Here is a 122,249-nt window from a genome sequence, read left to right on the forward strand (position 1 = left end):
AGACCGGGCAGTCACCACCTTAACCAAATTGTCACGTGTATCGTATCGGTAACGGATCACCCGACACCGTGCACCTGTGGTGAGCAGTGGACATCATTTGTGTGGAGCTGTCATCAAAAAATGTTGAAGATCCATTCCTCCGCAATCCGGTCATGTGACAATGACGACAAACCCGGACTGTGGGGCACTATCCAGGACAATCGGCCCAGCTAGACTTTTCAATAAGATCAACGTCATGCAAAACAGCAACAAAAAACCCAGGAGGTCTGTTGTAAAACTAGACTTAAGAGAAACAACCAAAGGTAATATGTGGACCTTCATTCGATCCTGGATCAAACGTTAAAAGGCTATCAGATTTTAGAAGTTGGGCAAGACGGAGAAGTAACAACCATACGCAAGATTAGGGAATTGTTCACTTTCTTAGGTGTGAAGATGTTGCAGTTGTACAGAAGAATCTTTATTAGCAGATGCATACACGATCTAGGAGTAAAGGGTCACAATGTCTGTGCCTAACTTCCAAGTGTTCAGTAAAATCAGCATCTATTCAGAAAGATACATGCAGCAAAACATTCACAGTTGGTGAATCTAAGCAGAGGATCTATGGGTTGTCATCAAACTTTTCTTTCCACTTTTCTATGGCGTGGAAATTATTTTTTAACGTTTTTTTTTTTCTTTTAATTAAGCTAAACCATGGGACTCAAACTCATGACCCCAAGACCAAGAGTCACACGCTCTACCGACGGAGCCAGCCAGGTGCCCCTGAAATTGTTTTTAATAGAATAATAATGAGCCATTAGCCATAATTTTAACCGAGTTAGCATCCTCAGGGGTGGGGCTCAGGAATCTTATGTTTCAAAAGTTTATCCAGGTGATTCAGACACATAGCTAGAGAAGAGAACCACTAGTCCAAGTCTTCGTATCTGCTACCATGTCTGCAGCTAGAGAAAAGTGAGAAGAAATGCTCTAATTCTCTCAGAATGAGCCCAGGGGGTGGCTGAGCCTCTTCCCTGACAATTCCGTCAGCCAATTACCTCACACTGCCTCAATGGCCTCTGAGGGTCTTAGGATTTATTTCCTACGGAGGTAGGAAGGCCTTAGTCCCTCCTTGGACAGCCTTGGCTGCTGGAAGAAACCAATACACTTGACCTTTCCAGGAACACACACGTCAGGGCACTGCAAGAGCTAGAAGAACAGGAGCAGGAGGCAAAGCCAAGGAACTTGTTCAGGGGAGACCTACCAGGTGAAGGGTCCAGCGTTTTACCAGGAGTCTTTAACACTGAACACAGAGGGTTCACCGGGGGCGTAGAGAAGGAGCAATGTATTGAGTGGCTGTTACATACCCGGGTCAGATGCCATTACTAATCGCCTTGGCTTGGCCACACATGGGCACATGCCCTCCTCCAAAGTGACGTGCTCAATGTCTAAGAAATCTAAGAAAGAGGAGAGCTAGGTTGATTATGGGACAACTTACACATATGCAGGAGATTTTTACTAAAGAGCAGAGAAGGTCAGGTCTATACACAGCCACTGTGAGTTATTTTTATTGAAGAGGAAAAAAAAGGTTTCCACTAGAAAAGCTATTAATATATCCTTTATGTGATTATGCCACTTCAGAGGAAGGGATGGAGGTAGAGAGGCCTCAAATTGTGAAAGATAATGACTGCGAGCTTGAAGACAGAATCTTCCCGGGACAGGGGAGGGGCCTACACTCGGGCTTCCCAGGTGCCACGTGGGCAGGAAAGATCAGGAAGAGATCCACCTGGGACACGGAGAGGCAGAGCATTGCCCATCACCCTACCATGGTGTTGCCCCTGTCCCCGGGCCCCACTCACTTTTGGCAGTGGAAGCCCTCCCTCCTGGCTGAGCCACAATCACTCAGCCAGACAATCCTTTGAAGAGCTAGCGTGGCTTCCTAAACAGCCAGTCCAGGGTCCTGGGCAGCCAGTCCTTCAGGGCTTTTAAGGACTCAGGGCCAGCACTTCTACAGACCACCCTCAGCCCAAAGCCCAGAGCAATGGCCATCAATACACCACCAGCCACTCCACCAACAATTCCTATTCCCAAGGCTACAGCCACCTTCTTCTTCCACTGTGGGCGGTGAGGCTCGGACTGGTTGTCTAGATTCACTTCCAGGCCCTTATCAACTAACTTCTGATTCTCGGTAAGGGATTGATGGAAATTCAGGTTCACCAAGTCAGGGGGAAGGACCCGAAGCCCAAAATAGAGTCTCTTGACAGGTCTCAAGTTTTTTAACAGCTGCACATCACACCGGTATGTCCCAGAGTCGTACTCCTGAACAGAGGGAAACCTCACAAAGTAGGTACTGGCTCGGAAGGGTTTGAAGATCTCATCATCAGTAGAGATGATACCCCGGGCAAGTCTCCAGGTGAACCGGAATGCTTCCTGCCCAATCTCCAGGATGTCTGAACTCAGACAGCTGAGCTCAAATCCCTTCCCTTTGGGAATGGTGAAATGGAGCATTCCACAGAGCCAGTTGGTCAGACATTCCAAGCGCTGAGATTTACACTCTCTTCTCACACCATCAGGGCCCACCTTGCAGACTGTCTCTTCCTTGTAGCCAAGGCCACAGGTGACAGTACAGGTTGTGGCATTGACAACGACCTTCCCCACGGCTTCTTGCAGCTCCTTAGGGATGGCCAGTGTTTTTGGCAAAGCCACCACCAAGGGCAGAGAGAAGGCGAACACCAGGCTCCCAAGGACGAGACCAGCAGCTGAAATCTTCGTCTCGGTGGGCATCTCATCACCATCAGCCAGCACCCCGCAGAGTTCCAAATGAATCCTCTATGATATCACAGCTTACTTCCTTTGACACGAGATAGCGTTCAACATCACAAGACAGGGCGCAGCACCCACTGTCGGCGAAACACTGCAACTCGATAAACACAAGTCCAGTCCTTGCGAAGGGGCGAGGCCACGAGGCAGGAAAAAAAGTCCCAACTTCGCTGCTTTACTTGCTCTTGTTAGTGACTATTTCACGAGTCTCCATTCTTCTCAGGCCCTTGTAATGAATTTCAATCCACCCTCTCGGGAAGAGACTTCAGGAGCTGAAGCGAATTTCCAAATGACGTCAAATGCGTAGTGAAGCCACATTCTTCCTTACCCCTGCTCCTCTTCTCCAAGGTGTGGGATCCAAATTAACGAGCTTCAAAACCTCAGTTAAATCTGACCAAGTAAGAGATCAAATACCAAGTCAAAAAAAAAAAAATTATGTTGCATTAAGTTATTATTGATTTTAAAGTCTCCTAAACCTTCTGTAAAAAAAAGGATTAAGAACTCTGGACTGGGATGCAGCTGACTGATCCTTCCTCAATTTCGATTTCTATTTGCTCCTTTGTAAATTAAGACCTCCTTGCGGACTTCAGGAAGGTCACCTTGGGCATCAAATGATAAACCGTACACGAAAACACTTTGTAAAGTGCGAAACACTGTTCACGTGTAAGAAATTTTAAATAGAAATGAGAATTCATGGGGACGCCCGGGGGGCTCAGTCATTTAAGCTTCCAATTTTAGCTCAGGTCATGATCTCACAGTTCATGAGTTCAAGCCTCGTGTCGGGCTCTGTGCTGACAGCTCAGAGCCTGGAGCCTGCTTCAGATTCTGTGTCTCCCTTTCTCTCTGCCCCTCCCCTGCTTGTGCTCGGTCTCTCTCTCAAAAAAAAAAAAAACCAACATTAAAAAAAATAAAAAAGAAAAGAAAGAAATGAGAATTCATGAAGACAAGGACCGAGCCACCCTTTGAGAATCCAAATGTTTATCAGCAAGGGCAGGGGGAGGGGAGGGGAGGGCGGAATATGCCCAGTTTGGCTCCTCTCCCCCATTCTACCATGCTTCCTTCCCAAGGGCACTGAAGGTGTCTTCTAGGGAAGAAGACACCTAATCCTGCCTGCTTCTTGGCCTACTCCCTTTACAGACTAGAGGAGCTCATCATTCACTCAGGTCAAGGTTGCTATGAAACAGCTATGATGTCAAAGACGGGTTCTTAGTCACAGGACAGAAAAAATTAGCGGTAGACACTGCTAAAATTTGACAATTTGACAATGATTTGACAATGATTCAAATCAAAGACTTAAACTGACTTTATGGGTTTGAAAGCTATTTCAATGAGTTTTATTTAGTCTAGATTTTTTAAGTCTAATAAAGAGGAATTCAATGGTATTTATGCTTTAAGAAAGATGCCTGGAAGGAGGGAATGCCCTCGCATGCATTTCTGTAACATCCAGAGTATCTCCCGGCACTGCGGCCTCTATCAAGCACTCACACACACTTACAGAGTTAAAAAATTTGGAGAGATCATTCCTAGACAATCTTTGCGATTTAATACCAACTCTCTTCTTCAACTGTTTGTTTATAATCTCGTCTAGAGGCCGAACTCCAGACTCCGCGACCACCGCCGTACCCCTCCCGGGTCTGCATCTCCACACAGAAAGATCGAACATCAGCAACAGTAAACTGCATTTTCGGTCATACAAATCAAAGTGGCTGGTGAGTTTCGGAAGCGATCAGTGTCTACAAACAAACATCTACACCTGTTCTTTAATAAACATCCGCTTTTATTTACAAAGCATTAAAGCTTCAGCAAGAAGTACCCAAGGCTAAGTCTCATCTTGTACAAAACTATGGAACATTAAAAAACGAAATGGGGGGAGGGGGAGGAATGACAAAAGAGAAGAGAATATGCATATGTTGTACACACTGAGAAAATCAAACTGGATAGAAAGTTCCAGGAGCTGAAAGAAATTCCAAAGCATAAATAATTATTAGGAACGGCTGCCAGAGACAACCTGACAGGGCTGAAGCTGATTTTCTCAGCAGCCGGCTTAGGAGGTGGACACGGCATAAACGTCCCAGTGCACGAGCAGAGGGCACCACGTTACTTCGTCCAGGAAGTGGGGCAGAGCCTTCCGTTGTCACACAGCTTGTGACGGTGCACAGCACACAGAGAAATGGAATGGAAACAAGGTCAACAAAACAAAACACGTGTCTAAAGAGCCACTCGCCAATCTCAACCACCGGTCTGATGTGAAATACAAAATGAAATTCACAAACATCTGAGGGGAAAAAAGTGGTGGCATCTAAAACTACAGACATTTTGCAATTGACTCAGGGGGAGCTCTTACTCCAACTACTGAATGTTCTGGTTCTAAAAGATGGAGTGGGAGAAAGAGGCTCTTCCTGATGTATGTCTACTTTGATTGCTCTCTTAAAATCCAAAAGATAATCAACTTGTCTGGCCGGCTACAGAAGCACCCAGCGGCTGGTGGAGCTCACAAGCAGCACAGTGCTGACACTCTCCTTTGAGAAAACCACAGAGCTGGCCACCCAGGGTAAGCGCCTCCTGCCGGGCCAGCCAGCCCTCTCCACACCTGGTCTCTGGACTCTGGGTTTACAGAGAATTTCAAACACCTCATGGATGCGTCCATCCAATTTGCTACTTTTTATACAAAGAACAGCAAAAGCAAAAAGCAGAAAGTAAAAAATTTTCTTAAAAAGCTAAGCAACCTTTCACAGAAAGGAAGAGACTGACAACAGGTGGCAGGGAGAAGGAGCGGGAATACAAGAAGGGAGAAACGTAATGACCGATGGGAAGGACGGCTATCCATAGGCAATGATAAAAAAAAATTTTTTTTCTCCTTGATCTTTGATTTGAACTATGTTGTCACTGCTGCTTTGATTTCGGACGGTCTGACTTTAGTCGTTTGCATAGATCCCCCACCCCAATAAAAACGCAGCTTGCTGAGAGACCCCTTGGTCTGTTCCCCTCTCCGTAAGCCAGTGCAGGCGAAGCAGTGTGAACTACGGATGATTCTTTGCTGCAGATGGATGAGACTAGCTATTTTCAAAAACCATGATTAATGAGAATGAACCACCACTGGAGGAAACCATGCAATGCCAGGAAAACAAAGAAAAGCCTTGACCCTCTTCCAGCCCAGCTTCTTGAGCAAAATGGGGTATGTTAAGAAGAGGGGGCCTTTCTTATCTTTCTTCCCTTTCTGAAAACGAACTCTTTCAAGCACTTTCTTTTCTGCCCCTCCTCTGTACGCAAAATGGAAATAGAGGAGGTATCTGGCGAGAGAGGGAGTTTAAAAATGGAAGACAGAATATGCAACAGAAGTTTTTCTAGGACACCGGCTGCAAAACTTCAGATAAGAATAAGTCACTCGAGGACATGCATGGAGGATGAAAGGCTAACAGGAGACAGGAAATGTCAGGTCAAAATGATCCTGGGTACAACAGTTAGAGGAGCAACACTGGTCTCTTTTGTCCAGCAACAGAACTAAGCATTGAAGCTTGAATGAGTCAAAACTCCTGCTTGATATCTTCACGAATCCTCATTCCTGAGAGCCTATTTGGACTTCTGCTTGGAAGGGAAGGGCCGTATACTCTTCTTCCATAATTCACTTCTTCATTCAAACATACGATTCGCTCCTTCCACCTCCTGGGTCGGAGGTAGAGGCCTTTGTGTTAAATTAAAGTCAATCTCAAATGACTGACCACAGTGTCCAGAGGCCACATGATGGCAAAGTGGGGGAAGAACGAAGAACTTCAAGGGTCTTCATAACAGTTCTGAGATTGCTCCCCCTGCTAAAGAGATTAGACACAAAAAGATTTCTTTTAGCATCAACTTCGCCCGGTAGCCTACAAGCACATAAGTACTGACGGATGCTGGATGATGGCTGACACGCACACGTGCGCTAAGAATTCCCCCTTTAAGTGAAAACCGACTCCGAATCGCATTTACCCTTTACTGAAGCAACAAAAAATCCAAATCCCAAACCCCCACCTCAATACTTTCCTCAGCACTGCCCCAAAGGGGAATAAAAGCAAAATGATCAGAGTTCTACACATTTGCTAAGCTGCTAACCGTTCTCTAACCTGGTTAAGCAAATGCTTTACAATCCAAAAAGCGCAGTAAGTAGAGGAAAGGAAATTCTAGGGTGCTATACCTTTTAATCTTTCCTATATTAGACTAATCAGTCACCAAGTGGTTAACAATGAGCAACAGACCGTTGTTCAAGCACCCCTGTTCCTTGACTGACATTCTCATCACCTTAGAACCCAATACGGTGAAATGTGAATGAAACCTACTGTCGGCATTTCTATGCACCAACAACTGATCGATAAATAAAATCCTGAATAGTAAAATCAAACGAACACTTCCCTGATTATTCCATAGAAGCTGTTCAACCTCTGAGGGACATCCTTAAATGGGCTGCTGTGAAAGATTAACTAGGAAGTGTAAGAAGAGAACAAGGTGAAGAAAATCCTCCCAGATGTCATCTGGAATGGGGGGCGGGGGGAGGACATGCCACTTGAAGGTATAAAATGGTTAAAAAATAATGTCCAAGTTATGAAAGAAAAGTACCCATTTATAAACTTTGCTTTTAACCTGATTTTTAAAGTAAAACTTCAAGCACGGATGAAAACCGGCAATAAAAATATAGCCCCAACTGCCTCAGAACAGACGAGCAATTATGCGATATAAACTCTCCTGGATGCTACATTGTTAAAAATCAAATTTAAACTTTATACAGTTCAGTAAGATAAAAAGTTTATCTGGCACTTTTCAGATCTCTCAACATAAAACGTAAAAACTTCTTGAATTGATTTGTAAAAAAAAAAAATGCTCGCAGCAGAAGAATGTACTGCGCAGGACTCAATACCATGCCTTTATCACATTAAGGCCAGCTTCACTGATTGTTCCCATAGGTACCCTGACCAATCTACTTTTAGCCATTTAAAAACGAACACAGCATTAACATTTTAAGCCTTAATCACGACAGGAAAAACTGGTTTGATCATAAATCAATAGTATTAATAATGGGCACTCCAGATGACTAATGAGGTACATTACACTGATTATCTGAGGTCAGTTAATGTTTCTGGATCGTCTTCATTTATGTGGATAGACCATAAAAAAAAAAAAAAAAAAAACAGGGCGCCTGGGTGGCTCAGTCGGTTGAATGTCTGACTTCGGCTCAGGTCATGATCTCGCAGTCTGTGAGTTCGAGCCCCGTGTCGGGCTCTGTGCTGACAGCTCGGGGCCTGAAGCCTGCTTCGGATTCTGTGTGTGTGTGTGTGTGTGTGTGTCTCTCTCTCTCTCTCTCTCTCTCTCTCTCTCTCTCTCTGCCCCTCCCCTGCTCATGCGCGTGCATGCTCTCTATGTCAAAAATAAATAAAAACATTAAAAAAAATTAAAAAAAAAAAAACAACCCACACACAAAGGCTTGTTGAGGTATCAGGTAACAACCCAAAACCACAGCAAGCAATAATACTATGAGCAAAATAAAATAGAGAAACAGTACAAGAGAAGAGCTCCAGGCTATTTAAAAACCTGCCCCAAGGATCTGTATTATTTTGCTGCAACATAAAGGAATCGCCAAGAACAGAAAATTCACAGAAACTGAGCTCATGATGAACAGCTGTCACCGGTACCTCCCAGTGTGAGCCAAAGCCAAGGCAGTCTAAGAAAAACTGGATATTAACTTTCAAACGTTACCTTAGTCCGCTAATAAGATCACAAAGAATAAGAAAGAATATCCAAGTAGCTGTCTGATTTTAGCAGGAGTTCATATATCAGCCTTTGAAAGACTGATCATTTAAAAAAAGAGAGAAGAGGTGGGATAGGGAGTCTGGGTGGCTCAGCTGGTTAAGCGTCTGACTCTTAACTTTGGCTCATGTCATGATCTCACGGTTCCGGAGATAGAGCCTCGTATCAGGCTCTGCACTGACAGTGACGAGCCTGCTTGGGATTCTCCCTCTCTCTCAAAAATAAGTAAATAAACCTTAAAAGAGAGAGAGAGAGAGACGAAGTGGGGAAAAAAACCTCACCCCCTACCAAGCATTCAAAACAATCGGATTCAGGAGGTGGCTCAGAGGTCTGGGACAGCGGTGTGGCCACACGCAGGGAAATCGACATGGTGCCCGTGTGCCCCCAGAAGCAGCGCCTATGCTCGCTTTGGCCTTCGCCACCCCCACGAGACCCAGGTACATACCAACTTCTTCATGCCCACCATTACAAGAGGCCTTTAGACCATGTGTGCGACGTGCCACAACTCTGTCACACTTGGCTACTGATTCTGTTTACTGCCGAGAAGCCCTAGTTCTTGGGCAGTCTTTGAGCAGTCACATAGCAACAAGGACCCTGGTGGTTCTGCTCAATCTCAAGTTTCTGTTCTGAGGGCTGTACTCTGGAGAGAATCTAATAAGGTAATTTAGGGGAATCACAGAGATGGCGTCGACGATGTGGATGTGGCCTTTCCAAAAAGTCCAAAGCTCACTCAGGGCTACCATCGCTAAGTAAGCTTCACTGACGGGTCCTCATTCATCACGGAAGGCATGTCTTCACGGATGTGGGTCCACTGAAGCTATTTAACACCAATGAGCTGTTTGACAGGGAAGAATTTTCTGTAGGCCCAAGTTCGAGATGGCCAGATCATTCCTATACAGGTCTATGTGTCTTCTAATCTTCCCTCAAAATGCATAATCTCCTGTTGCAACACGCAACAGGCTATCAGCTTTATCAGGACCAGTTAGGGCTTATCGAATAGCTTCATCAGTAACTGGTCAACTGCACATTTTAACAAACAGTGGCCATTTATCTACCTTGAGCAGCAACACAGCCTGCACCTGTAATCCTTTCAAACAATTTGGCTCTGATGCAAAAGTAGGGCACTGGGGGGAGAGGGGAGATCCGCAAAGCTTGGCTCTGCAAATACAATCCTCCCACTGAATTGATTTTTGAAGACGCTTCAACCTCAGGCATCTGGATCAGGTTTCGTATCTTAGTATCTCCTGAAAATCTACAATGACCGCACATCGCTTTTTATGGAACATCTCTGAGGCGCGGAAGAACACAAAACTCGAATGCCAAAGAGGTTTTACCTCAGAATCCCACACAAAAGATCCAACAGGCTGTCCTGAAACTCAAGAGGCCTTAATGGAGTTGTCCCCATTCTCCCCCAGATGCGCAGCCTCCATAAAGACCCAAACCACACCGCAGCCAGTCCGTGAATTTGGGTGCAGCCTTCTGAGGAAGTCTTGGGAGCAAACCACAATGGCCGCCTTTGAGGTTTTCTAAATCCTGCTCCTCAGCATTCTCTGGTTTCATCTGGCCATTGCGGTTTGGGAGATTTCCATTCAGGAAAAAGTCAAGGAACGGGGCCAGAGAAGAAAGGCGAAAACGGGAGGAAGGAAGTGTAGTTTACGCGGGGAAGTGTGAGCTGCACAGTCATGAGAGGCTGGTGCAGTGTTTGCATCATCTGAGCAATTGTTCTGTCTGCGTGATGTCAAAAGACCTATCATCCCCCTGGCGTGGAAGTCCCCTCTAGTCCTTCTACAGGATAAAGCTGTAATGGGGCACCTGGGTGGCTCAGACAGTTGAGCGTCCGACTCAGGCTCAGGTCATGATCTCGAGGTTCACGAGTTCGAGCCCCACATCGGGCTCGGTGCTGACAGCTCGGAGCCTGGAGCCCGCTTCGGATTCTGTGTCTCCCTCTCTCTCTGCCCCTCCCCCGTTCACGTTCTTGTCTCTCTCTCAGAAATAAATAAACATAAAAAAAAATTTTAAGGATGAAGCTGTTAGAACAGCTGCCTCTATTTAAGGCTGATCAACTCGAGCACCTACTAAAAATAATGTAGAAAATAAAAGTCCGGTTTACAGCCCCCCCCCCCCCCCCCCCCCCGCTATTCCGAGATACAAGTTCTAGCCTTTAATGAGGTCACTACCTTATTTAACCTTCTCAGCACAGTGAGTAGGAATTAACTTCTAATAGGCTCTAGATAATGGTATCCATTCTTGCCAGGAGCTTCGAAACACTAACTTCTACTACTGAAGCATGTATTACACACATACTTGAAAATGTCATTGCAAACCGTATTCAGTATTTTGAGAAGTTTTGAGAATTTTAGGAAATAAAAATGGCTGAGCAAACTTTTCGACATTTGATTTTGACTCTCGTTTAGACATTTTTCAAGTACATCTGAGAAACAACACTGCTGTTGTACTCTATGCCGTAAAACCGAACAGTGGTTCACGGGGTCTGTGACAGAAACCCAACCGAAGAAAGGCCAGGGATATTTACCTAACTGCTAGTGATCAGATCAACTATAATTAAAAGTGGAAATCACCGAGTTATAGAAAGGGAAATGTGAATTTTCAAAAACTTTTAAGTGGTTTATTTGCCATACACCGACTATTAAAAAGCAAATGATTAATTACTGGCAGGTTTTGAAGAAGCTAGGAGACTATGTCCTAGAGTATTTCAATTAACTCCGTATGTCTGGCCACATTTTACATCAGCCTCAAGCATTTCAGCTCGTTAGGCCAGAGAAATCTATTTAAAGGTAAACCGTGTTTTTCTGTAGTGGCCACAGCTTGCTTGTACAAGAACTAGGCTATAAAAGGATCGTTTGTATTTACATGAATCAATTACTGGCCTGCAATCTTTGTTGGCAATGGCCATGAAACTCGTCCCGGCTATCTTAAAACACATACAGAGAGAGCCTTCAGTGGACTGAATGTAGAGGTGGTAACTGATCCCCAGTGAACAACATAAATAGCGCTGTTGGGGAAACAATGCTGTCAGTGCCACACGTTGGCTGTGAAAACGGAACATCTAAATCTAGCGCGTGAGGCGGAATACTCAAAGTGAGTAATCGAGTCTGCTTCAGCTTCTCTACGGAAGAGAACTCATGTTCATCACGATCAACTGACTGAAGGTGTACCTCAAACAAGGAACTCCGTTCCACGTTGTAGTAGCGTGTCACGCCAGCACAGCTGGGGTCACACGCTGGAGTTAAAATTTTAAAGCCAGAGGATGGGGCGGGTGCCTGACGCACCAGACAGTTAAGCGGCTGACTTCGGCTCAGGTCATGATCTCGCGGTTTGTGAGTTCGAGCCCCGCGTCTGGCTCTGTGCTGACAGCTCGGAGCCTGGAGCCCGCTTCGGATTCTGTGTCTCCCTCTCCCTCTGCCTCTCCCCCACTCACCCTCTGTCTCGGTCTCTCAAAAAAATGAATAAACGTTAAAAAACAATTTTTAAAAAAAAATTTTTAAGCCTGAGGAATAAAATCTGATCAGCCCTGCCTCTGAGTCTCCTGACCTAGCCACAGGGAATCTAGAGCATTGCCCGCACTAAGGCGATGATCATACATACGTTTTCCAAAACCCAGTCATGTCTGAATAGAAATGGACTCTAATTTGATTACTATTTTCCAAACAAGAGACCACCTGGCCTGCATTCGCAAGTATCTGACAGGAAATTAAGATTGTTCTCCATCCCCCCAAAAATTTCCTCCCTCAAGCAAAGTGAGAAAACTCAGTAAGTTTCAAAGGCTTAGGAGTTAAGAAGCTACACAGATATGGTTGCGGTCTTTTGTGGTAATCTCATCCTATTTGGAAAACCATCTCACCTTCTTCCTCAACATGACGGGACTACTGACAGCTTTGTCACTGCTTCTGGACTACGGAGAGAGAGAGAACCCCCACCTCTGGGATGTGAACAGTTTAAAGAAAGACAAAACGCTACAAACAGCTAGGGCTGCATAAAGCAAGCTTTATACACTTCTGGTTATCTGTCTGGCTCTTTCATTTCAGGCAAAACAAAACAAAAACCTGGAAGCAAACACAGGCAAAGAAATGAATTAAACCAGGGGTTCTTACCCTTTCGGGGCTCACGGATTCCTACAGGAATCTGATGAAAGCTATGGGCATCTTTCCCACAAAAATATTCACACGATGTTTTGCATATAATATCAGGGGAATATAGATCCCCTGAAACCTATGTACAGACCCAAGGTTAAGAGCCACTGAATTAAGCCAAATCTGGTTTTGCCTGCCCTTGGCAGCAGCCTGAAACTCAGAGAATGTCTGCCACTGGGAAAAGGAGAGAAGGAGGGAAAGAACGCTGCAGTTAAACGGAGTCAGGGGCTGTACAAAGCAAGGCCACGAAGCAAGCCAGACAGCGCTCCCAGTGTGTCCTTACCTGTCAACGGCTGGCTGAGCTCCGCCTGCACTTTACCCTTCGCTGATCCTTCCAGAGGTAAACCTCTGTCCCCTTTGTAGAGTTTCGGTTTAAATGGAGAATCTTTCTCTTTACCTTTTGATCCTTTAGGCCGGCCTGCTTGCTTCTTCTTGGATTTGCCATCCCCCTTCACACCCAGTAGTGGATGGACTTCTGTAAAAGGACAGAGAGGCACGGAAAGGGATCCACACGCCGCCCATCCCAGCACCCCAACCAGACACGCGCCGCACGCTGTGACTACCCGGGAGCAAAGAGTGTTGCTCTCGGGTCCCAGATCCATTAATACAAGGAGGAAAGTTTGCTCTCACTGATTCTAAAACTACAGAAGAGTGTGGCCGCTAAATGGGAAATAGTTGCTTGACCAAAGAGCACAGATGGCCTGTATGGTTCATCCCATGGCAGCTCTACACCAGCGAGGTAGCTGAAAAACACACTGATGACATATCGCATGCACCAGGCCAGGGATGCACACGGGCACACCGGCACGTGAGAGCAGAAGGGGAATTGGACTTTGGAACCAGACAGACCAGGGCAACGATACTGACTACGCCACTGCCCGAGACCTTGGGCAAGCCCCTTGACCTCTCAAAGCCTAAAGTTTCTCCTTTGTAAAGCAGAAACAGTGAAACAACTTGCAGAGTTGATGCACAACTCAGCAGTGATCAACAAACACCACACTGCCTGGAGCAAGCAGGCATACTCCACCCTAGGGAGACGCACGGCTGCACAAGTCACTCGTGTGTGCTCAGCTAGAAGAGAACGGATGGCATTCGGGAGTAAACACACGCACGCACCGTCCAACCTATCCCCCGTCCTATCCCAAGAGGCGATGATAAAGGCTTCCGGAGTCCCGACTGCAAAGGTAGGCAGGAAGAATGCAAAGATTATCCAGGCCTGACTAGTACTTTACCACCTAGTGACCCCACTCCACAGGGAAAAAGAAGAATGGTGTAATGAAGCACTCTGAGCCAGATGTCAGGAGATGGAAAGCTGTCACTTAGGCCAAGTACTAGAAGGCATAATTTCTCTGATTTAAAACAGAAGCAAAAGAAGATGAGATCATTACCAAGCTGGAAGGCGCGATTAAAAAGAAAAAGAAAGGAAAGAAAAGAGAAAGACTCATGGGAAATTTCCTTCAAGGTAAAATCCCTCAAATAGGAAATGACCAGACTGCGCTGGAGAGGAAACAGTGATGTCTGTTCGGCAACAGGGGCAAGACGCAGCTCTTACCATCATTGGGTACTCCTTGAAGTTCTATATTGGTTGTTTTGGGTTTCTTCTTAGGTGGCTGGGACCCATCTGCTGAAGACTGCCTCTTCTTCTCTGAACTAGCCCCTTCATCCATCAGGGAGGTTTGGACCGCATCCGGTGGGGGGCCATAAGGATTTTCTTCCGGATCTTCTACCTCAGGGGCAATGGGTAAATATAATAGAGCCTTTGAATCTTCCAGCTCTTCATCACTATTTGGAACAGGATCAGCCAAGGGATTGGAAAAAAGAGGAGACAGTTGCTTAAACCATGAACCCTTCCTCTAGGGCAGAATCACCTATATTAACCATAAGCAACAGGTATGGATCTAGAACTTTAAGAAAGCCAAGATGAGTTAAGGGACATCTGACTATACCGATAATAAAATCAGTCGTAAAAATAAAACAGCATAAATGAATTATTTCAGTTTTTCTTAAGATTCTCTATCAGGGGAACAGGGACGGGATTTCTTGTACACCAAAGACATTATCATTTTGAACTAACGAACGAAGGCTGACAGAACAGCCAGGAGGAGGGGGAGCAGGAGCAGCAGCACCCTAGGTCTCACGTGCAGAGGTGGCTCACCTGCTACAGAAGGCGGCAATAGGGTCCACACTGGTGACATCCACTTCCTCATCCTCTGCAGCATCAGCCCCTGCAGGAGAAAAACACAGTGGAGGTATGAGAAGAAGTATAAAACTGCTTTTTCCTTGCAGCCTAATGATAGCCATACACTAAAATTCCAGAGAAACAAAGAAGGAAAACCAAATAGTTCAGTATACTTAACCATTCAACAAACATATGCTGAATTTCCACCCCTATGCCGAGCACTGCTAGGTGCCGCATGTAAATCCTCATTTAACCATGTGCAATTAATCAGGAAGCACACACAGAAATGGTAGGAGTGCTGTGGAACCCTAGGAAAAATGAAAAATGCCCATGGAAGCCCTCCGTCAGTGCCTACCACCGAAAGACTCTTGAAACACTGTCAAAACTGTGTGAGCTTGGGGCGCTTGGGTGGCTCAGTCGGTTGGGCATCCGACTTCAGCTCAGGTCATGATCTCACAGCCCGTGAGTTCAAGCCCTGCGTCGGGCTCTGTGTTGATAGCTCAGAGCCTGGAGCCTGCTTTGGATTCTGTGTCTCCCTCTCTCTCTGCCCCTACCCTGCTCATGCTCTCTCTCTGTCTCAAAAATAAATAAAAACATTTAAAAAAATTAAAAAAACAAAAAACAAAAAACTGCGTGAGCTTAAAGAAAAAGAGACTGCAGTTAAGAAATCTTACCCGTCTGCTCAGGCTCACTCTTATCTTCATCTTCAATATCAAACTCTGATTCCCTTTCCTCATATTCTACATTTTCATCCAACTCCTTGAAGTCTGGGGCAAATGCACTCCAATTTTCCTACGCCACAGACAAAATACACTACTTAACCACATGAGACAGCAGCAGTCTACGAGCTACACGTTACTGATATAAGTGAAAGATCGGAGGATGTAAGAGACGCAGAACTCGGAGATCAAACCTGGCAGATAATAAAAATCAGGTATCTGTAAGGTTTTATTATCTTAAGGTATTTCGATCTTAAACATTCTCTTATTAACCAGAGTTCTTCCATAAGAACCGTCATCTTTAATCTTCTTAGGATGAAATGATCAGGTAAAACGTTAACATTTTCTTAGGGGTATGCGAATTACAAAGTAAAGGTATTCAAAATAAAACCGGGAAGTAAACCAGAAACTAACTGAGCTGAAAGTAAGAAGAGCAAAAGAGAACTCTCTCTCAGGTGAGTAACAGAAAAATACAACAGGCTTTCTCTCTGAAAACAGAGCTAGTAAATCAGCTTTGGGCTAAATCTCTCCCACCAAAATAAAGCAAAACTGCATCTATATTTAATTAAGTTACAAGAAGCACATGCAAAAGAAATTAAACAGGTCATTTTTAGCTTACTAACTGTAAGGTTCTTGGATATAAAGAAAGGGTGTCTAGCTTCAAAGCAATTAAACCAGAAAAAGACTTACTACTTGATTTTGTGCCCAGATAGATACCACTCCACTTGAAATGGATGCTATGATGGGTCGAACAGGATGCCACTAAATTTAAGGAAGGAAAGAAAAATCGGCTCTAAGAATGGATCCGAGATGATGTGTTGCACGTCAGTGACGACAGCAACCTCTCCTTTTACTCACAGCTACGTCCAAGAGGAGCTCTCCTCTCGTGCCATGGAGAATCTTCACCAGGTTGCCAATGCTCTTCTCCCAGATGTACAAGGCGTGCTGCCGGGCTGAACCGGCCACTATGTATTCTCCATCCCCAGAGAAACAACATTTCTTCCACGGGGTTCTGAAGGACAAAGAAAGTACCCAAGGAGAACCAGAAGCTGAGCCCAGGTCATGAACTATCCCGTGGTCTCCCAGGTTGTGAGACGTACCTATTTACCAAGTCCTGTAATTTCTGCATAGGTTCGGGCTCTCCATCTCTTCCGCAAGTTAAGATTTCTCGGCCATCATAAACCCGGATTATCCGATCTGCTGTGTTAATTAAAAAGCAACTAGAGAAAGGATAAAAATATCAACACCGGAGGTCAGAAATCTGCTTCTGTTAACATTTTCCGTTACTACCCATTACTTAGAACAGTACCATAAGACAACTAATAAACTGAGAAGAGACTCAGTAATAGGCTAGAGTACTTATGTATTTACCTATCACCTTCCAAACCAAAATATAATTTGAAGTGAAAATATGTTGTATACTCTGCGTGTATCCCTGAACCCTATATGCACCAACTAATCTTCAGTGTTTGACTGAAATCCAAGACCTCTAAACTGAAACCAGCTTGCTGAATTCACCAACTGATAGATGTATGTGAATACTTCATTTTCCTGGCCTGTTTTGTACATAACGTATTCTTCCTAATGAGTTAATAAACTAAATCTGTCATCTTAAAATGTTCAAATTTTTACTATAGTGACGCTGGAAATCTAACATAGAAGTTATCTCACTACCTTCTTACAGATTTCACCAACCTTTTCTTAATTCAAGAGAATACTGAACATCAATGTCTTCAAAGTACACACGAATGGTCCTACACAAAACAGGAGGACTGTCACCTCTCTTCCTGACACTGACAACCTGATTCTTGTCGTTTCTGTGACCTACCTACTTCTAGCTGGGTAACCAAACTTACCAGAAAAACACCTGACATTAAAAAGGTAAACAGACTTTATGTAAATAGAACGTATGTTCAATTACTATGTGAATTCTGTGACATCAATTCTGATTATAGGAAGAGCTGACTTTGCCCAGTGCTTACCATGTGCCAGACACTGTAGGTCTAAGCACGTACCACCCAGATATCTTTTCTGTAAAAGGACTGCCCGACAACCTCCAGAGAAGGAAGAAGTGACTGCTGGTTCAATGCGGAACATTTTATGGACTTAAGAACCAGATACTGACAGTCTGATTACTTGTTAAGTAAACTTTCTTAAAAATGTACGCGTAATATACACAAAAACTGTGAATCTCAATGTATGTTTGCATTCTACTCACTTTTAAAACTGTCCCTAAAAAGACAAGGTCTCACCTCCCCTTCCGGGCAAACTCTATTGACTTAATAGCTGTGGTATTGCTTGTTCCAGTTGTTACTCTGAAGGAAGCAACAAGATCCTGAGAATCTGTTTTTAGGACCAAAATCTAAAGTTGAAAGGGAAAAAAGAAAGTTAAGTATTCTGGAAACTTCGAGTAATTAGATCTGGCTTCCATTTCTAAAGCTGGGTAGAAATATAAACATTTCTGTTCTCGTGTATTGAACCTGATTAACGGGTACCGCCTTTTAATTCTTCGAATAAAGGACCGTGTCCTAACCTTTTCTTAAAATAGAATGTTTAGTGTTATTCACAATAGTCAAAAGGTGGAAGCAACCAAAGTATCCATCAACACACGAGTGGGGACACAAGAGGTGGTGCATATATACGATGGAACCGTATTCAGCCACGAGAAGGAGGGGAATTCTGGCCTGCGCTGTGCATGAAGGAATCGTCAGGCCATCAGGCTAAGTGATATAAGTTCAGGCCATCAGGTTAAGTGATATAAGCCAGACACAAAAAGACAAATACCGTATGAGTCCACTTACAGGAGGTACCTAGCGTGGCCAAATCTAGAGGGACAGAAAGTAGGGTGATGGCTGCCTGGGGCTGGAGAAGGAGCAAGGAACAGAAGTCCTTGGTAAACAAGTGGCGTTTCAGTTCTGCAAGATGAAAAAGGCTCTGGAGCTACATGGTGATGATCGGTACACAGTAGCGTGAATGTCCTTAATATCACTCAACTGTACACTTAAGAATGGTTAAGATGGTAAGTTTTACGTTGTAATTTATGTTGTGTGTAGTTTACCACAGTTTCCAAAAATGGCCACGTTCTAAGACAGTCATGAAATTACACTAGCCTATATGTCCCAATATTGATCTCCCTCTCGCGCGCGCGCGCGCGCTCTCCCTCTCTCTCTCTCTCTCTCTCTCTCTCTCTCTCACACACACACACACACACACACACACACACACACACACACACACACACACACTGCCTAGGGGCACTTGGGTGGCTCAGTCAGTTAAGCGTCCAGCTCTTGACTTCAGCTCAGGTCATGATCTCATGGTTCATGAGTCTGAGCCCCGCAACGGGCTCTGTGCTGACAGTGTGGAGCCTGCTTGAGATTCTCTCTCTCTTCCTCTCTCTGCCCCTCCTGTGCTCGCTCTCTCTCTCAAAAATAAACACACATTAAAAAAAAAAAAAAAAATCAAGTTTCCTAATGGAACTACAAACTCTAAGCTTTTAAAAGGGACCTGAAAGCCCAGCTAAACCTGACTTCTACTCCACAAAACCATACGTTAAGCTGGCCTGAATTATACAAGATTTACAGAACCAGGCATTAAAACATTTTCAACAGATGTATTCTACTTTATGCTATGACTCTTAACTTTTATAATTGAGTAACAGCCCCTCATTACTAGCATCCAGCAAAAGGCCCTTCCACCCCTTCCTAAGGCTGAATTAATCCCTCACCACGCTAAATCAAAAGAACAGAAATTATTATGAAGGCATGAGAGGAAAACAGGCTACATTTGCCATCGGCAGGAGACATGCGTAGTCCAGGGATAAAAGAAACGTCAAAGGAAGCAAAACAAGTAAATATGAACGACTGATGCTTATTTCGCTAACTTCCAGGCTTACCTTTCCTTTTGCATTTCCTGTATAGATATACTCCCCTCGCCTATCAAAAGATGCAACCACGTTCAAATCGGAGTCATCGTCTACCGGCAGAACAACATGCTTGGAATCTGAAAGGGTCAACATGACAGGAGCAGATTTCATGGGACACACGAGAACCTTGTTCCTGTTTAAAAATATGAATAGTACATTGGCTGTTGCTTTGGTATCAGAAGGCTAATTCTCTTGCCCTTTTCCCTGATGCCTGTCACTACCTTCATCAACTCTCCCAGCCCAAGCAAATTTCAAACGCGGAAAGGCCTAAAATCTAAGTGTCTAATAACAGGGAAACAAAAACAACTGAGTACAGCAACAGGATGTAATCATTAAAATTAAATATGAAGTGGCAGCAAACTAGTAGAAATATGTATGCAACAAAGTAACTAACAAACTAAAACCATGTAAAAAGACACATTTACGTATATCTCATACGCACGTAAGTGCCTTGTGAGCTATAAAGCACGATATGACAAGCTTTATACTTAAAGAGACCTTGACTAATAGAGAACCCAGAAAAATGAACAGTTATGTTTGGGTAATGGAATGGTGGGTAACTCTTTTTCTTAAATGTAGTTGGAATACTGAACTATTTCCGCCAAAAGAAATTCAAATAATTGGCAGGGGTAGGGAGGGACGGGAGGCGTGGAAAGCTCCAGGTCAAGGACCCGTTATTATACTTATTCCTACCTCTGCCTGCTTCCAACGTCTTAATATTGGCCAGTTTTTAATTATAGAGCACTCACTCTCCTTAAAATCTATTCAGGAGAGCCAACCTAGACAGAAACATTATTTTATGTAGAAGGTTTGAAGAGATGTGTACTTTTGCCTCCTACAACCTTAAACTGAAATTGTCATGAGCCTGGAGCTAGTCCATACAGAATCAGACCCTGCCCCAGGAAAGAACAGCGCAGATTAACATACTGATCTCGTGGATGGTACTGGACTTTTAAGATGGGTGAAGGGAACCGAAACCTCTGGTCACAGTCGCCTGAAAGGACATCCCACTGTGACACTATGTTATCAGTAGAAGCACTCACGAGCTTATGACCATCTCGACTCCAGCTGGAGGGGGAAAAAAAAAAGAATTTAGCACATATTCTAAGTTAAAGTACACTGTAGCGCTCTCATGGATAAAAATGCAGAGTCACACACACCACCCTGGCTGCCGGGGTCAAAAATATTTCCTTTTTTAACATGCACTCAAATCCACAACAAGCTTTCCCAACTAAGCAATAAATAAGAACGTCTACATGACATCTTTATATGTAGTAACAAAAGCTCTTAATAGCTCAAGATAACACTACAAGTGGCTCCAGGAAATAAAAGACTCAAATATTTTAGAAGAGTCTACAATTTGCTAGCCCTTAAGTGTTGACATAACAAGTATTTTTCCCCCCTTGGGGGAGGGCAGAGTATCTGAGCTTTCTGAGGTTGTCTCAGAAACAGCACCATCACAGTGTAAACAAAACAGTAAAAATAAGTATCTGTTGGGGCGCCTGGGTGGCTCAGTCGGTTAAGCGGCCGACTTCGGCTCAGGTCATGATCTTGCGGTCCGTGAGTTCGAGCCCCGCATCGGGCTGTGTGCTGACAGCTCAGAGCCTGGAGCCTATTTCAGATTCTGTGTCTCCCTCTCTCTGACCCTCCCCCGTTCATGCTCTGTCTCTCTCTGTCTCAAAAATAAATAAACGTTAAAAAAAAAAATTAAAAAAATTAAAAAAAAAAAAAGTATCTGTTATTTAAAATAACTAAAAAAGGAATCCTGCTAAGTATAGCTAAACGCCCTGGACAATACATATAAAACAAACAAAAAGACTCTGAAAGGCAGAGAAAGAGAAAAGACAGACTGGCTAGAGACTACAAGATATGAGGAATGCCACAACAGAAAGTTCCCTGGATTTTATTTTGCCTTATATATCCCAGACCGAGTGATGGAGAAGCCAATACCCAGTAATACCAATGGAATCACACAAATAAAGCCTCAAGAAGAGCGTGCTTTCATGAGCCAAAGGACCAGGAAAGGACAGCCCAGAGAGACAGAAAAGTTTTAGGCAATAATTATCCCAGCAATCACCATTCGAAAAACTGCAGCCCCACCTCCATCCCAGTCAACGAGGTCTAAATAGAATCTAGACCTCCACTCTTGCCTGGGTATAGCAAGGCACCCTTCCCCACTAACTGTGTTGGTGTGAGATAAAGCTCAGTGGGCCGCCAGACTGTCATGAGGATTCCCACTGCAGTGTAAGTGGAGGTCACATGGGGAACAGGAGGAACAAGACACTCCTATGCTTCCCAGCCAGGATGGAATCAGCCTAGGAGGCCAGTGGAGAGGCTGAACTTCCAACCCCATCCAGCATAATGATGCCAGATGAGAAGCCTGGACTTCTAACCCATCTGGCAGTTAACAAGATGGCACCCTCTCTTCTCTGCGGGTACAGTGTCAGAGGCGGCCAGCTAAAACACAAGATTTAAATAACCTCTACAATCTCAAAACACAATACCCCAAATGTTCAAGTTTCAAATGAAAATCACTATCAACCCAAGAACAAAAAACAGCTCAACTTGAAGGACAAAAGACAGTCAACAGATGCTAACACAGAGAAGACGCACATGTTACAATTATCTGACAAGAATTTTAATAGTCATCATAAATATGTTGTAACAAGCCATTATGAAAATGCTTAAAACAAACAAAAAAACCCCCAGAATGTCTCAGCAAAGAAATAAAAGATATAGAGAAGAAGAGCTGAAATAGGAAGTTTATTTTTTTTTTTAATTTAAAAAAATTCTTTGTTTTTGAGAGAGAGCGAACGCACACCCGTGCACACACACACACATGCACACAAGTAGGGGAGGGGCAGAGAGAGGAGGACAGAGGATACAAAGTGGGCTCTGTACTGACAGCAGTGAGCTCGATGTGGGGCTCGTACTCATGAACCATGAGCTCATGACCTTGACCAAAGTCGGACACTCAAGTGACTGAGCCACACAGGTGCCTCTGAAATGGGAATTTTAGAAGTGAAACACACAACTAAAATAAAAAACCCAATAGACGGGTTCAGCAGCCAATGGAGAAAAAAGAGGAAATAATCCATTAACTGAAAGACAGAATAATAATTAGCCAATCTGAATTAGAGAAAATAGAGACTAAAAAATGATTCAGGGATTTGTGGAACTACACTAAAAGATCTACTATCCACACCATCAGAGTTCTAAAAGAAGAGAAGAAAGAAGGGGGCTTCAAAGTATTAAAGAAATAATGGCTGGGGCGCTTGGGTGGCTCAGTCGATTAAACATCTGACTTCGGCTCAGGTCATGATCTCACAGTTCGTGAATTTGAGCCCCACATCAGGTTCTGTGCTGACAGCTCAGAGCCTGAAGCCTGCTTCAGATTCTGCATCTCCCTCTCTCTCTGTCCCTCCCCTGCTCTCACTCTGTCTCTCTCAAAAAAATGAATAAATGTTAAAAAAAAATTTAAAAAAAAAGAAAGAATGGCTGACATTTTCTCAAATTTGGCAGGAGATATAAAACCTACAGATTCAAGAAGCTGAGCAAACAAACATCAATCAGGGTGAGCTCAAAGAAATCAACTCCAAGACAAAGAGACAAACTTCTGAAACCTAAAGACAAAGAAAAAACAATCCTGAAAGCAGCAAGAGAGGAATGACATTTTACCTATGGGAACAATTCACATGACAGAAGATTTCTCATCAGAAACGCTGGAAAAAAGTAGAAGGAATGCATTTTCCAAGTGCTGGAAGAAAAATACTGCCAACCCAGATTCTATTACCAGCAAAAATATCCCTCAGGAACAAAGAGGGAATCAAAACATTTGTCACCAGAAGATCTACCCTAAAAGGATGATTCAAGGAAGTTCTCTAAATGGAAAGGAAATGGTAAAAGAAGGAATCCTCGATCATGAGGGAAAAAGAACAATGAAGAGAGTAAAAATATAGGTTTATAACATCCATTTTTTTCTCTTTAGCTTTGATATTTGCGACAAAAATTGTAACACTGTCTTATGTGGGTCTCAAAGCATACAGAGGAAATATTTATAACAATCATACATGAAAGAGGGTAAACAGAGGTAAGGTTTCGACACTTCACTTCAACTGGGAAGATGTCAACAGCCAGTGGATGGTGATAAATCAGGCGTACACAACTTAATACCTAGTATCCACTCAGGTTACACAAATATCCTGCAGCAGTTCCCACTTTTTTATTTTTTAATAAAGTTTATCCATTCATTTTTGAGAGAGAAAGAGGAGAGCAAGAGCAGGGGAGCAGCGGAGAGAGACAGAGAATCACAAGCAGGCTCCACACTGTCAGCACAGATTCCAATGAGGGGCTTGAACTCATAAACCATAAGATCGTGACCTGAGCCGAAGTCAGACGCTTAACCAACTGAGCCGCCCAGGCACCCCTACAGCGGTTCCCTCTTTTCCATGGCAGATACAAAGACCCTGCAATGGATGCCTGAAACCATTAACAGTATTGAATGCCACGTATACTGTGCTTTCCTATACACACACACCCATGATAAAGTCTGATTTATAAATTAGGCACAGTAAGAGATTAACAATAACTAATAATAAAATAGAACCATCTTAACAATATACTGTAATGGAAAGTACGTGAATGTGGTCTCTCCCTCTTGAAATCTCTTAATGTACTCTACCCACTCTTCTTGTGATGATCTGAGATGATAAAACGCCTGTGTGAGGGCGGGAAGTGAAAACGATGTAGGCGCTGTGATGAAGCATTAGGTTGCTACTCCCCTCCTGACAGTATGTCAGGAAGAATCATCTGCTTCCTAACTGCGGTTGACCACAGGTAACTGAAACCACGTAAAGGGAAACCACAGGTAAGGGGGACTACTGCAGATAAAGTGGAATTCTAAAAAATGTTCAAGAAACCCACAGGAAGGTGGCGGCGGGGGGTGGGGGGAACAAATGAAAAACAGAAGGGACATACATACGTACATATATAAATAAGTAAAATTTAAACAACAAAAAAGAAAAACAGAAGGGACAAAGAAACCCCAAACCAGTATTTCTCCAAATTTTGCAAAGAAGAGAGGCTGCTACCGAGGAACTTAGCAGGCAATATACCTCTGTGGTTAAGAACGCAGGTTCAACAGTCAGACTTAACCTGAAGCCTACACATTACACATTCTCGCTGTGTGATCTTAGTCAAGTTCTACACCCTCTCAGCTTCAATTTCCTCGCCTATAACACGGGAGCAATATTATCTACCTGGCAGAAGACTGTTGACAGAATTAAGATCAGTATATATACAGTTCTTAGCTCAATGACTAGCACATGACGAGTGCTCAAAAACCATTAACAATTATTTGTGTCAGAGACAAGATGAATGTATTCCCAGACCTGGGACTGAAGGGGACAGGGAAGGCTGGGGTAAAATAAGGAACTGAATATAAAGGGATCAAGAGCAAGTCTGCATACAAAAGGACTCTCTCCCACCAGCTCTAGAACACCTGCAGTCTAACCCCTCAGAAAGACAAGCAGAGGACCTTTCAGAGAACGTGAACATAAAAAAAGAAGAGGTTTGAAGACGCTCTTTTGTTGAGGGTTCCTAACAAAAAAACCAGCGATCCACCCCATTTCAGTGAAGGGTAAGAGAGTGAGCTAAACTTGCAAATACTGTAACAGCATGTCCCTGGATAATTTCTGAAATTAACAAACCAAGACAAAGATACATGTTAATTAGAAATATGAAGATAAGTATCAGAAGAAATAGACAAAAAAATGAAAGCACAGAGTGGGCTGGCGTGGGGAGAAACAAGGGACAGCTTTTATTGTTGCTCTTGTGAGCCTTGTAGCACAATCTGACTACAGAACTGAGTGCCAGTTCTTCCATTTTTTCTTTAAACCCTTTTGTATTATAATATCCTTTTTCCCCCCACTGCAACCTTGTATTTCTGTTAAATTAGAGGGGGATCCAATTTTTAAAATTAATTTAAAATTAATCATTAACTAAAAATCTTTAATTTAAAATTAAACTATAAACAAGTGAAACCTAAAAGAGGGTCTCCCATTAAAAAAAAAAAAAAAAAAACCAACAACAATATATTCTACAATTCCAAATTCTACAAGGAGGTACAAAATCGGAAGCTGGGGGGGGGAGGGGGGAACAACCGGAAGCTGGGAACATAGCAGTAAAATGGCAGACAAGGTTCATAAATCACAGCACTTACCATCTCACAGGAAGGTACTCATAAAACAAGTTATTTGCAATAAAATAATAGGAGACACGCAACCATGATGTCAAACTACCGTCCCCCTCCCCCCCCCCCCATGAATATCTTCATCCAAGCCAGAAATCTGAGGATCCTTTTAATCTCCCACTTCCCTCATTCTCCGTTGTCTGCTAAGGACTAGGACTCTTATTTCTGTCCATTCTCCATCGGCAGCACTCAGCTCCGGTCCTACCACAACCGTGCTCATCATCTCTAGCCTGGATCCCTGGGCTTTGCTTATCTTCATTCTCTGTCCCCTTCAATCTCTTTTCCACGGGCTATTTTATTCTTTTTTTTTTTTTAACCTTGTTTTTATTTATTTTGAGAAAGACAGAGCCAGCAGGGGAGGGACAGAGGGAGAGGGAGACAGAATCCCAAGTAGGCTCCGCACTGTCAGCGCAGGGCCCAATGCGGGGCTCGAAGTCATGAACCACGAGATCATGACCTGAGCTGAAATCAAGAGCCAGACACTTAATCAACCAAGCCACCCAGGCATCCCTTTCCATGTGCTTTTTTTTTTTTTTTTAATTTTTTTTAACGTTTATTTATTTTTGAGACAGAGACAGAGCATGAACGGGGGAGGGTCAGAGAGAGAGGGAGACACAGCACAGAGCCCGACACGGGGCTCAAACTCATGGATCGCGAGATCATGACCTGAGCTGAAGTCGGACGCTTAGCCGACTGAGCCACCCAGGTGCCCCTCCACGTGCTTTTTTATAGAGGTTTTTAAATTCATTTTAATTTTTTTTAGAGATTTTTTTTTTTTTTTTAAATAAAAAGCTCATCGTGCCGTTTTCTTTCCTACAATATCTTAATGACTTCACGGTTACCTACAAGGTGAAGTTCAAACTCACAGTATGGCACACAGAGTCCTCTTTGGGGATCTGTTTACTGGCTCTTGCCGTACCCCATCCCCCGCACCACAATCCAGCCATCCTGAACTACCTACAGCTCCCCATCGTCCTGTGCTTGTCTGAAGCTGATGTACCTGTGCCTGTGCAGCGTCCTCTGCTTGGACTACAACTGGCAAACACCTACTTATCTTACAGGTTTGAAGTTAGAAATTATCTCACCTAGGAAGCTTTTCCTGACCATTGTTCTCAGTACGTGGGTCATTTCCTCCTTTGCCTCCACTAAATCTCAAATACAGTTCTTGTATAGGACCCATAAAGCTTCAGTACTTGCACGTGGTACGTAATTCATGTTCAGTGTTTGCTGAATGAATGAATATATAAGTGAAAAAGTTTATGCACAAAGACATTCACTAAACATGTAGCAGAGAACCAAAGAATTGTTAAATAAATTACAGCTCATCCATGAGAACATATATAGCCATAAAAAAAGTGTTTAGAGGCTATGTAAGCAGGAAATTGTCTGGACAGGGTTAGGGAGGAAAAAAGCAAAATATAAAATAGAATACATTACAATTACAAATTCTGTTCTCTAAAAACCATATATAGTGGGGTTCCTGGGTGGCTCAGTCGCTTGAGCATCTGACCCTTGATTTTGGCTCAGGTAGTGATCTCCTGGTTCGTGGGTTCAAGCCCCGCATCAGGCTCTGCGCTGACCACGCAGAACCTGCTAGGGATTCTCTCTCTTTCCTGCTCTTTCTGCCCCTCCCCAACTCGTGCACACACACACTCTCTCTCTCAAAATAAATATACTTAAAAAAAAAACTATATATAGAAACATACTAAAATCTTTACAGTAGTAATACTTGGGTAACAGAGTACTATGGGAGACACTAATTCTTTCTGTTTTGCTATATTTTCCGTAATGTTCTACATGATTATATATTATTTTACAATAAAAATGTATGTATATTTTTTAACAGGTAGGAGTGCTAAGATTGGGATGAGGCTGCACAATTCCGTGAATATATACAAAACCAGTGAATTGGGGGCGCCCAGGTGGCTCAGTCAGTTGAGTGTCTTGACTCGGTTTCAGTTCAGGTCAGGATCTCACGGCTCTTGAGTTCAAGTACTGCATCAGGCTCTGCAGTGACAGCATGGAGCCCGATTGGGATTCTCTCTCTCTGCCCCTCCCCTGCTCATTCACCCACTCTCTCTCAAAATAAACAGATAAACTTTAAAAGAAAAAGAATACCAGTGAATTGTACACTTTGACTAAGTGAATTGTATAGTATGTGAATTATACAGATTTTAATCAAGCTATTAAAAACAGACGCATTTATTTCAATATTGCAAAAACACAACAACAGAAAAATACGAAATGCGAAGGAAATGGAAAAGCTCTAATGGATCATCCAGGCTGGTCCTCTCATTCTGCATAGTAGAGACAAGTTTTGGCCGAAGCTAGTTCATTAGCCGTCAAACCTAGACTGGGATTCAGGCCTCCCCACCATCCAGGGCCTTACAATGTCGCTGCCACTTCCATTTACACAAAAGGAAATATGTCACAGTTCCATTAGATCTGATGAGGTACTTGGGGCGCCTGGGTGGCTCAGTCGGTTGAGCGTCCGACTTCGGCTCAGGTCACGATCTCGCAGTTCCTGAGTTCAAGCCCCGCGTCAGGCTCTGTGCTGACAGCTCAGAGCCTGGAGCCTGTTTCAGGTTCTGTGTCTCCCTCTCTCTCTCTGACCCTCCCCCGTTCATGCTCTGTCTCTCTCTGTCTCAAAAATAAATAAACGTTAAAAAAAAAAAATTAAAAAAAAAAAAAAAAAAAAGATCTGATGAGGTACTGTTTTGGGTCCCAAGTTCCGTTAGAAGAAGAGGTGCCCTACAACAAAACCTTCCAAAGCAGATACGGTAGTCTCCAAGGGGAAGAAAGAAATCAATGGGCATTTATTTATATTAGATTTTAGCTCAATCTATTTGACAGAAAAGCTGAACTACAATTCAGTGAAGGAACAGACAGTGATCAGTGGAACTCCTGGAACTCAAGAACCTGGACAAAGCTGCAGTAGAGGATTTCCAAGGTTCCCTCCTAATCAAGATTTTCTATTCTAAACCAAAGGTCAATATCACGAACAGGACTACAGCCGCCATCTGTAAATATCTCATCTCAGTCCTGAAATAGTCTCAGACAGGGCCTGATTTGGATTCACAAGTACAGGCAGTCTCTCCCCCACAAAGGTGCTTCGAGGACAGCACGGGTTCAAGGTCTACAGACACTAGGAGAAACGGTACTGCTAATGAATGAATACTTAAAACTCTAAATATTAAAATACCTAGTAAAATGAGATTGGCAATTACACAGCTGGCATTCGTCCCCCTAACTCAACTCATATTCCACATATCATGTTAAAATTCCTTACCATAAAGAACAGACAGGATGGATGTGTGCACTAATTATTTTAGCGATGCCTCTCGTCAAGAAATCCCAGATGACAATTCGGCCATCGTTACAGCCAACTGCAAGCAGTGTGCCCCACCTGTTAAAGGTGCAAGTCAGGGCCATGCTGATACAATCCAAAGTTCCATCGGCTTCCTAAAAATTAAAACAAATACAAGAATATACACAATAATATCCAAGTTATTTCTTCAAGGTTCTCTCTCATCTATGACACTTCTGTTTAATTTACATTACGACACATACCAAAATAATCTCTATAAGTGTTCTTACACTTATTAAACTAGACAGAACAAGGAAATATTTATGAAAGCGAACAGAGAATGTTTAGAAACAGATGTAATAAATCTCATACATTACCAGTATAACTTTGTGCACACTGCGAGGGGCAATTAGGCAAAATATAACAAGATTCATTAAAAGAGTCATGGTACTGACCCAGTTGTCATAGTTCTTGAGATTTATTTCAAGAAAAATAATGTAAAACAAAATCACTAGAACAGCCTGCCTGTGCAACATCAGGAAAGTCAAATACATTATTTTATACTCCTATCAAGCCATTTAAAATAATGACTATGATGACTAAAATAATGACTAAAACCATAATGACTATACTGAAACGCATTCCAAGTATTACAAAATATTTTTACATTTAAAAAAGTGTAAAGCACACTTAGAGCACACACGTTATTACTACGCAAAAACACTGATTCAAAGTAGAAAAACACAGAAAAAAATCTAGGTACAGGTGATGGTACAGTTTATGAAAAATCCTTCCAAGTATTTTTTTTTTTTAATTTACTGGGAAATGAACTATTTAAGATTTACAACATTATGGTGAGGTTTTCCACCAATACTGCCTATTTCCCCTCTCCTCGAAATAAAGCACCGAGTTCCTTATTATAGCAAAAGAGGTACCACCACACTTAATGCTGTCCAAAAAAAACGGGGGGGGGGGTGAGGGGATCAAGCTACATTTTCCACCCAAACACAAAAGCTAGCCAGTTACCATATTCCTAAATTCACAGTAATACTATACTCTTACCTCTGGATAATTCTGCCCAAAGGACTCTGCAACAAAGCAAAGAAAGAGTTCATGGAGCATGTGCAACACGTGGAGGGACCCCTCCCCCCCGCCCCCGCTTAGGGCTGGTGGATGCAGTGGTTCGCAAAGCGTGGACGGGGAACTGCCTGGACGGGCCAGGGACTTCAGGGGATCACACTTATTTTCATTATCAAACCAAGATGGCATTTGACTCTTTACTCTCAATATCGCTTACGTTTACAGATGACTTGCCCTGAGGCCCCCCAATCAGTGATATTGCAACAGAGTAAATGCAAAAGTAGATGCGAGAATTCTGCCAACTTCTACTTAGGCAAGCATTAAAGACAATTTGTAAAATTGTAAAATCATGCTATTATTCTATTTTTTTTTTTTTTTTTAGAAAATCGTTATTTTTCATAAAAATGTTACCTATAAACGTAATGGGGTTTACTGGTAATGGGGTTATCGCGGTTATTTTTAACTACAAACTTTAAAAAAATCCAGTCTGTCAAACGTCTCTTATCCAATGAACTCTCTAAAGCCTCATTAATAGCAGCCAACCAGCACTGACCATTTACCTTCCTAAGAATGACATTTACGTTGTAACATAATCTGGTAGTTGATTAAAGATGCAATTCTCTATATGAAGTTCTTAAGCATACAACATTTGGGTGCCAATACCCCTGAATGCTTTTCCTGTATGAAATGCTGCATCCACATGGGAATAACAAACGTTTCGAGCTACAGAGGATGGCATGATTACCGCCCGCTTCTCCGAATTTTCACGTCCACAGCAACACCGTCTTTGTCGGCATTTACTTATACAATTACCTAAGTATTTCCTCATGGTGGCTTTTAAAGTACACTCTGAGAACTACAGGTCCATGAAAGTTGTTTCACAGGGCACTCAAGTAAGATTTCATTTTTAAAAAAAAGAAGCCCAGTGCTTTGACAAAGAAAAGAAAAAAAAAAGTTTGGAAACCAGTTCTATTACATTCTGTCCTTTAAAAAAATTGAAAACCAAAGAGTGAAAACATTAAAGCTAATCAAAACACAGGCCCTACAGTAAAGAACACTGAGAGGGATGAAACTAAAGGTAAATGTCCCCAGAAGGTAATTATCTTGATTATCTACTGTGAGCCACATTTACGGTGGCTGACTGCATTCAATTATGAAAGAAAAGGGTGAACTGAAATGATGAAACCAGATCAAGAGGTTTTTGAAAGAACTTTTCTCAAGGTACCAAACTAATATGTGTAAGTAATACAGCAATGTGTAATTAAAAAATGGTAGTTTCCGGGGCGCCTGGGTGGCGCAGTCGGTTAAGCGTCCGACTTCAGCCAGGTCATGATCTCGAGCTCTGTGAGTTCGAGCCCCGCGTCGGGCTCTGGGCTGATGGCTCAGAGCCTGGAGCCTGTTTCCGATTCTGTCTCCCCCTCTCTCTCTGCCCCTCCCCCGTTCATGCTCTGTCTCTCTCTGTCCCAGAAATAAATAAACGTTGAAAAAAAAAATTTAAAAAAAAAAATGGTAGTTTCCTCCCTGCAACCCACTCAGCAAGGTACAAGTTTCCATATGTTTCTATATGCTTATTTGTATAAGCAAATCTATAAGCATATATTTGTATAAGCATTCATATATTTACAGCTGTTTTTTAAATAAAACATGACACATACGATGGGACTTGCTTCCTTTAACAATGTAACCTATACATCTTTCCAAATCAGTAAGATAGAAGATCTATATTCACATGGGTGAGAAACAAACCAAAAAAAAAGTATTTATCCAAAAATTAAAAACAACACAAACAAAAAACCACAATCTGGGAATATGAAGTACTCTGGAAGGAGCAGAGTGTGACCTTCTGTGTTATGATAAGGGAAAACCACATACAAGATTCTGAGAAAGTCCAGAATCCAGGGATCATTTTAATGTCTGATTACCTCTCAACACAGACCACCCCTTGTATTTCTGGTTTATGTTTTTCGGGTGGGTTTTTCTTCTTTGAGGATCATCCTAGTTAACAGAATAACAATAAGGAGTTTAAAGGGGCACAACGAGAAAGTGACATATAAAAAAGATGAGGCTAATCTGGGGCAGTTTTGTTGGGGGGCCTGAGCAAGACGGCTGTCAGGCAGGATTACAGGAGCCCAAGGCCCTTTCCTCACAGAATGCTCAAGACCGCTGTCATATGCTCCATCTTGCCACCACCTACCATTTAATGTCATGATCAGATTTCTTAGTTTTAAAGACCATGCAGGAGGGAAAAAGATGCCCAGAGACGTGGATGCCAAAAAGAAACAAAACCCCAGTCAGAGATTGAACTTCATAATACACTTGATACAAAAAACACGAGTGACTTCTATAGCAAAACACACTATTTCCAAATCTGACAAAACTGATTACAGAAGAAAAATCCTTGACTGGATCAGTAAGTAGAGAACACATTGAAAGCCTGTTAAAGACATACCATTAAAAGGGGGGGGGGGGGGCAGACGACACAGCAGACCCTTAAGGATTTTGTGACCAGTTTCTCCTAAATCTCAAGCAGCAGACAATTACCACGTTATGCAAGCTATTTCCATGCAGGAAAAAAAATATATCAGTTTTTTTTTTTTTAATTTTTTTTTTTCAACGTTTATTTATTTTTTTTGGGACAGAGAGAGACAGAGCATGAACGGGGGAGGGGCAGAGAGAGAGGGAGACACAGAATCGGAAACAGGCTCCAGGCTCTGAGCCATCAGCCCAGAGCCTGACGCGGGGCTCGAACTCATGGACCACGAGATCGTGACCTGGCTGAAGTCAGACGCTCAACCGACTGCGCCACCCAGGCGCCCCTATCAGTTTTTTATAAAACCAACATAACTGATACCAAAACTTCATGGTGATAGTACTAAAAAGAAAACAACAATTTTCTCAACATAAATGGTACATAGCATTTCACCTTTAGATTCTGCAGACTTGAATCGCAACTTCTAGCAGCATTTACAATTATAATCAAACCCTAAAGACAAAGCATCTGGAGTGTGTTACTGTACCACTTAAGAAGGCATTATGGTATAGGAGAGGGGAAAAGAACCAGGGGTAGGGCTACAGCACCCAAACACCTCCACGGCATAGAACTCTGATGTACTCCCTTAGTGAAGAATGTTTATATCAGCGATACAATCCTATCAGTAGATGCAGAAATCATCTAAAACTCCGTAATGGTTTCTAATAAAAGGAACAGAACACTACAATAAACGATAAAAATCTATCAAAAACATGGACGATTCTCATTCCAAAAGGTGCAATATTAAAACCATTTCAATTAGTATCAGCAATTAGAAAGGGATATATCATCATTAACACCATCTTGGCGGTTCCAACCAAAGAAAATGAAATAATTGGTTTAACCACTGAAAATAAGGGGATAAAACTATTGCTCTTTTGCTATTATTGAATACCTAGAAAACACAAGAGACTCAAATAGGAAAACTACTTAAATTAGTAAGAAAATAGGGAGGGGTGTCTGGTTGGCTCACTCAAAAGAGCCAGCAACTCTTGATCTCAGAATGGTGACTTCGAGCCCCAGGCTGGGTGTAGAGATTACTTAAAAATAAATAGATTTTTTTAAATTTATAATATAGAGTAAGGTGGCTTAATACAAGAAAAATATTCAAACATTAATAGCTTTTCTCTACATTAGAAATTAGTACCCAAAAACAGAAATACAAGGAAAAATTCTACTCACAATGGCTACAGAACATAGAAAATATTTAAGGAAAGGGGCGCCTGGGTGGCTCAATCGGTTGAGCGGCCGACTTCGGCTCAGGTCATGATCTCAGGGCTCGTGAGTTCAAGCCCCACATCGGACTCTGTGATGACAGCTCAGAGCCTGGAGCCTGCTATGGATTCTGTGTTCCTCTCTCTCTTTGCCCCTCCCCCACTCATGCTCTGTGTCTCTTTCTCAAGAATAAATAAACATTAAAAAAAATTTTTAATATTTAAGGAAAAGGTAATAAGGCAAGACACAGGACACATATGAAGAAAAGTATAAAATCTCAGGTAAGGCCATTTTGGGATGGGAAAACTTAATGGCTTTCCCTAAAAATTAACATTTTATGTAATTCTAGATGGATTAAAGACAAATGTAAAAAAAAAATCTACATGTATGGTAAAGCCGCTGATATATGATAAAGGTGGCATTTCGATTTAGTGAAGAACTTATTTAACATACAGGGAATGACAAGTGACTGTTCATCTGGAAGGAAATGGAAGTTAGGAGGAAAAAAGGTTAATTCCTCTCACATTACATGAAAATTTCAGGTAAATTAATGTTTTTAAACAACAAAAATCTCTGAAGAAAACCAAGGAGACCACTTGTATAATCTAGGGTAGGGAAGACCTTAACCAAGTGAGGAAAACTAAAAGCGAAATTCGTTTGATTAAATAAAAATTGAACATTTTACGTGACAACATAGTCAAGATTTACAAAAATTTGCAATGCAAATAACTGATAGGAGTCAGTTATTTACCTATCTTATAAAGTTACCTATCTTATAAAGCAAGTTTATACAATAAGGAAAAAAAACAAAAAAAGCATGCATAAACAAGCCATATCTTATCAGACGCCTCTGAACAGAGGAAAACATATCAAACTCAGCTGTAGCTGGAGAAATGTAAATCCAAATTAAAAATGAGATACCACTTTCATCCATCAGACAGGAAAATTTAGAGAGAATACCTGCGGGCGGAGGGGAGGGCAAAGGAACATTTTTCCACATTACTTGCAAAAATGGGAATTGTTATAGCCTTTGAGAAAAGGGATCGGCATCTATTAAAAGCAAAACACACGGGCACCTGGGTGGTTCGGTCAGTTGAGCAGGACTTCGGCTCAGGTCATGATCTCACGGTTCGTGAGTTCGAACCCTGCATGGGGCTCGCTGCTGTCAGCGCTGAGCCCGCTTCGCAGAGCCCATTTCAGATCCAGTCCCCCTCTCTCTCTGCCCCTCCCTCGCTCGTGTTCTCTCAAAAATAAATAAACATTAAAAAAAAAAGCAAAACATATATAGTCTTCATCTCAGCAATCCTACAGTCGGAAATCTAATCTCCACAGATGTAAACACAACAATGGGACAAAGTACAGATATTTTAAAGTATTGTTTTCTCGGTGGCCAAAAAACAAAGAAAACCTCCCCAAACTGGAAATAAGGTAAATGCCCATTAATAGCGTAATGGATGAATAACATATGCTGTATTCAAATATACTAATAAATTACACAAATATCTTAGAGAAATCTGCATTGGTGTTACTAAGTAGAAAAAAAGGCAAACCACAAAGTGTACATTATATAATCTCATTGGTTTTACCATGTGCATCCACACACACACACAAAGTATACATAAGCATAGAGAAAAATATGGAAGGAAATAGGTGGGATTATCAACAAAAAGGAGGAGGCAAGGAAAAAAGACCACTTTCTTTTAAAAAAAAAAAGCATGTAAATTTCACAATTAAAATTACTTATCATGAATGTGTATCTACATGAACGCATTAAAAACCATCGGATCTAGTATCTGCTAACGTGTAGGAATAGTATCCTATAGTGATAAGTGAAGAAAGTTTCAAATACCGTGTATAAAAAGGTTCTATTTCTGTAAAAAAGCTGAAACAAAGCCCTAACAAATGTGTTTAAATGTCTGTATGAGCAAGGAATAAGCTAGAAAAGGATAATCACTAGACAGTTACCATTTGGGGAAGGGGAGAAAGACGGTTCTTTCCGTACGCATGTCTGTACCGTCTCCACTGCTGTGGTAAGTAGGTGCTGTATTTGTTCATTGGAAAAGCAAGAAAGTAAAGAACCTCAATGAGCTTTCCAGACTTACGCCCCTGCTGGCTCATCACTCTTTGAAGAGCTCAAACCTGCATCAGCAGCTCCCACTTACTGAAGGCTCAGGTGTCAGACTCTGTACGAAGGTCTTTTACATATTGTCATGAGGCCCTCTCCGTTCACTACTAAGTGACAACTACGGTCGCCGGCCAGGCCCCAAGACCTGACCTTCACTGCCCACCTGCTTGTACTCACCAACCTACGTCCCACATTTTTCCTTAAGTTCTTCTTTCCGGCTGATCTCTTCACTCAGGCAACTGGAAACCGAAACCACCCCTCAAGAGACAGGGCCCAGACGGGTTAGAGAGGAACCCCTGACTAGTGCCTGTGTAGAAAGCCCACGGAGGGACCTCCAACTTTACCTCACTGTAATACTAAAATCTCTGCTCAAGGAGGAACGCAAGCCTCATTTGCACAGCAGTGCGTGTACAGGTATGTTTCCCCAACGCGCCCCGTGGGCTTAGGCCCGCCTCTGCATGAGATGCTACGGCTTCCCACCAAAACATTCATCCTAACCCTATAAAGAGGGAGCCACGCATCCTTGGTCAGAGTCGTAGCTTTGGAAGTCACTCCCCGTGATCTCCTTATTTGCCGCAAATACAGTCTGCTTTGTGCACAACTCCACCTGGTGTATCTTATTTCAATGTTTTTCAAACAGTAGGACTCAATCCACCACAAATGGATAAATCAATTTAGTGACACCCAACAAGTTTTTTAAAACTTTAGAACAGAAAAGAGGACATTGAGCATGACAAGGATTAAGTACAATTTTGAGAGGGGCGCCTGGCTGACTCAGTCAGTAGAGCGTCAGACTTCGGTTCAGGTCATGATCTCGCGGTTCAAGTTCGAGCCCCACATTAGTCTCACTGCTGTCAGCGTGCAGAGCCTGCTTTAGATCCTCTGTCCCCCTCTCTCTCTGCTCCCCCCCCCCCGCTCATTCTCACGTGCGCGCTCTCTCTCTCTCTCAAAAATAAACATTTAAAAAATCTTTAAAGAAATACTATTTTGAGAAACATATATTTGTATATATGATAGGTTGTGATAGAAAATACATTTCTTACTGTGAGTTATAAAAATAAGCTTGAAAAGCTCTTATTTTAACTTTGTATCTCCAAGTGCATACTGTCTGATACGCAGCAAGGGCTCAAAAGTGATTGCAGAAGTAGGGGCGCCTGGGTGGCTCAGTCGGTTGAGCGTCCGTCTTCAGCTCAGGTCATGATCTCACGGTTCGTGAGTTCGAGCCCCGCGTCGGGCTCTATGCTGACAGCTCGGAGCCAGGAGCCTGCTTCGGACACTGTGTCTCCCTCTCTCTGCCCCTAACCCACTCGCATTCTGTCTCTGTCTCTCTCAAAAATAAATCAACGTTAAAAAAAAAATTTTTTTAAGTGATTGCAGAAGTAAAATCAGTACCTTGCCTGTTCAAATTAAGAACACATTATTCCAGGGGCGCCTGGGTGGCGCAGTCGGTTAAGCGTCCGACTTCAGCCAGGTCACGATCTCGCGGTCCGTGAGTTCGAGCCCCGCGTCGGGCTCTGGGCCGATGGCTCAGAGCCTGGAGCCTGTTTCGATTCTGTGTCTCCCTCTCTCTCTGCCCCTCCCCCGTTCATGCTCTGTCTCTCTCTGTCCCAAAAATAAATAAACGTTGAAAAAAAAAAATTAAAAAAAAAAAAAGAACACATTATTCCTTTATCTGGCCAGCTATTCTTTTGCATGCTCCCACAGTCACATCACTTCTGTTCCTTTCTGCTTTTTAGCTGCAATCATGAACTTTCTCCTTTAAAACTCAGTCACTTCCATAGCAATGTGTACCTTCTGGATCAGCCTTCTTTTAAATTGCCTAACCTTCCAATGCTAAATGTTCCTAAGTTTCAGTGTCACGAATCTCCTGTATCGTTCAAAAAAAAACCTTTACTGTGACTCTGCTCTTTCAACGTACTAGCCTATCTAACACCTTTCCTCCATCCTTAAATTTTTTACTTTTTTTATTTTATTATTTATTTTGAGTGACACAGAGGGAGCATGAGCGGGGGAGGGGCAGAGAGCTAGAGAGAGGGAGACAGAGACCGAGAATCCCAAGCAGGCTCTGCACAGTCAGGGCGCCGAGCCCAATGCAGGGCTCGACCTCACAAAACTGAGATCATGACCTGAGCCAAAATCAAGAGTCCGGCGTTTAACCAACTGAACAATCCAGGAGCCCCCCATCCTTAAGTTTTTAAAAACAAGGGTCGACTTTTAGCCTCCACCCCACCTCCCACACCTTCCTAAAATGATGGTCATTTGATTTCTGCTCAAGGTGCTGCAGGACCGCCTAGGACTATACAGAGCAGGCCTTTCTCAGTCTCAAGTGCTCTACAGCAGGCTTCGGACAGCTAACCAACCAACCTGTATCCTCTTCCACCTGGACAAGGACAAACATACGGAAGCACTCAAAACTACGCTAGCTCTGGGCGCCTGGGTGGCCCAGTCGTTTGAGCATCCGACTTCGGCTCAGGTCATGATCTCACAGCTTGTGAGTTCAAGCCCCACATCAAGCTCTCTGCTGTCAGCACAAAACCTGCTTTGGATCTTCCGTCCACCCCCCCCCCCCGCCCCCGCCTCTTCTCCACTTGTTCTCTGTCAAAAATAAATAAATCTTTAAAAAATATAGATGCCGAACTCATAGTAAGTACTATGTAACTCTTAATCTATCATTTATTCCTCCTCATAACCCCTGAATATAGGTCATTGTCCAAGATTCTGCCCTCAGCAGTTTTCTTTTTCTGCCCCTCCCACCTTCTCCCTTGGTCTTGTCAACTACTCACAAGGTTTCAATAAGCCCACCTGTAGGAAAATTACAGATCACTCTCATAAATCTAAACCTATTTCCTGAACCCCAGATCCACCCTCAATGTTGCCTCTTCCCAATTTCCTTAAATGTTTGTCAGTAATGCTGTCATTGGCTCCCATCATTTTCACTTGACTGTTCCTCACCACCAGCACCGCCACCACATGCAAGCAATTTTCAGATTCTGTCAACTCTACCTCCTCAGTGTCTTTTTGTTCCATTTCCTAGCTCAGACCTTCTTTATCACTCATTTACTCTGGCCCTCCAAACTGTTTTCACACCATCCAAGGCTCAACAACACGTTGCTGTCAGATAAAGAAAGACAGGAAGGAAGGAAGGAAGGAAGGAAGGAAGGAAGGAAGGAAGGAAGGAAGGAAGGAAAAGAAAAGGAAAGGAAGGAGAGAAGGAGCGGAGAGAAAGAAAGAAGGAAAGAAATGAAAAGAAAAGAAAGAGCATAGCTCTGATTAAGTTACTTACCAGGTCAAAAACCCTTCAATGCATCTGCCCTACCTTCCTTAAAAAGCACAGACTTTTCAGCTGGGCATTCAAGAGTTCCACAAAACAGATGGCAGCGACCCCATCTCTTGGCCTTCTCTTTATTCACAGTACACACAACCTGGCCAAGCAGGAACATTCTTTAGGTGTTCTCTCACTGATGTCTTAGCACATTCCTAACAAGCACTCCTCCACGTATCTTCACACTTCAGTCTGTCAATATTTTACCAATCTTAAATGTCCACTCAAAACTCCAACTCCTCCAGAGGTTTCTTTGTTCCTGGTTACCTTTCTTCCCCTGCCCCAAAGATATTCACTCGCTCTTCTAAGTGTTCTTAGACTTAATGACTCTTAAAGGCCTGCCTGCATTCTGTAATATATTATGGCTATTTACATAATCACCTTAATCTCCCTGCTTAACAAAAAGCTCCTTAAAGGTAAAAACTATTTCTGAAAAATCTTGGGGGCCCTTTAAACATCCAGTACAGCTTCTGAATTTTTTTTTTTTTAAGAGAAACTTTACAGAAAGTCATTTAGGACTTCTGGGAAACTTCTGACATCCCTCGGCTATCATGCTAAACACCAAATGAAATCCTAGAAGAAAGGACCCACGGTTTTTAAACAACTTGGGTAAGGGGTAAAAATCACCCAAAGAGAGGGTGACAAAAGACAAATGCCTCTGTAGCTCTCAGTGTTTTACACACTGTCCCTGGTAGTTAAGGAGCTTAAATGGGAAGCCAAGATAACTGGATTCCAGTGCCAACTATGCCATTTACTCACTTAGTGCCCTCCAATCACTACTAAGACTTTTTTCATCTGTCGAATAAGAGACTTCAACTAGATCTTCAAGTGCCTCTCCTTGGGCATCCCGTGTTTCTACAAAACAATCTAACTTGTCCAAGCACCCAAACCCCTGACAAGTCTTCAAAGCTTCACCTAAGCCTCACATCCTTAGATTCCTGATTTTCCAATAACTCTGGTCCTGCCTGCTCTGGGCTACTTCAGCACCTTCGATCCCTGTGATCAAATCGAAGTCACAAACTGTCCCTGCCGCTCCACAACTGATCTGAAAGTAGCCTCGGGAAAGGCAATGCATTCTGCTCAGGCAGAAGCTGGGCTGCCTCCTCCCGCTGCTGCTCCATAATAGGAGCGCCCAATGATCCACAGCAGAACTATGTCCCTAAGGTTGCAGCCTGAGTCCCTCCCGACCAGGCTCCCTCCTTTCCAAAACCAAAGGGTTTTCTAAAACGCAACCACAGCCCTCCTCACCCAGCAACTCGAGGTTCATCCCTGAGGACTCTGGCCGCCTGGTCTCAGCTCCAGGAACGACACCTTTTCCCCCCACCGCCTGCTTTCTGAGATGTGCGTGTAAGTGGGGGCCGCCGCAAATAGCTTAGCGCAGGCTCCGGAGACTTTCTGGTTTAGAAGACCCCGCGGCTTCCGCTTTCTTCCCCCGCCTTCCTTGTTCGTTTCAAATGAGCTGTCCATACATATGCCTAATCAAAAAGAAGAACTAACTCGGAATCACTTGAGTATGATGTTGACTAAGGGGCGAAAAAGCTATCGTAACTTAGTACTTTAAGAAGTGCAGTAATTTGTGGCCTTTTTCGCCCGAATCATGTAGGCGAACGAGAAACTTCAGGCATATAGCTAGACTGCTAGTCCTTCCTGTGTTGTGTGTTCAGCCGCGTTGTCCCGGCCGGCTGCTTCCGATGCCCTCAAGAAGGGTTCCGGGCAAAGTCCGACGGATGTAGGAAAGCGGGAAAGGTCGGCTGTGGTGCACGGATGTGGAGCGGAGCTATAGTCCCCAAGGCGCGTGGTCGTTTGTGTATGTTTCAGTCTCGGGAAAATTACTTCCTATTTGTAAAGATACGCCATTGGTCCCACAGAAATGTTCGGTAGCTTTTGTTAGGCCTCTGTCTCAGGCTTTACCGTGTACCCAGCGTTGACCAGGACACTGAAAATGAATTGGAATGAGAGGTGGGCCGAGTTCTCACGAGCTCTATCCGACAGGACTGTGGTGAGATACACAAAGCAATTAGAGAAGGCCAGTTGATGGTTGCTCACGAAGAACAAATTCTTTTATCAACAAATTTCAACTATGGGTTCTGTGGGTTATCAGAAGGAAAAGAGTGGTGTAGGCTTACTGTAAAAACAGGACTCGAGCTAGATCACCCTCTGTAGATTTAATGCCAGCTCCACCCCTTACTAACCCCGCCCCTTGGGCAAAGTTTTATTCTCTGCGCTTCAGTTTTCTTCTATGTAAAATTGGGGGTGATGATAATGCTAGTACCTACAGGGTTATCGTGAAGATTAAATGAGCTGACACAGATGAAGCGCTTCAAACGGCGAGCGCCCAGTAAATTTTAGCTAGTATTATTTACAAATCCCTTTCCCCTGAATGACCTCCCTTCCTTGAGGCCCTTAAGGGAGATCTCAGCCCCACTGGACCAAATACAGCGATTGAGGCTCAGAGATATTAGGCAGTTTGCGTTCCTTCTCGTATCCAAAACGTTGCCAAAGTGCCATGTAAAATATTATACTGCCAACAACGGTTAAGTAAGTGTGCAGACACTCTTACAATCATTCGTTACCAGTTCTCTCAAAGTCTGCCAATTGGATAAGCGGGGAGATGTCACTGTGACATTTATTTCGTGATGAACTTTGCACCTGCATAAATGTGTATTCGTTTCTTCTGTAGGGTGGCCTGTTTATTCACTTTGCTTGTCTTTTGAATGGACTATTTGTCTTGTAGGATAATTTAAGTGAAGAATAATATGATCGGATTGATGTTTGAGAAGGAAAACGAGGATATTGTGGAGTAGGATCGATTCGAGAAGTGGAAAGCAGGTAGGAGGTCACTGCAGTAATCCTGTGGAGAGACGAGGAAGACCCGACTCAAAGCCAGGAAAGAGGGAAAGAGGAAGGCAATGCGTTCAAGAGAGGGGTAGGAGACAGAACTGACAATGGAAAAGGTCTTTTGTATTTGGAAAGCAAAGGAGGTCAGGAGTCTGACATGACTTCTGTGTTTCTAGTTGGGGGGGCAGGGGGTGCTCCGTTTGACAGAGCAGACAATGCAGGAAAAGGAACAGCTTTGGCCAAGATAGATGGGGAGTCCAGACTGGGACATGTTAGGCCTGTGAGAAACTCAAGTGACCATACTGAGTTGGAGTTCACAGAAGAGATTTAGGCTAAAGATCGACCGCACTTTGGGGCGCCTGGGTGGCGCAGTCGGTTGGGCGTCCGACTTCAGCGGGGTCACGATCTCGCGGTCTGTGAGTTCGAGCCCCGCGTCGGCTCTGGGCTGGTGGCTCGGAGCCTGGAGCCTGTTTCCGATTCTGTGTCTCCCTCTCTCTCTGCCCCTCCCCCGTTCATGCTCTGTCTCTCTCTGTCCCAAAAAAAATAAAATAAAACGTTGAAAAAAAAATTAAAAAAAAAAAAAGATCAACCGCACTTCATCAATTCAAATATGCGTATATTAAATGTGGCTCCCCACATTTAAAAATCTCTTACATTTAATTATACCTCATAATTGTTTAGCAGTGGGGTTTTTTCTTTCTTAGTGCTACATAAGATAACTGTGTTTTACAAGTCACGGTTGCTTTGATTTGATGAAAAACAGCATAATTGGTGGACTGTTTTACAAGTGTTAGTTGGAGTGTATTAATAGACCAACTACAAAGGAAGGTACCCAGATTTGTATGTTGAAAGGGAGAAAAGGAAATTTAACAATTTTCCTTCTTGGCTTGAAGCAACTTTTAGCTGTCATTCAGACTTTATATGGGGAAAAAAAAAATTTCTTGACTAGGTTGAACTTGCATCTCATTAAATACTTTTACAGATTCTCCCTAAATTAAGCCAGCTGCTATTTACGTCTCCTACAGGTAAAAATTCGGAATTTTCTGAGTGGAGCACCTCCCAGTCAGCAAGGATCAAATCACGGAATATGGTGAAGGCCAGGAGATTTTTGTAACATTCCAAGGATTTAACCCAGTGGTTCTCAACCTTAGCTGCACATTGGAATTTCTGGGGCACCTCAGAATAATACAGGTGCCTCAGTCCCACACCCAGAGATTCTGCATTAATTGCAAAATCTGCCTAGAGCATTCTTAGGCATTGATATATTTAGAAGATTCTTAGAGATTCTCATGTTCAGACGGGATTGAGAACCATTACTGTAGTATAAGACTGGGGGTGCCCCCCAAATTATTGGCCTAGTCAGGGAGTGAGGACTTTCTCAGAAAATGTACTCGACCACAATCCATGCTTATTGTGAGAGATTACAGACTTCAAAGATAGGCAGAGCTAAGAAAGAAAACATGAAATAGATAGTACCATCAACACAGCTCTCAGTTCCCTGGAGACAAGAAGGATTAGAAGGAAATTTAATTAATTAATTAACAAAAAAGGCATATACACAAGGTGATTTATTGCAGTATTATTTGTAATTGCAAAAATTTGGAAACAATCTAAGTATTTGTACATTTGTGGTACATTACACAATAGCATACTCCGCAGCTATTAAAAAAATGAGGAAGGGGTGGCTTAGTGGGTTAGGAGTCTGACTTTTTTTTTTTAAGAGAGAAAGAACGAGAGCAGGTAGAGGGGAAGAGGGAGAGAGAGAGAGAGAGAGAGAGAGAGAGAGAGAGAGAGAGAGAATCTTAAGCAGACTCCACACCTGCGCAGAGCCGGACACAGGGCTAGATCCCATGACCTTGGGATCATGGCCTGAATCAAAACCAAGAGTTGGACACTCCACGCACTGAGCCACCCAGGCGCCCCACCCATTTGACTCTTGATTTGGGCTCAGGTCATGATCTCACAATCGTGTGATCGAGCCCTGTGATGCGCTCCATGCTGAGCGTGGAGCCTGCTTGGGATCCTCTCTCCTTCCCTCTCTCTCTGCCCCTCCCCTGCCCTTGCTCTCTCTCTCAAAATAAATGAAAAAACTTTTTTAAAAATTAGTACATGAGGAAGAACTCTACGAATTGATATAAAGCGGTTGCCAAGACATATTGCTAAGTGAAAAATGCAAAGCACAAATGCTACCCCGAGAAAGAAAGGAATATAAAAAACAGAGCACATTTGTTCGTTTGCGCAAAAGAAATGCAGTACAGGAAAGATAAATCGGAAACCAAGGCAAGTGGCTACCTGTAGAGGATAGGTGGGAGAAAGATGGAAAAGGGGAGTAAATGAAATGGGGTAGCAGGAATGAGGAGGTAGTGATACTCAGAGTATATATTCATATAGCTGTGCCTCTTAGAGCAGTGGTAGTGTCTCACATACCCCCAAAATAATGACATAACTTCCCAGTAATAAGACAAAGCAACATCATGAACCTGATAGGATGCATTGAGGACACATTATTACCTGCAGTGTTCTGCCTAATCAAGAGAAAACATCAGAAAAACTCAAATTGCAGGACATTTGACAGAATAACTGATCAATACTCTTCAAAAAAGCGTCAGGAAAGACAGTCAAAAGAGTTTTCAAAGACTGCATGAGACTAAGAAATAACTAAATGCCATGTGGGATCTGGTCGGGAGCCTAGCAGAAGAAAAAGACAGTAGCAAAAAACCTAGTCAAATTCAAGAAAGGTCTTTAGTTAGGAGTATTGCAGCAACATTAATCTTTTTGGTTCTGATTATTGTACTATAGTTATGTAAGATGTTAACATTAGGGGAAGATGGGGGGGGATATATGAAAACTCTCAAGACTTTTTGCAATTTTTCTGTAAGTCTAAAATAATTCAATATAAAAAGTTTTTTTTTTTTTAAAAAGGACATTAACTCCTTCATCAGCTCTTATGAAGATGACTCACCAAGTCAAATGCACACTTTGTACAACCTTCTAGAAGATCATTGCCTAATAATTGAAAGGAAGAGACAAAAGACTTAAAAAGTCAACTTATTCACACTCAAGAAGCAATTCCACATAAAGTTACTGGATCTGAGGAGGGAATAAGAAGTAGGGGGGAAAGGTGGAAAACATAACACTCGTCTAAGTTATGAATTCCAAAAACAAGCATCACTGATTCCAAGTTTTGACAATTCCTTTTGGAGGCTCTTCCTCCAGGTCCAGAACATGGAGCAGTTTCTTGGCAGGAGACCTGCACAGTCACCCAGGGCCCTACACTTGGAAGGGCTCCACCCTTGGTTTAATGTTCTACTGTTGCAATCTTGAAATCCTTCATTTTTTTTTAAGTTTATTTATTTATTTTGAGAGAGACAAAGACAGCACAAGTGGGGAAGGGGCAGAGAGAGAGGGAGACCGAGGATTCCAAGCAGGTTCCACACTGTCAGCATGGAGCCCGATGTGGGGCTCAAACTCACGAAGCCGTGAGATCATGACCTGAGCTGAAACCAAGAGTCGGATCATTAACCAACGAGCCACCCAGGCACCTTGAAATCCTTGATAATTTTTTAACAAGGGAGCCCTGTATGTTCCATTTTGCACAGGGCCCCACAAATGAGGTAGCAAGTTCAGTGTGCCTCCACTTGTCAACCGTAAGTTAGCAGAAAGAGAAGCCTCATTCACATGATGCACCCTATTCACCCCAGGCCACAGTTGATTGCTCTGTGGATAAGCCCCTGACCCAAGCAGAACCCAGTTAGACTCCTTTCCCAAGAATTTGGAATGAGGACTAAGTGGCCCCCATAGTGTGGCACATCTCTTGAAGAGAGTAGATATGAATGAGAGGGCTATTGGCATCTAAAAGATGGAAACCATGCTGGTTGGCTTCAGATTGAATAATAAAGCAGAGGTTCAGAAGCAAGTCAAAGATAACACTTTCTGTATCCAATTTGTTCCCGAGAACACGCTGCATTACGTCTTCTCCTTCTGTGAAATATCCCTGGGCCTTTATAAAAGATGAGCTTTTCTGCTTGTGCTGTCCCAAAGCATTTTTTGATTACAGAGGTCCTAACTAATTCCACTCCCCGAGAATGCTCAGACCCCATTTGGGTTGGGAGGGAACACTTTCAAACTGAAAAGATTTAAAAACCATTTCTAAAACCAAAATAATCATTCAAAGTTGCTTTAAATAAAGAAAACCCACAGTTGCTCCTTTGAAAAAACAAAGGAAAACATTGCCTAAAGGAAAAGGTAACAATGACAATAAAAAACATTATGTGAAGATAGCAAGTTGGTTTCCTCGCAATTCTCTGACTCTCCAAGCCAGTGGAATGGTTTTCATCATCTTTACTGGACTGGATGCTAATATACTTGATGAATTTCAAATTCAAGCCCTTTAAAAAACATTAAAGCCCCTAGTGCCATTTTCACTGTAGTTTTTCCCCCATTTACCCATTTTTCCTTCTATAACCTCTAATTTTACCTTTTTTGTAAGGGAAACTTAAGACGACTTGTTATACAAGTTAGACTTCAAGCTCTGGGCACTTCAAGGAAAGAAAGCAACTGTACTGTTTGGCAATAAATCCGTACAGTGGGATGGAAGAAGAGTTTATTCCCCAATATCTCCACCCTCAGTGGATAAACAATCTATTCTGTAAATTCTATAAACAGAATCCAAAGTCTAGCTCATCCCAGGCCAGAATCCAAATACTGAGGGTGTTCATCTCATCTGCTAGGGGGTGTGGAGACTTCTGTTGTGGTGCTCCCAGAAACTGAGATGTTCTCTTTTAGAAGCTTATTCATCCAGAGAACTTGAAAGGGCTCATGTCCAGAATACATAAAGATATACGAATCCATTTTTTTAAGCTCCACGCCCAATGCGAGGCTTGAACTCATGACCTCAAGATCTAGAGTCACATGCTCTACTGACCCAGTCAGCCAAGCGCCCTACAAATCCTTTTTTTTTTTTTTTTTTTTTTTTTTTTTTTTTTTTTTTTTTTTTTTTTTACATAGGAGAGGGTGGGGCGTCTGTTTGGCTTAATCAATTAAGCGACTGACTTTGGCTCAGGTCATGATCTCATGGTTGATGATTCCGAGCCCCACATCAGGCTGTCTGCTGTCAGCACAGATCCTGCTTCAGATCCTCTGTCCGCCTCTCTCTGGCTCTCCCCTGCTTGCTCTCTCTCTCTCTCAAAAATAAATAAACATTAAAAAAATAAGTAAATAAGAAAAAAAGGAGAGGGGATCCTAGGTGACTCAGTTGATTAAGCATCTGACTCAATTTCGGCTCAGGTCATGATCTCACAGTTTGTGGGATCGAGCCACACGTCAGGCTCTGTGACGACGCAAAACAACAACAACAAAAAAGGAGACACCACCCAAAAGAACATATAAAAAGGATCTTCATGAAACTCTTATACTCAGGGTTGTGAGCTTGAGCCAATTTTTTTGTTTGTTTGTTTAAGTTGGAGGAAAGTGCCTTGGTGGCTCAGTCGGTTGAGCAGCAGACTCTTGATTTCGGCTCAGGTCATGATCTCACAGTTGTGAAATCAAGTCCCACATCAGGCTCCCTCTGAGCATGGGGCCTGCTTGGGATTATCCGTTTCCCTCTCTCTCTGCCCCTCCACCGCTCACACTCTCTTTCTCTCTCAAAATAAATAAACATTAAAAAAAAAAAAAAAAGATGCTCAATCTCATCAATAATCAGGAAAATGCAAATTAAAGTCACAATGAGATATTTTACAACGACAAAGTTGCCAAAAAAGAGCACTCCAAAGTCTTGTGAGAGAATTCTCTCAAGAGTGTGAATCGGTACATCCACATTGGAAAACAATTCATCATTATGTCGTGAAAATGAAGTTTTGTATGTATTATGACCAGGAAATTCTACATATATATATATATAGAGAGAGAGAGAGAGAGAGAGAGAGGAAAAACTGTTGCACAACTGCATCAAGAGATGTACAAGAATGTTCATAGCAGTGTTGTTCATAATAACAAAACATGGGAAACAACCCAAATAACTTGGACTCTGGAATGGATACATTATGATAAACTCCCGTGATGAACTATGAATGAAATGTAGCAATGATACACAACTAATTTGACCTGCTACTTCTCATATCCTGAAACTCCTTCTCCAGCCACATTGGCACTTTCTTGTCACACGAACACTCTAAGCCCTTTTTTCATTTTTATTTTTTTAAGTAAGCTCTGTGCCCAATGTGGAGCTCAAACTCATGACCCAGAGATCAAGTCTCATGGTCTACTGACGGAGCCGGCCAGGCTTCCCATTACATAGAGTTTTTATGGGAATGGTTGATTAACTTCTCAAACAAATATGTTTATATAATGTGATATGTTGATTAATTCCTGATAGAGGACGATTTTGCTCTCTTTAAATAAACCTCTCTTGGGGCGCCTGGGTGGCGCAGTCGGTTAAGCGTCCGACTTCAGCCAGGTCACGATCTCGCGGTCCGGGAGTTCGAGCCCCGCATCAGGCTCTGGGCTGATGGCTCGGAGCCTGGAGCCTGTTTCCGATTCTGTGTCTCCCTCTCTCTCTGCCCCTCCCCCATTCATGCTCTGTCTCTCTCTGTCCCAAAAATAAATAAACATTGAAAAAAAACAATAAATAAATAAATAAACCTCTCTTGGTAATTAATTGTTCTTTTGAAATATGGCTGAATTTTTAGTTAGAGAATTTGCACCTTTAATTGGTTGATGGCAGTACTGAGCAGAAGATACAGAGCTTTACCACTGGCCCCCACACATGCATAGTCCCCCCCCCCCCCCATTATCAGTGGCCTCCACCAGAGGGGTATGTTTGTTACATTTGATGAACATACAATGACATGTCATTATCACCCAAAGTTCTTAGTTTATATCACGGTTCACTCTTGCTGTTTGTTGTATATTCTGTGGGTTTTGACAAATACATAATGACATATAACCACCATTATAGTGTCATACAGTGTAATTTCACTGCCTTAAAAATCCTCTGGGCTGTGCCTACTTATCCTGATACCCCCCAACCCCTGGCATCCAGTGATCCTTTTATGGTTTCCATAGTTTTGTGGGGGTTTTAGTTTGTTTTTTGTTTTGTTTTTTGCCTTTTCGAGAATGTCGTATAGTTGGAATCATCCAATATGTCGCCTCTTCAGATTGGCTTCTTTTACTTAGCAGAATGCATTTAAGTTTCCTCCTTGTCTTTTCATGGCGTGACAGCTCATTTCTTTTCAGCACCAAATAATATTCCATTGTCTGGATGCACCAGCAACGTTTATTTATCTGTTCACCTACTGAAGGAGATCTTGGTTGCTTCTAAGTTTGGCAATCAGAAACAAAGCTCCCCAAAACATTCATGTGCAGGTTTTTGTGTGGATATACTTTTCACTTCCTTTGGATAAATGCCAAGGAGTATGATCACTGGTTTGTATGGTAAGAATATGTTTAGTTTTCTACGAAACCACCAAACTGTCTTCCGGTTTTCATTCTCACCAACAATGAAAAGTTCCTCATTAGCTTGCGGTATTGTCAGTTTTCTGGGTTTTGGCCAATCTAATAGGTGCATAGTGGTATCTCTTGTTTTAATTTGCATTTCCCTGATGACGTATTATGTGGAGCATCTTTTCCTATGCTCACTTGCCATCTATATATCTTCTTTGGTGAGGTGTCTGTTCAGATCTTCTGCCTATTTTTAAATCAGATTGTTTTCTGTTGAGTGTTAAGAGTTCTTTATATATTTTGGATAGGTGTCCTTTACCAGATTTGTCTTTTGCAAACATTTCTTCCCAGTCTGTGGCTTGTCTTTTCATTCTCTTGACGGAATTTTTCACATTTTAATTTTGACAAAGCCTAGTTTATCAATTCTCTTTTAGATCATGCCTGGTATTGGATCTAAAAAACCTTCATGTGCAAAGGCATCTGCATTTTTCCTATTTTAACTTCTAGGAAGTTTTTTTTTTTTTTTAGTTTTTAAAATTTTATTTATTTTGAGAGAGAGAGACAGAGGTAGGGAGGGGCAGAGAGAGAAGGAAAGAGAGAATCCCAAGCAGGCGCCACACTGTCAGTGTAGAACCTGATGCTCGAACCACAAGACATGACCTGAGCCGAAATCAAGAGTCAGACGCTCAATCGACTGAGCCACCCAGGTACCCCACTTCTAGGAACTTTGTAGTTTTGCATTTTACATTTAATTTTGTGATCCATTTGGGGTTAACTTTTATGAAAGGTATAAGGTCTGTGTCTAGATTCATTTTCATTGAAGTAAGCTCTACGCCCAGTATGGGGCTGAAACTCACAACCCCGAGATCAAGAGTTGCATTCTCTACTGACTGAGCCAGCCAGGCGCCCCTAGGTTCTTTTCTTTGCACGTGGATGTCCAGTTACTGCAATACCACTTGTTGAAAAGACATTCTTTCTCCACTGTATTGCCTTTGCTCCTTTGCCAAAAATCAGCTGACCGTATTTATGTGGGTCTATTTATTCTTTCACCAATACTACACTGTCTTGATTAGTGTAGCTTTTATAAGATTGTATTTATTTTTGAGAGAGAGAGAGAGAGAGCAAGTGGAGGAGGGGCAGAGAGAGGGGGAGAGAGAGAATCTCAAGCAGGCTCCGCACTGTCAGTGCCGAGCCTGATGTGGGGCTTGAACTCATGAACTGTGATCAGAGCCTTATCGTAAGTCACATGATGTCAATCCTCTGACTTTGTTCTTTTCCTTCAATATTGTGTTAGCTATTCTGGGTCTTTTGCCTCTCCATAGAAACGTTACAGTTCATTTGTGGCTAGCCACAAAATAACTTATTAGGATTTTTGTTGGGATTGCATTGAAACTGCAAAGCAAGTTGGGAAGAACTGATCATGACGATACTGACTCTGCCTATCCATCAGTATGAATCTCTCTCCACTTATTTAGTTCTACTTTGATTTCTTTCATCAGAGTTTTGTGGTTTTCCTCACAGAGATGTTAAACATACTCCTGTTAGATTTATACCTTAGTATTTAATTTTTGGGATGCTAATTTAAATTGTATTATGTCTTTTAATTTCAAATTCTACTTGTTTATTGCTGGTATATAGGAAAGCAATTGACTTTTTTTTTAAGTTTTATTTATTTGTTTTGAGAGGAAGGGAGAGAGAGAGAGAGAGCACAAACAGGGGAGGGACAGAGAGGGGGAGAGAGAGAGAATCCTAAACAGGCTCTGCACTGTCAGCACGGAGCCCAACACGGGACTCAAACCCATGAACCGTGAGATCATGACCTGAGCCGAAATCAAGAGTTGGCAGCTCAACAGACTGAGCCACCCAGGCACCCCATCTTTTATTTACTTATTTATTTTTAGAGAAACAGCACGAGTTCGAAGGGGCAGAGAGAGAGGTTGACAGAGAATCCCAAGCAGGCTCCATGCCACCAGTGCAGAGCCCAATGTACAGCTTGAACTCACGAAACAGCGAGATCATGACCCGAGCCGAAACCAAGAATCAGACGCTTAACCGACTGAGCCACCCAGGCACCCCAAGTTTTTTTTCTTTAACAGGTTCACCGGGGTGCCAGGGTGGCTCAGTCGGTTGCATCTGACTCTTGGTTTTGGCTCAGGTCATGACTTCATGGTCGTGTTGGGCTCTTTGCTGACTGCACACAGCCTACTTGGGATTCTCTCTCCCTTTCTTTTTGTCCCTCCCTCCTCATGTCTCTCTCTCTCTCTCTCTCAAAATAAATAAATAAACGTTAGACGCAAATAAATGAAACAGGTCTGCTATCACAGGGTTTCTGCTCCTGGAAGCCAGCCCCCCCCCTTGGGTGTAGTCACTGAAATACAGTAGATTGCTAGCCTATGCCACCTTTCTTTCTCCTGGAGATTTTTCTTTTCCCTCTACTTTGACTTCTTGAAGACCACTTGGAGCAGGAGTGAGAGAAGAGGGGTGAACAAGAGGAAAAGAGTGAATAAGGGAAGGGTGAGGAGGGTAAACGTGAGGAGGGCGAGCCACAGGCTTGCTGAATCTTTCTCCCGGTCCAGGTACAGAGTGTGGCGCCCTTGCTTGAGTTCCTCGTCACATGTGGCCAGGACAGGGCTGCGAGCCAAGACAGCTAAGAGATGGGCCTGAGGCCTATGCTGAGCCCAGTGAGGACATTCTTCCCGTCACCTCATGAGGGAGGGAAGCCCTTGGTAGTCGCCTGGAGATCTACCACGGAGCCTATCCACCGATTCTCTGTGCGCCTGTGATAGCCTTCCGATACCTATTTCCTTTCCCTTGAATTAGCCATTTCATTCGCTTTCTTTTTCTTTTTTGTCTGTTTAGTATTTATTTGATTTTGAGAGAGCACAAGCGGGGGAGGGGCAGAGAGAAGGGGACAGAGGATCCAAAGTGGGCTGTGCACTGACAGGCTGACAGCAGCGAGCCCGACGTGAGGCTCAAACTCACAAGCCACGAAATTATCACCTGAGTTGAAGTCGGACGCTCACTCAACTGACAGAGCCACCCAGGTACTCGTCATTCACTTTCTTAAATTGCAAGAAAAACAGATGTTCACACAATAACAGAAATGCAATACACTAAAGCTGGAGTTCTCTCCCTAGGAAAACCACTGTTATCAGTTTGATAGGTGTATGTATCCTCACAAATTTTTTCTGTGCATATAGAGACAGAGATGGACTAGATCTCTATTTAATTTGGGATTATGGGAGACAGAAGGCATTTTTACCAAAAATAGGGAGTCATACGAAGTTACTCTTTTTTTTTTAACTTGTTTTAATGTGTATTTGTTTTTGAGAGAGACAGAGACAGAGCACAGGCGGGGGAGGGGCAGAGAGAGAGAGAGAGGGAGACACAGAATCCGAAGCAGGCTCCAGGCTCCGAGCCGTCAGCACAGAGCCCGACACGGGGCTCAAACTCGTGGATCACGAGATCATGACCTGAGCCAAAGTCAGACACTTAACCGACTGAGCCACCCAGGCCCCTCAAGGATGCACATCTTTTTCAAAATGTATTAGCCCAGGCACCTGGGTGGCTCAGTCGGTTGTGTCCAACTTCGGCTCAGGTCAGGATCTCACGGTTTGTGAGTTCAAGCCCCGTGTCAGGCTCTGTGTTGACAGCTCAGAGCCTGCTTTGGATCCTCTGTCTCCCTTTCTCTCTACCCCTCCCCTCCCCTCTCTCCCTCTCTCTCAAAAATAAACACACACACACACAAAATAAATTTTTAAATGACAGTAATAACAAATGCATTAGTCGATTTGCTTGTAGATTTTTTAATTTCTTGATTTCTTCATGTATTAGAAATATGAACATTTTACGGGTGCCTGGGTGGCTTGCTCAGTTAAGCATCCAACTATTGCTTTTGGCTCAGATCATCTCACAGTTGTGAGATCAAGCTCCACATCAGGCTATGCACTGAGTGTAGAGCCTGCTTAAGATTCTCTCTCGCCCTGTCCCTCTGCCCCTCCCCTGTGCATTCTCAAAAAAAAAAAAAAAAATGAACATAATGATCATCAGTTATATACCGCAATCATTCTCTCCAAATTAGTGATTTATCTTAAATTTTGATTTTGGCGTCTTTGGCTGCATATACATTCTTTATAATTTCTATGTTTTTTCTTTATGGCTGCTAGCTTCCTGATCACACTCAAGAAAGTTCTCCCTGCCCCCAAACTATACATGAACATATTTACATGCATTTTCCCCCAGAGGCAGCATGGTGTAGTGGTTAGTTGTAGGAGAAATTCTGGAGCTGGACCTTAGGTCCAAATCCCAGCTCTGGCATTTATCAGTTGCATAACCCTGGTTAATCTCTCTGTGCCTTAATTTTCTCATTAGTAAAATGGGGTTGTGGTGGTGGGGATTAAGTGAGTTTATATATGTAAAGCATTTAGAGTAGTGCCTAGCATATAGAAATACTTGCTCCTTTATAGTTTTCTTTTTTTTACATTTAGATCTTTTTTTCTTTTGCGTGTTTTTTTTTTTTCTCAAGTGGATAGCCAGTTTTATAAAATAGTCTGGTTTCCCACTGATTTGAAATGCTACCTTTAGGGTATAGTGAGGAACAGCCCATCCCTAGGAGGGCCCTAAAAGGCCTCAACCAGTTCAGAGCCAATCGTAACTGCACTTGAAAGGAGGTTGTTCAGTTATTACTTTGTGGACTCCTTGGGATCCTGCTGAAGGCAGAAATTGTGAAATCGAATTTAACAATGTTCAGAAACTTGGCGGCCCCTCCCTCCCCTCTGAACTCCACCCAAACATAGGACCAGGAAGGCCACCCCAGTAGCCCTACTCAAGGGAAAAAGCCTGAGGAGGGATGTGTTGTTGGGAAACCACGCCCACTCTAAAAATGCGCAAAACACAAGCTGTTTTCTGCAGCGTAATCATGGCAAGAGAAAAAGTGAAGCAAACTCAGTCGTGCTGAACTTTATACTAGAACAGAGAGTACGTACATATAAGATGGGAGGCATTTACTGTGAGGGTGGCTGGAGCTAGTGGAAAGTTTCTTCAGCCTAAGAGGCTCATCTGCATGAAACGTCTACTGTGTAGGGCCTGGCTGAGAACCATCCAGATTGACCTTCAGCTCCAACCCTGGCACCCAGAGTCCATCACAAACACGTCAACTGTATTTTAGGGTGTGCTGCCACCTCCTGGCCAAACTCGTGTTGCTGTCACATCACAGGCAGTTGTAGCAAAAAGTGACGCAGCCACACAAGTGCAATCCGGTAACCCCAAACCCCACCAAACACACCCGCAAGCTGCTGGCCGACATTCCGTGGTGACTACAGGTGGTGCCACTCAGCTGCTAGGGGTCTACGATGGGGCGTATTGGGCAAGCAGATCTGAACAGTGGGGTGAGCCTAAATAAAAAATTCAAATATCCTGGGGTGCCTGGGCGGGGGTGGGGGGGTGTTCAGTCGGTTGAGCACCCGACTCTTGGTTTCGGCTCAGGCCATGATCTCACAGTTCATGGGTTCAAGTCCCACGTTAGGCTATGCACTGGCAGCGTGGAGCCTACTTGGGATTTTCCCTCTCTCTCTCTCTCTCTCTCGCTCTCGCTCTTTCTCTGCCCCTCCCACACTCTCTCTCTCTCCCTCTTGCTCTCTCTCACATAAACTTAAAATTTTTTTAACCTTTTAAAAAGAAAATTCAAATATTCCAAATGCAGAAACACCAGTATATAGATTCCGTTCTCTCACAGTGAAATAAAGAGGAGCCAGGCCCATGCCTGGGCTCAGCGCGCTGCAAGTTCGTGCTGAAAAGAAGCTGGAGAAAAGGCTGTGAATCCAGGAAGAGGCTCTGAAAAGTGAATTGCTATCACTCGACTTCGCCCGCATCTTCTCTGCTGTCCTACCTCCCATCCGCCTGCCCCGCCCTCTGGTAGCCATAAGGCCAGGCACCCAGAAGTCCAGAGCAACATGCCTGGGGCAGTAAGACGTTCCATCGCTCTCTAAGGCACACCGAAAGGCCTCTGACTGCCGAGGTCCCCGTGGAAACGGAACGAATAGGGGGCGTCTTCCTAACCTGGGGAGGGAAGGGAAAACAAAGCCAAGGAGATGTCAACTAAAACGTGAATGTGATCTTTATTATACAGCACATGTGGTATCTGTACATCCCAACAAGTATACAGGATACTCTATAAAACCAAACCTGACCACTCAAAGTTACACTGGACGAAGATTTAACCCAAAGTCACGTCTTGTAAAAACACAACGCGGTCCTGTGTGCCATGTTCCGGATCGAGGCAGCACAAGAAGGGAGAGGAGAAGGACTGGGTTTGGGCCAACGTAACATCCTCTGGTTATTGCACTTTCATTCTACACACTCAGTACGTTATGCTTTTATTAACACTGTAATAGACATTAGTCCTTCTGAAACAAATAAAAATATTACATAAAGGTAAAAGACAACAAGCCATCCAGACCAATTTTCTTTTCAACCCTCCGAGTCAGGTGGCCTCCCCCGACTCCAGGTATTCACATGGTCTCTACGCTCCTCTCAACTGGACTGGATGTTAACAAAGCAGATGTAGTTAAACATAAAACCCTTTTAAGAACAGTAGTGCTACTTGCAACCCCCAAAGGAGAGTGCGATACAAGTTTCTGAAGGTTACCCCCCCCCCCTTATCCACTTTGCTGCAGCACTGGCCCTAACCACTCCCCCCGGAGTTAGAAGGAGCAATCCACTTTTTTGTTGTTGTTTTAAAGAAAAAGTGGGTTACTTGATCCAGCAAATCCAAAAATCAAGCTTTGAAAACTCAAAGAAGCAACTAGTCTTTTGGCAAAGGACTCGTCAAGGGCCATTTATCCCGCTCTGAAGCAGTATGGACTCTGGCTGGAGTCTCCCTGGTTAGCCAGATGGGAGACCAGGCGTGCCTTCTCTCCAGAGCAAGGCCAGAGGGAATCTCTACTCCCCATGGGCTACTGTCATCACCGATCCCTCCTGGCTTCTCAGTGCTAAATAATAAGCCAATAACAATAATAATAATAATAATAATAAAGTGTCATGCAGTGCAGTTATCACTTTGGAGCCCTGCCACGCCAACCTCTTCTCTCATCAGGGAAAGACTTCTGGCCCCTCTTTGGCAGCTCAGGTAAAGATGCATCCAAATGCTGACAGGGACTGGTGGAGAGTTCTACCGTTCCCGTTTCCATCTGTCGTAGTTAATAATAGCCTTTCCTTCAACGTTTCCCTGAACTTTAGTGTTAAAAAATCAGGAGAAGCTGCTGTCTGGGCTCTGTTCCCTTGAAACTGATGGAGTCACAAGTGATTCTCTTTGGTCCGGAAAGAACCAACACTGCCCTCTTTCCCAGAGAAGTGGAAGGCTCGCTCAACCCGCGAGCCGCGTGCCTGTGGAAACCTCACCCAGGCGAGCATTCCTCAAGTCATGCCAGACTGCCCTCGCTGCCAGCTCCCTGGGCACAGTGTCAGCCACTCCGGGGCTCCGGGCTTCATCTATTTTTCTGATTGCTCTGCAAGAAGGTCCCTCACTCGGTTCTGAAGTCACGTAAGGGACCGGACTTCAAGCACATTAAAAATGGCCAGGTGATCATTTTCGGGCTGGGGTAAACCGCCCTGATGAAGTGATTAGAAGGACAGAACACAGTGAGGGTCATTCTTCCATCCCGTCCTTCCTCCTCCCCAGCCACAATCTCACCTCACCACTCGGGAGCACATACAACCAAATCTAGGAGGGAAAATCTTTAGGACTTTGGTCTTGTCGAGCCCTCTATAGCCCAAGTGCCCCCCAGACTTCTTTGAATACCTAGTGTCTTCCCAAGTAATATACAGTACAGTACATTTCATGGCATCCCATCACCGTAGTAACAACGGGTGCCAAGGAACAAAGGATCCGAAATTAGCGGACAATGTTATAAAACAAAAGCAAAGTATGCAGCGTGTTATATATATGCACTCCTGCACTCAGCCTGCTGAGTGTTTAAATAACACCTCCAAATATCTATATGTGGACTTTGGCTGGCCTGGAGATTTTCAGGAATATTTTGCACCTTTCCTCTAAATACTTTTTTTTTTTTTTTTTAAATGAATTGTTAACACAACTACTGTCTTACTTAGCACTGGTCCCTCCCATCCTCCTTCCTCCTCACTCAGGCAAAAAATCTGCTAGGAAACTGGTGTCTGAGAGCTGACAAGGGACACTGGGTGGAGGACAAGCGACCCTCCCTCCCCGTGAATGGGGGTGGGAACTAAGACTTCGGAAGAATGTTAGGAATGGGACTTCAGCACGGAAGCAGATTCCTGATCCCAGCTAGAGTAAAGGAAGACCGGCTGCAAAAGGGAAGCGCAGAAGTCCTTTATGAAATCTCATACAGAACAGACACTGAGACTGTTTTTCCGGCAGGTAGACACTACTCACCTCTCCTTTTTAAACTTGAAATCTGGCTTCCTGGAAGCCCCATCATTGTTTCCAGAAGGACAAACGAGTTAACGTGACAAGAACGGAGTGATGATTTGAAGAAGTAAAGCTATACATAGGTGTTAAGAGACCTACCGAACATTCTACCAACACAAGGCTGGCGCTCACAGAACCCAAAGATACTGGGTGTCTCACTTTATCGTTTGCAAGTAGAAAAGTTTTCAGCACTATGTGGAGTTTTTGAAGGGCTCCAAGTGCTTAGAGGGTTACTGTGCTCAAACGTATCGTAATCCGAGCTCGGGACAGCCAAAGAGTTAAAACTGAACTTTAGATTCCATTTCTACTCCGTTAATGTTTAAGAGATGGTCATGCTCTCGGAAACAACCCTACAAAATTCCAGCAGCAAGTCCGCCTATTTTCTTACACATCTACCCAGGGACCTGCTTCACAGAGCTGGAGGTCAGGCACAAGGGACAGACCACAGTGCTTGGGGACTAGGCAGATGCGACAGAGGCTCCTCACCTCCACTGCCTCTTCCTTCACCTGCCTGGTTTTCTAAATCTAGAGGACCATTTTGGTGGAGAGAGGCTCGAAGTCAAGATCTGAGAGGCACCGATATTTAAACTGTTCCCCTTCAGAATTTCTTACTGTGTCCATCTCCCGACAAATGCTCACACTGTGTGTGTCCCAACTGCAAGGGAGGGGAACCGCCCCAGAGGCTAACACACAGGGCGAGGAGCACACACAGAGCTACCAAGAGCATTCTTCTTTTTCATCTGGTGCTTGTCTTCTTGCCTTGTATTCAAAACAAGGTAAAAAGAAGGGACGAATTGCGAAAGAGATCTCGGTGAAAAATCTCACTGACCCAAGTTTAAAAACATCAGTGTGTTAGGTTCAAACACAAAAACGAGAGTTTTTGATTCTTTTAAGTTTTAGAAACAATGTGGTATCTTTCTAGTAGGTTTGCGTGGAAGTTCACGGCCTCCAGATCACTGCCCCTTCTCAGGTCTCACCAGATACTCCACATGGGTCAATGTTACTCAGACACTCATCCCCAGGTACCATGTTAACTGGACCTTCCCCATGTTGAAACCCAAAGGGGGGGGGGGGGTAAATGTCAAGAATGAAGGGAAGAAAAAGAGATTGGGTCCTGGGGTTGCCAGTAACTCAAAATCCAATCGCATATGTATATATACACATATGCACACACACACACACACACACACACACACACACACACACATTTTTTTGCCTTTATGCGGCCTCTTGGTGATGTAACCCATGAAAGCTCCCCCAGAAGTCAGGGATATTCGGTCCCATCAATGTAAACACGCTGGCACCATAAGGAGCAGACAGCTCCGTTTCTAGCTCCCTCACCGGGGCCTCTGGCTGCTGCGACCTGAGATCTCCGGCTGCAGGTAGCGGGAAGTTATTTTTTTGTTCCGATGTTCTTACAATCCCAGAACTAAGTTCATATTTTCCAGGGGTCCTGACGACTGGATAGAACCAAACTATTCCTAGCTAGAGCCGAAATTACAAAAATTCTAATTTTTAGTACTATCGCCACCGCAGTGCCCCACTTGTCTTAGCAACATACAGTGAGCAGACGATGGTGACATTTGCCTCCTTTTCAGTTCTGGGGCTGGAACGTTGCATTCTTCAGTGTTTACGTGTCCCACACGATCTTGTGCGGACGGGATAGTGTGGGGCATCGGCGAGCCGCTGAACGCACCCCGACGGCCAGCGAGCTCCTCGCTACCTGGCAGGCGCCTCTGCCTGGGAAGGTCTCAAGTTGCCCAGCGGGCAGCAGTTCCCTAGGGAGCTCTCTGAATAAACGTCCAATTCTTCCCACGGCCAACCGGTGAGGGGAAGGAAAGAAACTGAGTAAAAGAGAAAGGTCTTTGCTTTCAAGTGGAGTCATCTAGTCCCCGGTTCGGCTGCTCCGAAGCGGACGTGCACAGCCGGTCCATGATGCCCCGGAGCATGGGCTGCACGATGCCCAGGAGGGGCCTCTGGGAAGGGTCGCCGTCCCAGCAGGCCTCCATCAGCTGCCAGCACTCCTCGTCGAACACGGGCAGACGCTCCGGCCGGGCCCCTGGAGACAGGCGCGTGGAAAGAAGACCAGGGTCAGCGACGGGGCCGGTGCCACCACGAGGCCTGACCGGCTCGCAGACCGATGGCCCACGTGGGGCTCAGGAGTTCTGGCTTCGACTGCAGACACCTAGGTTAGAACCTGACAGTAACGGTGACAGAACACTGGAACGCACTGGCATAGGAAGTAGAAGAATTGGAAATTTTAAAGAAAACAAAGCCTTGACACGGTTCAGCGCAATGCTACCTGAAAGCAAAGGGGCGACCTCGGTGTCTTCCCCGGATTCCCTGACGGTACGTGGCCCTGCGGTGCGACAGCCGGAGCGGGTGACAGGAGGCCCGGCTGCAGGGCCTGGTCTCAGTCTCCCCTTGATGGGGGCCGGGGCGGGGTCGGGACAGGGTAGGGCTTGTGGCTCTTACCTCTTCGCACATTGTTCCAGAGATGGTCTTTGCTGGCACACCTCTCAAATGCTTCGGGGAGCTTGACAGAGCCCGAGCAGATATACCAGAAGAGGATGCCAAAGGCGTAGACATCGACAGAGTTGTCGTACTTCCCTACAGCAAGAAAGGGCGACGGCAGTGAGCCGGGGCGAGAGATCAGCTGTGCCCCTATAACTGGGTCTGCAGAGGTCATCACGCCTTTTTGTCTAAAGCTTTCAATAGCCATGATCTCCCACAGCAACCCCGGTAGGCAGGACCGCTGACAACGCCCATCTTCTACCCAAAACCACAGCACAGGAAGGGCGATGCGAGACACCAGGATGGCCAAGACCAGAGCCTGACGAAGGAGGAGGAGGACAGGCCTCTGACTTTGATTGAACAGCCAAGAAGACCCATCCTGACGGGTCGGATTGGGGAAATAAGCTTCGGAAACACAGGTGGGTGAGCAGATTGGAACCAGAATGTAAAAATTTTTAAATTTTTTAAAAATAATTCATTTATTTTTGAGGGGGGGGTGGTGGAGAGGGGCAGAGAGAGAGAGACAGAGTCCCAAGCAGGCATGCAGGAGCCTGATGCGGGGGCTCAAACTCACGAACTGTGAGATCATGACCTGAGCTGAAATCAAGAGAGTCAGGACGCTGAACCAACTGAGCCGCCCAGGCGCCCTTAGAATGTAAAGATTTTTTTAGTTTATTTTTTTCTTTCTGAGAGAGAGAGAGAGAAGGGAGAGGAGCAGAGAGAGAGAGAGAGAGAGAGAGAGAGAGAGAGGGAGAGAGAGAATCCCAAGCAGGCTCTGCACTGTCAGCACAGAGCCCAATGTAGGGCTCGAACTCATGAGATCATGACCTGAGCCGAAATCAAGAATTGGACACGTAACCGACTAAGCCACCCAGGCACCTCAGAATATAAAGATTTTTAAAAGACAGAAAAGTCTGGATTCAATGGGCAGCATGAGGTCCTTTAGGTTTTAGGGCAGGAGGTGACACGAAGAACCTATTTTAGAAAGATTCTTCTGACAGCAACTGGATGGACTGCAGAGAATCAAGGGAAGTGAAATACCAAGCAGCCAAAAGAAAACAACCGTGGGGGGGGGGGGGGGGGGGAGAAATGTTCCAAGAAGTGAATTTCGAGAAAGAAAACAACTGTATGCTGAGTCCACCGTGGGTCCCGCTCACCCCTGCCCTCACGCGCATCACTCGGGGAAGGGCCGGGGCCGGACCTGTGTGTGAGGCCAACGAGAGCAGGCCACGTACACGGCTCATTTTAACTCTTCCCCACGCTGATGAGGGGCCTGCCGGGACCGTCCCCTCTTCCCTGGCACGGACACGACCCCTTCCCCCCCCCAACCCCTCAGGCTCAAACTCTCGAGTCCTCGTCTGGTCATCCTTTGCTGTTCACCATCGACACCTAGTTAACCACAAAATCCCACCCGTTCCTCCCGTGAACTGATCCCGAATCCGGCACGGCTTTCTTGTGTCAGTGCTGCTACCAGCCTGATCCTGGAGACCCAAACCCCTGGTCTGCCTGCCTTGGTTCTCGCCCCGCAAAGCCCCTCCACCTTCCGCTGCTAAGCTGACCTTCCGTGAACGTGTCCTCATCCCCCGCCTGCACAGTTCTTTTTTTCAAATTTTTAGAATTATTTTTGAGAGAGACAGAGAGAGAGAGAGCAAGTGGGGAGGGGAAGAGAGAAGAGGGACAGAGGATCCAAAGCAGGCTTTGTGCTGACAGCAGAGAGTCCTATGTGGGGCTTGAACTCGCAAATCGTGAGGTCATGACCTGAGCCTAGGTCAGACGCCTAACAGACTGAGCCACGTGGGCGCCCCAAAAGCTCAAGTTCCAATATTTCTTCCACAACGAGACTTTCTTCCTCGGTGTGGATTTCAAGCTCGGTGTGCTTCATCTCCAACCTTGTTTGCTTTTACTCCCCACAGGGATTTGTCCCCTGTCAGGCAATTTTCCTCATACTTCCCTTTCCCCAGCCTCCAGAATGTTCTCTCCTTCCAGACACCTGGTTAGATTCTAGAGCCAGAAAGACCTAGATTCCAATCCCAGCTCCATCATTTCTAGCTCAGCATTGTGGGGTGGCTTTCTGATGTTCACCAGTCTGGACTTAACTTTACCCGTGACATGGGCACAAAAATGCATCAGCGGCAGCACAGACTTGCTGTGAGGATTCAATGGAACAAAATATATGAAAAACTGTACTCGCACTGCCTAGCTCCAAGAACATGCTTAATGGCAATGCCCTGCCCACGTACCAATTTTTCCGGACTTGACTCAAGTCCTACCCCAAATCTCATACCATACAACTGTCAAACATTTCAACCTTCACTTACCACCTGTCCGAACACCAGCCTCACATCATGTAGCACCCGATTTAGCACCTGGTCACACAGTCTGATGCTGCTTCCCAATTATTTAACCTCTCTTAATAGATCTCTGTCATTAGCGAGTTCATTGATGATCAGGGCCAACTCCTGATGTACAGAAGTTCTTCAATCAGGACTTTATGATCAACCAACTGGTTGATTATGGCAACCGCGGCACGAATAGCCCAGAGAAACGTCCAAAAGCAGACTCGGTGACTCCTAGTTACACTTCTCCTTCTCACCCCTTCACCTCCTCACCTTCCCCCTACCTGTCTTTAGGTTTCCCCTCCCCTGGCTCTCCCCTGCCCGCCCCAGACCGGCCGGTAGTACTTGTGGATACTACTTAAGCAAGAGGTAGAACTCATTAAAGCATGGAGCCCTGCTGAGGCCCACTCCTGCCCTGCAACTTACCTGTGAAAAGTTCAGGGGCCATATGGATTGGTGTCCCCACAATGCTGCCTGACATCATGGCCTCTGGCTTGCAGAACCCTAAGTCAGTGATCTTGGCACGGTTCTGCTTGTCCAGCTGCCAACAAAGCAGGGCAAGAGTCAGCCTGCGTCTGACCCTGCACGTAACGCTCAGGGGCACACTCAAGCTCAGGGGCACACTCAAGCTCAGGGGCACACTCAAGCTCTGAAGCGGGTGTCTACTTCCCAGTAGCGCTTCCTCAATCCTGCTTCCCGCCTCCCTGTCTCCAGACTCATTCCCATTCCCATCTTCCCCCCAGACTGTAAGCAACCTAAGGGCAGGGGCTGCCTTTTTCGTCTTTGTATACCTAGCGCTTAGCACACTGCCTGGCGCATAGCAGGAACTTAGTAAGTCTAGGAAGAATGAATAAGTGAAGGACACGGAGGAAAGGATTTGGGTTCCTGATTCTTCTTCTCTGACCTCCAGACCCCAGGGCAGAAAGTTGCTAAGTAAGAAGGCTGAGGTCCTCTGGTGAGGTGAGGAGAGTTTCCTGAATTCCCTGCAGTTTCCTTTCCCAAAGGCCCAAGAGAATAAATCTACGTCTCATTTGACTACAGATAAGCCTCTTAGGTTTCGGCCTATGATTTTAGGACGATCTTTCCCTTCCCCCCAAACTGCTGTCATCTCTCTGTAGGTACCTGTTGCCAGAAACACCTCAATGATAATGCAACACAGTGTCAAGAGAATATGCCAGAGGAGTCTCTACAACTGAGATAACGGAACATGACCACCTTACCTTTAAGGTGCATTTACCCATCTCAGCCCTCATCCAGCACCTGGGATCAAACCCTAAGCAATAACAAGACCTGGAAGCCTCGAACACATCGTCACAAAAGCACAAAAGAGCAGAAAGACTATTCCAGATTAAAGGAGGATAAAAAACATGACAACAAAGTACGCTGTACGACCCTTGGAGTGAACCCTGGATCAAACACACAAACAAATGACCGTATTCGGGTAACTAAACATATTTGGGACAACTGGGAAATGTTAATATAGACTGCATGTTAACTAACAGTATTCTACCAATGTTAAATTTCTTTGGGGTGATACTGGCATTTTAATTACACAGAAGAGTGTCCTTTTTAGGAGATACAAGCTCAAGTACTTAGGAATGTGTTATCTGCAACTTACTTTCATATACTTGAACAAAGAGTGTGCGTACGTGTGTGCGAGACTGAGGAGCAGAGAGAGACTAACCCAGGAGAAAGAGAATATGAATCCGGGTGAACCGTATGTGGTCATTGTACCACTCTTTTCTCTTCTGTAAGTTTGAAGTTTTTCAACAGTGTTCGGAGGAAAAGCCTTAAGCAACGTACGCTCAGTCTATGATGCGGCTTCACGCTCCCCAAGCATTATGTCTGAGATCCCATCAATCCACTGTTCTTCCGGCAGCCTCTTCCTATGATCAAACTCACATTCATGCGGACCCTCCCAAGGTCACTTAACCCACGGAGGCGGGGCGTTATCTCGGGGAAACAGCTCTACTCACCAGGACATTTTTTAGCTTGATATCACGGTGGACAAGTCCCTGGCTGTGCAGGAAGCGGATTCCTTCCACCACATCTAGTGCTATCTGTAGACGTGTCTCCAGCGTCAGCCCAGCCTTGGGGAGACAAAAGGGCTCACGTGTCACTAGCAAGACAACTCCTCAGTCCGACCTGCTTAAACCAACTAAGAGTTCCTTCTGCGGGGCACTGAGAGTCGGCCTGCACTAGGGCACACAGGACAAGCGCAGAGAGTAGATGGGAAGAAGGGAAGAGGAAAGAAGTTAGGAGGAGGAGGCTGAGGGGTTGCCCCAAACAGGACTACACGAGGCACGGTCCAACAACTGAACGCACGAGTTCATTTCCATCCCCTACCCCCAACAAACTCTGGAACTGCCCTTGAGACCCAGAGTACTTCCGGGTCTCAGGGTGCGTGGCTGGCTAGGTCAGCGGAGCATGTGACTGCTGGTCTCGGGGTCGTGAGTTTGAGCCCCACGTTCGGCAGAGAGATGACTTAAAAATTTTTTTAAGTCAGAAAATAAAAACATATTTTTTACGAAAAAGGTATTTCTAGGTTTCTCAGGCAGAATGACCTCTGCTGCACTGTAAGCCTCATTGGCCCAGGTTTGGCTTTACAGATTCAAATATCAAACTCACACATCTTACTTGTACCGGGCCTCCAACTTAGGGTCTCCTGAATTCCAGAGGACATTACATCACTCATCCGGAAGCTGAGATTCAGTTTTCTAGCCCTCTTGTGGGAAAGCATCAGACAGTGCTGAGCTTAACTCCTCTGAAATGAAGAGGGAGAGCCACCGGGAGAGTCATTTTCTCGGCCCTATTGAGTTTCCACGGCTCCTGCAATGATTTCTAGCGATTCCTGTCTTATATCCGGAAGCGTCCGCATAAACTGGCATGAGAGGCATCTGTGAGAAGGGCCCTACCCACATGCGCTGGGGTCAGCTTCCCCCAGCCCCACGAGCCCCAGTGCAGGGACCAGAGAAGTGAGCGTCTCTACTTCCCTTGCTGCTTTGGGCGAGGGAAGCTGAGCCTCCGATTGACCGTATCTCCTCTTCACTCAAAATCTTTCAACAGCTTTTCAGGGTCTAGACTGCGATTTGAATTCTATGGAAATTCTTTAAAAAAAAATTTTTTTTTTTAATGTTTCTTTATTTTTGAGACAGAGGGAGACAGAGCATGAGTCGGGGAGGGGCATAGACAGACGGAGACACAGAATCTGAAACAGGCTCCGGGCTCTGAGCCGTCAGCCCAGAGCCCGACGCGGGGCTCGAACCCACGGACCGTGAGATCGTGACCTGAGCTGAAGTCGGCCGCTCAACCGACTGAGTCACCCAGGCGCCCCTGTGTGGAAATTCTTAATTCTGGTGTTCTACAATTTGTTCTCAACATGTCTTTGCACATCACGCTCCCCTAGTCCCAGACAGCTGCTCCAACACGACCAGTGTCTTTCAGGTGGAGGGCATTACGCTCCTCCTTCCCCCTAGCGTGGCCTCTTCCTTCTACCAAATTTTACCCATCAAGGTATATTTACCAAACTCAAACCCTCATGACATACTCACTGACTACAAGTCTCTTAGAAGCTTCTGACAATTAGACTTTTTTTTTTTTTTAAGTGAGCTCTCCACCTGAAGTGGGGCTTGAACTCCTGACCCCGAGATCAAGAGTCACACGCGCCACTGGCCGAGCCAGCCGGGGGCCCCTGGCAATCACACTTCCTGATATCCCCTTCTGGTGCTTAATACAGGCTCTTGGACAAAAAGGAGTCACTGATAAATACTGGCTGGTTAAACGACAAAAATTGGCTCATCCCTCAAGAGCGAAAAAAGGAGGAAGAACAGCAAAGTTATAGGACGCTTTTCTGCTCCTCCGCGTAGTCTAGGTTTGTACCACCATCACCAGAGGTGACTGTGGCGAACTGGCAGCGTTCTGGGCCGAAAATCAGACTCTGAGAAGTCTGTGAGGTTTTTCTGGATTGGGGTAATCAAGCTTGATTATTCCAACAACGTCTCGTGAAAGCTAGAAGGTCCGGACAGACAAGGGGGGATGCCAGGCCGGGGAGGACCCCGTGGCTCCGGCTGCGCGGTCACCCCCTCGCCCCGCCTCACCTTCAGCCCGGTGTAGAGGTCCCGGTGCAGCCTCTCCATGATGAGCAGCACGGCGATGCTGGAGCCGCCGCCGTAGCCGTAGTCGATGACTGAGCCGTGGAGGTCCACCAAGCGCTCGTGCTTCGGCAGAGACCTGGTGGGAACGAGAGAGGCCGCGGCTGCCGTGCTCCGGTCTCACCCTGCACAGCGTGCCGCCACGTGGGAAGGGATACCCCAGAGACCACCCTCAGTCCAGGTCCAGGGGGAACGGCCCTCGGTACAGAGGAAAGGGAAAGACAACGGCCTCCAGTGAGGACAAAGCGTCACAGAATCTAGAGACGGACAGGCCGCAAGGACTAAGGAAGAAGTCCAACGGGAGATGGAGTCTGTGAGAAATCAGGATGGCGGGGAGAGGGCAAGCAAAGCCACTGAAGGCCTGGCAGAGAGCACGTGACTGGAACAAACCCAGAAATACTGTCCACGACACCCTGGGGCACAGGAATGGAGAGACCAGGGACGCTGCAGCTCTTGGTACAAAAGTCGTGTCGGCTTCTGGCTTCTTCTCTGGATCTTTTCCCACAGGGATGAACGACAGGAGAACCCACCTCATGTAGTGAAACTCCAAAGCCAGGTCATTCCAGTGCTTCTCATCCGGAGGGACGACCGACTTGAGGGCACACGGGAAGTGTCCTCCCCAGTTGTCACACAGGTACACCACACCGTACTGGCCCCGGCCCAGTTCCTGACCCAGTTTAGGTTTACCTATGAAATACAGAGACAGGGATGAGGCAGGAGGAATGGGAGCCTGCTGGCCAACCTCCCTAAGATTCTTTTTTTTTTTTTTTTTAATTTTTTTTTTTTAACGTTTATTTATTTTTGAGACAGAGAGAGACAGAGCATGAACGGGGGAGGGTCAGAGAGAGGGAGACACAGAATCTGAAACAGGCTCCAGGCTCTGAGCTGTCAGCACAGAGCCCGACGCGGGGCTCGAACTCACAGACCATGAGATCATGACCTGAGCCGAAGTCGGCCGCTTACCCGACTGAGCCACCCAGGCGCCCCATCCTCCCTAAGATTCTTGGATGTGTGCGGTCCCTGGCCGGCTCGGTCAGTGGAGCGTGTGACTCTTGCTCTTGGGGTTGTGGGTTCGAGCCCCACGTTGAGTGTAGAGATTACTTAAAAATAAAACCTTAAAGACTGCCTATGAAGAAAATATATATCTTGTTTAAGAAAAAAGGAAAAAAAAAAAAAGGATTCTTAGACACAGACCTAAAAGTAGGAAGTTGTAATTCTGACAGTACTGGAAACTAGTAGAAAGTACCCTAACTGGTCTGATTTATTTATTTTTTTTGTTTATTTATTTTTGAAAGGGGGGGAGGGGCACAGAGAGAGGGAGACACAGGATCTGAAGCAGGCTCCAGGCTCTGAGCTGTCAGCACAGAGTCTAACGCGAGGCTTGAACCAATGAACCACAAGATCGTGACCTGAGCTGAAGCTGGACGCTTAACTGACTGAGCCACCTAGATGCCCCCTAACTGGTTTGATTTAAATAAACCTGTCATGTCACTTGAAGTATACAAATAGCGGGACCCGGGGCGCCTGGGTGGCTCAGTCGGTTAAGTGTCCAACTTCGGCTCAGGTCACAATCCTGCGGTCCGTGAGTTCGAGCCCCTCATCGGGCTCTGTGCTGACGGCTCAGAGCCTGGAGCCTGTTTCGGATTCTGTGTCTCCCTCTCTCTCTGACCCTCCCCCGTTCATGCTCTGTCTCTCTCTGTCTCAAAAATAAATAAACGTTAAAAAAAAAAAGAAATGGATTCTGTGACAAATAGTGGGACCAAACAGACTTTAGGGTTTCAAAAACACATCAGTGGGTGCTTAGGTAGCTTTGCAAGGAAGCAGCGCTAGAGGTAGAACATGCGAACGCCAGGTATCCAGAAACTTCTCCCAATTTACTTGGGAAAGACAGGGACTCACGATGTAGCAAGACATCCTGTAAAGAACGGCTTTCCAGAGAAAGGCGAGCCAGGCGGGGGGCATGATCCTTGCGAACCTTCAACCAGAGATCTTCTGTCTTCTCCAACCGACCTGAGTGGCCAGCTTCTAGCTGGAAGAGAAACAGAAAGAAGACACGTGACTTTCCAAGTCCCTAGTTTGGCTTCCTCACCTATTATATGGGGACAATAATATCTACCTGCTGAGGACAACTGAGAGAGTTACACAAGCTGTGCAGAACACGGCTCCGACACTGGCATACAGTGAGCTCTCGATAAATAACCACTTTGCCTCCTGGATGCGCCATCTCCACACCCTCCCCTCTATACACACGTACACACATGTGCACGCATGCACGCGCACACACACACACGCACACTCTGAGGGGACAAGCACGTCACATAACTGTGAACCGGTGTGAAAGTTACAAAGTCGTCCTCCTCTGTGACTCATTTCTAAAATACTAAATAAATAAAATTCCTACCCCTTGATTTTCATTCCTCACTCAGTGAAATGGGGAGAAATTAACTGAGTTCCCTTCCTGTTCCCAAGAGTTAGAAAAACCTCCACGTGAGAAATGTACTGATGAAACTTCCTAAAACATGATATTATCCTTTAACATACAGGAAGAAGATACACTGATGATCTTAGAAAAATTACACGCAGAGCAGTGGGCAAAATATTGCTCGACAGGTAAGGCTCTTCTCTCTCTTCTGACATACGCACCTGCCGCAAGGAGGCTGCAAAAGCCTCGTGAGAACTGTTGAGTCGGGTCCGGAACTGGCTGCAAATGCTCTTGGCCAATTTAGAGGCACTGAGGCTCTCGATGGCTTCCTGGGCCACCTTCCTCTTCCATTCCAGTGTGATGGCGGGTGGGCTCACCCATGTGATACGCTGGATGATCTGCGGGAAGAAGAGAGGAAGAACATGCAAGGGTGGGGACAGGAGCCACCAGAAAGAGCCAACGCCCTTCCCCTCTGGGCTACCCACTCGTTAGGAGCAGGCTAGTAAGAAAGCAGCCACGTGAAGGCCAAGATTCCTCTCCCATTCCACCTACCTCACAATCAGGGCTCAGACCAAAGGAAAGCATCAAAGAACACTAGGCCTAGTCTACGGGCTCACAAACCCTCACTACATGCAGTCAGCGTCGGGGGCGCCCGGAATTCCCTTTCTGAACTCGGTGTGGAATAAGAGCCACATCAAATTCCAGAAAAGAAACCACACAAATGGCCTCTGGCAGGAAAGCCTGATTCTGAGAAAACATTTCGGCTGGGGAGAAAGGAATCTGAAGAAGCTAGTGAAGGAGAGTCTTACGGCTGCATAAAATATTTAAACGCACCATTCTCAAGCGTTAAAGTGGCTCCGCTCCTAATTATCTCAGAGCTGGCATAAACCAGAACTGTCCTGGGCAGGCAAATCGGGACAAACGGCCACCTACCTACACCAACAGAAGATCCTAGACATCCTAGCTGCTACTGGGGTGACTAAGGTTCTGAGCCAACCAGGGCCAGAGAATGTTTCTCTAAGCAAGCCCCACCTGTTTGATTTGCTCCCACAGCATCCTTGTAACCGAGGACCCTGAGTGAAACGTAACTTCGACGTGATAGGCGGCATTTAAGATCTGGAAGAGAACACACAAACCAAAGTCAATACGCCCTGAGCAGAGGGGCTGATTAGAAAATGTGACAAATAGTATTTACTTAAGGCAGGGTCCAGTTTCAAGGTTCCCAAATATACCCATCGATACGAGTGCAGAGTCGACGCAGGTGCATCATCGGTTCTGCGGCTCTCTGGGCCCCTTTCCTTCCCTCTTCACCTTCTATCTAGCTCATCACCCGAACTGCGACTGTGCAGCTCACAAGCCCCTCCGACAGGCAGTGCTCATGTGACGGAAGAGTTCAATATAATTCAAAGGGGATGGGCAGAGGGGTGAAAGGGCAACTCCGGGCTAACTTGAGGCTGGGTTTCTGCGTGGTGTCTGCTTTGTGCGTCACCTGTGACACGGTATCTTGGCCATTCTGCGAGTACCTGTTTGAGATAATTACTGGTGATGTGAACTGAGACATCCTGGGACTTCTCCAGGCTCTGCAGGCACCGTTCCAGGGTGCCGACAAAGCTCTCGCGCAGGTAATCCACTGAGCTGATCAGCTTGTTCGCCACCGCCTGATTAAGCCGGGAGATGATGAGCTCCTGTATCTGTCGGATGCAGCATTTGATTTCTCTGGTGCCCACTGGCTCTCCGTTCTCAGGGACAATGACATCTATGGAGGCAGAGAAAGTAGCCAGTGGGCTGTGAGAGGAAGGGGCAGGCACTGAGAATAAGGCCTCCCCCAACCAAAGCCGAGGAGCTACCAGCACGATGGCTGTAAAAGACACGGCTGGCTGACGAGCTCTGACCTTCAGTATGATCCGGGGCCATGCAATCCTCTACTACTTAGGCATCTAAGAATACTGAGAAAAAGCAACTGTGTCTAGAACGAGCCCATTGATTTTTGTCAGCTTTCACGTCGCCTTTATAGGAGGAGGATCATTTATTGAGTGCAGACCATTTGACAGGCACCATACTAAGTATTTTATATATGCAATCGAATTTAATCCTCACAATAACCTTGTCAGGTGGGTATTTTTTTTTTAATGTTTTATTTTTGAGAGGGCGTGAGAGGGGGAGGGACAGAGAGAGAGGGAGACAGATGATCAGAAGCGGGCCCTGCGCTGACAGCAGCGAGCCCCATGTGGGGCTAGAACTCAACAAACCGTGAGACCGTGACCTGAGCCGAAGTCGGGCACTCAGCTGCCTGAGCCTGCCAGGCGCCCCTGCCAGGTGAGTATTATTGGTCCCATTTCACGGGTTGGGAGACAGTCTCAAAGGAAGGACAAAGGCGGCACCCGGAAGGGTACGGTACGGTTAGGAAGTAATACGGCTAGCATTTGAACCCAAAGCTCAGGGACTGCCAAGCCTTTGTAACCTTTCGCACTGCCTAGTTCCTGGAAAAACCCGAGAGTCGGGGACTCAGCACTAATCAATTGCTAGATAAATAAAAAGTAAAACTGGAACACTGTCACCATCCAGCTACCTCCCAGAATCAGAAACCTGTCTTGCCAGCCAGAGGACAGAACTTAAGAGAAGGCAAGTTACCTGCAAAAACTCCACTCCTAAAAAGGCACTCTCATGTCTACTGTGGGAATTTAAATCGGTGCTACCTCTTTGGAGGAGATCCCATAACATCTAACAAAAAAAATTGTTTTTAATCTATCAGAATTTTAAACTAACCAACAAATCAACAAAATCACCTACATTCCCTTTGACCGAACTATTCTATGTATGTAGGTATTACCTTTAAAAAAAAAAAAGGCTTTTCTTTAATACAATTTTCAAATGTTTATTTATATTTGAGAGAGACAGGGAGAGACGGACAGAGAGAGAGAGAGAGAGAGAGAGAGAGAGAGAACGAGTGGGAGAGGGGCAGAGAGACAGAGACAGAACCTGAAGCAGGCTCCAGGCTCCGAGCTGACAGCACACAGCTCGACGTGGGGATCAAACCCACGAACCGTGAGATCGTGACCTGCGCCGAAGTCAGACGCTTAACTGACTGAGCCACCCAGGCACCCCAAAAGTCTTTTCTGAAGTGTGTATGCCATATAGCCAGCATACCTGCATTACCTTTATTTAAACAAAACAAAACAAAACAAAATGAAACAAAACAAAAAAACGGTACCAGAAATCTGGTTCCCCAGGCCAGCTGGTAAATCTTCTGGCCTCTTCTAAATTTACTTATTGCATCAAGGGTCTCCGGGAAGAACTTAGAACAAGGTTAAGTAGTAGCCATGCAAGTCTCGTCTAACACACAGCCGAGTACGGAAGTGGCTTCACAAATCCATCATGCAGTTAACAGAGCTAGACGCCTGATCTACACGCTCCCAGGTCCCCCTGCGTCTGTTGAACTAACCACCGCTTCCCAGGCACCAAACTTGGTGTACTTGGCACCTAATATACAGTCAAATATTTCACGGTCTGCCCACCTTTACCAAGGGCTCTGTGCCACTGGCACTGATGTGCCAGCTTTGTTTCAGTGAGTCAGAAGCCTTCCTAGCATCTCCACTGCAAGTCCTCCCTACGGGGGGAATTCACCAAAGACGTATCTTTGCTCATCTTTAGAAAGACCTGTAAGTGCTCGCTTCGGCAGCACACATACTAGAAAGACCTGTAAGAAATAAGGCACCTGTGTTTGCTAGAGTCAACTCTATGTCCTTTGTATAAGCGTGACACGGCCGTATACCATCATTCGCACGCTCATTCGTGCTCTGAAGAGGTACCATCCACAGACTCTGTGTTATCTGCTGTAAGAGATATGAAAATGTTATCTAGAAGAGGCCTTGAAGGCTAGGTAGGATTTGGAAATTCACAAATAAAAGACATTTTGGGTTTAGAGCAGAACAGGAGCAAAGAAAAAGTAAAGGAAGCATATAGAGGACAGCAAGCAGTTGAGACCAACTGAAATAGAAATTACAGGAAGGTGCACACTGGGAAAGAGGAAGAGGAAAGTTGGTCAGACTTTGGAAGATCTTTAACATTAGGCTCATAAGTCTAAACTTAGTCTGTAGGAACAGGGAGCCGCGAAAGATGAACTGGAGAAAGGAGAGAAAGATGTCCGGGGGAGCAACAGGGAACAGTAGTTCAGGCAGACTAAAGAAGAGGCAGCAGAAAAGCAAAGGTAGATATGAAACAGGGACGAAGACTCGTCAGGACCTGGCGGCAGACCGGATGCAGGACGAAGGAAAGCAAAGAGCCGGAGACCAGGCTGAGCCTTGGGAGCCGGTTATGAGGACGATGGTGGCGGCAGCAGCCAGAAACAGATTAAGAAGCAGGAAAGCATGGAAATTAACTCAGAAATAAGACTGTTAGATTCAAATTCAGTAGCTATGTGACCTGGAGCAAATTACTTAACCTGCCTGAGCCTCAGTTCCCTCATCAAGAAGATGGCAATGTACAGAATCCGCAGGGAGACTGGAAAAAGAAAAAGAAAAAGAAAAAGAAAAAGAGAAAGAGAAAGAGAAAGAGAAAGAGAAAGAAAAAGAAAAAGAAAAAGAAAAAGAAAAGAAAGGAAAAGAAAAGAAAAAAAACTGATGCTAGCTCTCACATAAGAAATTCTGATTGGGGTGCCTGGATGGCTCAGGCAGTTAAGTGTCCGACTCTTGTCTCGACTCAGGTCATGATCCTGCACTTCATAGGTTCGAGCCTTGAATCGGTCTCTGTGCTGACAGCACAGAGCCTCCCTGGATCCTCTCTCCCTCTCTCTCTCTGACCCTTCCCCTTTCACGTACGCTTGCTCTCTCAAAAATAAAAAAAGAAAGAAAAAGAAAAGGAATTCTGATTAATAGGTCTGCAGTGCTCTGCGGTGGTATCGAACACTTATATTTTCAAAGAGCCTCCCAGCAGATTTGGATGTACAGCCGGGACTGAGAACCCAAAGGGTAACTTGCAAACTACTTCCCTTTGATGAACAGGTGGTAGGGCTCACGTTCCTGCAGGGAGGTCCACAGACCAGTCAGTATACAAGGTCAGCCACACCTAAACGTCAGCCCCAAAAGACCTGACCAATCACCGTGGCCCAATTTTCTTAACAGCCATCCATGAAGAATGGGGCTTCCAGAAAAGCTGAAAACAGGACTTTGGGAAATCCTCCTGAGCTGGGTTTCGGGAGCAGCCTGGAAAGAAAATGAGATCACGACACACACGGAAAGAACCAATAAGGAAGCATGGGCCATGCCGAAGGTTAAAGCCAAGGTTAAAGCAGGACTTAGTAACATTCTTCTCCAGAATTCTTCTCCACTAACATTCTTCTCCAATTGGAGCTCTTCTCCAGCTCCATCAAGGTCAAGGGGATACAGACACAAACTGGAGATTAAAGAGCACTATTAGGATGAACTTACCAGAAGCTGGACTGCCAGTCCTGGGAAGGAATGACAGCGGAATCTTCCAGGAAGGCCTCTGAGAACAAGGGAGGCCACAATGGCTAAATGATTTAAGGTGGGCTCCTGCTAATGACGGTTGGGTAGATAAGATCCTCCTGAGTTTCCTTTGGCCCTCAGAATTAATTGGCTCAATTTCTGGTTAGCAAAGGGTTAAAGAATCCTCTGGTCCCAGTAGCCCACGCCCAGCTCTCTAGGACCTACCTTTAAATTCCATGTTGGCAGCATCATCCAGAAGTTCCTCCTTCATGGTGTTCAGCGTCTCGACAATCATGTCCTTCATTTCCTCCTGCTTTCGGTTGGCAATATTCATCAACGATTCATACAACTCATTTTCCTTTTTTCGAGTATACTCCAGACGTTTGGGAGTAATCTGCAGGTCCCGCTGCATGTCAAAGGCCTGGTTAATAAAGATGTCAAGGGAGCGGCAGTGCACCAGATTCAGGGCCTTGGCCGCATCCACCAGGCGAGTCTGTAGCACCTGGTGAGAAAATGTGCTCAAGTGTCTCAGTTTCTCACTTTGTTCCACCAACATGCTCTGAGCTTTAGTGTCTTGGCCAGGAGCCCCACAGTTACAGTGACTGCTGCTCAGATAGCCCAGGCCAATCAGCTGGTGATGGAGCGGTGACCTTTCATTCTCCAGTCTTCTGGTAGAGGAGGCAATGATCTCCGAGCCCAGCTTCGGCACTTTGAAAAAGAATACGGGAAAGGAGAAATACTTTCGGATTTCCTGAAGCTCTCGCTCATCCCTCTCAGAGAGTTCATCTTTGTGGAGTGCATAGGTTATCACAGGCAAGAAATCGTTCACCAAGTCACCCAGAACATCCACTGCAGGCCGGAGGCCTTGGCACGGTGCTACCACAATGTCCACTTCCTAGAAGGGGAAGGGGGGGGGGGGTCATATCAGCACTTCAGGGTCAGAACCAATCCTTGCCTCCCCTGAGTCCCACACTGAGACCAAAGTCCAGATCTGTGATGGGCCAATGGGACTTCGGTACGCCCCCATCATTTGTCCAACTCCTTCCTGGGTTACCAACACTCCCTGGTGCAGCCTGTGCAGACAGGCACTCGTCTAGAGAGAGAAAGCAGTCAGTAGAAAGGATGGCCGTCTCTTTAGCCACTTCAGAAAAAAGAATTTAGTTCCTGGCTTCCCTCGTTGTTTGGAAACACCTATAGATACCCTCCGATGAAGGAGTAACACAAATAATGGAAGGAGAAAGACATGCTGTGGAAATTATCAGCTCAGGAGTGAGGCCGTCTGGAACTTTCCTCCCACTCCAGTCCTCGCTCATTGCACTTGCCCAATCTTTCAGAGCCAGCTAACTCCCAGTCCAACTCCCAAGCAGGCTTCCAATCTGCCTGTGTACTCATGTCATGCCCTAGAGAGTCCTTCCTCGAACATAATCCCAAGCACTCTCTACTTCTCCTTTCCTTAATGTTCAACACATTTATACTTTATTTTTTGAAAACCCATTTTCCCTATTAGCCTGTCAACCCTTTGAGGGCAGGGACCATGTCCACCTTGTTCGCTATTATAACTCCAGCGCCTAACACATGGGCCTCAATATTGTTGAGTCAATCAAGCAGCAAACAAAAAACCAGGTTTGGCCAACATTGTTACTGTCCTATTCTAAAAGTTTGCAGGTATCTCAAAGTCTTAGCCACCTAAGTCTTGGTAATACCTTCATTCTCATGATCACTTGGTACGACAAGACTAAGGTTTGCCTATCCAGTATTTAGCTTCTGCATTATTGGGAAGGCAATGGTCTTTACGGACAAGGTGGCCAATAACGGGGCGGGGCTTTCGGGAGAACTCTTTAGAGGGGGTTTGACCCTCCCAGGAAGCACGCTCCCTGGCCTCAGCCTTCTTGCCAGTGGCAAGATGACGTCATCCCGCAGCCCTAAGGCAAACCTGAGGGTAGAAGCCAGCACTGAGGATGATGGAGCAAAAAGAAACAGGGGGCTTGGGTCCCTGGTGACCGCAGAGCCGCCACACCAGCCTAGCTTCAGACTTCTTTCACGAGGGAAAAAAAAATTAACCTCTATCTTGTTTAAGCAAGCCCGTTTTTCAGATTGTCTGTTACATGTGATTGAACCCAATCATAACGGACATACCCAAGATCTTAAAGTGAGTTTCAAGCACGGGCTTTGGTTTAGAAACAAACGTCTACGGGTCCTTTCCTAGCCAACAGTTTTTGTTTTGTGTTCTACTTTTTTTTTTTATTTATTTATTTATATTGAGAGAAAGAGACAGAATGCACACATGCGTGCGTGCGTGCGAGTCGGGGAGGGGCGAGGGGAGAGAGACTATCTCAAGCGGGCTCCAGTGTCAGCAGAGTCCAATTCGGGGTTCGAACTCATGACCCCTGAGATCATGACCTGAGTCGAAATCAAGAGTCAGATACTTAACCGACTGAGCCACCCAGGTGCCCCTGTGCTCTGCTTCTTTCCTGAGGATCCTGAGGCAGTTAAGAGCATATATTTCCATCCACTGCACATGCTGCTTTTCTCTATCTTTGAAACTGTCTACTCTGCCCGGCATCCCAGACCTAAGGGTCAACCCGGAGACTCATGCCCGTATCACCGCTACAGGCACACTAACTCTTGATGTCTTCAGGGATCTGCAGTTCCAAATCAATCCTCCATAGAATTCTAGCACATTTGACGGAGTTATAAAAGAAGTCAGCGCGAATCTGCTCATTTGTGCCCTTAACATTTGTCAGATGTTGCAAATTTACTTTATTTGAAATGTAAAAGATATGCAGTTGTTTATTTTCTTTCAGATTGATATTCTGTTTTCATTCCTTACCTGACTGAGCAGCAGGCATTTTTGATGAAAAACATTTTTAAATAAAAACCTGGGACCTTTTAAGTAGGAAAGGACTAGAAAATGCCAGCCTATTGTCTCTTGTACTCTGTGTGTGTGTGTGTCTGTGTATGTGTGTGTATCTGTGTGTGTGTGTGTGAGAGAGAGAGAGAGAGAGAGAGAGAGAGAGAGAGAAAGAGGGATCTCCCATCTCCAGAAAAGCACAAGGTCTCATCTTCCCCAGTAAATAACTAGTAAGTTTAATTCACAGATGGGTCACGTAACTGTTATTTGGCTGGCCGCTGTGAACTCCCTAAAGCTAAAAGTACTTTTAGCATCTCACCAATTATGATTTGAGCAAACACTAAAAATCCACCTACTTTCCATCCAAGCCTAGGCCAAAAAGAAATCTGCTGTTTCATCTATGCCTCGAAATGCAGGAAATGTCTTCTGGTTGGTAGACTAGTCTGACACTCATCCCACTGTTCCAAACAAACCCCCTTTCACTACCCTGAGTCACACTGCTACAGCATGAATCACTTCGTGAGGGCATATTCAAAGAGTGGGTAAGAACTTGTAAGGCTGAGAGCAGAAGACATAATTGCCTGAATGCCAGCATTATAATACATAATAATTTAATAATGACGAGAAGAGAATCCCAAGGAATGAAAAGTTATAATAAGGTAGAGAATTATAGGTGAATATGTTTTTTCAAATAAATATTTTAAACTTGCAAACCTTTCTTAAACATATACATTTTTAAAGCTATAATCCAATCACACTTATTATAGGAATATTATGAGAAGAAAGCCTAAAGTAGGAGTTCTTTAGAAAGTCTTCTAAGCTTTCAGGAATAATTTTCTTTGCTTGCTTATTTCAAGGGTTTTCTTAAAATTCTAAAATCAATGTCTATTTAAAATGTCCATTTTGGGGGTGCCTGGGTGGCTCACTCGGTTAAGTGTCTGACTTCAGCTCGGGTCATGATCTCACGGTTCGTGAGTTCAAGCCCTGCGTCGGGCCCTGGGTTGACAGCTCGGAGCCTGGAGCCTGCTTTGGATTCTGTGTCTCCCTCTCTCTCTGACCCTCTCCTGCTCATGCTCTGTCTCTCTGTCTTTCTCTGCCTCTCAAAAATAAGAAACGTAAAGAAAAATTTTTTTAAATGTCCATTTCGTATATGCAAGAAAACCGAAAGCCACGGAGTCCATCTGCACAACCAAAATCCTTCTTAGGAGAGTGCTGACTTTGTGTGCTCAGAGGTGCAAATTCTTTTTTTTTTTTTTTTTTAATGGATTCTGGGCTTTCTAATGGTAGGTGCTGCCTGGTACGCTGGCACCTAGAAAGAAGGTGTCCGCTCCTAAATAGATGTTGTATGAAATGAAAATGGATAGAAACCAAGTACTGTGCTCCTGCTCCTCGATTCCCCACTGAGCAACCTCGTCCCGTTGGTCTCGCTGTGCCATCGTGGCTGCTAGAAGACAGGCAAAGAAGAGCTGCGGCCTGACGTCCTGGCAGAAGCACATACTAGTCTAGAACGTGCTATGTGATTCTGTGACACTTACGGTGAAGGGATGACTCATCCCTGACAGTTATAAACAAAAAGGGAAGCCAGCACTGTCTCCTGGAGACAGGGAGTGAAAAAAGTAATAATTAATACAGAGAGGAGGAACCAGACCTGTTCTGGGTCCTATTATGGCCACGTGAGAGGGAGGTCTGATCTCGGGCTGTTCCGTGGAAGCTGTCTTCCTTCCTAGCACCTCAATCAGTGCCTGGCGCTTCGTGAGCATCCAATAAACAAACGTGGAATGGATGGATGAACAAATGATGCCTTCACTACTCTTCAGTAATCATGTGTGAAATCTGCTGTCTTTCAACCCGTATCCCACACATTTATCTGCAATTGCTGTTTGCCTCTACTCTAAGAATAAAGCAGTGAGTAAGTGAGCATTTTGCTCCTAACTCGATCAGGGGAAAAGAATCTCAGGGAATCATAAGAGTATCCCATAATTCCCACTGTGAGTCACAGTGAATTCCTAAAGAGATTTCTCTTGTAGAATGCATTCTGCATAAATCTACAGAATCTGCAGAAGTTGGTATATTCACCATCAATTTTCTTGGCAACATTAAGAGAATGAACAGAAAGGAGGTTGCTACCCTGCAAACACCAGAAGTGACCTCTTGGGTTTTATCTTTGATGTAAAATGACATTATCTTAAATGCCAAGAAGAAATCGCTCAATCACTGAAGAAGCCTGACCACTTCCTAAGAACACTGGCTCTTACTGGGGAAGACTCCTTAATCTATGGTTCATGGCACATCACGGAAACTCAGTTCTGGTCGAGGATGAGTATATTAACTGATGGTTCAGACAGAAGACAGCCATAGACTCAGGTAGGTCGCAGATGTCTTTGCTTTCTCTACAGTTCTGACCTCAGGCTCACATCACACAGAAAAGAAGTACGCAACCGACGTGGCCTCGACCTCAGTCCCTGTCCCTGTGTTCTACCTACCTTTACCATCCGTTCTCCTCCCCCACCATTCTCCCAGGACTGTTGAGAGACTTTTCCTGTTTGTTTTCACACAGGATGATTCCTCTTCATCTTTACACGGTTCCAAGAACGATCACTCTTACATGTCAATTACATATTAAGGAAAATACCTCTCTATCCTTGCTACATTATAGAAAATGCCTTGCTGAAGATACACTGAGTAGCCTCTGTGCAATCTGCCTTGCAGCTGTATTCAACAGTGATCCAAACATCCAGTACCATAGATACAGATAAAAGCAGGAATCTGGGGGCACCTGGGTGGCTCAGTCAGTCGAGCGCCTGACTCTTGTTTTTGGCTCAGGTCATGATCCCAGGGTTGTGGGACTGAGCCCCACATCAGGCTCTGTCCTGAGCTCGAAGCCTGCGTAAGACTCTCTCTCTCTCTCTCTCTCTGCCCCTCTACCCTGCTCAGGCTTGCTCTCTCTCTCTCTCTCTCTCTCTCTCTCTCTAAAATAATAAACAACAGGAATCGGAAGCTTTATTGTCTTGTCACTACATTCATCAAAGCAGAGAGGCAAAGTAGTAGCAAGAGGAAGAGAGAAGAAGGAAGGGAAACCTTTAACTTCTAACTTTGTAACTTTACCTTTTGTATTCTTTACCTTTTAACAATATCTTTCTCTTCTGTCATCACAGAAGTATTTCATAATGACGTATGAAGAACTTTGTCTCTAACTAGAGCAGGATAATAACTGTAAGTAAGCTGGAACCAGAGTGACTTCGGTTGGACAAGAGGAAGGAGTGCCAACATGGCTGTCAGGGAAAGGACTGGTAACCGACTGGGAGGGAAATTCTCTTCTCGAGGACACTGATTAGGACACCCAGGGAGGAGGGGACGGACTGACGGTGTGCCAGACACTGTGCTAAGTGCCTGACACACACCCTCTCATTTAGGCCTCACACCAGTCCTCAAAGACACGGACTGTCACCCCCCCACCCCCCCCCCCTTGCCAACGAGGGAACCAGCACAGCCACACAGTTAACTGACAAAGCCAGCACGTAAATCCAGGTCCGACAGACTACAGAGAGCATGTTTAAGCAGTTACCGAAGGTCCACTGTGTGTCGGGAACCGTCCGGGCTGACGTTGGGGAAGTTCTGAAAGAAGGATAAGGGATGGACAAGGTGACTTTAGGGACCCTAACAATCCTAGTTCTCGGGTTAAAAAGTATATCCTACCAAGCAAAGGCTCTGCCGTGAGACAATCCTCAGGGACTCAGCTGAGATGCCAAGGAAGGAAGTCAAAAAGAGTATTTTTAATAACCCCAACTGTCTGCTGACAGTACTTTCGGCCTCTGAGTCTCTGAGATCCCCACCCCAACCATCCTTAACTCAAAGTGAGACACGCAGAGCTCTTGGTGAAAACACAGAGGGAAGCCTCCGGGCCGAAGAAAGAGGTAGACGGGATCCTGGAAAACAGGTGAAAGAGGAAGATGAAGACTATAATCTCCGGCAGATTTTCTCCCGAAGAGCTAACCCTGGAAGGCCGCAAATGAAGCGCTGGTGGTGATCTGAGAAAACACAGCCTCAGACTCAAGCCGTTCTTTTTCCTTTTTCAAGAGCATGGAAAAAACCCCCCAAAAACACAAAAAGCCAACCTGCCTCTAAACCACCCGTCCCCTTACCAGGTAAGTTAACCTGCAGTAGGTGTCTGTGGGTCTCTTGGCTGAGAGCCACACGTGTTGGATGGCTACGGCCCACTACGTATGTCAGCGTGTGTAGGGGAAAGGCACGAGACAAGCTAAATAGGACGAGTACAGGCTCACGGCCTGGAAGGAGCTTATACTTTCGCATCTGCCTGAACCTCCGATACCCTTTATTAACATGACACTTTAGTTCTCCTTTCTCTTTGCCCCATAAAATCATGGTTTCCTTACTGTAATTCTCTCTCTAGAGTATCATTCTCCCCCTCATACATAGTAACCCCAACTTTGGGTCTTTTGCCTTGGAATGGCCATTTTTTAACCTAATTCCACATACTATCTCCTAGTCCTAAAAGGTATCTTCTTGCCCTCAGGACCTTCACCCGGCTTTCTTTGTGACTTTATACCAATTCACTGCTATTTTTCCATCTAAAGACATTCAGGAGAAGATATGGTGTCTAACCAAAGGGAAGCAACACACAACAAGTTGAGTCTTATAAGGCACCATCATAAACGCCAATGACTAGACAAAAATCTGAGAGAAGCTGATTTTCCAGCAACACTGTTTCGTAAATTTGGACATTGAAATTTTGCTAGGAGCCTGGAGCCTGCTTCAGATTCCGTGTCTCTCTCTCTCTGTCCCTCCCCTGCTCACTCTCTCTCTCAAAAATAAATAAACATTAAAAAAATTTTTTTAATAGATTATGCCCATTGCTAGCTGCTGGCTGAGGGTTATAAAGAGAAAACTTTATGACTCCAACTGGTTAGAGTTAACAGTAGTGAGAAAAAAAAAAAAAAAAAGGTTTACTTGCAACTCATTAGAGCTTGCCTAGAAACATTAGTCTACCTCAGTTCCCTGAAAGAAACCCTACCAGACGTCACCCTGAGCCAATGGCCATGTCAGCGTGTGGCAGTCTGGCTGCCAGGTGACATGTACATTCATCCAAAGGGTGGGGACACACAGGCCAGCAGAATAACTGTCAGTCTGTAAGTGCCACCGTAAGCGAAACGCCACAGCCAGGCTGCAGGAGTCCCGGCTCAGACTCAGAAAGTTGAATCATTTCAGCTCCTTTCTACTCCTTTTATCATAGGTGTTCACAGGAAAAATACACACACACACTCCAGACTGAGGAAACTCTGAAGCAAACACCCATGTTCCACTGGACTTGTAAGAGAAGGTGGTAGTATACGTGCCAGAGAGGGGGGAAGGGTGGGGAAGGGGAGTCTGTACGTGGAGACAGATCCAGTGAGCGTGGTGAAGGGTGAAATATGTCGCCAACTGGAAAGGGCTATGTTTTAACACTAAACGAGGTTACAGAAACTAACGGCTTGACTCTGTTCCTCTGCTGCTGAATTATGAACTGGGAATCTCAGGGGACCCAGAGCTACAAAGCTGGGAATACCAAACACTAAGGGGCCGTGTGGGTCAGCATATTCTGGAACAAACTAAAAACGGCTAATTTATGAGAGCTTTAAAGTACCATACTAGAAGAATGACCATTGTATACAAGGGTAGGGGGAAATTCTGCTTTGATAATTTGACAGTTGAAAATGAACATCTCATTTCCCCTAATTCAATCTTGGTTTCCTTGAGCTAAGTGCTTCCTTTCTTTATCACCCTCTGCAAAACCAAATGAAAGGGCTGTTTAGAGCTAACTCACTGGTCCCAAAAATAACCGGAGCTAAACAAAAAAAAAATCTTTTTCACTGGCACAAAAATCTTCAAGGTGGCTGTGAACTGCTCCCGGCAGCAAGCTCCCGGCACTGAGGCCCGTGAATTTAATGAAGACAGGAACCCGACCACAGCGGCGGAGCAGACCGGAGCTCCACAAAGGCAACTAAGGCCTCTCTGAGGCACAGCATCAAGGGGTTCCAAACTTAGAACCGTTGGGGTCCGTTGCTATTTCTACATCAAAACCACTGGAGACGAAAGCAGATCCGGAGAAACAGTGGCTAAGGAAGCCTCACAAACCACATGAAACAGAGCACAAGAGCCTAGAGAATTCCTCAAGACTGGTGAAGAATATTCCTCAAGAAAGAAAATCCGTATTTCTGTCGTGCAGAGAGAGAAGCTGATCTGGTGGCTCAACTTCCCAACCAAGTGGCCTCCTCTGCCGGTACCTCAGTTGAGTTCTCAGCACACCTCGGGGGCGGGCAAGGGGGGGCTCTTCTCAGGAAGATGAGCGCTCAGACGTGCACCTGGGGAACGACTCTCACTTTCCTGTCCGGGGCTCGCTTGAAGTACTTCAATTCATGGCACAAAAGTAAATGAGCATTAAAAATTAAAGCCAATAAGATGAAGGGATCCAGAGAAATCAATCAAAGAACGTGCCTCTCCCGCACATGGCTTTGCTCACATTCCCAGATTGTTTTTTAAAAGGCAAGAACAGGGGGGCGCCTGGGTGGCTCAGTCGGTTAAGCATCCAACTTCAGCTCAGGTCATGATCTCAAGGGTTTGTGAGTTGAGCCCCACATCTGGCTTTGTGCTGACAGCTCAGAGCCTGGAACCTGCTTCGGATTCTGTGTCTCCCTCTCCCTCTGCCCCTCCCCTGCTCACTCTCTCTCTCTCTCTCAAAAATAAACATTAAAAAAATAAATAAAAATAAAAGACAAGAACAGGAAGAGAATCACGGCCCAGCCGACAGCAGCTACACCAGCCATCTAACGGTATTTTTTAAGCTGCAGGTCATAATGTAGCACCTCACAACATCAAGTTTAGTAGGTTTCTGTCATCATTTTTGCTAGATGAAATCAAATAGAGGAGAAGATAACAGTGTGTTTTGCAAAAAGTAAAAGTATTCTTTCATGAAATTTTATGTCAATATGTATACGTGTATACATATATATATATATACACACACACACACATATATATGTACTAGGTCTTGATATAAAATGTTATTTCTTTTTTTTATTATTTTTTTTAATGTTTATTTATTTTAGAGACAGAGAGACAGAGCACAAGCTGGGGAGAGAGCTGGAGACAGAATCCGAAGCAGGCTGCAGGCTCTGATCTGTCAGCACAGAGCCAGATGCGGGGCTGGAACCCACGAACCACGAGATCATGACCTGAGCCGAAGTCGGACACCCAACTGACTGAACCACCCAGGCGCCCCTAAAATGTTATTTCTTACGGTGAATGAAATCCTTCACGTATATTTTAAGTAATGTCTACACTCAATGTGAGGGTCAAACTCACAACCCTAAGATCAAGAGTAGCATCCTCTATTGACTGAGCCAGCCAGGTGACCCCAGTGAATGAGATTCTAAGAAATTCTGAGAAAGTCTGAAAACCACTGAGCCACTGGAACCTGAAAGAACCAGACCAGGCCAGTATATCACAGAAAGACTGTGTATGGCTCAAGTATTCGTGAACTGTGAAGAAGGTTCTCAGGTCAACTGAGCAGCCTCGGTCAATAAACAAGGATTACCGTCAGAGCTACCATCAGGGTCCTCCAAGAACCCTCTCGGCAACCCTGGAGCTAAGGATCGCGAGCTCTCCGTGTGAAAACAGAGGAAAGCCGCTGCCGAAACTCAGCTCAGAGAAAACGCTGGCTTGTGCACACAGCCCCTCTAGCATTTATCAAGATACAAGAAATCTGGTCTCTGGAAGGAAATGAGATGACACTTTCTACTTCTGGAGTCTCAGAGGCCATGGTCACAACCAAAGGACTCATTCATTGACTAGAAGTTCAGGCGTTTTAGAACAGGGGTAGGTAAGGAGGCTACGAGAAAGAAGCAGCAAATTTCCTAGTCCTGCTAGACTAGCCCTTCCTTTCCGGCACAGCTGACCAACGTGAAGAGACTCTCTGTTCTGAGCAGGTCTGCATTCTTTTCATCTTACCCACTCCTGACCCCTGACAGAGTCACCTTCTTTGCCGAGCCTCACTCGGTCTAATCAGTCAGCTCAGTCCTAGCTATAGGGTAGCAGAGGAAGCCAGCACAAGAGCTGAGTCCTTCGTAAGTGGAGACAGGAATACCAGAGAGTCAATATGATCTGTCGGAAGATGCTCCAAGAGGTGTAGCTCTCTCTCGGGAGTTCACTTCAAAAGAGAAGCAAAGACGTTCTTCAGGTGACGGGATCTCCATATCTCCTTACACTGAGCCAGACCTGTTCTCGGGTTTCTGGAGTTCCTTAGAAAGTAGGAGACGTAGCCTGTTCCACTTAGTACATAATGGCCAGGTCTACGGAAAAACTCACAAGATTCTTCACTTGGCCTCGGCTCTAATAAGAGCATTAATAATCTATTACCTTATCGTTCCTTTTAGAAAGGGATTCTAGCAACACCTTCCAGCTGAGAAATAAAAAAGGATTTCTAGCCCTGACCATGGTTATTCTGTGAAAGCCTGAGGTGCAAGTAGCCCATTCCTTCTGTGGCAGAAAAGGAGACAGGGAGGCAAGGAGATAAGTACATTGTGCAGGGGCTTGCAGCAGGGTAGCAGAGGCAGGGATGGGCACTGCTGTGGCCTTGGCTTTCAACTTCCCAGGTTATGTGCTCTATTGGCTGATGCTCAGAGCCCAGACTATAAAGGGCCAAACTACTTTCTGAGAGAGCTCAACTACAGGAAAAGCCGGTGTGTGTGTGTGTGTGTGTGTGTGCGCGCGCGCACGCAACTGAAGGAATACGAGACGGGTACCTGTAAGAGGGCATGGTGCATCGTCACCTCCAGTTCGGCTAAAACATGGGCGGCGTCCTCACCGTCCTCTTGGACCTCCAGGTCCTCCTCGGGGATGGTCTCCCAGTTGCCCTGGTGAGCAACCAGCGTGTGCACTAGTTCGTACTGGCCCGGGAGTGCCAGGCTGACCCGAGTCTGAGTCCCATAGGTGAAGCGGAGGCGCCGAAGCTTACAGTTCTCCTCGCTGCCCAGCCTGGCGGGAAGCACCCGCACCCCCAGCAGCAGGTTCAACAGCTGACACTTGACATTACAGTCCTGGCCGAGGATCAAGATGCAGGGCAGGCAGTCCACAATCTGCTGGAGGTACTTCTCTTCCTTAGCTGGAAAGGCAATGCAGCTCAGCTGGCCTGGTTGGGGAGGGGGAGGGGGAGAAGGAGAGTACAGAGAGACAGTGAGGAGGGGTAGACAGAGACTCGCACAGAGACCCAGTCAGGACGGCCGGGCCCTAGGGAAGAAGTATCTCAGAAGCCCTTGGTTGGACAAGACATCAGGAAAACATCTCAATCAGAACAGGCTCCTCAAATATCAAACAGAAGTCCCCTCCGTGGTTTGTCCCCAGAGCAGGTGTCTCTACCTAGAAAGGTGGCAGTGACCCGATCCCTTCCCCTTCCTTTTACATCCAGTGGAGGGCCAAGGAGTATGCAAGGACTCAACCACAATCACAAGATCACTGACATGACAGAGCCAGAAAGGATTACACTAATCAGGATGGGAACCCAAGGAGAAACTGTACCTGAACATGTGAAAATGAAAACCTTTGTGACAGAAGACCGAACACTTGAACGTAAGGCCCTTTTAAATGTCTCCACCATCTGCAGTGTTAGCTTATCTTCCTCATTTATGACATATTTTATAACTAAATGTGTGAGCTAATCTTTACATATACATATATCGAAATACAACATTATTCAAGTTTGCCGAAGCTCCAGAATCTTTTCCAGTTCATCTCTCTGATGGCGGGTGACGGCATCCCAGCTGCCAAGTCATCTGTTCTCTTAAAACTTCGGGTGCTCAGTTAAGATCAATATCGCCTGGCCAAATCACATTCCTTCGGTTTATGGATGGCGAGACTTCGGTTTATGTTCCTAAAGTATGAGAGACCTCTGTCTGGGAAAAGGAACCAGAAATTCATCGACCTGAAACACTCAGATTCTGAATGCAATCATTCCCGACTCGGGTGCCGGTGCCCGCTCCTGCCTAGGATTCAGGCAGCCCCTGCGTTTGTTCAGAAAGGCCCGGACCCTGGGTTCTTAGGCTGTAAGAAGGCTGATCTCTGGGCAGCCACACACACCTTCACTGAAATGTTGTATGGTACCAGCTGAAAGGGATTCGCTTCAGTCATCTCACCATGAGCTGTTGAACCATCCAAGAGCTGTTTACTTTGTTCATGTAAGGGAGGTCTAATTTGTTTAAGAAGCACTTCTACTTCGGAATGTACCTGTCCCATTACAAATCCTCAAACCTCCTTCTCTTCCACAAATGGCACCACCAAAAGGTTTCAAGAAGTCTGCTTTTACCCAGACCCCTCTGTGCATCTCATTAGGCCCCTCCTTTCATGCCTGTCTCTAAGACCAGCACCTGCTGGACTGACTATAAGTCCAGCCGGCACGTGTACATCAGCAACACGGGACTCCGAGACAGGGAAATCTACTCTCCTGGGAAAGAGCTGGGTTGCTTTGAGAAAGAAAGGAGTGGTGACAGAGTGCCTAATTGTGTGCAAGGTATTTACCAAGCACAAGAGTAACATACCAGCAAGGGGTCTAGTCTTTTTGATCCACAATCTAAAAGCAAGGGGAAGGGGTGCCTGGCTGGCTCAGTCGGTAGAGCATGTGACTCTTGATCTTGGGGTTGTGAGTCTGAACCCCATGCTGGTGTAGAGATCACCTAAAAATGGAAAGGAAAGAAAAGGAAAGGAAAGGAAAGGAGAAAGGGGAGAGGAAAGAGGGGAAAGGGGAGAAGAGAGGACAGAAGGGGAAAGGAGGAGAGAGGAGAGGAGGGGAGGGGAGGAGAGAGGAAGAGAGAGGAGGGAAAAGGAGGGGAGAGGAGAGGAGGGGAAGGGACGGGAGAAGAGGGGAGAAGAGGGGGAGAAGAGGGGGAGAAGAGGGGGAGAAGAGGGGAAGAGGAGGGGAGAGGAGGGGAGAGGAGGGGAGGGGGCCTTGGTCAATTGTTTGTGTGACCACCTAGCAAGTAGCAATGGGCTAGTCCTGAGTCCCTTCCTATCTTGTTTTATCTAAACAACACTTATCATGGTCAATTCTAGTTATCTGTTTATAATGATCATAAGCAGGAAGGGCCATATTCTTCTCTGTATCCTCAACACCCAGCACAGTGACTGACTCGTCGTTAAGTACTCTGGCTTATGCACTTGCTTGCTCGGTGTAAGAATCTATTTATTGTGGGAGAATTATCTTCAGAAAGCTGTAAGCAGCTCCAGCAAGTACTCAGAAAAGTCTAGTACCATGGTGAATAGTTTAGGGGCAACTGTTATTCCTAAAAACCTTCATGTCAACATGGAGACTGGACCTGGACAACAGAATAAGGCCGACCCGTTCACCTCACAGAATTTAGCTCCCGTGGTGTCCGTCTGAGCCGTGAGAAGGATAGATTCGCCAGCTAGAGTCCCTCTCACCCACACTTTCTATCCCTTCCTCTTTCCCCAGTGCTGCTCGGATTCATAGATAGGTGTCCAGGTGAAAGTCCGCACCGACAACCTTTGTAACTCCTACAACAACAGTTGACACATAATAAAAAAAATAAACCTAAATGAGCGTGGAGAGTGGATAAAACCAACCAAATGGCTGAACTAAAACCAACTCATCACTTTTCAGGACCAGAGGGAGAGATCACAAAACCTCTGAGACAAAGGGCCAACTATAGGAGAGCCAGTAAAACATGCTCCATCAGCCAAAACCACAGGAGACACACCCCGTTAATCATCTGACCCAAATTATCACCCTCCTCCCCAATCTCTGTAGTGACACAAACAGCCACCACAAATAAACCAGCTAGGGTCAAACCACCACAGACCATTGCAGTGGGACAGGGGGCTGGTGCTGAGCCCAGTTCTAGTATGTGTTTCCAGGCACTCTGCTGGGGTTCTCCGTGCAACTAGTGGACTGAAGAAAAATCTTCCATGTGGGTCTCGCCATCTGTTTTTCAACGCGTCACTATTCAAGCCCTTTGCTTCTCCCACTACTCTTTAGCTTTTTCACTGATCGCTGACACAGGTGTACCACATTTGAACAAGGGCACGGACAGAAACAAAGTCAACCCTAGATCATTTCACTCCCCGCCTCTCTCGGCAAAGGGCTCCGGAGGGAGGAGTGTATCCCAGGCTCCGCCGCTCACTAGCTCGGTGACTTTGGCAGTTCACTTGAGTTTCCTCGGCCTTGGATATCTCATCTGTGAACTCAAAGAGCTGCATGACATCATCTCCAACATCCTTTCCAGCTCCAAAAATTCCAGGGCGCCATCAGGTTTTCACGGGTCAAAGAAGACCCACTGAGGGGGATGGGTGGTTGGTCTGGTTGTTTTTATCTGTGAATTGAATCAGGCAAGCTCTCCCTGGACTAAGATAACCGCAGATCAAAAAGTTGACTAAACTAGCCAGGGGTTCCGAGGATCCATGGAGAGTGCATTTTTAGCAGCGAAGGAAGGAGGAAGAAAACCGGCTTCAGAGCGGGAGCAGCTGTCTCACTGACACTTAAAGGACTTCTGAGTTAATCGGGTTCTCTTTTGTAATTAATATAACAGCATCTGCATATGGGGCTGCCAGAAGGGACCAGCAGGACTTCTCAGCGGGAGCACATTAACCCTGCCAAGGCTAGCTGCAGGCAAACTCGAATCAAATTGTCTTAAGTGCAAGCCAAGGCTCTTCTTCTCTCGATGCCTCTTAAGCACAGATCGTCTCGGTTAGGGTTCCTTCTAAGCAAAGGTTTCCACCTGGAAGGAGGACGAGGAGAGGACCTACAGCAGCAACCCATTTGGTTTATTTGTTTGCGACAGTGACTGGGGAGCAAAATAGACCACCCCAAAATATGCCTCTCTGGCACTGATTTTAAGCCGGCTATTTAAAAATAAACAGCAGACACAGGTGAAGCTCTCTGAAAACGGAGTACAAGTTACCCTTTTGTAAGAAACATTTACATTTACAGCCGTTGGAGGGAAATCTCCATTCGCAAAGGCGGCTCCCTCTCTGTACCAGGAAGACAGAGATGAGCCTACATCTCTAGAAACTCTTATCTTAATGCAGAACAAACGTTTACCCCGTTCACAGTGCTTCTCTCGGTGACCTCCCAGAACGGCCTCCCCGCCCCCAACGTCTTTGTAGCTGGAGATGATGTTTAGGGTGGTGGCGTGGGCCTTTTTGGAGAGTTTTTCCTTGCTCCCTCCCACGTACATGGGAGGTATACACGTTATACACGGTATACACGGGAGGTATACACGTTTAAGGTAGGTGTTTGTTCTTCTCCTGTTTATGTGTCTTTTTATCTCAGGGGTGTCTCGGCCAAGAACCCACGAGAGCAGAGGAAAAATTACTTTCCTCCCCCACGGTAACACTTACTAAGCCCTTTCTAAGTACATCTCTTTATTTACTTCATCATGTTTAATGCCCACAATTCTACCAGACAAGGACCATTATTATCCCCATTTATAGATGAGGAACCAGTAGCGTAAAAAACAAAACAGAGCCCACGTTTCTCCATTTATCTAAGCAGACAAGAGGTGGTACACAGGACGGTCCAGGAGCTGGACCTAGGTCTCAGGGGGTCAGCTCAACACCTGGTAACAGACAGTGACCGTGACGGATGGTGGAATATGCCATCCCCAAATGTGCCACTTTGACATAAGGGTGTTTTGAGCTCAAGGCATTTGACACACGGCACTATAAGAAGGGCGCTCTGACCTCCCCTTTTTCTTCCTGAAAGCAGGAGATAAAACCCCCATCTGGAGGATGAACTCGCTATACCAGAAGGAAAGCAACGTTCTTATCACCAGAGACCTGGAGTCAAGGCCAAGAAAAATCAGTACAAATAAGCCTTGGTAGCCTAACCCTTATCTACCACTAACTGCTCTAGCCCGAGCTCCTCTGCCTTGTCACGTTTTCATAACTTACTTCTTTTTGTCCAATTCAGTCTATATATGCTCAGCTCTGTTTCTTTGGCCCTTCAGCTCTTGTGGGGACTCTCATGTACATGTAAAATGTAATAAAATGTGTGCGTTTTTCTCTTGTGTACCCATCAAACATCGGTCTAATTCCTAGGCCTGGCTGAAGACTCCAGAAAGACAGAGGAGAAATTTTTCCTCCCCCACACCCATTACATTTTTCCCAATTTGGGGCCAAACACAATTTGGTGATTGCAGGACCACCCCGATTTAAAGAGGACTGACAGAGTCTCTCTGAAAACTGCCCCAAATCGGGAGGAATAAATAAAGCCCGTGGGGGAAAACAACAGTAACAACGCAGTATTACCACTAGCTGGTACACGCTTTTAAAGAGAGTTGTTATTCTGCCGGAGGTCTCTAGAGCCCCTTTTCTAAAAGAAAAGGTAGGTGCTTTTCAGAAAAATTTGTCATGCTCCTCTTATCCGTTTGGATCATCATCCTTTATGTTTCAGTTTTGGACTATGATAAAAAGGGAGAACTGGAGGGAAGAAATGCTAATGACCTTTTTACGTCTCTAGTGACCCATTAGGATAGACACTTTATTTGAATTGTTTTTGGAGTAATGGCAAGGGATCTAGGTCAATACTCGCTCCTTGCCTGTCTTCCATTCCCATCACTAATATACACTCAAGAGGTTAGCGAAGGCCCAGGGAAAGGGGCAGTCCATGGCCAAGGTAGGGAAGGCACTACATGGAGGAGGCGAAATGGACTCTACCTTCACCTTATATTATTGCACCTCACAATTGCAATAATATAATCGCCACCAAGGTTGCAATTGGCGGGGTTGGCGGGGCTTTAGAGTGAATTCAGGTCTCAATAGTTACTACTGCAATCCTTGCTCCTGGTACCCAAGGATCTCCCTCCGCTGGGTAAAGCGTTTTTACCTCACTTTCAGCATCGAACTTACAGTCCTCTCCAAAAGTGAATGACATACACGGGATTTTATGGGAGGATTTAATAACCTGCTGAGGCAATCGGTGGATCCAAATCTGCATTTCCACAAACAAGCAGTGAGGCGTTTTTATTTCTTAGGAACTGCGAGTGCCAAGAGCAAAGGACAAATCCTAAGTTGAGAAATGAATGTTACACAGTTTTCCACTACCATAAATTCTAGTACAAGCGCCAAGGTATTGGGCTACAAAAATCCCAGGAGCGGAGAGAAAGAATTCTGTCATGACACATTCATTTATCATTCCCAAACAAGCTCTGACCTTCAGCTCAATTTAAAGGATTCTGAATTACAGAGGAGACATTAGGAACACAGGAGAATTTAAGGAAAACGTACGCCTAGGTAGTCTGGTCTCAGAATCTTCAAGACCAAACGGTACAAGTACATTGAGGCTGGAGAAAATGGTTTTTGGAGATTAGAGCTTGAAATGTTCTCGAGGAGCCAAAGCTCTTGTTGAAAGCTGAAAAGTCAGGCTGGCAGAAACGTCGGTAAGTTATCCTACCTAGAGACCACGTTGAGGTCTCTCTGACAAGATTTTTTTCTTTTTCTTTTTTTTTTTTTTTTGCATGTTTGTTTATTTTTGAGTACATGACCAGGGGAGGGGCAGAGAGAGGTGGAGACAGCATTCAAAGCAGGCTCCAGGCTCCAACCTGTCAGCAGAGAGCCGGATGTGGGTCTTGAGCTCATGAGCCATGAGATCATGACCTGAGCCAAAGTCGGACAGTTAACTGACTGAGCCACCCAGGTGTCACTCTAACCATTTTTAAGAAGTAGATTGTCCTGGCACCTGGGAAGAGGGAGATGGCATCCCCCCAGAAGCTTATATTCCCTGGGAGCTGTGAAATGAAGAGCCCACACTTAGCAGCCTGCTGACAAGTTTCCCTCTGGGCAAAACTGCTCCTGAGGCTGTCACCCTGCGGAGGGAAGGGACAGGCAGCAGGCAGCTAAAGCTGTAATTTATGGGATACAGAGATGGAAGCAGTTCCTCCAAGGAGGCCAACCCCAAGCTTCACAGAGGGCTTAGCTTCTGTCATTTGGGAGCCGGCCTCCCACACCTAGTAATCATCAAGAATGAGTCCATGGTGGGAATGAGTCAAAAGGACACAGGAACCAGCTCAAAGGGAAGGGGGGAGGGGGCGGGGTTCACTGACCAAATCAGGGTCAATTAGGCATAAACAATCTCTTAAATGATATGAGATCATAATCTATTGAAAAAAATTCCCAAGTCCAAGTCCACACTGATATAAACAGCTAAGCAAAAAAGAAAAGGAAAACTCTCCCTTACTACAAGAATACCAACTACAGAATACAGAAGGGATGATGGCCAGAAGGGATGATGGCTGTGAAAACCACACACACACACACACACACACACACACCAGCACCCAGGCAGGAGGGAGCTGTCAGTGCATGCTGAGGTCCGGTGGAGGGAGGTGTTTTCGGAAAGAAGATTCTCAGCGAGATCTTACAACACCTCCCGCAAAAGACTAACCAACTGCAAAGGGGAAAGAAAAATGGAGACTTTAAGGTGGAAAGACCCAGAGGACACCAACGTGACCAGTGACCAAGCTTAACATCTCCAGATATGGGGGGCTGACATCAGGTACCCCTGACGCGATGCACATTCCATCGTTTCCACGCCCCGTCCTGCTAAAAGCTCAGGACCAGAGTCTAGTCATGAGGACAAAACAGATCCTGGTGGAGGGTCATCCCATAGAATATAAAACCTACTCTTTAAACCTGTCGAAGACATAAATGCCAAGGAAAGGTCGAGGAACTGTTCCACGTTGGGGGAGTCTCAAGGGACATGACAACTAATGCAATACGTGTTCCTGGAGAGGATCCTGAATCAGAAACAAAAAGCGCAGTTCTTGGGACAGTTGGCAAACCGCGGGTGAGGTCTGAGCGCTGGATGGTAGCACTGACTCAGTTAACTTCCTGACTTGAGGAGTTACATGCTAAGCGCGTCCTTGGCTGGGAGAACGGCACACTGGAGTGTTAGAGGAGAGAAAACAACCTGTCTACAGTTTGCTTTCAAAAGGTTCAGACAAAGAGCAGATACAATAGAGAGAGTGAGGGAGAAAGAGAACATGAGCAAACACAAAAGCAATACTTTAACAACTGGGGAATCTGCACAAAGTGGGTACAAGAAGCTCTTTGTACTGTTCCGGCAACATTTATGTAAATTTAAAATTATTTCAAAGTAATTTTGTTTAAATGGGCCAGAGGGATACCTAGCGAACTGTATCCAGCTCTGGATCTCACAGGAAGGAGATGGAGAGACAGAATTTTACCAGAAAAACAACAACAACAACAACAACAACAGCAACAACAACAACCACCCAATAGGCAACACACACACACACACACACACACACACACACACATCAAATACAGTAATAACAGAATTGAAGCAGTAACAGCTTTTTCACTATCCCTTACTTTTGCCCTGAGTCAGGGGAGTTCAAGGCATTAATCTAAGTAAGCCGCGCAGGATCAGATTTAGAACCGAAATCCTCAAGACTAAGCAGTACCGACTAAGACGCTCCAGGATAGGACACACCTCCGAAAGTTACGGGTAACCATCCAGTTCACTGAACAAGAGCCGCACAAAGAGGCATGACCTTGCACTGCCTGCAGGGGTCCCTTCTGATTGCTCGGCAGTAGGGACCACCTCTCCACCTCTTCTGGAGTACAGGTGTCCTTCTTCTGTAACCACTTGTGTCCCACAGTTACAAACTCTCTTCCAAGTTGGAGCGACAGAACCATTCCATTTCTGCCCGCGGAACGAGAGGCAGCCGAGCAGGCCAGTTTCTCAATCAGGAGAGACTGAGATCCCCCAGTGGGGTGTTGTATGCTGAAAGAATAAGAATGTCTTCTCTCCTCCTGGCCGGTCTCCCTCCCCACACATTCCTCCTCACCCCTGCATATCTCCAAAATATTAAAAGTTAAGGCTAGGGTATGCTGTACAGAATATTCTTTAAAAAATCAACTCCATATTGGTTCAGATACTGTCCCTCTAATTTAAATGAAGAGTGAGCTTTTATTCAAATTAGTCTTGAATCTAGCTGCATTTATGACAGGGCCTTAGTCTTTGCTCTGGAAAGTTTGGCTTGATTAAAAAAAAAAAAACAAAAACAAAAAAAAACCCTGGGAAATGTAATTCTCTCCCCATATATAGAATGGAAAGGGTAAAAAACACTAAGCTATAAAGTATGTCCAGCATAAATAAGGCACTAAAGTTCTTAATCTGATGAAGCTGAAGTTGGACTGTTTTGTTCTTTTTCTTTACATTTGAATAAAGAAAAGGGATAAAAGCACCTTTAAAAAAGAAGTGAGGGGCACCTGGGTGGCTCAGTCAGTTGAGCGTTCAACTTTGGCTCGGGTCATGATCTCATGGTTCGCGAGTTCCAGCCCTGCATCCGGCTCTGTGCTGTCAGAGCCAGCTTTGGATCTTCTATCCCCCTCCTTGCTCTGTGCCCCTCCCCAGCTTGCACTCTCTCTCTCAAAAAGTAAGTAAAACATTAAAAAATAAAAAGAGGTGGGGCACCTGGGTGGCTCATTCGGTTAAGCGTCCGACTTCAGCTCAGGTCATGATCTCGCAGTTCGTGAGTTCGAGCCCCGCATTGGGCTGTGTGCTGACAGCTCAGAGCCCGGAGCCTGCTTCGGATTCTGCGTCTCCCCCTCTCTCTGCCCCTCCCCTGCTCACGTTCTGTCTCTCTCTCTCTCAAAAATAAATTTAAAAATTGGGATGAGCACCGGGTGTCGTATGGAAACCAATCTGACAATAAATTTCATAAATTAAAATAAATAAATAAATCAAAAAATAAATAAATAAAAAATAATAAATAAAACAAGTGTGTTTTGTGTGTGTGTGTGTGTGTGTGTGTTTAATCAAAAGCTTTTACGGGTACATAACCTATCATCATTCCTCAGGACAGCTTTGAGGCATGACTAGTTAGACAAGTGAAAAGCAAAACAATCCTCAAGTCCTATTTCCCATCTTCCTGCCCAGTGAACACCACCCCAGGGAACGGAAGCACGTTACAAAGCCCAACTCCAAAGAGAGTTGTGGTCTAAAGCTTCCCACAGCGCATGGCACAAGGCCGGGGAGTCCGTCCAAACCATTCACGCCACCTGCTAAAGAGGACACAAAAAGGCACCACACGTGATGGGCACTTCAGCCAGGGGCCCACAGGCCATACTAATGAGTCCCCATGCTCTGACCAACTTTCCTTCAGAGAGTCTGGGTTTGGACTTGGGAGTACCATCTAGAAGGGGACTTTCCCAGAGAGGCTGACTGATGGCTCTAAGCAAGGGGCACATATCTCCACCACCGCTACATCGATTCTCCTTTTGGCAAAGAATTAAATCAATTTTCAAGCATCGGGTGGCCTATACTTAGACTAGAAATCCTTCAGGGGACTCCGGTCAGACCTCTGAGAGAATCCAGAAAGAAAAACTACATCTTGCACACGGACTCACCCTCTGTACCCTTGCTAGGAATAACACCATCAGACTCCCTGGACCACAGAAGAAGCAGAAGCTTTCATCTTTAGAGATGAACTATTTTCCTATGAGACGTTAAGGAGCAAATTCCCCTCAGGTCTTGACACATGTGGAGAGAACCTCATGCACCCACGTACCTAGTATTCTTCACGCTGGCTTCCCTCTGAGGAAGTCTGAGAAAAGTTATGAAGGCAAAAGACGCTCTAACGATAACTTTCGCCAATGCACAGTTTTTTGTTGTTGTTGTTTTAAGTAGGCTTCATGCCCAGCGCAGAGCCTAATGTGGAGCTTGAACTCACGACCCTGAGATCAAGACCTGAGCTGGGATCAAAAGTCAGACGCTCAACCGACTGAGCCACCCAGGCGCCCCAATGCATTCTGCTTTTGAGCCACACAAACAACACAATTATAATTACTCCATCAAAGGCAGGTCGGGGCTAATTATCCTGAACTCTGTCAGAATTAGCAAAGCATCTCAACTCCTTTTCCTGTCAATGTCGTTTAATCTGACAACTTCCCATACGCCTTAGCCCAAGCCCTCACAGACAGCTAATAGTTAAGCAGGTAACGAATTTGGAGAAAATCCTCTGGAGGGAACGAGAGGAAACACTAATCCCTCCTTGCATAACGTCAACTTGAAACAGCATCAATTAGTGGGTCTGTGGTTCACCATTGTGTGTCCTGTGCCCAGTACTGAGTCAGGCGTTAATCAAGATTTGTTGAGGGAATGAATATTGAGGATCTACTTCCCTTATCGTGGTGAAGCTCTGGCGTACTGGGACTGTATGCAACGCCATCTTTGGGGCATGAAAATCATTTGAGTATCAGCACAGAATGCAACCTAGCCTCATCAGTCATGTCTCAAACGCATCATTGTTCTTTTCTAGGGGCCCAGCTAGCAAAATGTGGGCAAATCTACAAAAATCCCTGTCTTTCATGGGGGGTGGGGAGGGGGTGGGAAATGCCCTTCTCAAGTGGAAAAAGCAGCATTCCAATACCTACCATCCGGGGAAATAATTTAACAGGTATTTATTTGCCTGTTATATATAAAGCATCATGGCGGGCTTTGCAGGGGGTACAAACATGAATAAAACACAGTCTTTACCCCCCAATCTAGTAAACGGGATAAAACAAAGATACCTGTAGCAATCCCAGAAGCAAACAGAACATGTTCTGTATGTCCAGAGCCTACAGGAATTGAGCGACAGGTACAAGGGGAAATTCATATTCCCCTTTACTTCGACAACATATGTTTTGAGGTTTTATTTTCAAAAGATTGTTTTTGAGAAGTACCTTTAATGCAGGAAGTGAGACAGAGAATAAAAGCATTAAGAAAGAGGAGGTGCTGGGAAAGCAGACAGAGCAAAACAAAATTTAAAGACCAGAATGGATTTTTGTTTAAATCCACGCTTTCTTTAAAAACCACTTGCAGGGCGCTTGGGTGGCTCACTCAGTTGGGCGTCCGACTGGTCCGACAGGTCATGATCTCGAGGTTCACGAGTTGGAGCCCCGCATCGCACTCTGTGCTGACAGCTCAGAGCCTGGAGCCTGCTTCGGATTCTGTGTCTCCCTCTCTCTCTGCACCAGCAACCCCCCCCCCCCCCCCCGCCTTGCTCATGCACGCTCTCTCTCTCAAAAATACATAAACATTAAAAAACCACTTGCAAGGCTGAAGAGCTAAGTATACTGAAATCAGTAATGACAGTTAAGACTAAACTACACATATTGCAAATCGTGAAGGTAATCATGTCTTTTCTTTTAAAGGCAGGCAGAATTATCCAACCCTTTCTAATAGTGAGCTGCTCTGTGCCATGGGAAACACATGACCCTAGGAAAGGAAGCTTAGGAAGGAAAGGCTGTAAAGGGAAAAGGTGCAAAGAGTTACTGTGTTTGGGAGAAGCCACTTCTTCCCAGGCTCCCCCCAGGGAACCGGAGGCAGCAAAATCAGCAAACTGGAGCCTGGGACCCTAAATGTCGGGGACTGGAAACTGGAATATGAGGCTAGAGGAGGTAGGGTCACATTACACTCAATTCAATCAGATAAAGTCTCCCACTGAAGTCAATTATAGCTCCATGGCAAGCTACGGAGCCTGGGTTATGACTCATGTAGAACAAAATCTCTCCACTGCCAGGGTGCATTTTATATTCTCACGGGCAGGTCGGAAGAGTAAGGGACGAGTCACAGAAGCAGAACTGACTGGGGGTGTAGGTAGAGACGCGGGGTTGAATCCGGCTCCAGCTCAAACTACATACGTACACACAAACAGCCGTGTAGATTTAACACGAACCCTATGACTGTGCTAAGTGCTTTAGAGGATTTATCTCTAGTTGTCACAACAACTTTGGGAGGTAGACATTACCACTCCCATTTTATGTATGTATGTATTTGTATGAATTCACCCCTTTAGAGGGTATAATTCGGTATTTTTAGCATATTCACAAAGCTGTGCACCCATCACCACTATCTAGTTCCAGAACGTTTTCATTCTTCAAAAAGAAATCCCATACCCGTTAGCAGTCACTCAATCCTCACCCACTGGAAATCACACTATACTTCCCACCTTTACAGACTGGCCTGTTCTGGGCATTTCCCATAGATGGACTCATACAATAGACAGCATTTTATATCACTACCATTTTACATATGAAGAAACCAAGACTCAAAGCCCAAGTCACACAGTGAATCGGAGGCTGAACTACAAAGAGGAAACCAGGTCTGATGGAAATGTTTGTACCTGCTTTTCGACCACTATGTGATGCCTCCATATAGGAAGAAACTTGTGAGAGAAAGTGAAAGTTTTCATTACACTTGGGCTAATAAAAGTAATAAGTAAGAACCACAATTACAACACCATGTCTGCTGAGGATGTACTGAAAAGCTGAGGCAGCTCTTCTAAAACAGACCAGGGAAAACTACTGGAAAGCACACCCCTGTCCCCGTCTCTCACTGTTTCACCCCACAACCCGACTCCTCCCCGCCGCTCAGCCCCACGAAGGAGGCAGCCACATGAAACTAGGCTATAAGGAACCTCCTCTCGCCCAATTTTCTGTCTCTTTCCCAGATGTCACTCTGCCACTTGAACTTTATTACCTATACCAACTTCTGTCTAAGGAGTCCAAGAAAAATGTCTATTTCAAATAAATACGCTAGTGCTTTTCCTCTTCTTCTAAATACTGGCAGCCAGTTTATACGAGGTGTGAAAAAAAGAGGGAGAAGAATGTTGAAGAAACTAAGCTGTTTGCTAACCAAAGGCAAAGAGCTATAAAAAATCTAAGAACTGTGGGGCGCCTGGGTGGCTCAGCCAGTTAAGCGTCCGACCTCAGCTCAGGTCACGATCTTGTGGTTCATGGGTTCGAGGCCCGTATCAGGCTCCATGCTGACAGCCCAGAGCCTGGAGCCTGCTTCGGATTCTGCGACTCCCTCTCTCTCTGCTCCTCTCCCGCTTGTGCTCTCTCTCTCTCGAGAATGAATAAACGTTAAAAAAAAAAATTTTTTTTTTAAATCTAAGAATTGTAACTTACATAAAATGCCTATCATCCAGCCATACCTTACCTTTGTGCCATTTTTCTGCTTTGGGCGTTGCATATGTATATGGATGAAGACAGGCTGTACCTTTCTAGAGGACTGACTTCAGGACTCCTAGTCCTTTTCATCCCTCATCCAGCATAAACAAATAATAGGTGCACCGTAATGATAATAATTACAATTCTTTTTTTCTTTCCCAGGAGAAAAGTATAGAAGGGAAAGACCGATTCCCACTAACCGAAGGCCAATGCCAATATCTTTATCTGATTCTTTGTTCCCCAGGTACTTAAATGTTCATTGAATAATAACTGAATAATATCACTGTGGAACACATACACAGCAAGGTGCCAGGCACTGTTCTAAACACAACTATTAACATATATTAACTCCCAACAAGCCTAGAGGTAAGTACTAAATGTTTATTGAATAATAACAGCTAATACTTACACAACACCTTACAAGGCACCGTTCTGAACACGTGCATTAACTCCCAACAACCCTAGAGGCGAGCACCGCTGTTGTAACCAGCGGCTCCGACAACGAGGAAACTGACACAGCACAGCGGTGATGCGGAAGCAGGACGGGAGGAATGTGGCACAGAAGAGGGCATTCCAACCAGACACATTTGAGTCATTCCAATTTCTTAAAATTCATACCTCTATGATATGTTGCAACAGCAAAGCACTCTTTGGATCACAAAACACGAAAAAATTTCCCCCTGCTACTTTCTGACACTCCATTCTGCCTTTTATCAAAGAAGTTCTCAAAGCCTTCATGTGGTTACTTCTAAAGCCTCTGACAGAGGAAAGTCAACAGATAAAAGGACTCTCATCCCCTAGACTTAAGTGAGAAGAAGGCCAATGATTTGGGCAGCAGGGGAGGAATGGAATCAAAGAAATTTCACTTGCAATTCTGTTTGCTCTGTATGGGCCAAGCTATTCCTATTTTAAGAGTTCAGTCCCACCTACGTTTTAGCTTCTGAAATATCATGTCCGTTACATAACCCTCTAACCTGCCACCCCCCAATAAATACAAAACTGTCAAAATTAATAAGAAAGCAGTATTTTGGCATTCTTCCCATCTCCTCTGTGATTTAAAAGTGAAATAATAAAAATTTAGAGTTACTGGATGATCTTCAGTTGCTCAAATACAACACTACATCCAAACTAAAAGCACACTTCCACTCTGAAATGATGATTAAAACCTTCCAGAGGTTTGTTAAGTTACAAATTGAGTGTTCCTTTCGCTCATGTGTGGAATTTAAGAAACAAGCAAACAAAAAATAAGCAAAAAAAAAAAAAAAGAGAGAGAGAGAGAGAACTGGTGGTTGCCAGAGGGGAGGTGGGTGGAGGGATGGGTGAAATAAAGTAAATTAAAAAAAAAAATGTGCAGTGTTCCTTCTCTTGATATTCCAAGTTCCTATTCAGAAACCAACATTCACAAAAGAAAGTTGAGACAGTCTCTGAGTGGACCTGACCTTGTAACGATAGCCCGTAAAAGGAGGACACAAGAGTTAGTTGTCTTTTTAAGGAGTAAGGTTTTAAGTCTACTTTCTAACACAATTACCTAAACAACTGGGAAAATGGCCATTCCCAAAATATACAGAGTTAGGCGCCGCCTCATTGATCTCCCCTGATGCTCATTTTCACCTTCAACGATAAAACTCTCCATAGGGATGGGAATGGGAGCACTTTCTGGAACAAAACCAAACTGTTCCCAGTCCAGTCATCTGCACCCTACCCTGGTTTTTGTTTCAGATGAATAGACTCCAGAGGGTGAAGAGAGTTAAATACAATATGCAAAGGGGCGCCTGGGTGGTTCAGTCGGTTGAGCGACTGACTTTGGCTCAGGTCACAATCTCACAGTTTGTGAGTTCAAGCCCCGCCTCGGGCTCTGTGCTGACAGCTCGGAGCCTGGAGCCTGCTTCGGATTCTGTGTCTCCCTCTCTCTCTGCCCCTCCCCTGTTCGTGTTCTGTCTCTCTCTGTCTCAGAAATAAATAAACATTAAAAATTTTTTGAAAAAAATACAGTACGCAAAGATTAGTTCGTGGTGCAGTCAACTAGAAAAGCCAGTGAGGCAAAATTCAAAGGGTACGTTTGTCTTTCTTAACTTGGCTTTTTAAAGAATAAAAACAAGAGCCTGTCAAGGTGCCTTGAAAACCTCCATCTCTCTGCGATGAATCGACTCCCTGAATCTACTCCCTGATGGTTTTTTTCTCTCCTTCGGCAGTGATTCTAAAATAAACAATTGTTATCAAATAACAGCGACAGAGGACTCTTTTAGGTAAGCTCTAAGAAAAACCTGGGAGCAGGAAAGCTGCTGGAAAGCACTGTTATGGGAGAGGGTTAAAGTACACATTCTGAGGATCATCTCTGAAAACATTAGCCCTTCTTGCCAATTTTCTGACAGCCTCTATAGGTCCATTTTCAGATAGGCAAATCTCTGAGCTGACGATGTCAAACCACCACTCCAGAAAAGCTACCGTGCTTTCCTCCCCGTTGTATTATTTCCAAGCTCACTAAGTGGAAGAATATTATTTAGGACCAGATCAGATTCTTATTATCTTACTTTCTTTCATCGCCATTTCTGGAGTCTCAGACAACTGGAGGATATGAAACATGGCAACTTCGGAAACACAGAACCCAAACCACAAACTCTGAAGAGCTCAACAATTCATTCTGGTCTGAGCCTCATGTTCAAATTCGCTATTAGCATCTACATTTGTGCTTCCACAGGTGTGTCTGTAGACCACTTGCAACAGAATCCCGGCAGCGTTTTATGTTTAGATTCTCAGGACCCACCCACGAGACCGTCCCCATCTGTGGGGTAGAGCATGAGACATTTTTAAGGCTAATTTGGTTTGAGTACACACTTAAGTTTGAGAATCACTAAATTAAACCCACTGTCTTACTTGCTGTGCTGTCCCCAGGGTACCTGTCCACATGGGATGCCAGTCCCTTCTCCCTTCCCACCTATTTCCTAAATTAGACGCGCCACTTAACAAACCCTCCGGATCGCCACCAAAAAGCAGTTGAAGAGGAAGCAAGAAATTGGGAAAGATCAAAGGCCCTGCACGATTTTAAGTGCTTTAGGGACTCTAGCACATCCCAAGGAGAATCAAGTCACGAAGTCTCAGGACCAAACAACAACCCGATCTCTCCCCAACTTCTTCGACATAAGCACGAGCAACCCCTCAGGCACCCTGGCACGTCAGATAGGGATTTCCTTTAGCGACCCCAGCCCCATTTACAGTACACTCCTTACTTCTTCACAGTTTTCGTGCAAAAGCATTTCACGTAAGCACACACACATACACCACATACACATACACAATCCACTACAGTTCCCTGGACTCCTCGGGCTCCTGGGGCACCCTGCCTGCTGCCCTTCCTCCGGGCGTCCACCTCCTCCATCCCTAGGCGGGTCTCCGACCTCAGCCGCCCACCCCCTCCCACCCCCACTCCCCGCCCCTGCGCACGGCCGGTTGTGCCGGAGCGCGCTCCTGGCACTCTCGCCGGCCTCCGAGCGCCCCTCGCCCACCCCCGCCCCGGGGGATGCCCGCCCACGGCCTCGCGGATCCGGCCGGCCCAGGCCCGGAGACCCGGCCACGCCGCCCCTCTCCCACTTTGCGCCCCTTCCCGGCTTGTTTTGCAGGGACAGGGGTGCGGTCCGCCCTCCGACTTGCTCCTCCAGCCCTGCCTCCGCCGCGGCTGCCCTCCTTACCCGCCTGCAGCCCGGTCTCGGCGACGTCGCCGGCAGGGCCGCGCTCGGCCCCGCCGTCGTCGCCCGTGGGGGAGGAGGGACAACTGTGGTTGTGGGAGCACTTGATGTCGCGGAAGAACTTCTGGGTTTCGCGCAGGTTCTGCCGCAGCCGGCCCAGGTAGCGGCGGTAGCGGCCGAAGCCCCGGCACAGCTCGCGGATCATTCCGCCGCCGCCCGGGCCGGGACCCGAGACGGGCTCGCTCGCCCACGGCACCCCGTCGCCCTCCATCGCCCCGACCCGTTCTGTCCTGGCGGCTCGGTCCCCGGCCCGCTGGCCCCGCTTCCCTCCTCCCCGCCCCCCAGTGCTTCGGGGAGGAGGAATCCACCCCCTGACGCCCCCGCCTGCAGTCGGCCGGGCTTCCGACCTCCGTCACCGCCGTTGAAAACAAACCAACCCGCAGTGCGCCGCCAACGGAACCTTTATCTCCACTCTCCGGGAGAGTGAGGGAAGGATCACTGGAGCGCGCAGGCCCTGCGCGGGATCTCCTGGGATTTGTAGTCTGGGCGGGGGCGGGCTCCGAAACCTGGAGACCGTGGACGGGGCTGACTCCCGGTGGAACCTCGCCCGTTTTTGTGCGCACACGCTCTTCTCGTTTCAAAACGTATTCCCGCGCCCTGCATAGAGAGGAGAGAGAGGAGGCTGCAGAATCCCGCGTCAGCAGAAGTGGGGTGTCTTCGTGAAATCAGAGCAAAACATTTCAATAGCAGAGAGAAGGAAGGAAACAAGACTGAGGCCAACGATGTCTCCATGGCTACCCTAAACGGTTCTCACTTTCCGGATACAGTAGATACTGGGGAATCGACTGAAAATACCCTAAAAATAGGGAAACGGTTCTTGCTTATATTGCGCCCTCTTTCTCTCCAGGTGTGGAAAGGGGGGATGTGAAACGGTCGTTAAAGAGCTTTAAACCGAAGTCCATTGGTTTCTGGAAGTAAAGGGACTGGGCTGGGTTAGGGGAAGTTGAGGTTTGCAGTTCCAAACCAGTTCTGATTATCTTAACTTGGCTTCTGCTAATAGAGACTTTTATTGCCACAGACTGCCACAGAGCCCTGGACACAATTACAGAGGAGACAAAACTTCACAATCACCTCCTTTTCACCTCCTGCTTTCTCTTCTCCTCTTCTCCAGGCACAGAGTTTTCCTGTCTTTCTTGCTGTGCCAAGATTCCCCTCTTTCACCCAGGCCAGACCTCTGCTGGATCGTGTAGTTCAACTGCATTTAAGAGGAGACTTGAGTTTGAGTTTGAATGCCTCCAGCGTCTTGTCTTGGGATATATGAAATAAGGGTCTAGGCTTGTTGATCTTGCTTCAAAATGTTTGCTTCTGTCTCCCAACCTCTCATCCCTTGAGTGCAAAGGCTCTTAGCGGAGTGATGTCATGATAATGGGGTGATTTCAATGTTAAAATGTGAGGGGGCTTTTAGTATTTTATGAAAAGGGGTCACTGGTTCACATGAATCTCTGCTTGGTAGGTGGGTGTGAAGGACTACAGGTCTGGAGAGAGCCTCAGACTCTTTTGCGCTCCTTCCCTTTTACTTACATATTCTCCACCAGACGCTCCTCATTTTTTGCAAGACCCCCGTGCAACCTCTAAAAGACTCAGTAAAACACAAATGAAAATACAAAACGGAACGTTTAACGCAAGATGGCTGATACTATTTCAAAGAAGCAGCAGCAGCAAGGTAGCAAATCAGTGTGTGAAACTTTTGCCACAATCATTTCATTTTTTTTAATGTTTCTTCATTTTTGAGAGAGAATATGAGCAGGGGAGGGGCAGAGAGAGGGGGGCACAGAGAATCGAAAGCAGGTTCTGCACTGAGAGCAGTGAGCCCTATGCGGCGGGGTTGAAACTCACATACTCTGAGATCATGACCTGACCTGAAGTCAGACATTCAACCGGCTGGGCCACCCAGGCATTCCTCCACGCACAATAGTTTCTAACAAAGAGGATCAGATAAGAGAGTACTCGGGCTAGAGTTGTCCAGAAAGGGATTTGGGAATTAATAACTATCTTAAAGAAGTAACATTTGGAAAGGTGGAAGTCATGAGGGAGAGCATTATGTTAGGTAAAGGCCATGGAGTTCATTCTTTTTTTTTTTTTTTTTTTTTTTAACGTTTATTTATTTTTGAGACAGAGAGAGACAGAGCATGAACGGGGGAGGGTCAGAGAGAGGGAGACACAGAATCGGAAATAGGCTCCAGGCTCTGAGCCATCAGCCCAGAGCCCGACGCGGGGCTCGAACTCATGGACCACGAGATCGTGACCTGGCTGAAGTCGGACGCTCAACCGACTGCGCCACCCAGGCGCCCCTATTCTTTAAAAAAACTATTCGTTAGTAGTTTATTTTATTTTATTTTTAAGTTTACTTATTTATTTTGAGAGAGACAGAGACAGTGCAAATTGGGGAGGGGCAGAGAGGGGAAGAGAGAGAGAATCTCAAGCAGGCTCCATACTGCCAGTACAGAGCCTGACTCGGGGCTTGAACCCACGAAACTGTGAGATCATGATCTAAGCCCAAACCAGGAGCCAGACGCTCAACCAACTGAGCCACCCAGGCGCCCCTGTCAGTACTTTATTTTTAAATTTTTTTTTCAACGTTTATTTATTTTTGGGACAGAGAGAGACAGAGCATGAACGGGGGAGGGGCAGAGAGAGAGGGAGACACCGAAACGGAAACAGGCTCCAGGCTCTGAGCCATCAGCCCAGAGCCCGACGCGGGGCTCGAACTCACAGAGCGCGAGATCGTGACCTGGCTGAAGTCGGACGCTTAACCGACTGCGCCACCCAGGCGCCCCAATAAACATTAAAATTTTTAAAAATAAGTAATATAAGCCTGTAGTATAAATTCAAATGCTACAAAGGTTATACAAGGGAAAACTAAGTCTTTCTTCTAGCCTGTTTCCAAGTCACCTAGTTCCCCTCCCAGGAGGTAGCCCTCTTGGAGGTGTAGGTATGTGTCTTTAAACTCAGATGGGGGCACCTGGGTGGCTCAGTTGGTCAGGTGACCAACTTCATCTCAGGTCATGATCTCGCAGTTTGTGAGTTCGAGCCCCGCGTCGGGCTCTGTGCTGACAGCTCGGAGCCTGGAGCCTGCTTCGGATTCTGTGTCTCCTCCTCTCTCTGCCCCTCTCCTGCTCACATTCTGTGTCTCTCTGTCTCTCAATAATAAATAAACGTTAAAAAAAATTAAAAAAAAATAAACCCAGATGATAGCACAGTATACTTACTCTATTCTGCCCTTCCAGGCTCTCCTGTACCAAAATATACAGATCTGCCCCATTCTTTTTAACTGTATAAATATGCTACCATATGGATTGGAATGTTTTATTTAACAAGTCCTCTATTGATAGGCCTTTAGGTTTTTGGCAGTCTTTTTGGTATTACAAACAATACTTCCATCACAAAGCTTCTACATAATTTAACATACATAATTTAACAATTTGAATATGTGTATGTCTCATCTCTATTTTTGATCTGCTGAGGAAAGTGATCTTTTGTTTATTTCCTGCTACTTAAAATCTTAAATATGCGGGTAACATGAACTCTTCCTAAATCACAGTCAGCTACATGTGAAAGTATGTATTTTATTCAAACATCCAATTCTAAGGACAACTGGGAGAGAATGAAAGTTTAAATGGTGTCAAGAGAGGATTCAAGTTCAGATAGGAAAATGTTCCTTAAAACTGAGTTGGGGCGCCTGGGTGGCTTAGTCACTTAAGCATCCAACTTCTGCTCAGGTCATGATCTCATGGTTCATGGGTTCATGAGTTCATCAGTTCCTGGGTGTGAGCCTGCCCCTCCCTTGCTCACTCGCCCACCTCTCTCAAAAATAAATAAAGATTTTAAAAAACAATTTTTGGGGCGCCTGGGTGGCGCAGTCGGTTAAGTGTCCGACTTCAGCCAGGTCACGATCTCGCGGTCCGTGAGTTTGAGCCCCGCGTCGGGCTCTGGGCTGATGGCTCGGAGCCTGGAGCCTGTTTCGGATTCTGTGTCTCCCTCTCTCTCTGCCCCTCCCCCATTCATGCTCTGTCTCTCTCTGTCCCAAAAATAAAAATAAACGTTGAAAAAAAAAATTTAAAAAAAAATTTTTTTTAAACTTTATTTATTTTTGAGAGAGCGACAGCGTGTGAGCAGGGGAGGAGCAGAGAGAGAGAGGGAGACGCAGAATCCGAAGCAGGCTCCAGGCTCCAAGCTGTCAGCACAGAGCCCGACGCGGGGCTTAAACTCACAAACTGTGAGATGATGACCTGAGCCGAAGTCGGTCGCTCAACCGATTGAGCCACCCAGGCACCCCAATAAACATTTTTTTTAAGTGATGAAAGTTAAACAGTTAATGAGGATGAACACATAGATCCACTTATGTTCTCTCCTAGAACACCACTAAAATGACAGTAATGGGATTTTTTAAATTTTTTTTTATTTTAATTTTTGTTATTTATTTTGACAGAGTGAGAGCAATCTGGGGAGGGTCAGAGAGGGAAAGAGGATCCCCAGCAGGCTCCACGCTGTCAGCGCAGAGCATGACACAGGACTCCAACCCACAAACTGTGAGAGCATGACCTGAGCTGAAACCAAGAGTCAGACACTTAACTGACTGAGCCACCCAAGGTGCCCCAGTGATGGGATTTTTTTTAAATTTTTTTTTTAACGTTTATTCATTTTTGAGAGAGAGAGAGACAGAGCATGAATGGGGGAAGGTCAGAGAGAGAAGGAAACACAGAATCTGAAACAGGCTCCAGGCTCTGAGCTGTCAGCACAGAGCCCAACGTGGGGCTCGAACTCACGGACCACGAGATCATGACCTGAGCTGAAGTCGGACGCCCAACCGACTGAGCCACCCAGGCTCCCCAGTGATGGGATTTTTAAAGCATGAACCCACAATAATGAGTGGAGTCAGTAGGACAAACAAAAACAAAGAAAAGTAGAAGCTGGAAAGCAGATGCACAAGCATTAACTAAGTTACCAACCTGGAGAACCTGAATCCTAAAACCAAAATGGAACCAAACTGAGACCCCACCTGATTTATACTGCAGACTCCCTCAAGTCTCCACACTTGATCACTCACAGTAGGTCCCCGTGCTGCCCACTGTGGGGATACAGAAAAGCGGGCCATCTACAGGGTGTACTCTGGGCATGGGTCAAAATAAGAATTTTTAAAGCTATTTAAGATCTCCAGGTTACTCCTCCCTTCTTCAACTGCTGCCCTCCTTCTTCTAAAAGGAGACTGTGAAGTATTTATTCTCCAGAGATGGTTGAATAGGAGTCTCCATATAAATAAGGAGATTAAGTGGATTTATGGATATCGGATGCTAAGATTCCCAGCCCTCTTCTTCCATTCAATTCCTAGATCTCTGGCTACTGGACATTTACCTTCCAGAGAGGAAACGTGACTTGTGTTCTTCAAGGAATCTGACTATACCAAGAGGAAAACCCAAAAGATACTGACATCAGGACAGAGATTTTTTTTTTAACTTTATTTACTTTGAGGGGTGGGGGAGAATCTCAAGCAGGCTCCACACTGTCAGCACAGAGCCTGATGCGGGGCTTGAACCCACAAACCGTGAGATCATGACCTGAGCCCAAACCAAGAGTTGGATGCTCAACCAACTGAACCATCCAGGCCCCCTGAGATTTTTTTTTTAATGTTTATTTATTTTTGAGTAAGAGAGAGAGCACAAGGAGGGGAGGGGAAGAGAGAGAGGGAGGCACAAAATCCGAAGCAGGCTCCAGGCTCCAAGCTGTTAGCAAAGAGCCCGATGCAGGGCTCGAACTCACTAACCATGAGATCATGACCTGAGCCGAAGTCAGATGCTTAACCAACTGAGCCACCCAGGCGCCCCAAGATTTTTTCAATTGAAATTAACTGACATTGAAATTTATTAGTTACAGGTACACAACATAATGATTCAATATTTGTGTATATTGCAAAATGATCATCACTATAAGTCTGGTTAACATCCATCACCATACCTAGTTACGGATTTTTTTCTTGTGATGAGAAGTTTCAGGACTTACTCTCTTAGCAACTTTCAAATATGCAATACAGTACTTTTACCTCTAGTCAGCATGCTGTAGGTGACATCGCCATGACTTCTTTGTTTTACAATTGGAAGTTTATCCCTTTTGACTCCCTTCACCTACATTGCCCCATCCCCCTGCCCTGCCTCTGGCCACCACCAATCTAGAACACAGATTTTTTTCTGGCTTATTCACTGCTCTATCTCCAGCACCTAGAACAGTGCCTGTCACTTAGTAGGTGTTCCTACTAAGTGATATTTGCTGAATGAATGCACGTTCACTCTAGATATTTTTAAATATTTGGGAAAGCACAAAGGAGAACATAAAACCACTCGTGTTTCTACTATCCAGTAAGAACAAGTTCCTCTTGGAACTAAGACAAGTTCCTCTTGGTTAGATGATTTGATTTCTAGAGAGATTCCAAAGTCTTTTTTTTTAAGTTTATGTATTTTTATGTTATTTATTTATTTTTATACTTTTTATTTCTTTTAAGTAGGCTCCATGCCCAATATGGGCTTAAATTCATGACCCTGAGATCAAGAGCCGCATGCTCTCTCCTGACCGAGCCAGCCAGGTGTCCTGAGATTCCAGAGTCTAGATCCTTATGTTAATGTAGGTGGGAATCAGGCACTTTTGCAGAACACCAAAAGTAACATTTATTTCTGCAGTGTGAATTAGGAACGAGTTTACTAAGAGAAAGAATAACTGTTTTCTATTATGCAACATAAAATCACAATCACAAATCCAAGAATTTTGGGGGTGCCTCCTGGCTCAGTCAGTAGAGCACGGGACTCTTGATCTTGGGGCTGTGAGTTCAAGCCTCGTGTTGGGTGTAGAGATTACTCACTGCCGCCAGCACCAAGCCCACTTCGGATGGAACCTCTGTTCCCCTCTCTCTCTCTGCCCCTCACCCACGTACGTGTGTGCGTGTGTGCACGTGTGCGTGTGTGTGTGCGTGTGCGTGTGAGAGATGCTGGCAGTGCTGCAGAGCAGTGCTTCTCAAAGTTTAACAGGCACAAGAATCATGCAGGTATCTTGTTAAAATACATCTCTGATTCAGTAGGTCTGGGGCATGGCTTGGGGTGCCACCTTTATAACAAGTTCCCAGGGGATGCCAATGCTGCTGGTCTGGGGACCATACTTTGGGTAGCAAGGGTGTATAGAGACAGAACAGGAGTGAGCAAAGTCTCATGGTTAAGGACATAGGTCTAAGAGTCAAAGAGACCTGCATTCAAATCCTAGCTCTACCCCTTCCCATTTGTATGCCTTGGAGACATTAACTTATTTTCTTTCGGTCTTCTTTCCTTATCTGAAAATGGTGAGCATTAAAAGAGTAATGCCAGGGACACCTGGCTGGTTTAGTAGGTAGATCATGTGGCTCTCAGTCTCGGGGTTTTAAGTTCAAGTCCTACACTGGGTATAGAGATTACTTAAAAATATTGTTTTTAAAGGAGCAATGCCAATTGTAAATCTCATAGCATGTAGGGTTAAAAAAAATTTCTAAGCAATATCTAACACAGGAGAAGAGCTCAATAAATGGCAACTGCTTTTATCAATTGTGTTATCATTATTACAAACCTAAATTCTTGTCCTGACTGGCTACTGTATAAACTTGGGCAAGAGATGGGCCCTTCTGAGTCTTGGTTTTCTCATCCATCAAATGGGATAATAATAGTGCCCACCTCAAAAGATTATGAAGATTAAAATGGGAAAAACTATTAAAAATGCTTACTACAGAGACCAGCACATAGAAGGCACTCAATAGAAATTCACTGAGGTTATGATTGCTGTAAGCCTTGGTTCTGACCCTGTCTCTGTGACTTTTGTTAAAAGAGAGAATCCTATGATTGTGTTCAACATCACTGTGTTGGTGGGAGGATGGAATGAGCCATAGTAAATGAAAGCGCTTTGGAAATGAACTCCTGTAAAAATTTAAGGAAAAACACGAGAGTCAGAATCTGACCTGAGTTCCAGCCCTGGATATGCTCATACATACTTTGTGATCTTAAGCAAATTACTTAACTGCTTGGAGCCTCAGTTATTTCATCTGTATAGCAGAGCTAATAATACCTATCTCACAGGGTCATGAAGATTAAGTTAAATAATGTGTAAAGCACTTAGTACCTTGCCTGGCACATAAAAGTGCTCGATAAATGTTTTCTTTCCTATATACAGTAATTACGTTCAGGATTCTGTATTTTTCCAAGGAGGATAGCATTCCCCAAAATATTTTGGTCTTGTTTGTGAGATTCCTTCTGTGAAGATTTATTAACTTGAACATGAAAGGTCTATAAAACTGAACTGCTAAATGTATCCTATTTAATTATACATCAAATATCATTCCAATGCTGAATATTTCATCAGTGGCATCCCTGGCTGTTGGGAGGCAGAGCATGGGGAGGAAAAACAATCAATTAAAAAGAATTTGGTATAGCCCCGGGTAGAAATCATCTTTGTTTTACTGCCAAGTAGAGCAAAATTTCCAGAATTTTTTTAGAGTAACTGAAGTAACTGACCCAAAGCTTACTAGAAGCAGCCTCAGACATAGTTTTGCCACAATTCATTTCTCATCAGTAAGATTAGAAGATTGCTGTTGCTTTTTCAAGTCTAAATGGCTTTTCACCCTTTTTGCACCCCGTTGCCTGACACTTTCAGTGGAATCTATTTTTGGTTAGTTTCCTTACTTGGCCAGAATAAAACCTCGCCACAAGTTTTATTCTTGTGTCTCTCTGCTAATCTTGGATGAAGATGGATAGATGGAAATCCACATGAAATACCTTTTCTATGTCAACATTATCCTGGTAGACGTTTCCTAGAAGGTTTTCTGGGTTCTAGACATATTCCAACTGGCTTAGTAGGTATTTATATGTGCCGAACACAATGCCTCATACAAAGAGGGTCCTCAGTATATATTAGCCAAAAGAAAATATTTCTTTCATATCATCCTCCTGCTACCCCCTGGCTCATGAATCTAGCTCTGCAGGGAAAGTGGTTTAATGGAGGTGGGAAGTAGCATTCTGAAGCAAAGGTGGATGAAGGCATCTTGGTCACGAAAACCTTCTCCACCCCCAAATTGTAGAGACAGAGACCAGTATCTATCAAGTGTCACATAAACCTCTAAGTGCTTGGAAAACGGGTCCTGGAACCTAGTTGAGCCACCTTTCTGTATGTCAGTGTTTAAGGTTCCTCTCATTTTCCTAGAGCTGATTCCAGAGGAATCAGGACCCTTATCCAAATAGGACTTAGGAATCCACTTAGGCAAGTTTCCTGATGAGACGTACACACACTTCCTACACAGGGCATATGCAGTTTTTTAAGGGCATGGAGGAAGAGGGTCGCCTGGGTGGCTCAGTCGGTTAAATGTCTGACTCTTGGTTTCAGTTCAGGTCATGATCTCACAGTTTGTGAGTTCAAGCCCTGAATCAGGCTCTGCACTGACAGCATGGAACCTGCTTGGGATTCTCTCTCTCCTTCTCTCTCTGCCCCTCTCCTGCTTGCTCGCTGTCTCTCTCTCTCTCTCAAAATAAATAAATAAACTTTTAAAAAAAGGGGTACGGAGAAAGAAAAGAAAAAAATTGTATTACATTTAAGACATCATAAAAATAAGTACATTTCAGATGAAATTTTCAATAGTCCAAGATCCTAGCATAAAACTTACAATTCTTTCTTTGCACTCCCTTCCTATCTTTATCCGTGGTTTACCCAACTTTTATTCATATAGTTTATATCATCTTTAATTCTTATAATAACTCTGGAAGGATGGATTTTATTTATTTATTTATTTATTTATTTATTTATTTATTTATAAAGTCTTTATTTATTTTGAGAGAGAGAGAGAGTGCGTGCGCACATGAGCATGGGAGGGGCAAAGAGAGAGGGAATCCCAGGCAGGCTCCATGCTATCAGCACAGAGCCCAACTCAGGCCTGGAAACCACAAACTGTGAGGTCATGACCTGAGCCAAAATCATGAGCCGGATGTTTAACCGGCTAAGCCACTCAGGTGCCCCGAAAGATGAATACTTTAATCTTTATCTTTATATCTTTATAATCTTTAAATGTGGAAACTGAGACTCAGGTTAAGCAGTGTGTCTAAGTCCATATAGCTAATAACACATGTTTGCTGACTCCGGAGCTCTTATTCTAGCTCAAGACAATTTTTCATTCTAATGCTTTCATTTTAGGTTATTTCAAAAAGGCTTTTTGTGTTTCTATATACTTATCATACATATCTCTTTCAATAGCATCATAACATTCCATTACATTCTTACACCATTGTTATTCACCCACTTCCTAATCTTGGGCATGTAGGTCCTTTCAGGTTTTCCACTGCTATAAACAATGCTCCTTTATATATTTTCTGTTGTGTTGTTGCTTTGTTTTCTTCTTTTGAATTATTTTCCAGGAGGGTATTACTGGGTGAAAGGGTGCAGACATTTATATATTTTTAGCTATTTATATTACTGAATTGTACTAAGTCATTGCATCTTGAAAGAGAATATTATCTTCCTCCACCAGCACCCTGTGAGAGGCATAAGGCAAGCCCGGATGGATTCATCAATGAAAACAGCCCTTTGTCCCTCTGTCTGCTTGGGGATGCCCTGGGGCCATATGAAACTCCCTGAAAATGATCTATGACATAATCCAGAATAAGATCTCACATGGGGTAGTGTGATTCCCCCTCCCCAGGAAAGGCTTCCTTGATTAAGTTGTGTTTTTCTTTTTGCAGTCACAAGATCAGGTTTTTTCCAAGCAACTGACACTTCCCCCTTGATTCAGACTGTAGCTCTCCGTTCCTGTGCTGGGAAAAAGTGTGGGAGCTGTTAGAAAGAGAGCCTACACTTCAACTCTTGGTTTGCCATTCCAAACTAGCTGCAAAGGGTCAGGATATATTACACCAAGGAAAGGAAGTCCTGACAGAGCCAAAAACGATTTTACAAGCAGGCAAGAGGAAGTGAACATGGGAAAAAGTCATACCAGAATAAGAAAGCCCTGTTTCAACAGGTGGGCAGTAATTTTGAGAGATATACCAATATCTCTGCGTCTTAGTCAACTTACTTGGCAAAGTACCATTTGAACTTACAGAAAGGTTTAAGCTGAAATTATATGGCACATGAAAGGCACTCAAATGATAGCTGTTGCTATTATTAATAAGCGTGGTGGCCATAGCATAGCCTAGACGACAGTGCAGTGGGCATTGTGGGAGAGGGATAGTCACTGAAGGCAAGCAGAACCGGTTGGGCTAGCTCTTCCTAGTCAGGTGACCTTGGCCAAGTTCTCCTCCTCTTTGAGCCTCAGTTTCCCATCTGTGAAACGGAGGTTACGAACTCACCTACAAAGTTTGTTTTTAGCCTAAATGAGAGTTTTTGACAGGCAAATAGTAAGCGCTCAATAAACAGCAGATATTATGAATTCACAAATCTATCAAAAAATGTGATCAACTGCGCTCGCTTTGGCAGCACAGAGACTACAATTGAAACGATACAGGGAAGGGGCGCCTGGGTGGCTCAGTCGGTTGAGCGTCAGACTTCAGCTCAGGTCACGATCTCGCGGTCCGCGAGTTCGAGCTCCGCGTCGGGCTCTGGGCTGATGGCTCAGAGCCTGAAGCCTGCTTCCGATTCTGTGTCTCCCTCTCTCTCTGACCCTCCCCCGTTCATGCGGTGTCTCTCTCTGTCTCAAAAATAAATAAACGTTAAAAAAATTAAAAAAAAAAAAAAAAAAAGAAACGATACAGGGAAGATTCACACGGCCCCTGCGCAAGGATGACGCACAGATTCGTGAAGCGTTCCAGATTTTCTGATTTAAAATAGATCTACATGTTTATTGAGTTAAAAATTATAATACGTGTGATCCACCAAGTCGTGCCCTACATCAGTGGTTCTCAAACTTCAATGTGCGTAAGAATCACCCCAGAGCCTTGTTTCAAGTGCACGTTTCAAGCTCCACACCCCTGGAAATTTTGTCTCCGTCCACGTGGTGTAGGGCCTGGGGAGCTGCGTACATAACTAAATTCCAAGGTGTTTTCTGTCGCTGGTAATCCATGGACCATACTTTTTTTTTTTTTTTTTTTTAAGATTTTTGTTTTAATGTTTATTTATTTTAGAGAGAGAGAGAGAGAGAACACGAGCAGGGGAGGGGCAGAACAGAGAGGATCTGATTGGGCTCTGTGCTGACAGCTGAGACCAATGGGGGGCTGGAACCCATAAACCAGGAGATCGCGAGATCGATCATGACCTGAGCCGAAGTCCAACGCTTACCCAACTGAGCCACCCAGGCACCCCAATGCACCATACTTTTTGAGAATCAGTAGCCTATGGTCTCCGAGAATGAAAAGACAAAAATGTTTTTCCCATCACTACGATGCCATAAAAACTCTATAACATGCAGATGTAAAACTAAAGAGATCCAAATATTGAATGATTCTATTTTCAAGATGAGTTATATAGTTTTTACCTACTTCAAGATTTCCGAATGAATCATCGTAAAGTAACATTGTATTCTTTAAAAAAATTTTTTAATGTTTATTTATTTTTGAGAGAGAGACAGACAGAGTGCATGCAGGGGAGGGGCAGAGAGAGGAGACACAGAATCCAAAGCAGGCTCCAGGCTCTGAGCTGTCAGCACAGAGCCTGATGTGGGGCTTGAACCCACAAACTGTGAGATCATGACCTGAGCCGAAGTCGGACACTTAACCGACTGAGCCACTCAGGTGCCCCTGTATTCTTTTAACACCCATGATATGGATAAATATGTGTAAATACCTCTTCCTCAGAGTTCTTTTCAATCCCTTGTAGAGACCTCTCTCTCCCCTTTGCTCAGGTTCTTAATTAATCATCTCCCCCCAGGAATGCTGACAGACAGTACCATTTCAATCTTTTGTTGTTTCACGTTTTGTTTTGTTTGTGCCTTTTATTTCCCGAACTGGACTTTAAGTCCAAAGGCCGGAGGCCAGTGTCTTTTATCGTTCTCTACCTTCCATGAGCATCTTGTAAAGCCTTTGTACCTGAAATGTGTTTCATAAATTTCTTTGAGTGAATGCAGATATATTTAACAGTAGACTGGTACTCACCGGTAAATTCTTTACCACAGGAGTGGCTCAGAAAATTAGGGCTGTGAAGGGTGAGCTATGACGCTTTTTTACGGTTAGAGTCGGACAGAGCAGGGGGCAGATTTCAGGCCTATGAAAGTGCGAGAATCTCCCTGAGCCTGTTTCCTTATCTGCACAGTGGGAATAACATTTACCTTGCAGAGCGGTTGTGGGGATTAAGACAGCGTTCGCAAGGTTCCTAGCAAAACGCCCAAACACCTGAGTTCTCTTTCAATGGTAACTCCTCGCTCTTATTATCATATCTAAAAGTACCACGTAGAATAATCGATGTAACTGCCATAGATATCTATCTTCAGGTGTAAAATAATAAACTGATTCTCTTTGACCAAAGCTGATATTTTCTCTTTTTCCCTTTTTTCTCTTCTGTCATTTTTATTTATTTATTTATTTATTTATTTATTTATTTATTTATTTAATTTTTTTTTTTTTTTAAGGGCTGGCCTCTTCAGCTTTAAGTAACAGCTCGTGCAGAGGTTTGTATGGATTCCCTACAGAGATGGAAAAGGACACAAGGCAGCCATTTTACCAGTCCCAGGCGTCCACACAGAGCAGTACAATCAGGGTTTAAGTTTACACTTCACAAACCTCCTCTGTTCATAGTCATGATTATTGCGACTTTCCTCTCATTACTAGGGAGCAACAAGCACCCAGAATGAAGAATATGCAATCCTACCTGAAAATGAGATGTAGGAACTTCCACCTTTTTGCAACACAGGTTAGGAGATTGACAAGTCCAGGGAATGAGCTGAACATTGGGATCTCCCACGCAGGTTGTGGGGATGCTGTGAGAGACAGGGTCGCAGAGTGGCAATGTGTTTGGTTCTACTCTTTCAAAACAGCCAGTTAGGGATCAGAGACTCTATGCTGTGGAGGGAAGAACATATACAATTTTGAATGAAAATAGTAATTACAGTTTTATCTCTAAAGGCAAAAAAAAAAAAAAAAAAGGAAACAACTAAGTATCCCAGAATAAGATAGATAGCGGTTGAGTAAACTACGATATAGTCACTTGATAGAATGGGAAGTAGTCACTTAAAATATTTGCTTAAGACATATTTCCATATGGAATAACACGGAGAATGTAACAATCTGTAGATAAATGATTCTGAGTACATTTTAAGAAAAAAAAAAAAACAATAAAATTTGGTATAGACTCAGAGGTTTCTCCAACTCACGAGAGATGCAGACAGAGCCTGCCCGGTCCCGTCTGCCTCTTAGAACAGCCAATAAAAAGCCTGTATTTAGGTGGTGGGATTGTGACGTCTTCGGCGATCCAGCCAATCTCCCTGACGATTATTTGCATAGTTTACTTCTCCTAACCCAACGGAACCCAATTTTTTTTCAGGGGAGCATTGAGTGGCAGTGGAAATCTCTAAAAGGAAGAGAGGAAAATTACATTAACAAAGGAATATTTATAATGATGTTGGTATCAAAATACAGTGATCAAAATTATTATACCTGGTCTCAGTAGAGAGTACTTTTACTTCCTAAGCTAAGCGCTCTTCTTATGTGTTAAAGCTTAAAACAGCTGACAAGTATTACCCATTTGATGTTTAAAATGTTTTTTAAAGAATTCCTATGGAGTAGGAAACAGAATTTTCTTGGATAATCTGCAAGCCCTTTGCTAATGGCAAAAAGAGTAGCCTTTTGGAAAAAGAAAAGAAAAACCTTACTCTATGCTTACCTATTGATCTTGGCACCTTATCCTCTATAATTAAAGCTTCATCAGATTATCAAGATAATTGAGCTGGCTGTTGACATGGGAGCAGGGTTCCATAACCCTGATCTTTATCCTTCTTGTTTATATATTTACTGGTTTAGCCTATATGATACTACCAGGAGACCCCCCCCTCTCATTAGCCTAACTGGGATTTCCTTTCACAAAAAGCATTAAGCTTAGTGAGATAATTCTTTTTTTTCATGCGGCAGACTGGGGGCTTAGATAAATCTGTTAATTATTTTTGTTTTATTCAGGTTTACTGAGAACATCTATGTATTGAATGTTTTCACGTGCATTATCTATTTTGAATCCTTAGGATAACCAGGTGGGAATAGATCTTATTAGCGCCTGTTTATAGATGACAAAACCAAGGGTGAGAGAGGTTAAGTGATTTGGTTGCCCAAGAATACACAGGGAGTAACAGAACTGGAATTCTCACATGGACGGTCTAACACCAAGACCCGCGTTCTTCCTGAGACACCATGTTATCTACTACTTGTAATTAAGCAGCGGTGTCAAAGAAAAATGGAAAATCTACTCTTGCATACCAAACATAATCTCCTACATCGCAAATCTGCACATTTTTGTCTTATCTTGAACATCAAGACGTCCTATGTGCCTATATTTTTCCAAAGAAGCCTAGAACACAAGAATGATCCATCCTTTCAAAAGAATCTCAATCCAACTCCTTTCAAGTTCTGTTTATCTTAGGTACTCAAGAATTTACTCTGGCTACTGAAAATTTGCCATCGGCTTCAAACTGGCTGTTGTATGTAACACAGGTCTCTACACAGACCTCCCACCCATATTTCTTTGGCAGTAGTGTATTTGTCCTATGAGTATGAACACAGAGAAAGTTGGACTGGGTGAGAAGCATTTGAACTCCCAAGGTTAAACCATTGGAGTGGAATATGTAACGCTTTGGAAACTGGATGACCTCTCTGATAATAGCCATGGCCCTCACTCTGCGCCAGGCAATGTCTAAATGCTTTACATTTACTACCCAACACCCTATAAGTACTGTCATTATCCTCACTTCCAAATCAGGAAACTGGGGCCTAAAGGGGCTAGATAACTGGCCCCCAGTCACATGTGAGCGGAGAGCAGAGCCAGGATTTGCCTCCAACCAGTCTGGCCACAGAGTCTAAGCTCTTAGCCACCATGCTACATTGCTTCTCCCAAATGGAACGTACGGCATTAGCTGATTTCATTAAACACAGGGCTGCTTTTTATTGACCTGCATGACACCTCGCTAAATATGGCCACAAATAGGAAATTTGACCATCGTGCTATGTGTGTCTGATAATTAAAAAAAAAAAAAAATCAAAGTTAAGGCCAACTTCGACCTAGGAGAGAAATGAGACACGATTCAATTGGTAGGGGTCCCTGCATTTCTCTAGGGCTAGCCAGGAGTCTGGTAGAGGGCAGTAGACTATTCTGCCTGACATTCAGCACCAGGGGAATCTGCTCCCACTGGTTCTGTCTGGTCCTGCCTCATTCTTCACTGGCATTCTGTCTTTCCCTCACCATTGAAAATACTAACAGCAGAGTACCAGTAAAGCTTTGTTTTTCCGCGTTGTGCCTGATACCGTGTAGTGGATGCAGAGGGTGGTTCTGCATTCCCAGCCCATCCTAAATTCCTATCTTCTAAAAACGGAGCTGCCTAGTTTAGAAAGTAGCTGCCTGACTGAAGTAAATTCTTAACAACTTGGGCTCTTCCAGGATACACACGAAAATGAGTGGTTGGAATGGGAAAAAGGACAGAACAGAGTCAGGAAACTCATAGCCTGGTAGGACTGAAGTGAGGCTAGCATGGCGTGATAGGTGTAAAAGCGATTGGAAAACTGTAAAACACTTTAGGGATCATCACTGTGACTCACAGACTCAGTGGCCCCTTCGCCACAATCTAAACCAATGAATGGGTCTCAGATGTTCACTTGCGTTAGAATTACCTGGAGCGCTTATTAAAACCGACTTCTGGACTCACTATTTTTGATTCCGTAGGTCTTGCTGGTTTCCAAGAATTTGCATTTCTGTCAAGTTTCCAGGTGCTGCTGGTGCTGCTGGTCCCAGGACCATCCCTTAACAACCATTGGTCTAGGCTGCTGGATGGGCAAAAAGCATCATATCCATAGTAAGCACACAGTAGACACTCAGGATGGAGTTGTTATCACTCGGCTCCGTATCTCGGTAGCCCCAATATTTACTCTCTTCTGCCTCCAGATTAGTAGCGCACTTTGGCTGAGATTTATGGGAAAAAGCGATTGCGTTCTTTTTCTTCTCTTCCATATGTATCAACCTCCTGCCATTAACACGCCTTCTTATTTAAAAGCCTTTCCACAGTTTGCAAGGGGCTCACACATATTATTGCGTTAAACAATGAAATACGTTCTAATTTCTGAGCATAAAGCTAAAACTCATATGAGATAGTCACTTCAAGTGGGAGAAGGGATGATGGGGCAGAAGATCACCCCCTCCCCTTCTGCATTTGCTGCTGGTAACATAGGCATAAGGTTTGTGTTTCTGACCATGTGAGCTAGAGGGGATCACTGTCTTCCTCACCTACGAGATGTGTACACGTAATGTGCAAAGCTACAGCAAAATGCACTGATGATAAACATCCCTATCTCGCCCCCTCCCTGGCAAATAAAACGAGTGGGTGGGGGGAATCCCGGCAGAGTCTTTTCGGGGAGGGTCCCTCGGGCTCCGCTACAACCGCGTCTGGGTGGCGCGCCGCCCCGCCTCTACCCCGCAGCCCGCTCTCTGCAATGCCAAAGCGCAGCAGCAGAGCCCTCCAGACCTCTCCTGGGGGACCGCGCGGTGCAACCAACCCTAAAAACGTGGC

The 122,249-nt window shown here is 44.9% G+C and overlaps 3 protein-coding genes and 1 pseudogene across 10 annotated transcripts; 1 reads left to right on the forward strand and 3 right to left on the reverse strand.

The window, feature by feature from the left end:
• Window positions 1-1,899: 1,899 nt before the first annotated feature.
• TMEM81 (transmembrane protein 81) lies at window positions 1,900-3,513 on the reverse strand. The gene has a single exon (XM_047839861.1). The coding sequence runs from the start codon at window positions 2,755-2,757 to the stop codon at window positions 1,900-1,902; it is 858 nt and encodes a 285-aa protein (XP_047695817.1). The 5' UTR covers window positions 2,758-3,513.
• A 1,036-nt stretch (window positions 3,514-4,549) lies between these two features.
• RBBP5 (RB binding protein 5, histone lysine methyltransferase complex subunit) lies at window positions 4,550-40,775 on the reverse strand. 4 transcript variants are annotated; one of them, XM_047839659.1, is made up of 14 exons: window positions 40,620-40,775; window positions 30,162-30,187; window positions 29,082-29,254; window positions 20,470-20,610; window positions 19,513-19,675; window positions 17,870-17,979; window positions 16,718-16,837; window positions 16,476-16,629; window positions 16,308-16,379; window positions 15,573-15,690; window positions 14,875-14,944; window positions 14,272-14,501; window positions 13,117-13,194; window positions 4,550-6,602 (listed from the first exon to the last, which is right to left on the reverse strand). In XM_047839659.1, exons 1-14 carry the CDS (start codon window positions 40,636-40,638, stop codon window positions 6,574-6,576), a joined length of 1,503 nt encoding a protein of 500 aa, XP_047695615.1. In that variant the 5' UTR covers window positions 40,639-40,775; the 3' UTR covers window positions 4,550-6,573. The 4 variants fall into 4 exon arrangements, with proteins under 4 accessions (XP_047695615.1, XP_047695613.1, XP_047695614.1 ...); XM_047839657.1 differs by having other exon boundaries at window positions 13,003-13,194; XM_047839658.1 differs by lacking the exon at window positions 40,620-40,775 and adding an exon at window positions 30,676-30,681 and having other exon boundaries at window positions 13,003-13,194.
• Window positions 40,776-43,526: 2,751 nt separating this feature from the next.
• On the reverse strand, window positions 43,527-104,870 carry DSTYK (dual serine/threonine and tyrosine protein kinase). 5 transcript variants are annotated; one of them, XR_007148005.1, is made up of 14 exons: window positions 104,522-104,869; window positions 86,609-86,994; window positions 75,185-75,854; window positions 71,039-71,271; window positions 70,548-70,631; window positions 69,737-69,913; window positions 68,993-69,122; window positions 67,624-67,780; window positions 67,040-67,172; window positions 64,919-65,032; window positions 63,369-63,483; window positions 60,568-60,702; window positions 58,536-60,151; window positions 43,527-43,538 (listed from the first exon to the last, which is right to left on the reverse strand). XR_007148005.1 is itself a non-coding variant. In XM_047839652.1 (13 exons), exons 1-13 carry the CDS (start codon window positions 104,787-104,789, stop codon window positions 59,964-59,966), a joined length of 2,790 nt encoding a protein of 929 aa, XP_047695608.1. In that variant the 5' UTR covers window positions 104,790-104,869; the 3' UTR covers window positions 55,744-59,963. The 5 variants fall into 5 exon arrangements, 3 of the variants coding, with proteins under 3 accessions (XP_047695608.1, XP_047695611.1, XP_047695612.1); XR_007148004.1 differs by having other exon boundaries at window positions 57,741-60,151; XM_047839652.1 differs by lacking the exon at window positions 43,527-43,538 and having other exon boundaries at window positions 55,744-60,151.
• An 11,407-nt stretch (window positions 104,871-116,277) lies between these two features.
• On the forward strand, window positions 116,278-116,373 carry LOC125155931 (uncharacterized; annotated as a pseudogene).
• The last annotated feature ends 5,876 nt before the right edge of the window (window positions 116,374-122,249 follow it).

This window comes from Prionailurus viverrinus, chromosome F1 (genome assembly GCF_022837055.1).
Source record: "Prionailurus viverrinus isolate Anna chromosome F1, UM_Priviv_1.0, whole genome shotgun sequence".
Classification (NCBI taxonomy): Eukaryota; Metazoa; Chordata; class Mammalia; order Carnivora; family Felidae; genus Prionailurus; species Prionailurus viverrinus.

What these genes read in the sequence shown, in the direction of transcription:
- TMEM81 (XM_047839861.1), bottom strand. Translation starts at nt 2,757, where the DNA reads ATGCCCACCGAGACGAAGATTTCAGCTGCTGGTCTCGTCCTTGGGAGC.
- RBBP5 (XM_047839657.1), bottom strand. An exon ending in CAGGAAATGCAAAAGGAAAG is followed by an intron (nt 17,980 to 19,512) that starts GTAAGCCTGGAA and finishes TTTCAACTTTAG; the next exon opens with ATTTTGGTCCTAAAAACAGA. An exon ending in GCTCAGCCAGCCGTTGACAG is followed by an intron (nt 6,603 to 13,002) that starts GTAAGGACACAC and finishes TAATCTCTTTAG; the next exon opens with CAGGGGGAGCAATCTCAGAA.
- DSTYK (XM_047839652.1), bottom strand. Translation starts at nt 104,789, where the DNA reads ATGGAGGGCGACGGGGTGCCGTGGGCGAGCGAGCCCGTCTCGGGTCCC. An exon ending in TGCCAACATGGAATTTAAAG is followed by an intron (nt 71,272 to 75,184) that starts GTAGGTCCTAGA and finishes CTGCCTCCATAG; the next exon opens with ATGTCATTGTCCCTGAGAAC. An exon ending in GGCCCCTGAACTTTTCACAG is followed by an intron (nt 60,703 to 63,368) that starts GTAAGTTGCAGG and finishes TTCTTGCTGTAG; the next exon opens with GGAAGTACGACAACTCTGTC.